The 142,302-nt window shown below is 42.1% G+C and overlaps 6 protein-coding genes, 3 long non-coding RNA genes and 1 pseudogene across 16 annotated transcripts; 5 read left to right on the top strand and 5 right to left on the bottom strand.

Annotated features, from left to right (window-relative positions):
• Positions 1–763: 763 nt before the first annotated feature.
• On the bottom strand, positions 764–1,177 carry TRIM40 (tripartite motif containing 40). Its single transcript, XM_028510144.1, is given in 1 exon segment — positions 764–1,177. A coding segment is annotated over 1 exon segment (414 nt).
• A 46,734-nt stretch (positions 1,178–47,911) lies between these two features.
• LOC114493893 lies at positions 47,912–48,726 on the top strand (annotated as a pseudogene).
• Positions 48,727–54,175: 5,449 nt separating this feature from the next.
• Positions 54,176–60,021, top strand: RNF39 (ring finger protein 39). Its single transcript, XM_028508655.2, has 4 exons — positions 54,176–54,999; positions 56,870–56,892; positions 57,108–57,199; positions 58,632–60,021. Exons 1-4 carry the CDS (start codon positions 54,637–54,639, stop codon positions 59,207–59,209), a joined length of 1,056 nt encoding a protein of 351 aa, XP_028364456.2. The 5' UTR covers positions 54,176–54,636; the 3' UTR covers positions 59,210–60,021.
• Positions 56,997–58,633, bottom strand: LOC118500152. The gene is made up of 2 exons (XR_004902685.1): positions 58,518–58,633; positions 56,997–58,479 (listed from the first exon to the last, which is right to left on the bottom strand). It is a non-coding gene; the product is annotated as an uncharacterized LOC118500152 (long non-coding RNA).
• On the bottom strand, positions 59,961–63,162 carry PPP1R11 (protein phosphatase 1 regulatory inhibitor subunit 11). Of its 2 annotated transcripts, none has more exons than XM_036023747.1 (3): positions 63,078–63,162; positions 61,642–61,750; positions 59,961–61,192 (listed from the first exon to the last, which is right to left on the bottom strand). In XM_036023747.1, the coding sequence occupies exons 1-3, from the start codon at positions 63,120–63,122 to the stop codon at positions 60,990–60,992; spliced, it is 357 nt and encodes a 118-aa protein (XP_035879640.1). In that variant the 5' UTR covers positions 63,123–63,162; the 3' UTR covers positions 59,961–60,989. The 2 variants fall into 2 exon arrangements, with proteins under 2 accessions (XP_035879640.1, XP_028364463.1); XM_028508662.2 differs by having other exon boundaries at positions 60,209–61,192; positions 62,830–63,104.
• Positions 63,163–63,320: 158 nt separating this feature from the next.
• Positions 63,321–64,463, top strand: LOC118500153. Its single transcript, XR_004902686.1, has 2 exons — positions 63,321–64,005; positions 64,115–64,463. It is a non-coding gene; the product is annotated as an uncharacterized LOC118500153 (long non-coding RNA).
• A 321-nt stretch (positions 64,464–64,784) lies between these two features.
• Positions 64,785–67,947, bottom strand: POLR1H (RNA polymerase I subunit H). Of its 4 annotated transcripts, none has more exons than XM_028508661.2 (5): positions 67,790–67,935; positions 67,527–67,682; positions 67,187–67,287; positions 66,894–67,003; positions 64,785–65,157 (listed from the first exon to the last, which is right to left on the bottom strand). In XM_028508661.2, exons 2-5 carry the CDS (start codon positions 67,660–67,662, stop codon positions 65,133–65,135), a joined length of 372 nt encoding a protein of 123 aa, XP_028364462.1. In that variant the 5' UTR covers positions 67,663–67,682; positions 67,790–67,935; the 3' UTR covers positions 64,785–65,132. The 4 variants fall into 4 exon arrangements, with proteins under 4 accessions (XP_028364462.1, XP_028364461.1, XP_035879639.1 ...); XM_036023746.1 differs by having other exon boundaries at positions 64,924–65,157; positions 66,894–67,014; positions 67,527–67,684; positions 67,828–67,947; XM_036023745.1 differs by having other exon boundaries at positions 64,924–65,157; positions 66,894–67,014; positions 67,790–67,923.
• A 77-nt stretch (positions 67,948–68,024) lies between these two features.
• Positions 68,025–72,165, top strand: LOC118500151. Its single transcript, XR_004902684.1, has 2 exons — positions 68,025–68,113; positions 71,756–72,165. It is a non-coding gene; the product is annotated as an uncharacterized LOC118500151 (long non-coding RNA).
• A 22,424-nt stretch (positions 72,166–94,589) lies between these two features.
• ZFP57 (ZFP57 zinc finger protein) lies at positions 94,590–100,994 on the top strand. Of its 3 annotated transcripts, none has more exons than XM_036023736.1 (5): positions 94,590–94,679; positions 96,971–97,179; positions 97,611–97,737; positions 98,210–98,290; positions 98,928–100,994. In XM_036023736.1, exons 2-5 carry the CDS (start codon positions 97,045–97,047, stop codon positions 100,193–100,195), a joined length of 1,611 nt encoding a protein of 536 aa, XP_035879629.1. In that variant the 5' UTR covers positions 94,590–94,679; positions 96,971–97,044; the 3' UTR covers positions 100,196–100,994. The 3 variants fall into 3 exon arrangements, with proteins under 3 accessions (XP_035879629.1, XP_028364453.1, XP_028364452.1); XM_028508652.2 differs by having other exon boundaries at positions 97,583–97,737; XM_028508651.2 differs by lacking the exon at positions 94,590–94,679 and having other exon boundaries at positions 95,754–97,179.
• A 5-nt stretch (positions 100,995–100,999) lies between these two features.
• MOG (myelin oligodendrocyte glycoprotein) lies at positions 101,000–110,528 on the bottom strand. 2 transcript variants are annotated; one of them, XM_028508656.2, is made up of 8 exons: positions 110,247–110,525; positions 108,654–109,001; positions 104,142–104,255; positions 102,843–102,863; positions 102,488–102,508; positions 101,806–101,922; positions 101,525–101,545; positions 101,000–101,133 (listed from the first exon to the last, which is right to left on the bottom strand). In XM_028508656.2, the coding sequence occupies exons 1-8, from the start codon at positions 110,329–110,331 to the stop codon at positions 101,120–101,122; spliced, it is 741 nt and encodes a 246-aa protein (XP_028364457.1). In that variant the 5' UTR covers positions 110,332–110,525; the 3' UTR covers positions 101,000–101,119. The 2 variants fall into 2 exon arrangements, with proteins under 2 accessions (XP_028364457.1, XP_035879636.1); XM_036023743.1 differs by lacking the exon at positions 101,806–101,922 and having other exon boundaries at positions 110,247–110,528.
• Between the last annotated feature and the right edge of the window lie 31,774 nt (positions 110,529–142,302).

Here is a 142,302-nt window from a genome sequence, read left to right as displayed (position 1 = left end):
CAGTATCTGCCAATTTATGATACATTCATAGAATTGAATACCATGCAGTTGTTGAAAAAATTTATAAAATTTAAATGAACTGAGAGGAGAATGTGCAATTGTCTAAGACATATATTTAGATGATAAATGAGTTACAGAAAAAATATAAAGAGAATCTGTATGTGTGTGTTAAGGAGTGCATTCACATGCAGAGAATTTTCTGTAAGAATGATACACAAAACTTCAAATGGTCACCTCTGGGGAATGAGAAGGAGGAAAGGTTTTTAGTTTTGACTTTATATCACCATGTTGTCTCAATGCATCACTAAGAACATGTAACTTCTATGATAAGAAAATTTAAATAAAATAGGGTGTAGATAATCGTACAGGAAGAAAAGACAAAGCAAGAGGACGGAGAAAGAGAGAGAGAGAGAGAGAGAATCATGCACCAATTTCAAGGTTTCAATATATTTGCAGAATAATTATTAGAATTAATTATTAGATGATTACATTTCTAGCCAAATTTCTAGTGCTATCAGTCAGGGGAACTGCATGGTATTAATACCAAAAGAGTTGTGCATTATCTGGTCCAACTCCATTATACAGGTGAGAGTAGCTCATGCTTCCTGGAATCTGTCTTCACAGTGACAATGTGTTCTTTTAGACTCATATTTATACAGTGACACTTTAACATCAGTAGCAAAATATGTATGGAAAAGCAAAGACTAGGGTCCAAAATAAGATGAAGCTGAAGAAACAAAGAAGAGTGTCAATAATTAAGCCTCTATGATGCCAGGCATAATGGACAGTGGGCAGAAAGGAGTAACTCAGGGAGGTGGTGACCTAGCCTTACCTTGTAGTGACTGATGGTATCTGCAATGTCCTGCTCACAGTGAGACTTGTGTTCAGGGGACACTAGGCATTCCATACACAGAAGAAGTCAGCTCTCCTCACAGAAACTGCATAACTTTTTCTGGTGGCTATGGCAGATATGGCCTGTCTCTAGAACCCCATCAGAGCAGGGCTTCTGGCAGAAGGGACAGCAGAAAACTCCAAAAGCTGAGCCCTTCTCCACATATGGGGCCAGGCACACTTGGCAGAAAAGGTGTCTACAGCCAGTGCTCATTGCCTCTGTCAGGCTCTCCTGGCAGATGGGGCAGATGCCCTCTTCCTGGCTGGTCCTCTGCAGAGAGACCATGGCCTCCACCCCACACTCCCAGCCTCCTGTCTACAAGGCCTCCCTCCCCACTGGGGCTTTGGAAGCCCTCCCATACAGACAGTCCACAGAAGATGGCCCCGCTGGTAAAAGGCAGTCTTGAAGTAGCCTAAAGGATGTGACTTGGGCCTCCAGCTTCAGGCAACTGCTCACCCCCTGTCAGTGGAGCCTAGCATGGAGCACAGGGACCACAGTTCTGCACGAGTTACAGAAACACCTTATCAGCTTTGACATGCACCCTCTGGTTTCCTTGTAGTTACAAAACTTGTAATCACTCTTTATTCTTTATACCATACCCCTGGAGGAAACAGGTGATTCAAAACCAATTCTCTTTTCTTCTGAGCTTTCTACAAATAACTTTTACTGTTCAAAGTTAAAAGGCTAGAGTGTCATGGCCAGCAGCCAGAGCATCATAAACTCAAAAGTTGAAAGTCTTCTCCAATTCTGTCTTCTCAGTTGACAGAATTTGGCAGGAATTTGGAGTGCTCTCTCCCACATTGGTATACTAGAGGGTTCGTAGTCGCACTCAAAGAATTCGACCACTGCTATTGATCACTATTATCAACCATTTGCCTCAGTATCTCTGTCAGCTGGTTATTCTTTCAACCAGCACCCTTTCTAGGGCTCTGTGTATTCCATAGTGAAAGAGAAGAGAACAGGACTTACAGAAGACCTGTGTAATGCTTGAAGGTACTTTTCCTGCCTTTCAAACCACCTCCAAAGATGACCCAGAGAAGGAAGAACTCCCCCATCACCACTTCCCTTAAATACTGTGCATTCACTCCCACTCCCTCATCCCCAACTTCTTGCTTAGTTCTCCTCCCAAAAAGCTTTCTTAGTATCCTACTTCAAGTTCTTCTGCTATAAGTTCAGGTCATTTTCTCGGCCTTCAGATCTGAGGAGATGGCCAGTAGGTGAATGGTACTTTAAAGCATGTCAATTATATGTGTTCATATGCTGAAAAACTGGGGGAGAAGTGAAGAGGCCCATTCTCTGCTGGAAACACTGAGTTATCAGGACAACTAAATTCTCCAAGGCTGAGTGACTGACCTGAGGTGGCTGAAAGGTGAGATGGACTTTGGTGCAAGGTGCAGCTTGTTTGCTCTTGGGGAAGAGGAAAGTCTTGGATCTTTCAGTGTAATGACAAACTGAGAGTCACCTCACAGAATGATTACCCATTCACCAGAACCTTTACTTATTGTATCTTGGGAACTAAGTGTCACAGAACCATGGCATCTACTCACAACACTGGACACCCCAGTCTTCCAGTTTTCATCCTTTGTTCTCAACCTTGACACTGGGGAAGCTTACAAGAGGTCTGTTAATAAGGGCTTCCAGTTGAGGCTTTTAAAACTCTGAGATTGTTTTCAAACCTCACTCCATAATCCCATTTTGCCAGTCTACTGTGGGTTGCTACTAAAAACTTACTTTCCCCAAGGTCACTTGGCCTTCTTCTCCTCAAAAGAGATGTCCCCCTCAAATCTCAGGGTTACAGATAGCATGTGTATCTTCCTCACTCCATTCCACCACCACCTGAGCACGATTTCCCTAGAGACACATGAAAATACCTGCTTGTGGAGCTCTGGTTGTTCACACTCTTCCTTGCTGCCCTCCTCAGATCCGTTTTCCTGCTTTATTGAGGATTTGTGTGTGCGGCCCATACCCTGTGTTCTGCCATCATCCTGGGTAAATTCAAAGACTATGTAGAAGACCATCCAACACAGAGGCCCTTCAGCACCTTGAGTGACTCAATCCATTGACCTTTACTTTTGCCACTGCCCTAATGAATTCATATTTTGCTACCTGGAATCATGAATCCAGGATTTGTCTTACAGCTCTCTCCCTAAGCTACACACTACCACATCTGTTCTCCAATCTCTAGTCCTTGACCCTTCCACATTTGACACTTCTGCCATATGTCATGGTATAATGTGAGAATCAAAAATGTAGGGAGATAAAACAATCTGCCCAAGGGCACAGAAGGGTAAACAGAAAGCTGGAATTCAGATCTGGATGTCTGTCATCTGACCCACATACTTCATCACCACAAGATGTCATTTGTCTCCTAGAAAGAGTTCAGTGAAGGGTGGTTAAATGGATCAATAATTGGATTCTGGACAGACAGATGAAGAAATTATACTTTGTACCACCTTGAAGTACTGACCACAGGTAACATACTACAGCTATTAAGTATTTCTCTTGATTTTCCTATTGACTTATTGAGAAACTTGAAGGCAGGGACCCACTGTATTTAATACCATATTAAGAATGATTCAAGCATAGAAGTCATAAAAGGAAAGACAGATAAATTCAACCACATTTAAAAAGATCTTTATGGGGAAAAAAGCTGCAAAGCAATGCCAAGAGACAAATGAGAAAATGGAAATGTTAAAAGAAAACATATTTACAACTACCATGAAAATGAAAGGGCTAATTTCCTGAATGCACAGGGAGCTCTTGCAAATAAGAAATTATTAGCTACCAAGTAGAAAATTGGTCAGAGGAAATAAATAGACCCTCCATATGAAAAAATACAAAATATCTCTAAAACATATGAAAAGATGCTCACTCTCACTCACATGAAGGAAATGCAAATTAAGACAGCACCGAAATTAGATGTCTGGATGGCTGAGTAACAGGGGTGGGAAAGACATTCCCCTCTGTTCCCACTGTGCTTTTTAAGTTTGAAACCAAGTCAAGTGTATCGTCAATTTAAACAATTACTTAAATTTGTAAGTATTATGGTGGAAAAATCAGAATCTAGGATGAAAGGGATTCTAAACTAGTCAAAAGATTGGGACTGTGGTCCTATTTCTAGAGATTTGGAGCTTCATGTTCTGGGACAGCCACAATCCCAGCCTCCTTCCCAGGAAGGTGTATCAAACATTCTAACTGATACACAGTTGTTAGGGTTAGCTCCTTGCACATAGCAGGTGCTGAATAAATTGTTTGAAGGAGTGATCTTTCCTAATTTTACCTACTTTAAAATAGTGGTGCCCATGACAACAAACTCACAACTATCAACAACTGAACCTGAAAAAAACAAAAACAAAAACAAACTAAGCAAACAACTAGAACAGGAATAGGATCATACAAATGGACATCAAGTGGAGAGTTATCAGTGGGAAAGGGGAGAGTGGAGAATGGGGGAAAATGTACAAGGAAAGAGAAGCATAATCAGTAGGTACAAAATAGACAGGGGGAGGTTAAGAATAGTATAGGAAATGGAGAAGCCAAAGAACATATATGCATGACCCATGGACATGAACTAAGGGGTGAGGGAAATTCAGGAGGGAATGAGGGTACTGGGCAGGGGAGGGGGGAAGGGGAGAAAAAATGGGACAACTGTAATAGCATAATCAATAAAATATACTTAAAAAAGAAAAAATAAAATAGTGGCTCATATCTTTTATTTTCATCACTTCTTTCCTGTCTCTGCTGTGCTGGTTCTCAGCCGAGGACGACTCCTACCTCTTCCTTGCAGCTGCTCTAAAGTCTTGACATCAGTTTAAACCCAGCTCATGTCCTGCACAAAAACTTACTAACTACTCAGTCTTCATTCTTCCAAGGCCTCCACTTACAGTTGGGCAGGTTGTTCACCTCACAAGAGCAGCTAGCAGAGGGTATGAGTTGGGGCTGAGATCCTGCTATAGAGCAGTGCTGGCGGAGGAAGGAAGGGAGGGGCACATTCTAATTTACACTGAAGTGTCAGAGGGGGTTGGGGTTCTGTATACATCTCTTCCGTACCTGAACCACCATTTAATTTTTGCCAACTTCCCTGACTTTGCCTCATGCTTAGCTCCATAGGGATAGGACTATGTCTTCCCCTATTTGCATACCCTCTGATGCCTAACCCAGTGCTGAGCATCTAAACTACTCTTTCAAAGTCTCCAACTAAATCCTAAACTCAAATCCTACGGATGTTTTCTCAGCCTGCATCCAAACTGACAACTGTAAAATATTAGATCATCAGCAGTCCTTTCCTTGAAATTCTCTTCTCCTCTAGTTCCTAGGACCTCTTTTTCTCTCTGACCGAAAGGAAACCCACCCCCTCTTAATTCAAAGAGGTAGAGCTACTCGAACTTCCAAGACAAGCCAGATTCCAATCTCCAATCTGCCATTTCCCAGTTAACCTTATGCAGGTTCCCTAACCTCCCTGAGCCCCAATGTCATCCAGCTACTTAGACCTGGCCTTGCTTCCCTTACTGAGTTTAAATTCCTGTGCAACCTTGGATGTCTCATCAGCACTTCAAATTCAGTGAGCCTTCTAAATTTATTCTTACTTGAATTACCTGCTATGAGCCCAGAAGGCAATGGAGAGGGTCCTTCAGCTGTGTTTGGATGCTGCCTCTCAATGGGCAGAAGGTGGCGCTGTCTGTTAAGGCCGGAAGGCTTCACCCCCCCCACCCCCCCGCCCCCCCCCAATTTTCTGGAAGAGAGAATGCTGCCAGGACCAGGGCACTGGGACATTTCACTGAAAAATAGTATCTTGAAAAATGGCAGTGTAACTCCTCAGTGTAAGAAATATCTGGCTGTGGAAAGTTAGCAAAGAAATGTTTAGATTTGGGAGGGGAAAGGAAATAGGAGGGGATAAAACTGTGTGAGAGGAAGAGGGGTTTCCCCAAAGTTGAGGATCCTGAGAATTGACATTATTACCAATAATGATTGTGAAATTGAAATTAACTTTTTAAAACTTTCAATTAAAAATATTTGTGTTAGCCATGCTAGAGGAAATAAATTATTCATTCTCACCAGAGAAAATGTATACAACTGCTGTCAAAGAGGAACACATAGGGGGAATATAGCCATGGTCAGGCAGTTAATTAAAAATATATTTCTGGATTTTTAAAGTTTGTGGTCAGCTTTGTAAAATTTGTAACTTGTTGTCCTTGCAAGTAAATATTAACTCTGGTCCTTAAATTTGTATTTCTAGTTCTGTATCCTTTCTCTCGAAGAGGGCCCAAAAATGTGAGCTTCAAGCCCCACAACCTGGTCCTCTTACTCCTGCAGCCCCACCCAGGAGAGTCGAGGGCAGTGCAAGTGTGCCGCGGATGGGCCGCAGAGGAGGCCGTTTTCCATCAGGGAGCTTTAAAGGACTGTTGACAGGAAAAGGGGTTTCTTGAAAACTCTGGCTGGTAACGGATCAAGTGACAAGGGAGAAACGGAGAGCACTTGGCCTAGGGAGCGTGCCCAGTGGCCACTCAGGAGTCTGCCTAACATTCGTTACTGTCCCAGGGCTGCGGTCCACCCGTCCTGGCTGTGTCCCGGCCTTTGCATTGGCTCTGGCCTTGCAGACGCCAGGCTTGCACGTGTGGTTTACAGAAAACCTTCAAACAGCACAGTGTGGGCCCTCAGGCGTTTCCAGTCCCATCTCGCTGACTTTGTGGCTTTAATGATGGAATGTGTACTTTGAAAACACACACACAAAACATAAAATACCATCTCAACTGAAAGCAGGTCGGTATCATCAGGATGATACTTAATTGGTTGCTTTTTAAACCTCTTGACAGTCACTCTCCAGGGGCACCCTGCTCATTCCTGAGCATGCTCGCTGGGTTCCTGCCCAACCACTCTAACGGTCCCCATTGGCCACACTAGGCACTCAGGCCCACTCTCTCTGCACTTGAGCCACAACCAGGGAGCACTAACCCTCTTCCCACCATCTTTTTCTGGCCCTTCTTCACCTGGCTGACTTCAGGGCACCAGTGCCCCACTTGGGTCCTGAGTGCTTGGGACCTCAAGCAGAGTACCATCTCCATTCTACAGATGGAGAAACCAAGGCCCAAAGACCCCTGAGAATGGTTACCAAAAGCTAGTACTGTAACTGACCCTGTGAAGATGAACACTTGATTTCTTACAATACAGGTCCAGCCCTGGGGGACCCACAGTCCTTCAAGTCAACCCCTATCAACTCATTTAGCAAAAGCCCTAGAACCAGTTCACCCCAGACTGATGGAATGAAAAAGTTTTGTTTAGAAGTGGGAACAGGGGAAAAAAATGGGACAACTGTAATAGCATAAAAAATACAATGTGATAAAAAAAACAAGTGAGGCCTGTGGAAGTCTTAGTGGGCTTACAAGTTTTTAATGCATCATTAGCATTTCTGAGTGGTTTCTGTATGGCTCCTCTTTTTGCCTCTAGAGCTGGTTGAATCTCTGATCTCCTTGTCACCTCCTAGTCTGCAAACTGAGACCTATGAGGGGCTAGAGTGCACTGAAACTAGAATTCTCTCCACAGCAGGTATACCTGCATTTTAAAGGCCCCTAAATATAAGCAGAATCAGACCCTTTGTTTCTGGGCCTGGTAAGGAGGACTAATCTGACTCCATCTCTTCTAGAATATTAAGTATGTAGAATGCAAAATTCTATTCCAGCCCTAACTAGGGGTAGGGGAGGGGGCCGGAGTGTGTGTGTGCACATGCAAAATTCATGTAGACTTTGCTGCTAAAGAAAAATAAAGGAAAAAAATTGCCTGAAAGCTAAGGTCAAGAGAACAAATCACAGAAAATACCTAGGCCTAAATCAGAAAGGTTTCTGCTGCCATTAGTGGACTGGGTAATCCGGATCAACCAAGTCTGAGTAATTTAGATCTCCCCCAAGTGAAACCAACTAAAAAAGCTGGATAATATATTTTTAAAGTATCTAAAAAATTTAAAGGGCTACTGAAAAATTAATTGCCAGGCCAAAATTTGAAGAAGGAAAGGAATCTGTAGTAATGAGCTTGGAACTTGGGGTCACTTCTTTCTAGTGATATTTGCTGAGATCCTACAGGTTAGTGAAATCCAAGCTGCATTTTTGGCATCCTTTAAAGGTGTAAGGAACTAGAAAACAGAGTCTCAGGTCCCCACATCTCAAATGTTCAACTTGTGTAATGTGACTCTGGACTGCTAGTGTCAAGAACAGAAATCTTTTTAGGAAGAAGCTAATATCATTCTAGACCTTGCATTATTTCTGCAGATACTTTTTCAAATATATCTAACACAAACAAAAATCAGCAGGCATCAGAGAGACATGAGACTACTGGTAAAAGAAAACAGAAACAACAGAAAACAGGAAATTAGACCCACACACAAGGTGTTCAGACACTGGGATTATTGGACACAGATTGTGCAACAACTATGCATATGCTCTGTTCAAGGAAATAAAAGCCAAGGTTGGAAGAAATGACAAATTAGAAAGTATAATAAGGAGATCCAAGATGGCAGAAAGTAAGTGGAAGGTACACTAGCCTCCTCCAAGGGCCAATCTGGAATTACAACTAAATTGTAGAGAAATCATCTTGAAAAACCAAATGAATACTAGCTGGAGAGAAGCCTTATAACCAGACAGACAGAAGAAAACACTTCATCAGAATATGACTGGTAGGGAGTGTGGAGGAGACACAAGAGGTCTGGCTTTGCTCCCATGGGCATCAGCTGAAGTGGCAGAAGGATATTTCAGGGGCCAGGGGGTTCCCCCTGAGAAGTGTGGCATCTAAACCCCAAGCTAGACTCCCCAGCCTACAGCACCAGAGCTGGAAAGAAACCCAGATAACATCCAGCTGTGGAAAGCAGCAGGGGTTCTGTTGACCAGGGAGAGATGGCGGGAGATGCAGAGTCTTTTTGTTTGCATCCACTTACGCTGGGTACAGGCAAAGGGAGGGCAGAGTGGACTAGAGATGCTTGAGGAGAGTCTGTGGTTGATGGTTATGGGGAGAGAACCTCTACCATGATCGCTCTTTTGAGTCATTCTCCATACTGAAGAACACATCCATCTCAGACAGAGCACTCCTCTCTGAGTGGCATCAGCCTGAGGGGAAGCAATAGCTATACCCACAGGAATTACTCTGCCCCACCCTTTGATGCTTCAGCCTGACTGCTGATTACAGGTTGATTAGATTAACAACTGATCATTTAAATAGCTGATTAGTTAAACATCTATGGCAGAAATACAAAGGAGCAGTCAAAATGGAAGACAAAGAAACAGACCCCAATGAAAGAACAAGAGAATTTTCCATAAGAACTAGATGAAATGGGAGTAAGCAATTTATCAGATAGAGAGCGTACAGTAATGTTATAAGGATACTCAACAGCATGAAAAAAGATGCAGAAACCATAAAAAAGGATCAGTCAAAAATAAAGAATGCAATAGTTGAGATAAGTAATACACTGGGAGAAGAAACAGTATGTTACATGAAGCAGAAATCAGTGTTTTGGGAGACAAAGTAAAAAAAATCAGGCAGAGCAGAAAAAGAAAAAAGAATTTATAAAAATGAGGAGAGCTTAAGAAATATCTTGGACAACATGAAGCATAACAACATCCACATCATGGGAATACTGGGAAAAGAGAGTGAGCAAGGGGTCAAGAACCTATTTAAGAAATAATGACTGAAAACTTTGCTAATCTGGTGAAGGAAAAAGTTTCACAAGTCCAGGAAACTCAGAGAGTCCCAAACAAGTTGGACCCAAACAGGAATACACCAAGACACATCATGATTAAAATGACAAGGCTTAAAGACAAGGAGAGAATTCTAAAAGCCACAAGAGAACAGCAAATAGTTACCTACAAGGGAGCACCAATTAGACCATCATCTGATTACTCATAAGAAACATTTCAGTCCAGAAGGGAGTGGTGAGAAATATTCAAGGTGATGAAAAGCAAGCACCTACAATGAAGGCTACTTTACCCAGCAAAGCTATCATTTAAAATTTAAGGAGAAATAGGGAGCTTCTCAGATAAGAAAAAGCTAAAGGAGTTTGCTAACACCAAACTAGTGCTGCAACAAATGTTAAAGGGGCTTACTTTAAGAAGAAAAAGAGAAAGGGGGAAAAAGATGACAGAGGAAAAGAGTCTAACAATAAAATGGCACTACACACATATCTATCAATAATCACATTAAATGTAAATGGCTTAGATGCTCCAACCAAAATACAGAGGGTAGCTGAATGGATAAGAAAACAAGACCCAGATATATGCCCTCTTGGAGAGAGACCCATCTCAGGTTGAAAGATACACACAGTAAAAGTAAAGGGTTAGAAAAGATATTTGATGCAAATGGAAAAGAAAAGAAGCTGGAGTAGCAGTACTTATGTCTGAAAAAATATACTTTAAAGTCAAATCTATAGTAAGAGACAAAGAAGGACACTACATGATGATAAGGAACAGTCCAACAAGAGGATATAACCCTGGTAAATGTTTATGCACCCATCATAGGAGCACCTAAATATGTAAAGCAAATTTTGATGGATATAAAAGGAGCTATAGAGAGAAATACAGTCATATTTGGGGATTTTAACACCCCATTGACTTCAATGGATAGATCTTCCAGGCAGAAAAATCAACAAGAAGACAGTGGCCCTAAATGACAAATTAGATCAAATGGACTTAACTGACAACTTCAGAGTATTTCATGCCAAAATGGTAGAATATACATACTTTTCAAGTACACATGGAATGTTTTCTAGGATAGCCCACATGCTTGGACATAAAACAAATCTCAATAAATTTAAGATGACTGGAATTATATCAGGCATCTTCTCTGACCATGTTACGAAACTAGAGACCAATCACAAGAAGAACACTGAAAAATACACAAAGACATGGAAGCTAAATAATGTGTTATTAAACAACGAATGGGTCAACAACGAGATCAAGAATGAAATCAAAAGATACTTTGAAACAAATGAAAATGAGGACACCACAATCCAAAATATGTGGGACACTGGGAAAGCAACCCTAAGAGGGAAATCCATAGCATTATAGGCCTATGTCGAAAAACAAGAAAAAGCTCAAATAAACAATCTAACTTCACACTTAAAGGAACGTGAAAAAGAACAACTTACAAAGCCCAAATGGGGTAGAAGGAAGGAAATAATAAAGATCAGAGCAGAAATAAATGAAATAGAGGCTATAAAAAACTGTACAAAAGATTAATGAATCCAAGAACTACTTCTTTGAAAAGATAAGATAGACAAACCTTTAACCAGACTCATCAATACAAAAGAGAAAGTACCCAAATAAATAAAATCAGAAATGAAAGAGGAGAAATAACAACCAACAGCAAAGAAACACAAAGGATTGTAAGAAAATACTATAAGCAATTACATGCCAACGAACTGGGCAACCTGAATGAAATGGATAAATTTCTAGAAACATACAATCCTCCAAAGATAAATAAAAAGAATCAGAGAATCTGAATAGATTATACCTAGTGAAATTGAAACAGTAATAAAAAAAAAACTCCAAACAAGCAAAAGCCCTGGACCAGATGGCTTCACAGGTGAATTTTACCAAGCGTTCCAAGAAGAACTAACACCTGCCCTTCTCAAACTATTTCAGAAAATGTAAAAGGAGGGAAGGCTCCCAAACTCATTTTACAAGGCCAGCATTATCCTGATTCCAAAACCAGATAAAGACACTACAGAGAAAGGAAATTATAGGCCAATATTACTGATGAATGTGGATGCTAAAATCCTGAAAAAAAAATATTAGTAAACTAAATACAGCAATGCATCAAAAAAAAAATCATACACCATGATCCAGTGGGATTTAGTCTGGGAATGCAAGGATGACACAGTAGTCACAAATCAATAAATGTGATTAACCACATAAACAAAATAAAGGATAAAAACCACATGACCATATCAATAGATGCAGAAAAAGTTTTTGATAGAAATCCAGCACCCTTTTATGATAAAAGTTCTTAGCAAAGTGGGAATAGAGGGAACATACCTAGACATAATAAAGGCCATGTATGACAAACCCATTGCCAGCATCATACTCAATGGGCAAAAACTACAAGCATTCCCATTAAGATCAGAAACAAGACAGGACATCCACTTTACTTCCTTATTCAACATAGTACTGGTAGTCCTAGCCACAGCAATCAGACAAAAAGAAGAAATAAAAGGCATCCAAATTGGAAAGGAAGGAGTAAAATTGTCATTATTTGCAGATGACATGATACTGTACATACAGAATCCCAAAGATTTCATCCAGAAACCACTGGAATTGATAAATGAATTCAGCAAAGTAGCAGGATACAAAATTAATAGTCAGAAATCAGTTGCATTTTTATATGCCAAAAATGAACTAACAGAAAGGAAAATCAAGAAAACAATTCCATTCACAGTTGCTTCAAAAAGAATAAAATACCTAACCAAGAATATAAAAGATCTGTACTCAGAAAATCATAAGGCACTAAAGAAAGAAATGGAAGAAGATTCAAATAAGTGGAAGCACCATCTTCATGGAGAGGATGAATTAACATTATTAAAGTGTCCATACTACCCAATGCAATCTATAGATTCAATGCAATTCATATCAAGATTCCAATGATGTATTTCACAGAACTAGAACAAATATTTCATAAATTTATATGGAATCACAAAAGGCCCAGCATAGTGACAGCAATCCTGAGAAAGAAGAACAAAGTTGGAGGAATCACTCTACTTAATATCATATTATATAGCAAGGCCACAGTAATCAAAACAGCCTGGTAGTGGTATAAAAACAGACACATAGATCACTGGAACAGAATAAAGAGCCTAGAAATAAACCCACACCTTTGCAGTCAATTAATATTTGACAGAGGATGCAAACATATAAAATGGGCTGAAGATAGTTTATTCAATAAATAGTGTTGGGAAAATTGAACAGACATGTGCAGAAAAATGAAACTAGACCACTGTCTTACACCACACACATAAATAAATTCAAAATGGAACAAAGACTTAAATGTTAGACCAGAAACCATAAAAATCCTAGAAGAAAACATAGGCATCAAAATCTCTGACATTGCTTGTAGAAATTTTTTATCAGATGTATCTCCCCAGGCAAGAGAATCAGAAGAAAAAATAAACAAAGGGAACTTCATCAAACTAAAAATTTATTGCACAGCAAAAGGAAATCACCAACAGAATAAAAAGAAAACCCACAGAATGGGAGAACATATTTACCAATACATCTGATAAGGAGTTAATATCCAAAATTTGTAAAATATGTACAAAACTTAACACCCAAAAACCAAACAACCCAATTAAAAAATGGGCAAAGGACCTAATAGACACTTGAATGGCTATGATTAGAACCCCTTTGCATTTTTGGTGGGAATGCAGACTCGTGAAGACACCATGGAAAGCATTATGGACATACCTCAAAAAATTAAAAATGGATCTGCCCTTTGACCCAGTGATCCCACTTCTGGGGATATATCCAAAGAAACCCAAAACACTAATTCGAAAGAACATAAGCACCCCTATGTTCATTGCAGCATTATTTACAATCACCAAGATATGGAAGCAGCCCAAGTGTCCATCAATAGATGAGTGGATAAAACAACTATGGGACATTTACACAATGGAATTTTAGTCAGCTGTAAAAAAGAAGAAAAGTTTACCCTTGGAACAGTATGGATGGACCTGGACATTATGCTATGGGAAATAAGTCAGTCAAGGAAGAGAAATAGTATATGATTTCACTCAGATGTGGAATTTAATGAACAAATTGAACTAACAAGCAAAACAGACAGACTCAATGATGGAGAAGAGATGACAACTAGTAGGAGGACGGGGTAGAGGGACTGAGTAAAAAGGAAAAAGCACCATGGGCATGGAAAACAGTGTGGTGATTGCTGGGGGGAGGGGAGTATAAGGGGACTAAATGGTAATGGAAAAAGATACAATAAAGATAAGAAACAAAAAAACAAAAAATGAAATTATAATAAGTGGCATAGATTTTGTTTTTAAAAGGAGCTTTTAGACTGAGTATGGTGGCCTTCTTGGTTCACCTGTGAGCCCAGGAAGAAAGATCATGGAGATCTGGAAAGAGTAACTTCCAGTTACTCAGTAACTCAGTTAAAAAACCAGTTCAGGTTTTTTGCCATGATAAAATTATATAACCAAAAATAAGTAAATAAAATATATAATTTAATTTTTAAAGGGTTGTACATTCACTTGGTTTGGAAATTAATATATAAACAGGCACATCAGGAAGATTTGCAACCACTCCATCTATTTATCCCATCTGCCACTACCTCCATCCCCACCCCAAAGTCAACACTGTCTTTTTCCTGTGTATCCTTTCAATCTTTATGTAAGAATACAAGTGTGTGTATGTGTGTGTGTCTTTCTGTTCTTTTTAAAGCAAAATTTTGCATGCTAATCAATGTTTTATTTTAACAATATAGCCTAAAAATTTTGTCACATCAATACCTGTAGCCTCTATAAAATGGCTCAGTTTAATATGAATATACAAATTAGCAATTTTGCACCAGGTAAATACTGAGGACATCAAGATGGTAGAACGTGGTCATGGGTAAACATCTTTATTCTCATAACCTTAAGGGGAGTTTTTTTTCACTAGAATTTGGCCTTGGGAAGGATTACACTGATGCCCTGGTGTGCATCCCACTGTTTCCCTTCTGTCATGACATGGACTCATTGGGACAGCTGGCCAGTGTTGGACAGCTTTACACACTGCAGATGCTGGATGTGGGCCCAGCAGTTTTTCTGTGCCAGCTGTGGGCCAGAGCACACTGCTGTGCCACAGGAGAAGGGGGGAGTGTCAGGCTCCCTCCTGCAGACTTAGAAGGAACTTGGAGTCAACCATGGATCTGACACAGAGATCATCTTTAAAGTGCTCTGAGGAGCTAATAAACAGGATGTGGGACAGTGTGAAGCAAAGTGCAAGTCAGACAAGTTGAGATGCGTCCTTGTTTGGAACAAAAGCTGTTCATCTTAAAGGTCCCTGAATTAGTCAACATCTTTAAAAAAGCGTAAAAATGTAATATTTCTAAACACTCTTGTGTTAAAAAAGACTAAGAACATTTTACCTGAATTAAAATAGCTGAAAGAAGAATAAATGTCCTGTAAACTAAAATAGTTTATTTCCTGGGGAGAACTTCAGAGCCTTTGGTCATTCACCTATTTACCTGACTCCAGGGTCAAGGGCCTCTAATCCAAGGTGCATTCTTTATCTATCAGGAAATCACAGCCCCACCAGTACCTGATAGAGGAGACAACAGGTGGCTTATCTTTCAAACCCACCCCCTCTTATCCTCCCCACCCTGTGCTTTAACTGCAAAGATTTGGAAAGATGGAAAAGAGATTATTTCAGCAGACGGGGAAGAAATTTGTAGTGTCTTAAGATAAAATACAGGATGCTCAGTTAAACTTGAATTTCAGATTAATGAATTTCTAGTGTGTTGTCCAAATACTGTTATTCATTGTGTACCTGAAATTCAGACTTAACTGGGTGTCCTAAATCTCAAACCCTACTTGGTAAATATGGGTCACAGAATGTCAGTCTAATGAGAAAAGACAGTTTGTCTTGAGGAAGAACTTAAGATAATTTTACATGGAAAGGGGGAGGCCCTTGGTTTAGACTTTAAATATCAGCAGTTTAGACTCTGTTGTATAGAAAATGGGGGCTGACTGCAGATTTTAAGTAATATATACTGGGTATTTTCTATATTATAGAAGTAAGTACATTAATTGTAATATATGTGGAAAGTACAGAAAAGTATAAAAAATAATTAGCCATAATTCTACCAACCAGCAAAAGCAGCTGTTGACACTTTGATATTAACTGACTTCAAATTCTTGTCTAGTTATCACCACCTTAGGCCCATTTTGACCACCCTATTGCAAACTGGAGCCTTATCACCTCATGATATGGAAATTAATTTGTATATTAACTTATTAGGGCTGAAGACTGTGTGGGAACATCTCTGATGTCTCTTTCTGTATCCTGATTTCTTCTCATAAGGACACCAGTGAGATTAGATTAGGTCCCACCCTAACAGCCTTATTTTAACTTAGTCACCTCTTTAAAGGGCATATCTCCAAACACAGTCACATTCTGAGGTACTGGGAGTTAGGGCTTCAACATATAAATTTGGAGGGACACAATTCAGCCCATAAAAATCTGCATGAAAGTGTAGAGACCATAGAAGGGGCAGACATCCACCACTAATATAGCATTTGCTCTTGTACCACTGAGCTTCAGGGCCAATACTAGACCCTCACCACTGCCTCCTGCAATGAGATTTCAAAGCTATTTCCATCTTAGGGTCCTCCTGTAAGGTGTCTAGTCTGTGAGTATTTGCAGTAAAATGTGGCTTTGTATGGGGCTCTGGGCACAGTAATTCTGTGGTACAAAATATTACATGGTGTGATATGTTCTGGTAGAGGTATAACCATATTTGTGTTCTTACTAATTCTTTGATGTCACTTAGTGCATGCATAGCATAACTGTTGAGGGTATGGGTTGAGGTAAGACTAGGGACTTCCCATAAAAACAGAACCAAGATGATGTGTATATACATAAAGGGTTTTAAGAAATTGGCTCATACAATTCTGGGGGTTGACAAGGTCAAATTCTGAAGGGCAGGTGGAGACCCCAGGTGGAGGCCAGAGAGAGCTGATGGTGCGGCAGGAGGCAGAATTCCCTCTTTTGCAGGGAACACTTTAAGCTGCAGGGGTGTCCAACCCACAGCCCACAGCCCACAGGCCACATGTGGCCCAGGATGGCCATAAATGTGGCCCAACACGAAACTGTAAATTTACTTAAAACCTTTGTTTTGATCATCAGTTTTCGTTAGTGTTTGTGTATTTAATGTGTGGCCCAAGACAACTCTTCTTCCAGTGTGGCCCAGAGACACCAAAAGGCTGGATACCCCTGCAAGGGTTTCCACTGGTTATTGTGGCTCATGAGGGAGGGTGATCTCCTTTACTCAGTCTACTGATTTAAATGATAATCTCATCTAAAAAACAACTTCAGCTTCAGCCAAGATGAGACTGCAGTTATGAGCAGCAAAATACTAGAAAACAGTGAGTAAATAAAATGACTTTTTATTAGTGGCCATTGATTGTTTTGTTTTCAGAAACCTGGGAGAAATGGTCTTCTTTGAGTTTTAAATGTTCTGATAAAGTTAGTCATTTCTTCAGTTCCTCAATATCACCTTGAATTGTTGAAATAAGTGACTCTAGAGAGAATCAAAGTTCTTTTGTGGTCTGAGGTAGCCAACAATGGCCACATTGAGGATGTCCCCATAGAAGTCCTCTTTGAAGGTATGCATGATGAGTTCCACAGACTTTTTGTGTTCTTGTAGTATGGGTTCTATTCTATGCTCACTGCTGTCTCAGGGACACCTCTACTTTCAATACTGGCCCAACCATAATAAATGCCAGTGGGTGGGTAGGTATATCAGCTGGAAGATTATCTACCACTTGTTCAGGAAAGTTAACTGTAGGGACACCTACCTGTTTGGAGCTGTGGCCACAGTGATGCAGGTGCCTGAGGACACAGTCCACTGGGGCTGAGACTGTAAGGCCAGGAGGCCACTCATGCTGCTGACCCAGCAGAAGCTGCCAGCAATCCAGAGGCTGCATCTCTGCCTTAGAAGCCTCCGATGCCTACTTTTAACTTAACAAAATGTCTCTCTGTTCTAGGAAACTTGGTTATGGGCACTCTCTGTTAAGGCTGTCCCTTTACCCCTCAGTTCCTGACTAACTTGTGAGAATCTTTTAGAAAACCTGTTTACATTTTACTTTTCTTATAATTTGATCTCTAGTCATCAGTTGATTTAGTTCATATCATTTGCCTTGATGCTTTCCAAAAAGATAGTGACCATTCTCACTCCCCCCAGTAATGTATGAAGTGTTCCATTTGCCTCATCAGGTTTGGACACTTTAAAAATTGCCACTGTGATGAATACAAAGTTTTATCTTATTATACCTTATTTATATTTCCCTCAGTAGTAGGGAGGTTGAACTTTTTTTACTTTAGAATTTAAGCATTAGTTTGGATACCTACAACCACTGTTCATTTTTATTTTATTTTACTTTATTATATTTAAGATTTTCACTTAAAGGAGGGAGAAAGAGAGGGAAAGAAACATCGATGTGAGAGAGAAATGAGAGAAACATCGGTCAGTTGCATCTCATATGTGCCCAGACCTGGGATCGAATCTGCAACCCAGTTATGTGCCCTGACTGGGAATCAAACTGGTGACCTTTCACTTGTGGGAGGACACCCAACCAACTGAGCCACACTGGTCAAGGGTGCCATTATGAATTTTTAATAATTTTATTTTTAACTAATTTGTTTTATTTTGAAAAAAATAATATGGGGAATAATAGTATAATATAACAAGCATCCTTGTCACCGTTAGCTAGAACAAACAAAGGTAAACATTTTGTCATATTTGCTTGAGATTTTTAAAAATAAAATGTTACAGAAAAATTTGAGGTTCCTTCTGTCCATTCATACTCTTCATTTCATTCCTGTCCTTCTTTCCCAGAAGCAAATGCTGTGTAAACTTGATTTGTATCCATCAAGGCCATGTGCTTATACTCCTGTCATGCATATTTAGAATCACAAACAATATGGAGTGTTGTTTTATTGTTTTTAAATGTATATAAGTGATCTCATACTCATTGTTTTGAGTCCTAACCATATGCCTACACATAGATCCATGGTTCTCAAGCAGGGCTTCTGTCCCCCACAGACACTAGTACTGTCTGGAGACATTTTTGGCACAACTGAGGGAGGGAAGTCCTACTAGAATCAAGTAGCCAGGGATGCTGGTAAATGTGCTACAATGCACTGGACAGTCTTACAACAAAGAATTACTCAGCCTAAAATGTCAACAGTACTATAATGTATGCAAAATTCTCAGAACTCTTCAATACATTGTAAGCATTCAGTGTTAGCTTTTATTTATTATTAGTATTAGTATTCTCATGATCATTATAATCACTCTTATATAGCCTTGAAGTGAAATTACATAGTTTAAATTCTACTAAATATTTTTTAATATTTTCTTTGTTTTTAAAATATTTTTATTATTTATGCTATTACACTTTTCCCAGTTTTTCCTCCTTCTGCCCTGGCCCCCCAACCCTCCAGCATTCCCCCCACCTTAGGTCATGTCCATGGGTTGTACATATAAGTTCTCTGAGTTCTCTGTTTTCTAAATCATTTTTTATCTCTCCATGTCTATTTTATACCTACTAATTATGCTTCTTCCCTGTACCCTGTCCCTCCATTCCTCCCTTCCCCCTCCCCACTGAAGTCCCTCCATGTGATGTCCATTTCTCTGATTCTGTTTCTTTTCTAGTTGCTTGCTTAGTTCTTGTTTTCATTGTTTTTCTTTCTTTTATTTTTTTAGGTTCATTTGTTGATAGTTGTGAATTTGTTGTCATTTTACTGTTCATGTTTTTGACCTTCCTTTTCTTAGATAAGTCCCTTTAACATTTCATATAATAATGGCTTGGTGATGATGAACTCCTTTAACTTGGCCTTGTCTGGGAAGCACTTTATCTGCCCTCCCATTCTGAAAGATGGCTTTGCTGGATAGAGTATTCTTGGATGTAGGTCCTTGCCTTTCATGACTTGGAATACTTCTTTCCAGCCCCTTCTTGCCTGCAAGGTTTCTTTTGAGAAATCAGCTGAGTCTTATGGGAACTCCTTTGTAGATAATTCTTTTCTTTCCTTTTGCTGCTTTTAAGATTCTCTCTTTGTCTTTAATCTTGGGTAACTTAATGATGATGTGCCTTGGTGTGTTCCTCTTTGGGCCCAACTTCTTTGGGACTCTGTGAACTTCCTGGGCTTCCTGGACTTCCTGGAAGTGTATTTCCTTTGCTAGATTGGGGAAGTTTTCCTTCATTATTTGTTCAATAAGTTTTCAATTCCTTGCTGTTGTTCCTCTCCTTCTGGCACCCCTGTGATTTGGATATCAGAAGGTTTCCAGTTGTCCCAGAGGTTTGTAAGACTCTCTTCACTTTTTTGAATTCTTGTTTCTTCATTCTGTTCTGGTTGGAGGTTTATTTTTTCCTTTTGTTCCAAATTGTTGCTTTGAGTCCTGGTTTCCTTCCTGTCACTGTTGGTTCCCTGAATATTTTGCTTTATTTAATTGTGGGTATCTTTCATTTTCTTTTTCATTTTTTGAGCAAGCTCAATCAGATCTGTGAGCAGTTTGATTATCAGGGCTCTAAATTCTCCATCAGATAGGTTGGCGATCTCCTCTTCATTTAGTTTTCTTTCTGAGGCTTTGCTCTGTTCTTTCTTTAGGGCCATATTTCTTTGTCTTGGTGCAGCTGCTAGGTTGTATGGGGACGGGGCCTTAGGTATTCACCCAGGCAGGGCAAACCTCCTTGCTTCATGGCCAGTGGGGGAGGGGCCACAGAGGGAACAAGGCAGCTCACCTGCTGGTCCCTAGCACACTTTTCAACCAACTCTATCGTGTGAGACTAGGAGTTTCTCCCACCGTGGCAACCGTTGTAGTCCACAATGACCTCTGAGTCTCAGTTTCCCCTTAAGCCAGCCCCACCCACCTGCTCTGCTGCCTCACCTTGGTTTTTCTGAGCTGGCTTGCATAGACCGCTGCCTTACTGGCCTGGTTGTTCTGGTTGATTTTTTTTCTTTAATTCCTTGGTTGTTGGAGCTCCATGCAGTTTGATTTTCTGGTGCTTCTGGTTGATTTTACATTGGTTATTATCCTTCTTTTGGATGTGTGAGGAAGCAAAGGGTTTCTACCTATACCTCCATCTTGGCCAGAGTCCCCAAATTTTACTAAATATTAATAAATTTCAGTAATGTGTACTATTCACCAGCAGGGTATAGAAGTCCCAATTTTCTCATGTCTTTGGTCACATTTGATATTCCCAGACTTTTAAATTTGAGGTATAAATTCATATTTTAGTTTCCATTTTCTTTTTTCTTTTTTTAATTTTTATTTTAATCATTGTTCAAATACAGTTTTCTCCTTTTTACTCCTAATCCAGCCCCCCATCCCCACTTCCCTCCCATTACCACCCTCCCCTTAGTTTATGACCATGTGTCCTTTAAGTCTGTTCCCATGAACCCTTCCCACTGTCCTCTGAAATTCCCTCTACTCTCTTCTGTGGGCACTGTCAGCCTGTCCTCTATTTCAGTGTCTTTGGTTATATTTTGCTTGTTTTGTTGTTTTGTTGTTTAGGTTCCTGTTAAAGGTGAGATCATATGGTATTTATCTTTCACTGCCTGGCTTGTTTCGCTTAGCATAATGCTTTCCAGCTCCATCCATGATGTCACAAAGGGTAGGAGTTCCTTCTTTCTTTCTGCTGCATAGAATTCCATTGTGTAAATGTACCATAGTTTTTTGATCCATTCATTTACTGATGGGCATCTAGGTTGCTTCCAGCACCTAGCTATTGTAAATTGTGCTGCTATGAACATTGGGATGCATAGGTTCTTTTGAATTGGTGTTTTAGTATTCTTAGGATAGAGTCCCAGCAGTGGAATTGCTGGGTCAAAAGGCAGATTCATTTTCAGTTTTCTGAGGAAGTTCCATACTGCTTTCCATAGTGGTTGTACCAGTCTGCAGTCCCACCAACAGTGCACTAGGGATCCCTTTTCTCCACAACCTCTCCAACACTTGTTGTTTGTTGCTTTGTTTATGATGGCCATTCTGTCTGGTGTGAAGTGGTATCTCATTGTGGTTTTAATTTGCATCTCTCTGATAGCTAGCGATATTGAACATCATTTCATGTGTCTTTGGATTTTCTGTATGTCCTCCTTGGAGAAGTGTCTGTTCAAGTCCTTTGCCCACTTTTTAATTGGATTCCTTGTCTTCTTAGAGTGCAGTAATGTAAGTTCTTTATATATTTTGGAGATTAAACCCTTGTCTGAGGTATTATTGGCAAATATGTTTTCCCATACAGTTGGTTCTCTTTTAATTTTGATACTGTTTTCTTTAGCTGTGCAGAAGCTTTTAATTTTGATGAGGTCCTATTTGTTTATTCTTTCCTTTATGTCCCTTGCTCTAGGGGACAAGTCAGTAAAAATGTTTCTTCGTGAAATATCTGAGATTTTCCTACCTACATTCTCCTCTAGGACTTTAATGGTGTCACGTTTTATATTTATGTCTTTTATCCACCTTGAGTTTATTTTTGTATATGGTGTAAGTTGGTGCTCAAGTTTCATTTTTTTGCACGTGGCTGTCCAGTTCTCCCAACACCATTTGTTGAAGAGGCTATTTTTACTCCACTTTATGTTGCTGCCTCCTTTGTCAAATATTAATTGACTATAGAGACTTGGGTTTATTTCTGGGCTCTCTGTTCTGTTCCATTGGTCTATGTGCCTGTTTTTATACCAGTACCAGGCTGTTTTGATTACAGTGGCCTTGTAGTATAGTTTAGTGTCGGGTATTGTGATCCCTCCTACTTTATTCTCCTTTCTCAAAATTGCAGCAGCTATTCGGGGTTGTTCATAATTTCATATAAATTTTTGAAGTGTTTGTTCTATGTCTGTGAAATATGCCATTGGTACTTTACTAGGTATTGCATTGAATGTGTAAATTGCTTTTGGTAGTATGGACATTTTAATGATATTAATTCTTCCAATCCATGAGCATGGTATATGTTTCCATTTGTTTGTGTCTTCCTTGATTTCTCTCCTCAGTGTTATGTAGTTTTCTGAATACAGGTCTTTTACCTCTTTGGTTAGGTTTATTCCTAGGTATTTTATTTTTCTTTTTGCTATTTCAAATGGGATTTTTTTCTTGATTTCTGCTTCTGCTGTTTCATTGTTGGTGTACAGAAATGCCTTTGATTTCTGGATATTGACTTTGTATCCCGCTGTTTTACCAGATTCATTTATTAGGTCAAGCAGTTTTTTGGTGGAGTCTATAGGATTTTCTATGTACACTATCATGTCATCTGCAAACAGTGACAGTTTTGTTTCCTCCTTTCCGATTTGGATTCCTTTTATTTCTTTTTCTTGTCTGATTGCTGTGGCTAGAACTTCCAGTACTATATTGAATAGAAGTGGTGAAAGTGGACATCCTTGTCTTGTTCCTGTTCTTAGTGGAAAAGATTTTAAGTTTTGCCCATTGAGTATAATGTTGGCTGTAGGTTTCTCATATATGGCCTCTATTATGTTGAGGAATGCTCCCTCTATTCCCACTTTACTGAGTGTTTTTATCATAAATGGGTGCTGTACCTTATCAAATGCTTTTTCTGCATCTATTGATATGATCATGTGGTTTTTGTCTTTGCTTTTGTTTATGTGATGTATTACATTTACTGATTTGCGTATATTGTACCATCCTTGCATACCTGGAATGAATCCAACTTGGTCATGGTGTATGACCTTCTTAATGTACTGTTGGATGCGGTTTGCCAGTATCTTGTTGAGGATTTTAGCGTCAATGTTCATCAGCGATATTGGCCTGTAGTTTTCTTTCTTTGTTGTGTCTTTATCTGGTTTTGGAATTAAGATGATGTTGGCCTCATAAAAAGAGTTGGTAGTCTTCCATCTTTTTGGATTTTTTGAAATAGTCTGTGAAGGATAGGTGTTAGTTCTTCCTTAAATGCTTTGTAGAATTCTCCTGTGAAACCATCTGGTCCAGGGCTTTTGTGTGTTGGGAGTTTTTGGATTACTGCTTCAATTTCTTTTGCTGTTATTGGTTTGTTCAGGCTTTCTGCTTCCATTTTATTGAGTTTTGGAAGGTTATATTTTTCTAGAAATTTGTCCATTTCATCTAGGTTTTCAAATTTCTTGGCATACAACTCTTCGTAGTAATTTGTTACAATCCTTTGTATTTCTGTGGTATCTGTTGTAATCTCTCCTCTTTCATTTCTGATTGTGTTTATTTGGGTTTTCTCTCTTTTTTTCTTGATGAGTCTGCTTAAAGGCTTGTCGATTTTGTTTATCTTTTCAAAGAAGCAGCTCTTGGATTCATTGATCTTTAGAATTGTGCTTTTAGTCTCTATGTCATTTAATTCTGCTCTGATCTTGGTTATTTCCTTCCTTCTGCTTGCTCTGGGCTGTCTTTGTTGTTGTTCCTCGAGTTCTTGTAGACGTAGGGTTAGGTTGTTTGTTTGAAATATTTCTAACTTTTTTAGGTGGGCCTGTATCGCTATGATCTTCCCTCTCAGGACTGCCTTGGCTGTGTCCCATAAGTTTTGGGTTGTTGTGAGTTCGTTTTCATTTGTTTCCAAAAACCGTTTGATTTCTTCCCTAATATCATTCTTGACCCATTCATTGTTTAATAGCATGCTGTTTAATCTCCATGAATTTGAGTGTTTTGGGTTTTTTTCCTTGTGGTTGGTTTCTAGTTTCAGTCCCTTGTGATCCGAGAAATTGCTTGGTATGATTTAAATTTTTTTGAAATTGTTGAGGCTTGTTTTGTGTCCTATCATGTGGTCAATCTTTGAAAATGTTCCATGGACATTTGAAAAAAATGTTTATTTAGCTTCTTTGGGATGGAGGGTTCTGTAAATATCAGTAAAGCCCAGTTCATCTAGGGTATTGTTCAATGCCACAATATCTTTGTTGATATTTTGTTTGGAAGATCTGTCCATTTTTGATAGAGGAGTGTTAAAATCCCCCCCAATAATTGTGTTGCTGTCCATATCTTTCTTGAAGTCCTCTAAGATTTTCTTTATGTATTTGGGTGCTCCTATGTTGGGTGCATATATATTTACAATATTTATGTCTTCTTGGTGAATTCTTCCCTTCAGTATTATGAAATGACCTTCTGGGTCTCTCTTTATGGACCTTCTTTGGAAGTCTATTTTGTCAGATATGAGTATTGCTACCCCGGCTTTTTTTTCCTGTCCATTTGCTTGGAAAATTTGTTTCCAGCCCTTCACTTTCAACTTGTGCAGATCTTTTATCCTGAGGTGGGTCTCTTGTAGACAGCATATGTGTGGCTCATGTTTTCTTATCCAATCAGCTATTCTATGTCTTTTGATTGGAGCATTTAATCCATTTACGTTTAAGGTTATTATTGAAAGGTACTTATTCATTGCCTTTTATGTACGTGTGATCCTCTCTCACTCTCTCTTTTCCTTTCTTTCCTTAAAGCAGTCCCTTCAGCCTCTCTTGCAGAGCTGGTTTAGTGGAGGTGTATTCTTTTAGACTTCTTTTGTCTGAGAAGCTTCTTATTTGGCCTTCTATCTTAATTGAGAGCCTTGCTGGGTAAAGTAGTCGTGGTTGCAGGCCTCTGGTTCTCATTACTTGGATTATTTCTTGCCATTCTCTTCTGGCTTGGAGTGTTTCCATTGAGAAGTCAGCTGTTAGCCTTATTGGGGCCCCCTTGTATGTTACTTCCTTTTTCTCCCTTGCTGCCTTTAAGATTCTCTCTTTGTCTTGAAATTTTGCCATTTTAATTATGATGTGTCTTGAGGTGGGCCTCCTTGGGTTCCTCTTGATTGGGACTCTCTGTGTTTCCTGTATTTGTGTGACTTTTTGTCTCATCAAATTAGGGAAGTTTTCCATCATCACTTGTTCAACTAGGTTTTCTATCCCTTGTTCTTCTTCTTCTCCTTCTGGTATCTCTATTATACGGATATTATTACGTTTCATATTGTCTTGCATTTCTCTTAATCCCTCTTCATTCTTTCTGAGCCTCTTTTCCCTTTCTTGCTCTTTCTGGGTGTTTTCTTCTATTTTGTCCTCTAGCTCGCTGATCCGATCTGCTTCATCGACCCTGCTTTTCATTCCTTCTACTGTGTTCTTCATTTCAGAGATTGTATTCTTCATTTCCTCTTGGCCCTTGTTGAGAGTTTCTATTTCCTTTTTTATGCTGATGTAGTTTTCATTGAGTTCATTGTAGCTTCCCTGTAGTTTCTCGTAGCTCATTGTGAGCTCATTGAGCTTCCTGACAATCACTGCTTTGAATTCAATATCTGATAGTTGAATTGCCTCTGTTTCATTTAGCATTCTTTTTGAGGCTTCCTCCTTTCCTTTCATTTGGGGAGTATTTCTTTGTCTTCCCATTGTTTGTGAGACTCTTCTTGTTCACCTCAGCTTCTTATATTGATCTGTTCTGGCTCCCTGGGTTTATGATGTGAACTTCTTTAGTAGAGTAGCAGTGAGTTTCAGTGGTGCTGTTTCCTTGACCCCCCAAGCTTGCTGGTCTTGGGCTGTTGTTTAAGTTGGCTTTGTGTTTGCCTTTGGGTTTTGATTGTTGTTGAGTCTTTCTTTGGTGGTTCCTTCCCGCCAGCTGGTTAAATGTGGGTCACTCTGTCCACCACCTTCTGTATTTTGTTGTGCTGGTGAGGGCAGGTTGTGTTGAGGCTGGTTCTTCTGTGTGTACAAGGTTTAAAGAAATCTTGTTCAGTTGTTTGTATTGGGTACTGTCTCTACTGTTTAGTTGTATTTCCAGATAAGTCCTGGATTGAGGTTTGTGTGGTTACTACTCCCTCCTTCACCTTCTTCTGCTGTTATCTGTTAGTGGTTCCTTTGTTGTTGGGTTTCCTCTTCCAGTGGGTATCCTGGTGTTCACCTCCTCCACCTATTCTTGATGCAGCACTCCCCTTAGGATCCGTTCTTTGTTCTTTCGGTTCTGCCACAATCCTTGGTCCTCTGTTTTCAAAAATGCTGAAATATGTTGGTTGCTTGCCTTTCTACTCCAAAGATCGGTCACAACTCTCTCCCCTGAGCAGAGGAAAGCCAAATCTGCTCCTTCCTACTCCGACGCCATCTTAGATCCCTGTTCTCTATTTCTTAAACCCAAATTGTGCATGAAACCTCAATTCCACTCACTATCAGGAAACAGATTTTGCATTTTTAGGTAACACAATTGCATCAGGGTGAAAAAAAATTCATCCAGATCAATTACAATCTGGTAATTGTCCAATTCAGAATGCAACTGCCATCTCGATGGTTCTCCTATTATTGTGTTCATTCCCAAGTTGAATTCCTGATTAAGGTAAAGCTTATGTATTATTGTGGGACAGGGCTGGAAGTATCTAGTCATGAGGTTGCCTTTGGCCCTCACAGATCTCTGATAAAGTGTCTCACCCATTAGTCTTGGAAGATCTCCTTCTGCATCTGTGTACCCACTGCTGTGTGTCCTCTGGTGCATGATGACTATCTGGAAAACAGCTGTGCTTCATTTCCTCCCTTATGGCTAGTTTTTACAACTTCTGTGCTTGGAGGTCATAGTACTTTCAAAACTAACACAATACTATCTCCCAGCACTCCATCTGCTACAAATTGAAGGCATTTTGGTTTCAGACCATGAAGCCTGCTAATACTCTAAAATACTCATTCATATCTTGGGTTGAATAACCCAAGACAAAAATAATAATTCTAGGAGATAAAATATCTTTGGAACACTATACATTCTCTTTCTTTATGTCTAAGTTCCCCTACCTCCCAATGTGAAACAGCTTGAAAATCTCCAGTGGTTATCATATAAGTGTTTTCCTTCTCTCTGTTAGCTTGCCCAGCCTCATTGAAATACCAATGTTCTTTAACAGATTTGCTCATTGCTTTTGAATATTACTATTTATTTTTGCTGTGCAGAAGAAAGACCACTTAATATGGTATGAAAAACCTGGACTGAATCTCAGCTCTGTCATTTATTAACTGGATGAGCTTGAGCAATTGTGGTGCATCTAAACCAGCATTTTTTACCCAGTGTGCCACAAGTATTTTTAAAACATGCAACACCTGACTATTTAGTCAGGGGCATTGACCTCTTTTCCTTTAGCTTTTCAATTTTTAAAATGACAACAATCAATAAGACAATGGCTGTCCAATGTGAACAAATCAAAATTATACCTATTTTTTTTATCAGATCAGCAAAAACAATATTTTTTTGGTGTGCCACAGAATTTTAGCAATGAGTTTATATGTGCCATGGGGTGGAAAGGTTGCCAATGGCTTGTGTAGATCAGTGGTTCTCAAAGTGTGGGCTTTCAGCAGCATTAGTGAGTTATAGTATAAATTACCAGGATCCTCCCTGGACTTATTTAAACAGAAAGTTCCTACAGATGTCTGGCAAATCTGTGTTGTCACAAGTCCTCAAGGTGATTCTGAAGCATACTTGGCTTCCTTGTTTGCAAATGGACAGAGAGAACTTTTTTTACAGATGAGACTTAAAGGACGTAATATATGTAATAGAAATCTGTAAATAAGGGTTATATGGTCAAATGTGGTGACATTACCAAAATGGCAAAGTAGAAGACCGCAGCCTTTGTCCCAACTACAAGTATAAATAATTAGATGCTATAATGAACGAAAGCAGCTCTGAGATAGCACAGGAGTCCATTTAAGAAACTTCAGCAATGTAGTGGGATAAAAACTTGAGAATAACCACACAGAAAGGGAAGGAATAACAGTTTCATTCTGTTTGCATTATCCCATTCTGCAAACTGGCCTTGCCTAGTGCCAAGAGGAAACTCCTGCCTAGAAAGAGTTCCCCAAGCTGGGAAAGGAACAACTGCATGAGCTACCAGCTTCTCCAGCCTTTCATGACCCTGCATGAAGGACCAGCTTTGATTTCACCCCATCCAGAGACTAGCAAACCTGAGACACATGGAAATGGCTAGGAAAAAGGAAGAAAAGCAAGGGTTACCAATATCAGCCACAAAGCAGGACTGACCATGGCTTCTAGTGGACCAGCTCTGTGGATAATCCCAACAATTTTCTCCACCAAATTGACAGCTAATATAGCTGCTCTGGACCCCTTGCAGATTTCACCATCTTTCACCTCACCGGTATTTACATTAGCTGACCTCCAGGATGTTGACCTCCAGGTTGTTGAGTCTGTCTCCCATCCCCATGATGAGCCCTGCCCTGCACCAGCAGCCAGCTCAGGCCACTGTAGCTGCATGAATACAAATCATCAACATACACCTTCACAGCTGACCTTCACTGTTGTGCATGTGCTCAGGGATAGCCCCTCCAGCTGTGCACTTAATACTGCTGGCCTGATGCCTATTACCAGCCTCTGTTGTCACATGCACACCTATGGCAAAATCCTGTGCCACACAAGTGTACACCAATAACCAAGAACCCAGCAGCTGCTCTATCTCCTGACTGTGGCCTGTACCACTGGATTCATCTTTAGCTGTGCACCTGTATGCTCCTGGCTTGACTCCACACACTAGCTTCCACTGATGTGCCCCTATGACAAAAATCAGCAGATTGGTTCACAGTAATACATGTATTACTGTTGGCAGTATACATGCCAACAGCCATGGGCCCCTGGAGCAATCAGCATGCCTATAGTTGACCACTGCCTTAGCATCTTTCTCTGGTCCTCACTTATAGGAGACCATCCTGTGAGGTATGGGCCCAAACAGGACCCACGCCCTTGGATAGGTTTTCCCGTGGGGAATCAGGCCTGCACTGTACCTAGACTGCTTTGAGACTTGCTTTTTGCTAAAATTCCCTCACCCTGAATTGAGGCAGCAAACATTTACTGCATATCTTTAAAGTAACTTCCTAAAATGCTAAACCTTCCAAGGATAAGTGTAACGGGTACAACCACTTTTCCCTTTGCATTTGCAAATATTCTCTTCTGTGATGTGATTAGTGGCATCCTCTCCTTTGTTTTCTGTAAAAGGTTACCACCTAAAGTGAACCTCTGCATAGTAAATGAGGACCATCATATAATGTGTCCAGAAAAGCAATAAAAGCTTGTCAAGGCAAGGGTCGGGATGCTCTCCTCTTGAGAGAGTGGCCATGACATCCCTTTTCCTCCACAGAACTTGGTTGTCTGTGTGAATTTGTCTCATGTCTCATCCACAATGTCACAGACCATACAAGCCAGGGTCCGCATCACTCACTAACACATATGTGTTTGCAGCCAGCCTCTGTGACTACATGGGCACCTGTAGCTGGCCTCTGCACCTGAATGTGTGCACACAACCAGCTCTGGCCATGACTGCTGCCTGCCCTAATCTCTATCTGCTGAATGTGGAGGTGACTCTGAGGACCCTAACAGTTCTTGTAGCCTCTGAAGACACCCTACAACACTTTTCAAAGACCACACATTTGTTGATGCTATGAATCCCAGCTGATAAGTTATCATGCCTCCTGAACCCAGAGCTACCACACGCCCCCATGCTCAACAAGCTACATTTCTAAACCTAGGGTCATAGCAGGCTCCAGCATGTCCCCACCTTTAGGGGTCGGTCTTTCTTTAGCGAAGTCAGTTTACAAAGTCTAGAAGAGATGATTGCTTTTTCAGATGTGCAGAAAACTATACAAGGCTACAAGGATCATGAAGACTCATAAAAACAGGACACCACCAAAGGAATGCAGTAAACTTACAATAACTGACCCCAAGAATTGGAGATAGAGGAATTGTCCAACAAAGAATTCAAAATGCTTAGAGAATTACAGGAGAACACAGATGAGCAATTTAACACAATCAGGAGAACATTACAAGACCAAAATAAGAAGTTTAACAAAGAGAAGACATAAAAAAGAACCAAATAAAAATTTCAGAGATGAAGTCTATAATGACTGAAGAATTCAATAGAGAGCTTCAACAGCATACTGGACCAAGCACAAGACAGAACCAATGAGTTCAAAGACAGATCATATAAAATTATTCAGTAAGAGAAGCAAAAACAAAAAGAATGAAAAGGAATGAAGAAAACTTATAGGACTTATGAAAGACCAAGGAAACAAAACAAAACAAATCTATGCATCATAGAACCTCAAAGGAGAAGAGTGGGAGAAAGGAATAAAAAATTTATTTAAAGAAATTATGGTGATATCCTGGTTGGTGTGGCTTGGTGGATTGAGTGCCAGCCTCTGAACAAAAAGGTCAACAGTTCAATTCCCAGTCAGGGCACATACCTGGGTTGTGGGTCAAGTCCCCAGTTGGGGGCATGCTACAGGCAACTGACCTTTGTAGCTCCCACACATTGATGTTTCTTTCCCTCTCTTTCTCTATCCCTTCCAATCTCTCTAAAAATAAATAAATAAAATCTTTTTTTAAAAAAGAAATTATGATGAGAACTTCCCCAAACTGAGACATGATTTGGACATCTACATTCACTAAGCTAACAGTTCATCCCAAAATTTCAATCCAAAATGATCTACTTTGAAACATATTGTAATGAATTGTCTAAAATCAAAGACAGAGAAAGAATGTTTAAAACAGCAAGATAAATTTTTTTCCTCTCATACAAGAAATTCCACATCCTTCCCCGTAATGATACAGCATACAAAATATTTCTCAGCATAAACCTTGCAGCCGGGAGAGAATAGGATGACTTATTCAAAGTGCTGAAAGAAAAAACTGCCAACCAAAAATACTTTATCCCACAAAGTTGTCCTTCAGGAATGAAGGAGAGGTAATTTACTAAAAATAAAAGCTGAGGGAGCTCATCACCTCTAGAGCTGTTTTACAACAAATACCTAAGGGTGTTCTTCAAGCTGAAATTAAAGGCTACTAATTAGTAAAATGAAAACATATGCAAATATACCACATACTGGTGAAGATAAGTATATACTCAGATTTAAAATTCTCTATCTTGAGTTCCAGCCAGGACGGAGTTGTAGGCAAAAAACATTTCACATCCTTGCACAACCAAAAGAAGGATAACAACCAATCTAAAGCAAAGAACAACCAAAACTGCCAGAAAATAATTTTCATGGAAGTCCAACAATCAAGGAATTAAAGAAACATTCATCCAGATTGGTAAAAGGGGCAGAGATGGGCAGCCAGGGCAGAGAGGACTCAAGGCAAAGCAAGGTGGTGGACAGCAAGGGCAATCCCACATTCACTCACAGATAACCAGGGGGAAAATTGGGGAGCAAGACAGACCATGAAACCCAGGGTTTAAGTGTTGGAAAACAAAGACTCAAAACCCATGGCTATAAAAATCTGTACGGGTTTTAGTGGCAGGAGAAACTCCCAGCCTCACAGGAGAGTTCACAATCCACTTGTGGGAAGCAAGGGAAGTGATGGAAAGTGGGACAAGAAAGGAGCAAGTGGAATTATTCCCTCTCTGATCCCTCCCCAAAAGATAGTGCCACAATACAGTGATGTGGGTTGCCTGGACCTGGTGAATACCGAAGACTCCACCACTTACTACATAACAAGTGCACCAAGACAAAGAAAAATGGCTCAAATGAAAGAACAGATCAAAACTTAGGAAAAGAACTAAGCAACAAGGAGATAGACAACCTATCTGATGCAGAGTTCACAACACTGGTAATCAAGATGCTTACAGAATTGATTGAGTTTGCTTGCAAAATGAAGGAAGAAATGAAGGATATGCGAAGTAAAATAGAACAAAATATTCAGGGAACCAACAGTGAAGGGAAGGAAACTGGGACTCAAATCAATGATTTGAAACAAAAGGAAGAAATAAACACCCAACTGGAACACAATGAAGAAACAAGAATTCAAAAAAGTGAGGAGAGGCTGAGGAACCTCTGGGACAACTTTAAATGCTCCAACATGGGAGTGCTAGGAGGAGATGAACAAGAGCAAGAAATTGAAAACTTGTTTGAACAAATAATGGAGGAAAACTTCCCCAATCTGGCAAAAGATATACACTTCCAGGAAGTCTGGGAAGCCCAGAGAGTCCCAAAGAAGTTGGACTCAAAGAGGAACACACCAAGGCACATCATCATTAAGTTACTCAAGATTAAAGATAAAGAGAGAATCTTAAAAGCTGTAAGAGAAATGGAAAGAATTATCTACAAAGGAGTTCCCATTAGACTATCAGCTGACTTCTCAAAAGAAATATTGCAGGCAAGAAGGGGCTGGAAAGAAGTATTCTAAGTCATGAAAGGCAAGGTCCTACATTCAGGTCATTAGGTCACTACTTTAAGTTTGTATAACTTTAAATAAATATTTCCTTTCCTTTTACAAATTTCTGGCATTGAGAGACATCTTTCCTCTGGAGGCAAACAAGCGAACCTAGTGGGGGGTCCTTTTGGTAATAGTATATCATGATGGCCCTTGGCCCTGTTCTGTAACAATTCCACCTATATAAAGCTCATTAGTTGTTGATACGTGTATGTTACAGAATGGACCCATGGGGCTAGGGGGAGCAAGATACTCTTACCAAATAGACTTCCCCTCTCCCAGGGTCCCCCTGTACTAGGGTTGCCTTGCCCACCACCAGGGAATTAGAATTATGGTTCTCAATGCCAGAGTTTGGTGAAAAGGTAAACTATTTATTTTTTAGTATATTTTATTGATTATGCTATTACAGTTGTCCCAATTTTTTCTCCCCTTTATCCCTCCTCTGCCTGCATTGCCCCACCCTCCAGTATTCCCCACCCCCCTTAGTTCATGTCCATGGGATGTACATATAAGTTCTTTGGCTTCTCTATTTCCTATACTGTTCTTGACCTCCCCATGTTTATTTTATGCCTACCAAATATGCTTTTTATTCCCTGTACCTTTTCCCCCTTCTATTCCCTCCCCTTCAGGAAAATTATCCCCACTGATAATCTTCCATGTGATCTCAATTTCTGTGATTCTCTTCCTATTCTACTTGTTTGTATAGTTTTTGTTTTGCTTTATAGGTTCAGTTGTTGATAGTTGAGAGTTTGTTGTCATTTTACTGTTCATAGTTTTTGATCTTTCAATTTCTTAGATAAGTCTCTAACATTTCATATAATAAGGGCTTGATGATGATGAACTCCTTTAACTTGGCTTTATCTGGGAATCACTTTATCTTCCCTTCCATTCTAAATGATAGCTTTGCTGGATAGAGGAATCTTGGATGTAGGTCCTTGCCTTTCATGACTTGGAATACTTCTTTCCAGCCCCTTCTTGCCTGTAAGGTCTCTTTTGAGAAATCAGCTGATAGTCTAATGGGAACTCCTTTGTATATAACTCTTTCCTTTCCTCTTACAGCTTTTAAGATTCTCTCTTTATCTTTAATCTTGAGTAACTTAATGATGATGTGCCTTGGTGTGTTCCTCTTTGAGTCCAATTTATTTGGGACTCTCTGGGCTTCCCAGACTTCCTGGAAGTGTATATCTTTTGCCAGATTGGGGAAGTTTTCCTCCATTATTTGTTCAAACAAGTTTTCAATTTCTTGCTCTTGTTCTCCTTCTGGTATCCCTATAATTCAGATATTGAGATATTTCAGGTTGTCCAAGAGATTCCTCAGCCTCTTTTATTTATTTAATTAATTAATTAATTAATTAATTTATTTTTTATTCTTGTTTCTTCATTTTGCTCCGGTTGGATGTTTCTTTCTTTCTTTGTTCCAAGTTGTTGATTTGAATCCCAGTTTCCTTCCCTTCACTGTTGGTTCCTCATATGTTTTTCTTTATTTCACTTTGTATAGCCTTCATTTGTTCCTTCTTTTTGCAACTGAGCTCAATTAATTCTGTGAGCATCCTGACTACCAGTGTTTTGAACTCTGCATCAGATAGGTTGTCTATCTCCTGGTCACTTAGCTCTTTTTCTGGAGTTTTTATTTGTTCTTTTGTTTGAGCCATATTTCTTTGTCTCAGTGCACCTGTTATGTTGTAAGGGGTCAGGATCTTAGGTATTGACCAGGGCAAGGCAATGTCTTTAGGGGAGGGGTCAGAGAGAGAACAATGTTGCTCACTTGCTGGGCTCTAGCCCCACTTTCCAATGAACTCTCAAACTCTCATGTGAGACTGGGAGTTTCTCCCACCATGGCAACCCCTGCTGTAGTTTACAGCTAGCTTTGAGTCTTAGTTTCCCTTTAAGCCAGCCCTGCCTTGCCTGTGCAGTCCGCTGCCTTGCCATGAGTTCTCCCAGCCAGCCCTGCCTCATTGTGTGGTCTGCTGCCTTGCTGGCCAGTTCTCTCCACCCACCCAGCTGTCTATCTCCCTCCTATGCATCTGTTTAAATGTTTTTTTTTAATTCCTTGGTTGTTGGAATTCCACAAAGTTTGATTTTCTGGCACTTCTGGTTGTTTATTGTTTTTAGATTGATTGTTATCCTCCTTTTGGTTGTGCAAGGAAGCAAAGGATTTCCACCTATGCCTCCATCTTGGCCAGAACTCCTCTGGTTTCATTTTTTAAAAATAAATGCAATACAAACTATCAGAAAAAGAAATTTTAAAATAATCGTATTTACATTTGCATCAGAAAATACATAGGAATAAATTTAAACAAGGAGGTAAAAGACTAGTACTTGGGAGATTGTAAGACATTGAAGAAAGAAATTGAAGAAGATACAAATAAATGAAAGCATACACTATGCTCATGGATAGAAAGAATTAACATTATCAAGCTATAGATTCAATGAAAGGCCTATCAAAATATTAACAGCATTTTTCACAGAACTAAGAAAAAGAAATAATCCTAAAATTTTATATGGAACCACAAAAGATCCTGAATAGCCACAGCAATCATGAGAAAGAATAACAAAGTTGGAGGAATCATGCCACCTGATATCAAACTATCCTACAAGGTTGTAGTAATCAAAATGGTATAGTACTGGCATAAAAACAGACATATAAATCAATGGAACAGAACAGAGATCCTAGAAATAAACCCATGCCTACATGGTTGATTAATACTTGATAAAGGAGGAAAGAATATAAAATGGGACAAAGACAGTCTATTCAAGCAATTGTGTAAGGGCCCTGGCCAGTTGCTTAGTATTGTCCTGAGTATCCTGAGTTAGGGTATTGTCCTGATATGCCAAGGTTGCAGGTTCAGTCCCCAATCAGGGCACATAGAAGAATCAACCAATGAGTGCATAAATAAGCAGAACAACAAATCAATGTTTCTCTCTCTCTCTCTCATTTCCTCTCTCTTTCTAAAATCAATAAATAAAAATTTTAAAATAACCATTAATCTTTACAAATAAATAAATAATGTTAGGAAAGTTGGACAGATACATGTAAAAAATGAAACTACACCAGCTTTTTATACCATATACAAGTATATACTCAAAATGAATGAAAGACTTTAATATGAGGCACAAAATCATAAAACTTCTAGAAGAAAATATAGGCAATAAACTCTCCGATATTGTCCTTAATAATATTTTTCTGGTATATCTCCTCAGGCAAGGGAAACAAACAAAAAAAACAAATGGAATTGCACCAAACTAAAAAATATTTACACAACAAAGGAAACTCCCAACAAAACAAAAAGATGACCTATTGAATGGGAGAAGGTATTTGCCAATGATACATTCAATAAGGTGTTAATATCCAAAATTTAATTAAAAAATCATACAAATACACACACACACAACAATCCAATTTAAAAAATGGACAGAGGACTTGAATAGACACATCTCCAAAAAGAACATACTGATGGCCATTAGACATATGAAAAGTTGTTCAATATCCCTAACCATCAGGGAAATGTAAATTAAAACCACAATGAGACATCATCTCACATTTGTTAGAATGGCTACCATCAAATCAACAAACAAATGTGGTGTGAAAAAAAGGAAACCCTCATGCACTGTTGGTGGGAATGCAAACTAGTGCAGCCACTGTGGAAAACAGTATGGTGGATCTTAAAAAAATTAAAACAAGAACTACCTTATGACCCAGCTATTTCACTTCTGGGAATATATTTGAATAAATCCAAAACACTAATTCAAAAATATATATGCAACCTTATGTTTATTGTAGCATTATTAACAATAGTTAAAATATGTCCCTAACCAGTGTAGTTCAGTTGGTTGGCTGTTGACCCACAGGCCAAAAGTTTGCCAGTTTGATTCCCAGTCAAGGCACATACATGTCTGGGTTGTGGGGTTTGGTCTCTGGTAGGTGTGCATGTGAGAAGCAACTAATCAATGTTTCTCTCTCACATTGATGTTTCTCTCCCTCTCTTTCTCCCTTCCTTCCCTTCTCTTTAAAAATAAACAAATAAAATCTTTTAAAAAACAAGTTAAGATATGGAAGTAGTAGAAGATTGGATAAAGCAGAGGTGGTACAGATATACAATGGAATGTTACTCAGCCATAAAAAAGAAAGAAATCTTACCATCTGGACCAGTGAGTATTATGCTAAGTGAAAAAAGTCAAACAGAGAAAGACCAATACCAATAGATTTGATTTTATGTGGATTATAAAGAACAAAATAAACAACAAACAAAAACAGAAACAGACTCACCAAGAGACTTGCCAATTGCCAGATGGGAGGGGGATTGGAGCCATGGGTGAAAAAGGTGAAGGGATTAAGAAGTACAAATTGGTAATTATAGAATAGTCATGGGGATGCAAAGTACAGCATAGTGAACATAGTCAATACTACTGTAATAACTGTATGGAGCCAAGTGGGTACTAGACTTATTGGGGGAATCACATTGTAAATTACATAAGTATCTATTCACTGTGCAATACACCTGAAATTAATATAAATAATACTGAATGTGAACTATAATTAAAAAATAAATTTTTAAAAAACATGATATAATCATGTCAGGACTTATTGAACTTCCAATAGGTTTCCAATGATGCCCACTTTCACTAAATGATAAAGCCCAAACTGTATGATTCATAAATGCCTCCAACCTAACTCCTCCCCTAACCTGCCTCCTATTTTTCAGTCTAATAAGATCACAATTACAAGTAAAATTCTCCACTTACCATCTCATTTATCATCTCCCTGACCTGCTCTTGTTGTCCATTCTCATGAGATTGTCCTCAGCCTGGAGGGCCTCAAGTACCTCCTTTCCTAGAAAGCCTTTCTTCATATGTCACCACTGCCTCCATTACCACTCTAGTCTAAATGGAACAGTGCCAAGGCACACTTCAGTCATTGCACTTACCTCCACGAGTCACAGTGATTTGTTCAGGTATCTACCCACTCCTGCTGCTGACTGAGAGCTTCTTGATAATCATAGGTCCTGCTTTATTTGTCTATTGTCATTGGCACCTAGAACAATCTGTGGCACGGGGGGTGCCCAATAAATATTTGTTGAGTGAATGTATGACTAGTTTTATCCCTTCTGGCAGCACCTCTTGCCTTTGTATCATCTTTCCCACACAACCTGGCTCCAGACTCTCAATGCAGATCCCAGAGGGTAGGAATAAAAATACCCCACTGGGTGTTAGCAATGTCCTCCAGCCAAAGACCCCCAGAAATACACCTGCAGTAAATAAGTTGAGTTTACTTCTCTTTACAGCAAGAGTGGATGCATACTACAAGGAACTGTGGGACATGTCAGTAAGAGAGTGTTAGGGAAAAAAACCTGTTAGAAGATTTGGGCTTTGGTTTGGTGATTTGGGGAAGGGTCTAAGAAACTAGGGATTTGCTTTAGATTGAATATTGTCAGAAAGCAGAGAACATTCTATGACTGGATATCTCAGTTCATCTTATCTGTAGGCAGGGAAAACTACAATGAGAATAAAGCTATAACTTATTTTTTAAAAGTAGCAGTCATTCCTTTTGGCTAACAAAGATGTTTGCTATGTTTGGGGTGGCAGAGTGACCTTGTTTTTGCCTGTGTCCACAGAGAATTATGAACTAGACTTACTTTGTCTCATTTTATTATGGTCTCAGAGTAAAGTTACCTGAAGTTAGTGTTCTGAAAGGTACTTTATGCCTGATAGAAGAATGACATGGTTTAGATCTTTAGTGTCAGGCCAACTTCTGACTGTCCAAGGCTGCTCTTCTTCTACTTTCTCATTGTTTAGGTGGGGAATGAGGGAAAGGGTAAATTGGTAGGGGTGGGGTGTGTAAGCGTATCTGTACAGAAGTCTCAAGTTTACCTTGTGTCCAACCCCCAACCTAGTCATATAATCTCAGGTTACAGGACTGAGGGTTTCAGCCCTAATAGTCACCACCCCCGTGGCCATGGGAGGGGACAGGTGACCCTGAGCACTGATGCAGCTGAGTTGTGATTAGGGAGGAACCAACTGTCTTGGGTGGCCTTGTCTGTGACCTCTCCCAGCCCACTCTTCTCTAGGCAGCCCTATTCTCTCGGGGCAGAGACTGCAGCTTGTTTGCTTGGTTGGGCTGTTTTTGTGAGTCATCCTGCTGGTATCACAGCCTCCCAGTGACTCCCATACATACTCATTTGGGCCCTGAGGAAAACGTATTAGACATGAATTCTTTTTGGTTTTGTGACAGTGTCCTCAGACCAGAAGTGTTAAGTTCCCTGGATCTTAAGAGCCTTGTTGTCTCTGCTTGCTGCCTTTTGGGATGCTGATCTCATTCTTGGCCATCAGTTTCTGGGATCCAGTGACTCACTGCAGGTGCCTGGCACCTGTGCTCTCTGGGGATGCTCTCTAAGAACCATGACATTTTCTCTTTCAGTCCATTGCTTCTGACGGTTACCGAGTACCCTTCCTCCACAGAGCTGTTAAATTTCCTTCAAATCAACAGCTATAGTGTTACTGCTTTCTGCCTCTGCCTTCTTTACCCCTTTCTGCCAAAGTTGGCAGCCCTCCTGTTAAATGTTCCTCATCACCCCTACTATCCCCCAATGCCTGGTTTTCTTTTTCACTTTCTTTTGTCCTGACCCACTTGCTTGCCCCTTCTCTTCCTTTAGGTTCAAATCTGATTTTTACCAGCTGTGTTTGCTGGTTGTAAGACTTTTAACAAATCACTTAAGTCCCTGAGCTTCAGTTTTTGCATCTGTGAACTGTGGGTAATGTAATTATCTTTTTTGAATTGTTGTGTGGATTCATTTTGCTTCATTTTGTTTCTATTACACAAGTGATTAATGTATATTCATTTGTAAAGAATTTAAACCAGACAGACAGAATGAAATTCTCCTTAGCCACCCCCTGAATCCTACTTTAATGTCATTCTTCAGGACATTTTTCTGTGCATTAACATACATATTTATGTACACAGAGAAATATATATGTGGTATGTGTATATGCTCTCTTGAAATAACTATAAGGTGAGGATGGTGGGGATGGTGAGGTTATCTGTTTATGAACCAAGTGAGATTGGTGGTTAAAAAAAAGGTATCTTTCATAAAAGCAAATTATTACATAATGCCTAAAATTGAAAGAACAAAAAGCAACCAACCATGTAGTAACCATATAATCCTGTTGTTTACAGCAATGGAGACAAACACCAAAAAAGCAAATCAGCTAAAAGAGTTGAAAGTGGTGAGGATGGCAGTGGGGCCACTAATTTTTCTCATTAACTCATCTAATTATTTTACTTTTCATATGTATGGATAACTTCAATTACAATCCTGATATATAATCTGTGTTTTGTGTTCCTTTTTTTCTCCCATCAGCCATGTGGAGATGTGCTACCCACTCACTCCCTCAGACCATTTCACATACTCCTTTCTCCTCTCCATTCCCACATGACCCAGCCTTGTGCAGCCCTTGGGGTCTTCCTTCCCCTCCAATCCATTCTCCACTTGCAGACAGAACTATCTCTGTAACATGTTTAATCAGAATGTGTTTCTTCCCAGTTAAAAGTGCTCTGAAATTCAGCTAGGAGAACAGGGTTGACCTTAAGCCCATAGCATGGCAAGCTCCACATCCCTGTCAGCTGCAGCCTACACACAACCTACCATCCTTTGCACACACTGAATCCTCATCCAGGCAAACTGCCTGTCGTTCTGTCAACACACCTCATTCTCTCTGGCTTGCCTGGCTCTGTACTCCCTGATCCCTGCGACCAAGCACTTCCTCGTGTGCTTCTTTAATATGGATTATAACTAGCAGTTCAAAGTACTCTGCACTTACTTTTTCTTTCAACCATTGGTCTTAGAGATCTTCTCATGTCTGTCCAAACAGGTCTTCCTCATTTTTTTCAGCTGCTAACTGAATTAAACTACATTGCATATATGGAACCACTTTGCATGCTATCTGGTACATAGAAATGCTTAGTGAATGTTCCTTTACTTCACTTAAGTTCCTGACCCCCACCTAAGGGAGGAACACCCTAATTATCTTATAACATTATAGTTGTAAGATCCCTCCTCATCCCTACTACAGTTATGCAGTGTTTTTCAATAGGTCATGAACTAAATGTGGCTGCTCTCTATTCAGTCCCTAACACCCTCATTTGTCCTCATAGCCCTCCCACCCCCAACACAGTCTGCTTGCTGACTCTGTAAAACGGGGTCAGGATCTCTACTTCAAAGGATGTAATCAATTAAAATATATGAAGATGCTCTAAAATGTAAAAACTATTATTACCCTTTCTCCAAATTCATTTCCAACTTTATTTTAGTTCTGACAAAATCTTCTCCCGAGTCCTGACACTTTTGTGAGGTTGTCTTTCTCCTCCCCATCTCTGTTCCCATTCATTTCTGGTGTTTCACCCTTCCTTCCCTTTCATCTAATTTGGTGGGCCCCCGCCTGCTCTCCCCTAATTCCTCCTGTGACCACCTGTCTGCAGCCTTCTCCTTTCTCCTCCCAAGTGTCGAGCTTCCTCAGGGCTCCCCTCTCCCTGTTCCCTTCCAACGCCTGTCACCCCCAGGGGTGGGGCAGGGCGCCAGGCATGGACTTGGAAGCCTCTACCCAACACAGGCTTGAAGGACGCTTGCAAAGGTACTCAGAGATGACAGATGAAAGGGCACAAGAGTCTGGGCTCTGCTCGAGGAAGGGCTGGAAGGAGAGAGCTGTCAGCCAGACAGGTCTCAGGGCCAGTTTTCCTCCTAGAGATGCAGGGCGGGACCTGACAGGATGGAGGAGTGTGCTAGGGGCAGTGCATCTGAGGCCCAGGCACACAGGGAGAGGCTCCTGAACTAATTAGCAGGCTGGATGCCAGCAGCATGCCAGTAATGTTTCGGTGACAGGTCACCTGGGAAGAGGAAGAAAGGGAAGTGTCTTTTGGGTGAGGCCCACAGGGCTCCTCTCAGCTGGTTCTGCAGCTCATTAAGCTTTTCTAGGTCACTGTGTTGCTGCCTCCCTTATGGGTCCCCCTTCTCTGCCTCCTGCTTCTTTTCATGTTTCTGACTTGATTCTCTGACTCATACTCCATGTCTCTGGTTCTCTTTGTGTCTCTGGTCCCTGGGAGTCAGGAGTCAGGGTTCTAACACTGTGTGGAGAAGAAACACTTGAGTCCCAGCCCTGACTTTGCCCCTTGCTGCCTTTGACCTTGCACCAGGTAGCAAGGGCCCAGTTTCTTCTCTGTAATGATGACATACATTCTCCTGGAGTAGTTACTTACCTATTCTTGTTCCTTTTGGTTCTGCTACCACTCACTGTGGTATGCTTGTAGAGGGCTGCACAGTTCACTAAGCTACTGGATATCTGATAGGCAGCTCACCTGTACATGTCCATGCTCTAACTCCCAACCTCCCACCCAAACCCACTGGCACAGTCCTTCACACCTAAGTCACTGGCACTCTGGTCCTCCTAAGGTCTGGAGCCAAACCCTTGGAGCTTCCTGACTGCCCTCACATTCCACATCCAACCCACCAGCAAACCCTGCCAACTCTCCATCAACTCCTACCCAGAAGTCAGCTCCCTCTTGCCACCTCCATCCCCAGCAGGCTCACCTCACTTATACATGGAATAAAGTTTCACAATAGCCTCCAGATTTTTCTCAGTCAGCCCATTGCCTCTCTAACTTCCTACCACTCTCTCCCCTACTCTTTCTCCAGCAACATGACCTTCTTGTTAAATCTCACATATAAGCAGCTTCTGCCTTGGGGCCTTTGCCTTGTCTTTCCCTTAAACTGGACCACTCTTCCTGTAGAATTGGTTAATTCTTTCACCTTCTTCAAATCCTTGCTCAAATATTACCTACTACAATTATAATCCTGCCCACTCTATCCAGTACCAGTATCTTCCTTCATAGTTTTATGTTGCTTTATGGTATCTATCCTACATTTCACTTATTTATTAAGTATCTACTTTCCTCATTAGAATGTCATTCCCATGAGGGCAGATTTCTGTCTGCTTTGTTCTCTGCTGAGTACCCAGTTCCCAACACAGTATCTGGTACATGGCAGATGCTTAAAAAACATTCATTGAGTAAATAAATATGTTATTTCCTTGATCCTTAAAACAATTTTTCTATGTAAGTATAATTGCTTCCACTTTATAGTCATGAAACTAACAAGAGTTGAGTCAAATCTTGAAAACTCCACTGTTTCCAAGTGGGGTGTATATTCTTCATATTGAGCAGGTTCTTACCTTGTTTAGTCAGCATGGCCTAAGGCCTCAGTTTTCTCTGTTGTAAAATGAGGAGTTTGGACTAGTTGATTTCCCCTCTGATAGAGGATGATTCTGTCTTAAGTCTTCTCCAGCCTCCCCCTCCCTGGGTCTGGGAAAGAGATGCTAAATGATTTGCCAGGTCCACTGGGAAACTGTGGACCACAGAATCATGGCAACCATTTCCATTTCTAGCTGTTTATACTCCATCCATCTATTGTCTGAGTCTCTGATTCTGCCCAGGAAATGGAATGACTGTAGAGCTAAATAGATAGATAGATAGATAGATAGATAGATAGATAGATATAAAAAGAGAAGAGAAGAAAGAGAAATCTAGGAGGAAAGAGGGAAGGAGCACCAGGTGAGTAAATGTCAGGAAGTGTTCTGCAGAGAGAGGCAGTGGTCATGCCCTGCTGTCCAGCTAAAATAAGACATCTCATCACTTTGCCTTTCCCTCTTCTCTGTGATCCCATCTTAACACTCAAAGCTCAGTAAGAAAGCTCTTCCCACTTCTGTAATAGCACTTGCATCAACCCATTCCAGGCACTAGAGATTCATTCCTGATTTTCCTTACCCTCTCCTCCTAAGGACCACTCCAACTCATCTGTCAGTTCTATCTACCAAATATATTTCACATTGGCTTGCTCATTTCCAGCTTCACAAGCTCCCACCTGACTTAAGCCATCATTATTTCTCACCTAAATCACTAGAGTCATTTTCTGTTTTCAGGATGACCATCTTGCACACATCTGGGGAATACCATTAACATATAGTGGCCCTGGGTCTTTCCCATTTTATATTTGTCTTATTCCACTACTTAAAATGTAAGACCCTGCATTTTCTGTTCTCTGCCTAAGTCTTCATCTACCTTGTACCACTTTTACCCCCAGCTTTGTTTAAATCAGCCCAAATTACTCTTGACTCAGTCTTTGCAAAGATGTTCTGTCTGCTTGGAATGAAGGTCCTTCCCTCTTCTCTGTGCCTGATGAACTCTTACTCATCTCTTAGTTTACTCCAATCTAACTTAGGGAACCCTACTATTAATTAGTTCCTGTGCTAGATTTTCATAGGGTTGCCAGATTTAGCAAATAAAAATATAGGACACTTATTTAAATTTGAATTTCAGCCCTGGCTGGCATAGCTCAGTGGATTGAGTGCAGGCTGCGAACCAAAGTATCGCAGGTTCAATTCCCAGTCAGGGCACATGCCTGGGTTGCAGTGCATGGCCCCCAGCAACTGCACATTGATGTTTCTCTCTCTCTTTCTTTCTCCCTCCCTTCCCTCTCTAAAAATAAATAAAGTAAAATCTTTAAAACAATTTGAATTTCAAATGAATAATGAATTTTTTGGTATAATTATGCTCAATACAATTTTGGGGAGATACTTATACTAAAAAAATCATTGTTTATTCAAAATTCAAATTTAACTGGACTTCTGTATTTTTTATTTTTATTTATTTTTTAAAATAAGTCATACTGTAATTTTACTGGAAAACATAAAAAAATTCAGTAATAGTATCTACTAATAAAGGGAGAACTTTCCATTTAGGCTATTTTATTAAAACTTGCTATTTAAAAAATTTTTTTCTTTTGTTTTGTTTTAAATATATATATTTTTTAATTTTATTTTAATCATTGTTGTTTTAAATATATTTTACTGATTATGTTATTACAGTTGTCTCATTTTTCCCCTGCACACCCTCTGCCCTGCACACCCCACCTCACCCACATTTCCCCCATTTAGTTTATGTCCATGGCTCATACATGTAAGTTCTTTGGCTTTTACATTTCCTATACTATTCTTACTCTCCTCCTTTCTCTTTTCTACCTACCATCTATGCTACTTATTCTCTGTACCTTTTCCCCCTCTCTCCCCCTCCCACTCCCCTGTTGATAACCCTCCATGTGATCTCCATTTCTGTGGTTCTGTTCCTGTTCTAGTTGTTTGCTTAGTTTGCTTTTGTTTGTATTTTAGGTGTGGTTGTTAACGATTGTGAGTTTGCTGTCATTTTACTGTTCACATTTTTTATCTTCTTTTTCTTAGATAAATCCCTTCAACATTTCATAAAATAAGGGCTTGGTGATGATGAACTCCTTTAACTTGACCTTATCTGAGAAGCACTTTATCTGCCCTTCCATTCTAAATGAAAGCTTTGCTGGATAGAGCAATCTTGGATGTATGTCCTTGCCTTTCATGACTTGGGATACTTCTTTCCAGCCCCTGCTTGCCTGTATTTCTCTTTTGAGAAACAAGCTGAGCATCTTATGGGCACTCCTTTGTAGGTAACTGTCTTCTTTTCCCTTGCTTCTAAGATTCTCTCCTTATTTTTAATCTTGAGTAACATACTTATGATGCACCTTGGTGTGTTCCTCCTTGGGTCCAACTTCTTTGGGACCCTCTGAGCTTCCTGGACTTCCTGGAAGTCTATTTCCTTTGCCAGATTGAGGAAGTTCTTTATTATTTTTTCAAATAACTTTTCCATTCATTGCTCTTCCTCTTCTCCTTCTGGTATCCCTATAATTCAGATGTTGGAATGCTTAAAGATGTCCTGGATGTTCCTAAGCCTCTCGTTATTTTTTTGAGTTCTTGTTTCTTCATTCTTTTCTGGTTGGATGTTTCTTTCTTCCTTCTGGTCCACAGCATTGATTTGAGTCCTGGTTTCCTTCCCATCACTATTGGTTCCCTGTACATTTCCCTTTATCTCACTTAGCAAAGCCTTCATTTTTTCATCTAATTTGTGACCAAATTCAACCAATTCTGTAAACATCCTGCTTTGAACTGTGCATCTGAAGGTTGGCTATCTCTTCATTGCTTAGTTGTATTTTTTTCTGGAACTTTGACCTGTTCTTTCATTTGGGCCATTTTTTTTTGCCTTGACACACCTGTTACGGTAGTGAGGGGCAGGGCCTTAGGTATTCACCAGAGCAGAGCAACTCATGTTGCTGTGTTGTGACACTGTATGTGGGGGAGGGGTCCGAGAGGGAATAATGGCACTTGCTCTGCTCTCTGCTGGTTTTCAGTCACTTCCCCTGCTTCCCCCAAGCAAATTGGGCCCTTCTGCTGCTAGTCCCTTTGTGGGTGGGCTTCTGTACATTCTAGGACCCTGTGGGTCTCTCCAATGAACTCTCCTATGAGGCTGGGAGTTTCTCCCACTGCCTCAACCCCCACAGGTATTTACAGTCAGAGATTTGAGGCTTTATTTCCCCATGCTGGGGCCTTGGGTTGCACAATCCATCCTGCTCCCCAGTTGTTTCTCCCGGTTTATGTGTACATGAATGTGGGACCGCCCAGTTCACACTCCTCCACCTTGCCTGGTCTGCCAGCCACTACCTTTCCAGGAGTCCTCTCTGCTTAGCTGCCTGTCTCTGCTCCCACCAACCTGGATGAATGAATGTTTCTTCTTTAACTCCTTGGTTGTCGGATTTCCATACAGTTCAATTTTCTGGCAGTTCTGGTTGTTTTTTATTTTTAAATTTGTTCTTGTCCTTCTTTTGGTTGTGTGAGGAGGCAGAGTGTGTCTACCTATGCCTCCATCTTGGCCAGAAGTCAGTTAATACATTTTTAAATTGAAATAAGTGTTTAAGGGACAGGAAACAACCTGCTCCTGCATTCCCTAGGGGTATAGACCTGAAAGACTCTTCCACTTAACATGTGAGTTATCGCCCTGCTTTGGTGGCTCAGTAGGCTGAAACATCATGCTGTGCGCCAAAAGATCATGGATTCAGGGCACATACCTAGGTTGCAGTTTCAATCCCTGGTCAGGGTACATGTACAGGAGGCAACCAATTGATGTTTCTCTCTCACATCAATGTTTCTCTTTCTTCTTCTCTCTCTAAAATCAATAAACATATCTTTGGATGAGGAAAAAAACATTTAAGTTATCTTCAGAAGCTAGATCACCCTTTTGGGCCTCAGTTTCCTAATGTAAGGATTAGATTACATATCATTACTGTCCCTTTTGACTCTATTTAAAAATCTGATTCTTTGAATTCACTAACCGAGATGGGAACCAGAATCAAGTTAGCTACATTTGACTATTAAATGTGCAGGTTAAAAGCAATTTATTTGGAAGACTCATTCTGTCCCATGGGAAAGTGGCATAGGAATGGGATGCTCATTTTGAAAGTAAATATGCAAAGGAAGACAAGCATTAGAAAAATATAGAGAAAAGAGACTAGGACAAAGTGAATATATAAATACATAAATTGGACTATGCTTTTTCAGTGGTGTTAGGACAAAACTCAACTCTTTATCCTGGTTCCTAAGGGCCTGCACAGCCTGACCCTTAATATCTCTCCAATGTCATATCAAAGCACTGTCATCACACCTTATGCTTTATCAAGGTCTTTCCCACTTCTGGGTGTTTGCATCTGCTTTTCCTACTGTCCAAAACACTGTCCCCTAGTTCTTGTCACTGCTGACTCCCTCTCATCAGTCAGGGCTCAGCTCAAAAGTCATCTCCTAAGAGAAGCTTTTTCTAACACCCTGTTACACATAGTATACACCTCCTCTAGTAATTTCTCTTATATAATCATCTTTATATTCTTCAAAGTCCTTGTCACATCTATAATTATCTTGTTAATTTATTTGTCTACCTGCTTATTGTTAGTCTTTCCCAATAGAATCTAAATTGCTAAAGGATAAGAGACCATGGCTGGCATTTTCATCACTGTACCTTAACTCCTAGAACAGTGTTTGACACATGATAGGTGTTTCATAAATAGTCGTTGAGTGACTGACTGACTAAATGAATGAATGCATAGCTTCTAAAGAAACACTACTAAGGTGGTGAGGAATAAGAAGGTCTAGGGAACATTAAGAAAAGAATGATTAGTAAATGTTTAAGGGGGAACTTAAAAGGTAGAGAGCCTTTCTGCACTAGCCAGAGAGGGGACCACATGGCCTTGTTCTTGTTCTCATATAACTTAAGGGGAAACTTTCACAATGTCCTGTGCCCTTGATGTCCTCCAAATGGAGGAGTATGGTCTCAAAGTCCTTGCAGCAGGAACTCACTTAGGTGGCACCAACCTTGAATTCCAAATGAAACTGTACATCTAACAAGAGGAAAAGTCATGGCATCTACATCATAAATCTGTCTGGGAATACTGACCAGTGAGCTGTGCTGAAGTTTGCTGCTACCTCTGCAGCCACTCCTGTTGCTGGCTGCTTTACTTCCAGAAGCTTCAGTAACTAGATCCAGGCAGCCTTCTGGGAGCCCAGACTTCTGGTGGTTACTAGTCCCAGGGCTGACCACAGAAGCATCCTGTGTTAACCTGCCTACCATTGTTCTGTGTAACACATACTTTCCTCTGCATTATGTGGACATTGCCATCCCTGACAACAGCATGGGGGCTCACTGAGCAGGCCTGATGCAGTGGATGCTGGCCTGGGAAGTTCTGCGTGTGGGTGGCACCATCTTCTGTGACCACCCATGGGAGGTTCTGCCTAATCTCTACTTCTACAGAGATCCTGAAGAGATTGAAATGTAAGAGCAGGCCACTGCTAAAAAGGCTGTGATCGAAGAGGCATACAGCTCCTGAGTTCCCTGCTATGCAACCCGAGGTTGAGGACTGGTGTGAAGGCATCCTGGTGCCCTCCTGGCTAGGCTGCAACTTCCTACTGAAGCCTGGGGTGCTCAGCTATCACTGAAGACTGGTCTTCAGCCCCCACTGCTTGGGTCACTGAATGGGTAGGAAAAACCACTGAGTGGTCTTAAGCTGTTCTTCCACAAACTCTTAAAAAGAGTGGAAATAAGGTTGAGAGAAACAGTTTCTAAGATAAAAAGTTAAAAAAAAATAAAGGGTGAATAAAAAAATAAGTGACATTGATGGAGGTTGTCAGAAGGAAAGAGAACGAATGAGCATCCAGGATAAACTCTGACAGAAACTGTAGTCCCTAAGCAGGGCTTTAAAGCTAAAGGGATGAAGGAGGCTTCTGGGAGGGACAAGAAGAAAGAAAAAGTTAAGTCTCAGAAGAGAGAAAGTCATATTTAAGGGAAAGACCACCAACTTTGCAGGCAATAGATCTGAATTTCAACCCTGGCCCTACCTCTAACCCGCTGTTTGAGCCTAGGCAGACCCCTGACTATATGGGAATCCCAGAGTCCTGACTATAAATGGCCGGACTCTCAGTCCCATGGCTGTTACAGTGCTAAACAAAAGGCCAGGATATAAAGATGACGTTCCTAGGACCTGGGGTCTTTTTTTAAAAACACTGAAATGTACACTTTATTTTTTTAAAAGATTTTCTTTCTTTATTTTTAAAGAGAGAGGATGAGAGGGAGAAAGAAAGGGAGAGAAACATTGATGTGCAAGAGATATATTAGTTGGTTGCCTCTCACATGCACCCAGTGGGGGACCTGGCCCAAAACCCATGCATGTGCCCAGGCTAGGAATTGAACTGGCAACCTTTCAGTTCACAAGCCAGTGCTCCATCCACTGAGCAACAACAGCCAGGGATGTCTTTTTTTTTTTGTATAATGAATTTATTGGGGTGACACTGGTTAATTAAATTATATAGGGTTCAGGTATACAATTCTACAATATATCATCTGCATATTGTATTGTGTGTTTACCACCCCAAGTCAAGTCTTTTCTCATCACCATTTATCCCTCATTCACCCTCTTCTATGTCTCTCCATTCCCATTTCCTTTCCTTCTGGCAATCGCCATACTATTGTCTGAGTTCATTGAGTCTTTCTTTTTTTTCTTTGCTTAATACAGTCACCCTTCTCACCAGCCTCCAACCCTCTGCCCTCTGACAGCTGTCAGTCTGTTCTCTGTCTCCCCTTTGTTAATTCATTTTGTTAATTAGATTCCACATATAAATTAAATCATATGGTACTTGAGTTTCTCTCACTGGCTTATTTCACTTAGCATAATAGTCTCAAGATCCATCCAAGCAATCAGAAAAGGTAAGATTCCTTCTTTTTTACAACTGAATGGTATTTCACTGTATAAATGTACCACAGCTGTTTTATCCACTCATCTAGTAATGGGCACTTGGGCTATACTTCCAAATGTTGGCTATTGTAAATAACGCTGCAATAAATATAGGGGTACATATGTTATTTCAAATAAGCGTTTCATGTTTCTCCAGATATATTCCCAGAAGTGGGATTGTGGGGTCATAAGGCAGTTCCATTTTTAATTTTTTGAGGTAACTCCATTCTTTCCACACTGACTACACCAGTGTGCATTCCCACCAGCAGAACACTAAGGTTCCCTTTTGTCCATCTCTTTGTCAGCCCCTGTTGTTTGTTGATTTATTGATGATAGCCATTCTGACAGGTGTAAAGTGATATCTCATTTTGTTTTTAACTTGCATTTCTCTGATGATTAGTGATGATGAGCATCCTTTCCTATGTCTATTGGTCATCTGTATGTCGTCTGAGGAGAAGTGTCTTAATCAGGTCCTTTGCCCATTTCTTAAGCAAATTGGTTGGTGTTTTGGTGCTGATTTGTATAAGTTCCTCATAAATTTTGGATATTAATCCCTTATCAGATGTATCATAGGTGAATATGTTCTCTCATTCAGTATTTTTTTTTCCATTTTCGTTGATGGTTTCCTTTGCTGTGCAAAAAATTTTTAGTTTGATATAGTTCCATTTGTTCATTTTTTCTTTTGTTTCCCTAGCCCAAGGTACATCAGGAAAAAATATTTCTTTCCCTTTTTTTAAATCAATGTTCAAGTACAGTTTTCTCCGTTTTACTCCCAATCCAGCCCACCCACCCAACCTTCCCCACTTCCCTCCCATTACCACCCTCCCCCTAGTTTTTGTCTATGAGGAAAAAATATTTCTATAAAAAATGTCCAAGATCTCACTGCTTACATTTTTTTCTAGAATTGTTATGGTCTTGAGTCTAATGTTTAAGTCTTAAATTCATTTTTAGCTTATTCTTCTGTATGGTGTAAGAAGGTGATCTACTTTCTTTTCTTTTTCTTTCTTTTTTTTTTGAAATTAATCTGTCCAATTTCCCAACACCATTTATTGAATGGACTATTTTTACCCCATTGTATGATTTTATCTCCTTTGTCAAATACTAATTGACTATAAAAGCATTGGTTTATTCCTGAGCTCTCTATTCTGCTCCATTGATCTATATGTCTGTTTTTATGTCAGTATGATGCTGTTTTGATTACTATGGCCTTGTAGTATAGTTTGATATCAGGTAGTACGATTTCTCCAACTTCGTTCTTTTTTCTGAGGATCACTCAGGGTTTATTGTGGTTCCATATAAATTTTTGGAATATTTGTTCTAGTTCTTTGAAATATACCATTGGTATCTTGATAGGAAGTGCATTGAATCTATAGATTGCTTTGGGTAGTATGGACATTTTAATGATTTTAATTATTCATAGTCATAAACACAGTATGTTCTTCCACTTATCTGTATCTTCTTCAATTTCTTTCTTCAGCATTGTATAATTTTCTGAGTTCAGGTCTTTTACAGCCTTGGTTAAATTTAGTCCTAAATATTTTTTGAAGCAATTGTGAACAAAATTGTTTTCTTAGTTTCCCTTTCTGATAGTTCATTATTGATGTATAAAAGTGTAACTGATTTCTGGATATTTATTTTGTATCCTGCTACTTTACTGAATTAATTTATCAGTTCTAGTAGTTTTTTGGTGGAATCTTTTTTTTTAAGATTTTATTTATTTATTTTTAGAATGGGAAAGGGGGGGGAGAAAGAGAGAGAGAGAGAGAGAGAAACATCAATGTGTAGTTGCTGGGGGTTATGGTCTGCAACCCAGGCATGTGCCCTGACTGGGAATCAAACCTGCGATGCCTGGTTTGCAGCCCGCACTCAATGCACTGAGCTACACCAGCCAGGGCCTGGTGGAATCTTTAGGATTCTCTATATACAGTATCATGTCATCTGCAAATAATGACAGTTGTACTTCTTTCTTTCCAATTTGAATGCCTTTTATGTCTTCTTGTCTGATTGCTATGGCTAGAACTTCCAGTAATATGTTGAATAAAAGTGGGGAAAGCAAACATCCCTGTCTTGTTCTTGATCTTCAGGGAAACACTTTTATTTTTTTCCCTTGGGTCATTTCTTGTGGCATCAGGATTGTTTGGTTAATCTGGATGAGTGTTTAAATACTGAAAAGTGCACAGACTTATACACAGGTACATTCACATAATGTAAACATCACAGAGATACCCAAATGGTCTCGTACACATTGAATATCATAGAGACAAACACTGGGTATTATTCAGGGATAAACATACTCAAAGAAAACATGCAGAGAGACAGAGGAATTTCCCCAATAATATAAGCCCAGATCCAAAAAGAACCCAAAGTCTAAGAGACCTTGACATAGGGATGGAGCCAAGAAAACAAATGCAAATAAAGAAAGACAAAAAAATGACAGACAAGAAGGTCAAGAGTGGCAGAGAAATTCAGAGAAATCAGACAAATAGGAAGGGGCAACCAAGTGCAGACAGTCTCTAAGAACTCTTAGAGTTCTGGAGGTCAGAAGTCTGAAATGGTTCTTAAAGTCTAAAATCAAGGTGTCAGCAGGGCCTGTGTTCTTTTGGAGTCTCCTGTAGAGAATCCATTTCCTTGTTCTTCGCAGTGTCTGGAGGCCACCCACTTCCTTTGTTCTCGCCTCCTTTTTCAGTCTTCAAAGCCAGCAAGTCAGCCCACTGCTTTTCATACATCCATCTCTCTGGTTGTCCTATTCTGTTTTTGTCCTCCACTTTGAAGGATGCTTGAGATTATTTTAGATCCAGTTGGGTAATCTGGAATAATCTCTACTTTAAACTCCACTGATTAGCAACTTTAATTCCATATGAAAACTTAATTCTGCTCTGCTATATAAGGTCACATATTCACATGTTCCAGGATTTAGGATATGACATCTTTAAGGGACCATTATTCCACTGTCAAAACATAGAAGTCCATCTTTTACATAATAGATTTGGTCATACCTGAAGTCTTTTACTTGGGTATCTGCATGTTTTATGAGCATTGAGCTGGGAAATTTGTTTTAAGATGAGTGTACATGTGTTTATTTGGGTTAGTTTCTTTATCAGGGTGTCATATTTGAATGTCTCCCAGATAAGTATGCAGGGGCAGAAGGATGCCTGGAGGGGATGCCTAATATAGTGCTATGGCTCCATAAAGACATACTGCTGTTGTATTGTTGTTCTTGTTGATAATAAAACTAATGACAGAGGGTCTCTGCATGTTTTCTTTGAGTATATCTATCTGTCCCTACATAATACCTGGTGTTTGTCCGAATGGTATTCTGTGAGTATGACACTCTTTGGGCATGTCTGTGATGTTTGCATTGTGTAAATGTACCTGTCTGTAAGTCTGTGCACTTTGGGGCATATAGACATTGGTGAGTGCACATGCATGTTTGTACAACAGGGTGTATGACATAGTAGTAGACATCTGAATGCTTAGTTATTCACAAACCTCCAAGAGTATCCAGACAGAAAGACCTGGTTAGAGACAGGTGGAGAAGCTAGGAAGACAAGAGAGCAGAGAGGAAGGTAGGAAAGGTGGGTAGAGGGGGGTAAAGGAAGGAAGAAACAGAAAGATGGTGGTGAGGAAAGGGCACAATGAAAGATCAGGGAAAATAATCAGAAAGCAAAAAGGAGTTCTAGGGATCTGAAATAAAAAAGAGACTTGTGGAGTCACAGAAAGGACACAGATTGGAAGATGTGGGTATGGCTCCATTTCTGGTCATTCTCTTGCTGTGTGACCTTGGCGATGCCAACTCTCTGGGCCTCAGTTTACCAAGAAATTTGAAATAAATAACCCTTGGGTACATCCCAAAGAAGGAGAGAGAGAAAAGTGGAAATAAAATCATACACAGGGAAAAACAGAAAGAAAGAACTAGAAAGAGGGACACAGGAAGAAAGTAAGGAAAGAGGCCCTGGGAGTCAGCCAGAAATAGAGCTGAGAGAGCCCTACCCTGACTCCTTGAGGCAGGAAGGTGAGCACCTGCTATCCACCTCTTACCCCAAAGCTTCAGAGTGTCCTTAATTCCTTAAAAGGTAAGGTAGGAAGGTGGAAAGAGAGAGGCACCTGGAATGATATCCACACACCAATACTCAGAGTCCTGCCAAAGCCACACGCAACAGGATCGGTGCTTCCGGCACCAGCCCCCAGATGTAGGTGTGCCAGCCACCTGGAATGACTCACACCTTGGCGATGTAGGCACACATGCCGAAAGCGAGCCTGAGCACCCTGCCCACCCACACACCACAGGCCGAGGGGGAGGTGAGATTCGGGTTCTTCAGGGGGTGAGAGGGGGCTACCCTCCCCATACCCAGCTACCTTGCTCCCAGAGCGTCCCCCGCAGTGACCACCTTTCTGGTTTGAGGATCCGGTGTCCTTTCCTCCCACCCTCCTCCCCAAACCTTACTCAGGACGCGGGAGAACCAGATGAGGTGTTACGCAAGACCTGATGTTTACCTCCCGCAGGGGCCTCCTCCCTCCCTATAAAGCCTGACGTGGTGGGAAGATTGGAGACTGGGACTGGATGAAGAGAGAGGCAATATCAGGAGAGGGGCAGAGAAGAGTCAGAAAGTTAATGTAGGAGGAAAGAAGGGCATCAACTCAGCAAGCAGCAGGAGGGGTGCACCATCTGTGCGCTCGAAAGCGGTCCAGGGGGTCGCGGAAGCGACTGCATCCAGACGCTGGCCTCCCATGGAGGCGCCTGTGCTGGGCCCAGGGCTGGTAGAACGCCTGGAGCAGCTGGCTACTTGCCCGCTGTGCGGGGGCCCCTTCGAGGACCCAGTGCTCCTGTCATGTGAGCACAGCTTCTGCCGCGCGTGCCTGGCCCGCCGCTGGGGGACCCCGACAGTGACAGGCACCGAGGAGTCTCCCACCGCGTGCCCCTGCTGCGGCCTCCTGTGCCCCCGCCGCAGCCTTAGGTCCAACGTGCGGCTGGCGGTGGAGGTGCGCATAAGCCGGGGACTGCGAGAGAAGCTGGCCGATCCCGGGGCCCGCGCTGGAAGACGCCGAGGGGGCCGCATCCCCACCATGGGAAGCCTGGACCCATTCGGCGAGGTGAGGCCCGGTGCGCTTCACGGGTTTGTGGCTGTCAGGGGAAGAGGGAGCTTCGTGGGTTCCTTAGGGGAGCTGGGAATGGTACCTCCTGGGGCGGTGCTTTATGGAAGTTGAGGCAAACAATGGAGTTGAGGAGAGAAGAGCAAAGGACTAGGGGCCAGGAGATGACCACGAGACCTCTACGTGAAGTGAGAGGTGGCAGGAAAAACGGGGGAAGGAGTTGACATTTTGCTGCGGGAGAGGGGTGGGGAGACGGCTGGGCGCATGCGTGAGTCCTGTGAGATTGCTGGGAGCGGAGAAGGTGCTGTGGCACTGTCCCGCATGCTAGGCCCCCCTGGAGCCCCTGGGAAGCAGTGGGCGGCAGGGAGGAGGGGAACCAGTGGAGGGGAAAGCTGACTGGGGCTAAGCAAGCGGGGGTTTGGGAGGAGGGTGGGGAGATCAGAACTAACATAGGGGAGTGGGAGGCAGAGGGAGGGCGGAGAAAAAGCTGCAGTGGAGGATCAGGGAAAGAGGGTGCTGAGTAAAGCAGGGAGGAAGGGAGAGGGTATCGGATCCAAACGTCCCTACAGCATCTTGGGCTTAGGCTGTAGTCGAGCTCGGTGTTGTTTATTATTGTTGTCCTTAGCTCCTCCCAGAGAACCAGGCAGGGGCAGTCAGAGTTGGAGGCTAAGTCCGAAGAACTGCCTTTGGGGCCTCTGGCTCCTCTACTTCCCAGCCTTATCACCCACCCACCAGCCTTGCCCTTCTTGAGCCCAACTCCTTGGCCATCAATCAAACCCATTCTGTGGCCTAACCCAACCAGCTTCTCCCCAGAAGCTAAGCCCTCTTGGGTCTTGCTCCCACTACCCAATCCCCTTTTAAGTCTACATAGACCTAATCATTCTAGGTATTATTGGCGTAAGTAGACAAATTGCCTTTCCTCTCTCCCGTTCAACACCATACTGGTCTGCTCCACTCTCCCTGGACCCGGAAGGGAAAAAGAGGAATCCCCCATACAGGGAGAGGGTGTGGGGTATGCAGTGCCCTCTCCTGGCTCCCATGGATCCCTGCAGATCTGTTGAGCCTTCTGGAACACATCCAAGTCCAGCTGCCTCCTTGGCCAGAGTAGAGAGACTGCAAAGCAAAAGGCTCAATGAATGCCACTGGGCTTATATGGCAAGAAGTAGAGCAACTTTATTAAGGCTTTTATATACTCACCCTTAAACCAAGGGCTCTGAGTATGTGTTTGGTCTGGGCTAGAAGGGGATTCACCCTCAGGAAGGTGAATAAGGACAGTGTCAGAGACAGAGAATGGGGTTGTGGGGGCAGCAGGAAAAGGTAAGAACTCTGGCGGGGGAGGGGGCAGCAAGAAAAGGACATGAAACCATGGCCAGGTGGCTCAGTTGGTTGGAGCATCTTCACTTATACCAAAAGTTTGCTGGTTCAATTTCGGGTCAGGGCACATACCTAGGTTGCTGTTTTGATCCCTGGTTGGAGCATGTACAGGAGGCAACCAGTGAATGCTACTCTCTCACATCGATGTTTCTCTCCCTTCCTCTCTTTCTAAAATCAATAAACTTATCCTCTGGTGAAGATTAAAATTTTAAAAAGGGCATGGATGAGGCTGGGCACTGAGAGCCCTTAGTGAATGGGGCAGGGGAGCATAGTGCCTGGTGGTGTTAGGAGAATGAGAAGTGGTGATGAGAGGAAGGAAGGGTCATGAAGGAGGGTGAGACAGAGGAATAGAGAGCATAGTGGTAGAGAGGATATGTGCTGAGAGATGGGGAGGGCCCTCACCAGCTCAGACCCAGCTCACCTGAGTGGGGTGGAGAGGGAGGGCTCCCAACAGTATGCTGAGAGCTCACATCCATGTTTTCTTCTGCCCACCCAGGATATGAGCAAGACATGGAGAAGGTGAGTTCCATTTTTACTGTTCCTTCCTTTTCCACTACCAGCTGCTATATTCATCACCATCTCACTGGGCCCACATCTTTGTACCCACTCACAGGTAGTTTTGGGGATGTGCCTTACCCCTTCCTGCTCCAGAGATTTAAGTAGGGTAGCGAAGGGGGCAACAGAGGGCAGAGGGTGTCTACTGGTTTCCTGACCTTTCTTCCTCATTTGTCCAGATTTGATGCCCCAACACCCAAGTCATCTAACTCAGAGGACAATCTCCCTGATGATTACCCAGTGGTCAAAAACATGCTTCACAGACTGACAGGTAAGGAGGGCAGAAGGGAGGAAAGTGAGTAAGAGTCTATTTTAGGTTTGCTTCCTTTCCTCCCTCAAAAATAATCAAGCCCTTTTTGATGTCTATAATTAGTCCTAGGGATGCTGTAACAAAGCATCACACATTGAGTGGCTTAAACAACAAATTTATTGTCTCATAGTTCTGGGAGTGGAAGTGAAGGTGTTGGCAGTTTTTGGTTCCTTCTGTGGGCTGTGACAATCCGTCTCTCTCCTAGCTTCTGGTAGTCTCTGATGTATCTTGGCCTGTAGATGGTATTCTTCCTGTGTCTTCACATTATATTTCCTCTATATGCATTTGTCTCTGGATCCAAACTTCCCTTTTTTATAAGGACGCCAGTCATATTGGACGAAGGCCCACCCTAGTGACCTCATTTTAACTTGATTACCCCTGTAAAGACTCTATTTCCAAATACAGTCACAATGTGAGGTAATAGACTTTAACATGTCTTTTTGGGAGAAACAGAATTCAACCCATAATAATGTCTATCCTCAATTTCTCATATCCCAGCCATTCTCCACTCTTACCTTTTCACTCACTCACACAACAGACCCCCAGAGGTCGGCTGCCTCTCAGGAATCTCTGCTTCCACCACTTATCTTCACTCCTCTCCAGAAGGATCACGGGACTCCTACATTTCCCTGCCCCTGGGACTCTGGGCCTTCTCTGCAGCTTCTGGGCAGATCCTTCCTCAATCCCTCTCAAAGCTGTTCTCTGGAGAACATGCTCCACCCTCTCAGTCACCACCATCCCACCCAATCCAGGTTGCTTCTAGTACCCTGGATCCAGTTTTTTTCTCAAGGCACCCCATATATTCAAAGCCAATACTCTTTCTGGTTCCTTTAGCTATCACCAAATTGTCCCACTCTTCTTATAGGAATAGGTTATCCACTCCCACTTATTCCTGTGAGTGGGTGGGCTGGTTTGTCAGGATGCCTGGGATTCTCCCCTTTGCCCCTCCCCTCTGACAGTTGGGGTTCCAGTACGTGGTATCAGTCTTTCTCTTTAGATACACCTTCCCCATCCTGCTGACCCAGCTCCCAAGCCCCACCCCAGATACTGCAGATTGAGATATCAGTCCTCACTCCTCCCCTGTCACATCAGCCACTCTCTTCCCCCACCCTACAAACCAGGCCATCTCTCCTTTGATCTCTGCACTGTGCCCCTGCCCTGGACTAGCCAGGTCCTTCTCCAAGCCCAATTCTTCAGGAATAGTAGATTCCGTCCACAGATTCTGTCCTGCCTAGCTGTACCTTTCATATAACTTCACCCTCATTGGTCCCACAGCCACCTTTCAAATTGTGGGGCCTTTGAAGTGATTTCTGATGTGTATTCTCTGTCCTATCCCACCTCTGACTCAGAAACTCTTCTCACTTTAGTCCTCTCCCTATCTTGCGCTTCCCAGCCGACCTGACTCTGGACCCTGGCACCGCACATCGCCGCCTGCTCATCTCCGCTGACCGCCGCAGCGTCAGACTGGCCCCACCAGGGACACCCGAGCCCCCTGACAGTCCAGCACGCTTCGATCAGCTGCCTGCGGTGCTGGGTGCGCAGGGCTTCGGGGCCGGCCGCCACTGCTGGGAGGTGGAGACCGCGGACACCGCCTCATCCGGAGATCCTTCTGGGGAGGATGAGGACATGGAGAGTCACTATGCCTTGGGTGCGGCGGGGGAGTCGGTGCGACGCAAGGGCCGTGTAGGATTGTGCCCCGCAGGCTCTGTGTGGGCAGTAGAGGGCCGAGGCAGCCGCCTGTGGGCACTCACAGCACCGGAGCCCACCTTGCTGGGCAGTGCCGGGCCCCCACCACAGCGAATTCGCGTGGACTTGGATTGGGAGCGGGGCCGCGTGGCCTTCTACGATGGCCGCTCGCTGGACCTGCTGTTTGCCTTCCAGGGGCCTGGCCCCCTGGGGCAGCGCATCTTCCCACTGTTTTGCACTCGAGACCAGCGTGCCCCACTGCGCATCGTGCCTGCGGAAGGCTGACAACCACGCCCAGTCTCCTGCTAGCTTGGCCCTCAGCGAGGCATCTTCTGGGCTGGCAACTCCCTACTCATGCAGGGATCACGTCCACGTACGTGCCCACAGCCAGAGTACTGATGCACACCACCCACCCACCTACACTGTCTCTTTTCTCCCAAGACCTCAACTGGCCTCTAGTTTCCACATCCACTCCCAAAGCCAAAGCCGAACCCATTCCCACCCCTTCCTCTTGGGATGCTTTTCTCCTACAGCTACCCCAGGTCTCCCCAACTATTTTACACAGCTCCAGGTCTGAGCTGGGGAACAGGCCCTGCCCCAGTGTTATTAGTCAATAGCCCACGTTTACTACACTGAGTCCCTATCCCTACTCCTCAAATTATTTACCTCCCACTCCTGCTTCTGCTAGTCTCAAATGCCCAGTGCCTTCCCCAGAGCTTAAGGCTGGGGCTTCCCTGCCCTATACACTCTCAAGGGAAACAAGACCTTCCTGAAAAAAACAAAAGGCTTACTTAGCTAGGAAGCTTAATATTGGGGCTTTTGGGGAAGGGGGTTGATTCTATTCCACCATGCTTCCCATGTTCAGTCCTTTCCCATTAACAACCTTCTTTAAACTACCCCCAGTACATACAATAAGAAACCAATGGTGCTAACTCTCCTTTCCTCAACCTGGGCATGCTCCATACAACCTGAAGGCATCCTTGTATATAGCTTCACATCTTTCCCCATATGTATAAATGGGCCTGTATTTAACACATTTTATGATGGGTTATTTATTTTGTGCATATGTGGCAATAAATGAGATCTCCGTGGTGGTATGGATTTGACTGATCTCTGCAAGTATGAATGGCAAGAGGCCTAGAGAAGATACTCAGATCCCAGTGAGTTGTGGGGAGGGTCACAGGAGATGGACATCTGGACTGGCAGACATCAAAGCCTAGGAAGGGGTGAGGGTGTAATGTAGGGGACATACCCCATCTCTCTCCTGCTTTTTGCTACCTGGGACTATGTTGGATCTGTCTCTGAAGCTGGAAGACCAAAGGCTGAGAAGATAGTTCTAAGTGACCACTCTTGATGCCAGCTTTGTCAGAAATCCTGTATCACATGAGAAGGGTTAGGAGAGAGGACATGACTGTTTTTCATTTTCCATTGAAGGTAAGAATGGCAAAGACTGTTCACCCACCTCCCCTTGAAGGTATGAGAGAAGTGGGCAGGAGTGGAGCAGAATGGCTGAGTGCTCTTCCATAACACCTTATATACTACAGGCAAGGACTAAGAGTTCAGACTATATAAATACATTAGAAGAAGAGCTCTAAGCCAGAATTAATAAAGCATAGCTGGGGCAAGGTTGCCTGAAATATGTCTGGGACCCTGGCAGTGAAAGCTGGGGCTGTTGGAAACCCAATAGCAGTGTCTGGGACTCAAGTACAGAGTGCAGGGGGCAAAGATAACTGGATCCCAGGACAGGCAGTTTGGCAATGAGAACTAAGGGAAGAGACTGGGACCAAGATGCCTGGATCCTTGGAAATAGGAGGATGGGATATTGGGGTGGGGGGAGCAGGAAGGGGAGCTGGGGAACCCAGAAGCTTGGGTTCTAGAATAGCAGCAAATCAGAATTCCAGCATCTCTGTCCACCCTCCTCTCCTTCTTCCCTCTATCAGGCAAGGGAGAGGAAAGGAGGGACTGGAGAATGATCAAACCATGCGTTTTGTCCCCAAGTAGCCACATGAATACATTCAGGGTCAGATAGACAGATAGACACAGGAATGGTGGGGGAGAGAGGAATTTAGTGCTGCATTGGCCCTGGAGGAGGCTGAGATGGGTCAGGAGGCTGGGGAGGGGTGGTAGGGCTAGGTCCAGGGGTTGCACGACTCCGTCCTTTGCGGTGGCCCCGTACACAGTGTGTATGACCACAGCCCTCCTCTTCCTCCTCATCACTCTCCGTAGAGCTCTCACCAAAGGCCCGAGGTTTCTCATAAATACAGCAGCCTGGATTTGGAAGGAGAAGCCCAGTTAAATAGGAGAAAGGGTAAGAGCTAGAGTCAGTTCCATACCCACAGCATCTCAGTAAGAATTCCTACTCCTACCATAGTTTCCTACTATCTTCCAGGATCCAGCTCTCCCAGGCTCACCCCCTGGCACTCAGACACTCAACTCTCCTTTATCCTTTTAAAGAGCCAGGAATCCAAAGCTTCACTTCTCCCACCTCTGATACTTCTTGCCTTCAAGCCTTGGCACATCTCATCCCAATCTGAACCCTTTTGTACCTCTTTCCCCTCTAACTTTAACCTCCTCTCCCTGATGCCAGAGAACCACCAGGGCAACAACAGGATTGGGGGCATCTGGGAGCTTCAGGATGGTCAATGGACGTGACAAGGTAGAAGGTATACACATGGGAGGCGGAGCTCCAGGGTTACTGTGGGCCACCTATCACTCACATTTTGATGAGCGGCGCCCCATGTGTTCGTTGTCCACAGTGTCACTTGTCCATTCCACCTTTTTCTCTGGCTTCCGTTTCCGAAGTTTGATGGTTAGGCTCCGGTTCTCCTGGAAGATTAATAGAGATAGAGATAGGCAATACCTACATAGTCCCCGCTGACTGACCATTCCCACCCCCTCCCAGGGGCCTCCTTTTGGCCCTATCCCAGACCAATCAGTATCACAGATAGCAACAGAAGAACTGAGTGGTGGGAGAAGATGAAATAGAACAGGTCTCTGACCTCCTTGAGGAATCATAAAGTAGTATTTCCTGTTCTTGATAACCACTGGTATACAAAGAAGTCAGAATTTCTAACCTAGGAAAGGTCCCAGCAAATCATCAAAAGAAAATATAGTCCTTACTGTTTCTGTCTTTCTCAGCAAATCATCCTTAGTGGTATTAATATACGAAAATTATTTTCAGTCCCAATGTCTAATCTGACACTTTTCTTCCAGACCCCTTATTTTTTTCCCCATTAAAGAAAGAATTCCATTCTGACCTCTCTCACCCTCAAGCCCAGCTCTCCTTACCTCTTATCCACCTACTTGCTAGCATCCTGGAATCTCTGATAACTATTATTCTAAACTCCCTTAATACAGGTGTTATTAAGCCCTATACAACCTTCTTTTTTTGAAAATAACCTGTCTTTGCAAAATGCTACCTTTTTTCTCCATTTGCATTTCCTCTGATTTTTCAAAATACTATCTTCATTTCCTTTTCATTTTTCCCTCATTCTCTCTGCTTCCTTTTATATTTATCCTCTTAACAGATACTTATTGGTAAGTATTCTTCCAAATTCCCCTACAGCTGGCCTACAGCCATGCTTTTACACAGTCCTCCATTTTCCCCCAGTACTTCCCTTGCTCCTTAATCCCCAGGTTCCCATTCTTCATTAACTACACACACCAGCAACCCAAGCAGCACCACCTATATCCGAACGTGTCGCTTTAACGTCCTTCTGCACCATCTCTGCCACTCCGAATAACCCCAAGACCTGCGATTCTCCCAACCCCATATATTCAGCCCCACTCCTCCCATATTCCCCAAGCCCAGCCCCTCCAGCAACTCCAAAACTCTATCCCCTCCCCCACGGTATCTCCCAGACCCCTAAACAGCACCGCCCCCCACCCTCCGCCGCTTTTCTCACAGGCTCGGTTGTCACGGTAACCGTTGTCTCAGTGACGGTCTCACTCAGCCCAGCCCCTGCCTCGGCCATGGCTAAGGCTGAGGAAAGGGAGAAGGGGAGGAAGGCGGATGAGACACCCTTCCCTTGTTCTGTGTCTCTGGGGTCTAAGAGGATCGGTATCGGACTCAGAGTAGCAAGCAGGATCCTCCACCTTCTTTTACCCCCTCCCCCCCTTCCCGGGCCTCCGCGTCCCCACCCCTGGGGATAACCTGTCCAACCCCACTTCCGGCTCTCTGCTTCCGGGTGTGACGCATCCTGTAGTCGCCCTCTTTCCTTACCGGACACTAAAAACGTCTAGTGCGAGCGTCGCCACATTAGTTCCGTCTTGATGTAACAGCGCAGGCGCCGCAGGGAGGAGACACAGACTTGGTGAAAGAGAAGTCACAGTAGTGGTGAGGGAGGAGGGCGGTCCGGAGCGGCGACCAGCGCTCCTCCAGCAGGATGGGGCGGAGACGAGTTGTGCGCCGCAGACCCGCTACCGCCCCCCTCCCCTGGGTGAGTGGGAGGACAGGGAAACTAGAGAGCAAAGGTATGACCCTACAATGGTCTCTTCTGTTTCCTTATTGTTTCGTACAGGAATTTCAGAAAGCGGACCTAAGAGCATTTGGAAACACACTTAAGAACAACCTGGGTTCAAAAAAGAATCTGGGTTAGTATCTGTAAGGTACCAGAATCTGTGCCCGAGCAGTACACTTAATTCATGTTCAACTTGGGATATTTTCCCGTGATCGCACCAGGCCTTGAGGATGGAGGCGCATGAAACACTCAGACCCTGCCTTCTAGCTCCCAGTCTAGTGGGAAAAATTGGTATGCTTAGCACTAACAAAACTGTAAGACATTGGGATATTAACATAGATATAAATCTCACCTGTGAAATGGAATTTAGCTGCATATTTCCAACACTCTGGGGTAATGGGAAAAGTAAACAGAAATGGTCATAAATGATAATACAGGGCAATTTATGCTATGATAAAAATACGTACATTTTTCTCAGGGAGTGAGAGTGGTTTAACCGGGAGAGAGACCTTTTTTTTTTTTGAAAAAAAGCAGCTTAGAGTCACAGGTGTGTGTACTAAAGGACACGCAGCTGGGATGTACAAAACTGGGATGTAGGGGAGTGCTGAGGAGGCTTGTCAGGTAGGCTTGGATGCCCTGATGCTTTGCTAAGAAACTTGGACTTTAATCAGTGTTATGGGCCAGGGAAAGGTTTAACGTATAGTAAAAACAATGAACAGATTTGTTTCAGATTTTAGGAGTGAGGCAGGGAAGTCAACTGCCAGAACAGTTCAAATGTACAGTGCAGAAGATTGCTCTGCCCACCCTCAAAGTTGCTGAGAGGGTCAAACAAGATAGCATATATCTGAGAACTCTGAATACAGAAAGGGTCATACAATTACAAGATAATCATTATTACTCTCACAACTTTATCACCATTTAAGCCAAGAAGGCAGGAATACTGATTCTCAGACTAAAATTTGAATTATGTTTATTGTTATATGTTTATTATGCTTGGATTATGTTTGTTTCCCTTTTAAGTTTTTGGTTCAAACTGAAAAACAGATACAACTAGGCCTGTGTAGTACAGCCCATTAAAATAACAAATCTCTCTGTGGAATAGGATTTCTTGTAATTTTTACTTTTTTCTTTCTACATATGAATCCATTACAATTACATTTATCTTAAAAGCAATAAAAAATAATTTCCAAAATGTTCACCTGTAGTAAGTATATACTTCGTATCATATATTTTGTTGTCCAAACTTACATATCAAATAGATCTGGTTAAATTTCCCTTTGAATCTCTCAGTATCCAAACTCCCATTTTTTTGTTTCTTTATACTCAGGAACCAAACAGATTCAGATAGTGAGAAAATACTTATAATTGCTTTTGTAATATTAGCCTCATTGCTGGCTTCATTTTTTTTCTGTTTCTCATCTACTAATCTACATCTTTTTGTAGCTGCTATATTTGTTGAAAGAACAACTATATCTCTATAAGCTCATTTAAATTACATCTGGAACAAGACAAATTATAATTAATACTCATATGCCTGGGTCTTATTGTAAAATATAGTTTTAATAGGAAAACTCAACTAGGAATAGGAGCACTCTGGGCACAATGGTAATCCCCACATGATGATCTGCTTCTCCTCTGGAAGCAAATATTGCAACCAGAGGATGGACAAGGATCTAGGAACCCAATATCCTTCACCTTCTAAGGAAGAGGAGAGGGAGGGATAGTTGAGTTGCCCAGAAAATAAAAAATCAAGAGTCTTCCTTCTCCTGGAACCTATAGAGAAAGAAAGGATTTATTATATTGGACCAAAGGAAGAAGTTCTAGAAATGTAAGGTGAAATACTCAAATAATCAAAGGACTTTTATTTGTGACCTGTGGAAGACTAGTTCCCCTAAACAATCCTTCAACTTCAAGCCAGCTAAAAATGCTGGGATTAAATATATATCTAATGAACTATGACCTTGAAGAATGCAGAGATTTCTTGGGACAAAAAAAGCACTAGCCATAAAAGATTTTTTTAAAGGATAAACTAGAACTAAAAAAATTTTAAATTAAAATAAATAGGTAAGACTGGGAAAAATACTCTCAAAAGATATATCTAACAATAAATGTTTTTAATCCACTGATGAGATGGCAAGAAAGTAAAGGCAGTCTCCACATTGGGTAAATTACGTAAGAGCAGGAAATTAAATAGGTAAGTTAAAATTGAAACCCCTGCTACCATGGTCCTCTTGCTGTTTTGACAGCCATATGGAAGAACCCGAGACAAACCTACAATGTCTGATAGGAAATACTCTGCATAAACTTGGGACCCCCAAGGGGCTACCCTTCTGTGTAAAGGTGAATTAAGAAAAAAAAATCTCTGCAGAAGGGGAATTTGTGTCACTGGTAGAGGAAGAAAAATCTCCCTTGAGATTTTCTAACAATAAGCTGGCCCTTACATGAATTTGCAGCCTAAATTCATACTACCTATGTAGTCCAAAAACAACCTGAAACCAAGAATTTATTTAAAGTGATTCTGGCTTGGTAGTGCCTCAAAGCACCTGAACAGGAAACACAAATGTTGAGAATACAGCATTTACTCTATGCCTCAAAGAATTCCCATACTCAGTATCAGACCCACAAAAACTGTGGGTATCAGAATTATGAGACACAATATGAATAGCATGTTTAATATATTTAAAGGTAATACATATTTTAAGAACAAAAGGAACAATTCAAAATATGATCAAGGAATTGGAAACTATTAAAAATGACTGAGGAAATTTCAAAAATCAAGTAGAACTCAAAAAAATTTTAATGTAATAGTAATTGAAATAAACTGAAGACAGAATCAGTGACCTGGAAGAGAGACCTGAAGAAATTACCCAGAAGCAGCATAGACAGAAAGAGATGGAAAATATAGAAAACAGGGTGAGAGGAATAGAGGATAGACAGCCTAATAAACAACTAATTAATTAGTGTTCCAGGTTGTGAGACTTGAGAACATGGAAAAAAACAATATTCAATCAGATAATGGCTGATAGTTTTCCAAAGTTGATGGGAAAATTAAAAAAAAATCAAACCTCATTGTCAAAAAATCCAGCATATCCCCCTCAAAATTTTAAAAGTCATATCTTGATATATTAGTAAAACTGCAAGATCCCAAAGACATTTAGACATCTGTGTTCCTTAAATCATGCATGACTAATTCTCACTAAGGAACAACTTCCTGGAGTATAGTGGAAGATTCCAAAATAACATGTTGACCACTAAGCAATACTTATCTTCTGTATTTTTAATTGCCTTTTAAAAATACGTTAAAATGTTTAGTTCACTGGTGTTAAAATGACAAGAAAAGTATAATTTTAAAAATAAAACGACAAATCTCCCTATTACTAGAACTCTATAAAACATGAATGGGACCAAAAGAAACAATTGTTTATTCAGTACAAAAAAAGTAAATCACTAGATTTGTTTAGTTAACAAACAAGCTGAGAACAGGCAGAAGCAAGGGAAAGGATACGCACTTGCAGTTGGTACAGGTGTAGAAGACAGTCTGCCCTTCATCGGCTGAACGCATCTGTCTGGTGTGGTATGCCATTCCCTCATGACCACAGCGAGAGCAGCGCCTGTCAACCTGGGAAGCAACTGGTGGGTTAGTCATATCCCCCTACTTGTCACAGGAAGTAGCTGATACACTTCCAGGGCGCTGCTGCTCTAAAGGCCCCTCTTCTTTCTTGGAATTGTGTACACACCTCTCCAGATCTCTGTTTCTTTCCCACCCTCCCCGTGGGTCCCGTCCTTGATGTCATTAACTTACCACGGGTCCCTGGAATTCAGGTCCTTCCTCCATCGACATAGGCATGGTTGTCCCTAGTTTGTGTAACACGACTGAGGTTTTCACAACCTTCCCTTCGAAGTCTGCACAGGCAGTTAAGAACTGGTTAAACACGCGGAGGAGCTGATGCGCGCAATTCCCTTTCGGTTAGGCCAGGTGGCCCCACATCCTTCCCTTCAGGTTTCAACCCCAGACGGAAAATGTAAGTGCTTGATCTCCTGCTTTAGTGTCCCACTACAATCGAACCGATCTAGAGGTCCCCAAGCCTCCGACCCTTCCTCGATGGGCCCTCAGGCAGGGATGCTGCGTAGGAGTCCCTCACCTCGCACGTTGATGGAGAAGCCACAGCGAGTACAGGTGACTGTATCCTGAGATCCTGGCAGAGGCAGGACTGAGCCGCAATCAGGACAGAAATCCAGGTCTGACTGGAAGCTGGAGCAGGTACGGGCGAGGTCCATGACGGACAAGTGGTCAAGGGCTGGGAATGGAATGAGAAAGTTATTAACAAAAAAGAGAGAAAAGCCCCCTCCTCACTCAGGACTCATTCTTGTTCCGTTCCTGGACGTAAGCATAGGTAATTCGAACCTCCCTCCCAAGCACGTCTTGTGCCTCTGCGACTATGAAGCGCGAGAGTCCGGAATTCCTAGCCCGCTTCGGGTACAGCCAGGCTTGGGGCAGGCGAAAGAGCCAGCCAACTCCGTGGGCTAGAGCACCGCCTCTGGGCTGGCAGAGGGGCAGCGAGCAAGAGACGGGCTAGAGCGTCGATGCGTTACGGCTCAGGATTGGCTGTGACGTCATAATTAAGCGCAAACGTGATCAGAGAACCTTGGCGAGAGAGTGGCGAGTGTGTGAAGGGAGGTAGGAGTATGCCCCTTCAGCTTGGTTCTGCGATTTCGGATAAGAAAACAGGTAATTGACGTGCCTACCGCTAATTTTCCTCTTAGGACCCAAACCCGGGATGTTAATTTTCTTATTCTCGCTTCTTACAGGGACCCAGTGCGGTATGAAGGGGAGCGTTCCCCCGAAAATCACACTAACCTTGCCGAACATTAATTTCTTAGGAACAGAGAACTACAACTCCTGTCTTTCTTGAGTCTGTCTTTCCCCTTTGAGGCTGCGCGGTAATTTAAAAAAGAACTAAACATTTGGGGAGTTAGAGTTTTAGCGCTCCTTGGGCCTCGAGGGCCAAATTAGGGCTTTCTGCTGAGTCCAACCTGGCTCTCGTGTTTTGGGTGTTCTTTCGGGCCTCTGTAGGGGGTGATTCGGCTTCTTAAGGGGCCAGAAGTGGTGAGGGTGAAAGCAGTGGAATGCTTACTCCCTGGGAATGAAAGGAAGTAGTGATGACATGGGATAGGGCTCAGGACTTAGTAAATGGCGAAAGAGAAGAGGTTGGGCCACACCTCCGTAGACACACTAGTCAAGGTATTATCTTTGGGTAGGATTTCACTAAGACTTAGGCCAAGTTTGGCTTTCATTTGCCTATTCCCTTGACTCTTGTCCAACCAACTCTCAATCATCATCATCATCCATTAGGTGGACAGTTGACATTTCCCAAATCTTTTATAAATCAGGAGACAAAAGCTTTAGAAAATACTGCTACTTTCAATCATCCGTAAGTACAATCTAAACTAGAAAGTTATCTTGAAGGGACAGCTTCTGGATGGGTTTCATAGTTACCTCTCAGCCCTTCCATCCCTATCCAACCAGGTAGTTGTGTTTTTAAGCTACTGCATACAAATGTGGAGCCATCACTATTTTCTCCTCTGAGACAAGCTGTGGTCTCTCCCTAAAAAGCTCTGATCTTTTTTTCTCTACAATAATGAAAAGACAGGCAACAGTGTGTCTACTGTTAAAGAGTTAAAACTCTTGTAACTGAATGCAAGTCCAGCTTCCTGCCACTTCGAAAGCCAATACTCGAGAGGCAGGTGCTGATGTAAAGGAAAGTGGCTTTATTCAGGGTCCAGCAACATGGAAGATGGACTCTCATCTCAGAGCCCATCTTAACATCTCAATGCAGGCAGAGGTTTTTATAAGGAAAGAGAGGGACAAGGAGAACAAAGAGATCGGGGAGAGTATGTGGACATGCAGTCAGTGTCCTTGCTGGTCCCAATATGAGTCTTTAATGCCAGCATACTGGAGCTGGTCAGTGCCAGCCAGATTCCTGCAGCGGGGTGATCTGCATTGACAGAAGTTGTGGTCAAGGCCATTTCTTGTGTTGAATACATGCAGGAACTGGAACTGCTGGTGCTTGCAACATGCTTACGAAGAAATGGTCAGTATGTGAGTTCTTTTTATCAGTTTGTTAGTACCTCTTATTTTAATTTTATTTCACGGTAAGTCAGTAGTATCAAGCTTTTATTTCCTGTTACACTCCGAGCAAGCCACCAGGGAGTGACAAGCCCCATAATTTCATTTACCTGAGTGTCATGTTGTCTGTCTTACAAAGGGAAGTCTGTTGCTGAGACCATAATGTAGGTAGAAAATTTTTATCCTCACTTATCTGTGTGTCTGTCTCCTTTGAAAATGAACATTTAAATTAGTGCTCTTCCCTCACCAACTTTCCCTTTTTATTGAAGGTCCACCATGAGTTGAATACTGTCCTAATGTGGTAAAGGAACATGAGTGTTATGTATGAGTCATGGCCCTTTTCCACTGAAAGCTCACAATCGGTTTAGTTAGTATTTATTAAGTACCTATTCCAGTCTTTGAGTTGAGGCTGGGGCTGCAAAGTTGAAAACTCTTCTCTGACCTTAAAAAGTACAAATAACTATTTAGAATACAATGAAAGTATATTAGTAGGACATAATGTGAGGACATAGCACAGGCATATAAAACAAATATGCCTGTATACTTCAAGAAAGGCTGGTAAATGTTTTAATAAAAATTAGGTACAATATTATGGGGATCATAAGAGAAAGATGCTCAGATATGTGATAAGGATAATCACTGATTAACAAATCATTAATTATGAGAGCTTGGAATCACAGACTAATATTAAGTACTGTGCTAGATGCTGTGTACTGAGAAATAAAAGAAAGTTGGCCATTTTTTAAAATTCGAAATAGATATACAGACTAAGGGAAATAAGAATTTATTTCTTAGTTCTCACTCACCTAAGAAGTCAGTGAAATCAAATATTTTCTGTCACCCTGGCTGGTGTAGCTCAGTGGATTGAGCTCAGGCTGCGAACCAAAGTGTCGCAGGTTCGATTCCCAGTCAGGCTACATACCTGGGTTGCAGGCCATTACCCCCAGCAACCGCACATTGATATTTCTCTCTGTCTCCCTCCCTTCCCTCTCTAAAATAAATAAATAAATAAGTAAAATCTTTAAAAAATATTTTCTATCAGATTCTTCCTGATAATATGAGAACATCATTGTAGTTGTAGGTATAAATTATAAATCCCACAATTTATGAGTCTGAATTTCAGTATCAGAACTTTAAAAGTGACATATGAATACAGAAATCACAATGTAAACCATGATTTATTTTCAAATGAGTTGTAGAATTAAAAATATTAAGTGTTCAGAAGAAGGCAAAAACACTTATTCAAAAGATTTTATAGAGAGTTCGGAGAACAGACAACTGGCATTTATTGAGAACTTACCATATATCAAGCATTATGCTAAGCTCTTTAATTCACATTTATATTTTATTAATCCAAGAGGCATATTTTTGTCTTATGTCTCCATTTTATAAATGTGGAAACTGATATAAAGAGATTAAGTTGCTTGCCCTGTGTCACACACCTAGAAAGTGGTAGTATTAGGATTCAAGCATAGGCCTATCAAACTTCAAAGCTCATACTCTTATCCATAAATAGTACTTTAAAAAAATGCATAGAGGTGAAATGCCAGGCATCTACAGTAACTTATGTATGACCTCACAGTAAACTTAGATTAGACCAGGGATGGCATAAAAAGTTGGTAGTCTTCACTTGTGTTGCCATCAGCCTGGCCTATAAATAAATCACTAATTCCTATCATAAGGGGTTCTACAGGGAATGGATTAAAGGTGAAGGATGAATGGCTGTATAAGGAAGAATAGAATTTCAGAACAAAGATTAGAAGGCAGAGATGCTGTATGTGTTGATAGAGGCAGAGAGGGCCTGGATCAAGAAATTGCAGAAACAATGAAGTGGTAACAGTCAGTCTAGGATTATCTCAGAGTGGAGGGTGGGGAATTAAGTAATCTGACATAGATGTGCTTGAGCAATGCTTCCTGAAACCTGTCTCCCCTCTTCCGTCCCTGACACAAGATTCAGAATGGTTTGCATTTGAGTCTACAAGACAAGTATGCTTTTAATTTATATGAAAGGATGATATGCTCTTATTTAAAAAGCATTGATTTTATTATTGTCCACCATAGGAATGCAGCGGTTTCCATGGGGAAGTGACCCTGTTGTAGTCGTACCTGTTAGCAGGTTTTCTCTTTCTAAATGGAAATATTGTTGGCCTTGGCCAAGACAATTGGGTTTTTTGGTTCAGTCAGTATGTGAGATATGTTCTGACACCTCCCACATTTTAATCTATCTTTGCTTTTTTATCTCAGGTTGGACTAGGTTAAAGCTTCTAGAGACCCCAGGATTGCTTCAGGCCAGCAGAACCCACTGGAGAAAAAAATATTGATAAATAATTTATCTTCACATCATATAGTTTGGAATTACTGAGAGGAAGAACCTTGGGTTTAAAGTTTTTCTGCTGAAGTGACACCTCGAGTAGCATGTCTACACTGACACATGTTTTTTAGCTCTATCCATACTTGCAAAACAAAGTATTATTTTGAAAACGCCCAACACTATTAAAAAAAAACTAGTTATTGATTTTGGTAGGTCAACTTTCAGAGTTCACAGGCTCCATCTAGGAATGATAGGAGTAAAATCATAGTTCTTACTCCAAAGTAAATAAAAACACTTATCTTTTCTTGGTGTCAGTAGTCAGGGTAAGCTCCTGTTTAAATGTGTTCATTGTAAAAAAGATGGTCACACTATAAAATTCTGTCCCTCTCTCAGAGAATCTAGGTGGTGTACATACAAAAGCATCAAGACAGCTGATAACTCAAAATAATTAAGAAGAGTATGAAATACTCTAGGGAGCAAAATCTTTCCCTTGACTGCTGGCTTGCCCAAGTAGGGTATTATAGAAAAACATTGGTGGAAATAATGAAAGAACAAGAATCGGGCAGTGAAATTAAGAAGAAACTGGAGCCCTGGCTGATGTGACTCAGTGGATTGAGCACAGGCCTAAAAACCAAAGGGTTACCAATTTGATTCCCAGTCAGGGCACACACCTGGGTTTTGGGCCAGGTCCCCAGTAGGAGGTGTGGGGGAGGGAACCACACACTGATGTTTCTCCCTCTTTCCTTCCCCTCTGTCTAAAAAATAAAATATTTTTTTTAAAAGAAGAAGAAAGAAACTGGAGGGGGAAACAACCCAAGCATAGAGATTCAAAAATGGTACTATTTGGTACCTGAGAGAGAAAACACAGAAAGGCACATACATCAAATGGGATAGGTCAAAATTTAAGAAGAAAGCATTTGAACAATTACTATGATCTCGTAGTGAAACAACACTCCCCAAAATTCAGCCAGAAGAACATGGTGTCTAGAATGGACAGAGAAGAAAACAGGTAAAAGGGAACAGATACAAATTAAGATCACCGGGAATGTGTGATTCAAGGGAGAGAACTTACAGAGCAAAGACTGAAGGAAACATTTTTGAGAAGAAGCCGGAACCAGCCACCTGCAGCAAAGAAGCATGGGAGAACTAGGAAAGAGATACAAGAGTGTGAAAGTGTTATTGTATATCCACTTTTTTCAGCCAGTCAGATTAAAGTGGATATTATGGAAAAGTCTCAGAATACAGAAGAAGAAAATACAATTATAAAACCTTATTTAAAAATTCTTAGCTATGCCACCCTTTTTGAGAAGCCAAATAAAAGGTTTGTAAAGTTTCAGTGCTTTTCTGATAAAATTGTCTTTTAAATGAATTTTTTTAATGCTGATTCTCATTTATCCCTAGAGTTTAGTGCATAGTCCCATTTATATCAGATACTAAAATACCAAATACCTTTGGCCTTAGAAGCTAGCTTAGTATTTTTAGTTGGAAGTTGCTTTTATTCTCTTTGATTCCTTTCCTCACCTGTAAAGTGGGATTAATAATATTTTGTAGCATTTATGGGTGAATTATGATTTCTGTGAAGCATTAGCGTATAGTAGATGTTTCTATATGTTCCCAGTTGGGAAGACCTGGCTTGAGCAGTGATGGTGAATGAGGAATTGTTCTGATCTGCTTCTGCCATTTTTCCCTGCTCCCAACCCTGGAAGGCTATCTTGACGAGATTGCTTAGGTAAATATATGCCCTTTCATTGCCCACTCCTACCTTTATCAAGGAACTATTAACCATGCCCTAAAAGTCTAACTTTCACTGTGTAGTTTATTTATATGAGAAACCTAATTCTGAGACTTCTATATGCCAGGCATTGTTAGATCCTGGGAGTGAATAAAAAGAAGTCCTGGCCCTTGAATAGGTTGCAACTAATGACATAGATTACTCTCTAAGTAGATAATAAGGTGTGGTAAGGGTTATGGTAGTGGTATGTAGGGAACTATACAGAAGAGGGTCACCTAACCTAGACTAGGTGAGCAGGGTGAGGAGGAGGGAGGTCAGAAAAGGTCAATTTTCTTCCAGCTTCACTTACATTGTGACTTTCTGTCACCCACATAAGCAAGACCTTTTCAATGTTTGAATTTACTCAGAGCTAACCAAACTCCCCCTCTCTCAAACATTTATCTATACCCTGATAAATCAGAAAACAAAATTTATGAACTCAAATTACCAAGCAGAATGAAATTTGTTCCCCATTCAGTTCAGTTTTTTTCAAATAACCACAAAGTTGGAAAAGGAGAAGTTCCAAGTTGGTGAGTAGACAATCAGAGAAATGGAAATTGGATGCCCTAAGGAATATTTGTGCCTAATTTGTGATATTCCTGATGCCCACCCTTCTGTACTAGCAGGACACCCTTCACAAGAATGTTGCTAAATCATCACTGTCTGATAGAACTTTCTGCAGTGTTGTGTTGTATTTTTGTTTTCAGTATGATAGCCTCTTTACATATGTGGCTATTGGGCATTTGAAATGTGGCCAATGCAACTGTGGAACTGAAATTTTTATTTAATTTGAATTTATTTTAAATTGCCGTATGTTGTAAGCATGGCACTAGATAAACATCATTCCTGTGTTCTAGACTTCAGTTCCACAGTCAGCTTTCTGTCTTTGACAATATTTGCAGGTATGATAGATCAGTGCTCATTTTACATGAGTATCAGTTTCATTTCTATATTTGAGGCTCCCTAATCCCTTGAAGAGATTCCAAAATCACTGTAGAGGACTCCTGTGTGGAAATGAGATGGCTGAAGTTGCTTGAATTAGGTTCAGGAACTGGACTTTTGTTTATTCTAGAATTTGACCAGCATGCATCCCAAAATCTCATTACTACCCACCTGATTTACCTCATGCACAATTTTTTTGCCCCTGCCTGGACCTTAGTCTTCCATCACCAAGTCCCAGCTTTAGGTTCTAGACCTTTCAAATAGATGGATCACCAGAGTGCATGAGGTGAAGAGACATTCAAATCGATAGGGCAATGGCCCTTTGAATTGAGTGGACTGAAAAGTAATATAACAGAACCACCCTGGATTCTATTGCTCTGGGTTCTATTACCTGCCCCTGAAAAGAACTGTGACTCCCAATGCCAGAGTCTTATGAAAAGGAAAGGAACTGTTTATTCAAAAGTTATATAGGTTTAGCCCTGGCTGGTGTAGCTCAGTGGATTGAGTGCCCACCTGGGAACCAAAGGGTCACTTGTTCAATTCCCAGTCAGGGCACACGCCTGGGTTGTGGGTCAGGGCCCTAGTAGGGGATGTATGAGAGGCAACCACACATTGATGTTTCCCTCTCCCCTTCCCTTCTCTCTAAAAATAAAATTTAAAAAGTTATATAGGTTTAGAATATTGGCAGAATGCCACTAAATCCCATGCCTTTTAGAAACAAAAAACACCCACAAATGCCCTGCCTCCCCTTGCCAAACCAGGCAAATCAGAGGTACAGTCTTTTGGGAAAATAAATAGAAATCTGTAGCTTAGCTGGGTAGATTCCCATCTGTATTTCAGCTTCTTCCCAGTTGTCCATGCTCTGGTAGGCTCCCTCTCTTAATGCAAAACTACATTTTCATGATGGGCCAGTGGGGGTCCTTCTGCATCCTTTCAAACCACATGACCAAGACTGCACAGCTACTCCATGGTCAAAAGCATGCAAGAGACTCTCATGGTTATAGTCTCCTCCTGATGTGGTGCAGAGCTCTAGAATGACTGCTGTGCACTTGGGTTTAAATACCACATGGATCCTCCTGTATAACCCCATTTTCTACTCCTCTCACAAAGGGTTATGACTGGGGACTTAAGAGTTGGAAAATTTTAGTTTAAGGTAAACAGTTATAAGCCTAGCAAGTAATGTATATGTTAAAGCTTTTGTTTCAGAAACTACAGACATATAAAGCCCATCCTGACTCTTGGGAAAACAGCCGACCTGGGGCGCTGCTAAAGATTGCACCTGGGGTCAAATGCGCCATTGTGTCACAGGTGGGCACAGGTAACCAGGTTCTTAGTGATCAGGACAAAGAATTGAACTGAACACCCAGAGTTTAGAGCAGAGAACATGGGAGCAGGCCAACTCCAAGCAGAGATTGACCTCATGGGCTGGAGGGACTCTATTCTTACAGGGCAGATCCTTCCTTGCTAGTTTTGGTGGGCTTTTATTGCGCATGTGCAAGTAGTTGTATTACTTTAAAGCTACTGCGCATGTGGTCTCCCATGATTTTCCCTGATTAGCCACCAGGGAAGGGGGTCCCACAATGTTACTGAATTGACCACCCCTTCTCCTGGGGTCCCCCTGTATTAGGTTCACCTTGCCCATCACCAGAGAATTATAGCTCTCCATGTTAGAGATTGGTGAAAAGGAAAGGAGTTATTTATTCAAGTTGTACAGATTTAAGAGTAATGACTTAATGTCTTCATCAAAATCCCAAAGTCCATTAAAACAAACACACATATTCCTCCTCCCCGCCTTTGCCTGATCTGGGGTACCATATCTCAGGAGAAGAAATAGGAGTCCATGGCTTGGGCTGCCCTGGTTCTTCCCAGTAATCCGTGCTGGACTGGTAGGCTTCCCTCAGTTTCCAGCACCGTCAGCTGTGTTGCCAGGATCTCCAGTTCTTATTCCAAAAACCACATAGCACTTTTGTTACAGGGTGCAGCCAAGAAGGGGGACCCCAAATGGGCATTTAAAATGGGGTCCAGAACTTAAGATGTCTAGGAGATTTTAGGATGTCTTCACCCCGCTCCCCGCCCCAAGGGTGTGGGTTGGGGGAAGGGACAAATGGAGCAGGGCCATTGAGGGCTGTTTTGCATAGCAACAGCCTTGCAGCTAACCTCTGGCATGGTCATTTAACATCTATAGCCTTTGGCTGGTCGCTTAGATATGTTAAATAGCTGTGGCCATGCTCTGAGCCAGGGGAATGGAAGTAACTTCCCCACCAAGATGTGACTAGGGGCAGGTCCCGTGAGTTAACAGTGCCTGCGTGGGAGCTTGGAGAAGATTGGCTCCAGGACATGGGGCCACACCTGCCCAGACTCATGATGGCAGTCCAGGAAAGCTGGAAAGGTATGAGTTCTGGCATGTGAAGCCGAGTGTGGGAGGAGTCGGAAATGGGGCTGCAGAGGAAGATTGGCACGGCGATTTAAACCGAGATGCGGCAGCCATTGGAGGAGAACCATGCACAGCCCCGAGGGAGAGAATCATGCGTCTGTGGAAGTGCAGAGAAGATCACAGCCATTGGAGAGAGAACCACACAGCTTTAGCAGAGTGAAGACTCCCTCGGCCTTGAGGGGGAGAACCACGCGGCCTTGACAGAGTGGAGACTCCCGCAGCCCTGAGAGAGAATCACCATGCGGCTTTAGCAGAGAACTGCCACTTGGCTTTGGCAGAGTGGTGACGCCCCCCCCCCCCCCCCCCGCCCCTGCTTGCAGCCATTGCACAGGGGGAGAAGCACGCGGTTTTGGCTGAATGGGGACTCCCATGGCCCTGGGAGAGAGGACCACGTGTCTTTGCCAGAGTGGGGACCCCTGCAGCTTTAGAAGGGGGAACCACCACCTGGTTTTTGCAGAGATCCCTGCGACTCAGCTGAGGGTGCCAGGAACCCAGGGAGGTCTCCCAGTCGAGATGGAGTACTAACTGGGAATAACCAGAGAACTGCCTGAGCCATGGACTGGGCAAAGGGGAAAGGAAGGAAGGACTGTGTCTATTTGTGGACAGTAGTCTGTGTCTGTACAGACTACTTTAAGTCTGTACAGCATTAAATAAACATTTCCTTTCCTTTTCACAAATCTCTGGCATTGAGAGACATCTTTCCTCGGGTGGCAGACATAACAGACCTGGGGGCTTCTTTCAGTAATAGTATATCGTCCCAGGCCCCCCTCTTGTTTGTTCTGTAACACCTTCTCATGGCCCACTAGCAAGAGTCCTTTCACTCCTTTCCTTCCTGCAGTGTCTCTCCTGCATTCTTCTGGACTGTTGAAAGAACTCTGCGTCGCTGCTACATCTTGCTTTTCAGCTTCCTAAGCTGTGTGGCAAAGGGAGACCCAAAGCTGCATGGTTCTTCTCGTCATAGCTGCTGCATCTGGGTTTAAATCCCAGTGCCAATCTTCCTCTGTAGCCCCATTTCTGACTTCTCCCGCAGTCGGCTACACTTGCCAGCCCTCTTGTAGTTTTCAGCTTTTCTGGGCTGCCATGGTCTGAGCAGGTGTGGCCTCATGGCATGGAGCCTATCATCTCCAAGCTCTCACACAAGCTCTGTAACCAGGGTGAGTTGCCTCCCAGTTACATCTTGGGTGGAAGTCAATCCCTTCTCCCTGGCTCAAAGCATGGCCACAGCTGTTTAACATATCTATGAAACCAGTTAAAGGTTATAGATATGTTAAATGACCACGCCAGAGGTTAGCTGCAAAGCTGTTGCTTAACAAAACAACTCAATGGTCCTGCTACATGTATCCCATCCCCCAGCTCAGACTTGTGGGGGTGAGGACATCCCATATTTTTAATATTTCCTGGACACCCTGAGTTCTAGACCCCATTACAAATCCTTTTGGGGGGCCCCTGGCTGCATCCTCTTATAAGTGTGTTCCAGGGAGAGACGGATGACCACCCTTCTCTGGGAACAAGTAACTGCCCAGGACAGGAATGTTACAGCTTCTTTCACCTAATCCTCCCTGAACTTCAAAACCCCTCACTGCGCCTTGTTTATTCCTTGGTATAAAAGCGTTGGCCTGGAAAGAAAAGACAAGATGGTCTGTTAGGGTATGAAACTGCCATCTTCTCAGATTGCCAGCCATCTGAATAAAGAGCCCATAAAGATTCAATCGCTGTGTCTGCTTATTGAGTTTGGTAGTGACCGGTAGCCTGAACAGTGGTATCTTTTCCAGTTTCAGTTATACCTGCCAGTAGTCTGGTCTCTTCTGCCTTTCCTGGCTGCTGTTAGTGTGGGCAAGCATGGCCCTGTGACACACAAACCACCTCCAAACTGCTGGTGCAGTTGCAGCAACCAGAGCTACTGGGGGTACCACCAGAGCTACCACCTCCCAGCTGCATCATAGATTAGAGTCATGCTTATCCACCTGGCTCTAGGGTAGGCACAGCTTTTAGCATTACTAAAACACTGGCCAAATTCTTTAGCTATGCAAAATAACTCTCAGTGGCACGGCTCTGCTTCCCCTTTCCTCAGCCAGTTTGGTGGGGGAACTTCCCTATTTTGGGGACCCCGATATTCCCTGTTATAGTAACCTAATGCATTACTGTCAGTAATTGCTTACCATGAAGATTTTCAGTGCTGTGCATACAATTGGTGAGTTCAGTTACCCTCTCTTCTGACTCTAAATCTAACATAAAAGCAGCTGGTGATCTCAGGGCAATTTCATACTAGGTTCGCTTTGCCACTGCCAGAGGAAAGACTTCCCTCAGTGTTAGAGATTGGTGCAAAGGAAAGGAATTATTTATTTACAAATTATACAGGCTTACAGTAATGGCTTAATGTCCTCATTAAAATACTAAAGTTCTTTAGAATACCCACAAAAACACCCAGTCCTTCTTTCTCCCCTTTGTCCAGTCCAGGGTACCATATCTCAGGAAAAGAAGTAGAAGTTGGTGATTGAGGCAGCCCCTTGGTTCCAGCACCATCTGCTGTGCTGCTGCCACGATCTCCAGTTAACCCAAAGCCATGTGGCACCTTCTCATGGCCCATCAGCAGGAGTCCTTTCACCCCTTTTCTTTCAGGCAAAGTCTCTCCTGCTGCCTAAGCCACGTGGCAAAAGGGAGCACACCAGAGCCACGTGGTCCCCACTCCTGCCACAGCCTATGGGCCCAACTCCTCCAAAGCCACATGATGATTCCCCTCATGGCTGCTGATTCTGGGTTTAAATCCCCATGCCAATCTTCCTCTGTAGCCCCATTTCCGACTCCTCCACAGTCAGTTACACCTGCCAGCCTTCCTGTAACCTTCCAGCTTTACTGGGCTGCCATAGTAAGTCTGGGCAGGCATAGCCCCATGGCGTGGAGCCAGTCATCTCTAAGATCTCTCACAGGTGCTGTAACCATGGGGCGTTGCTTCCCAGGTGCATCATGGGTTGAAGTCACACCCATCCCCCTGGCTCAGAGCAGGGCCACAGCTATTTAACACATCCATGAAACCAGTTAAAGGCTATAGATATGTTAAATGACCATGCCAGAGGTTAGCTACAAAGCTGTTGCTATGCAAAACAGCTCTCAATGGCCCTGCTCCATGTGTCCCATCCCTCAGCTCAGACTGATGGGGGTGTGGACATCATATGCCTATGTATTTTTCTCTAATATTTCCTGAATGCCCTGAGTTCTGGACCCCATTACAAATCCATATTTGGGGTCCCCTCCCTTGGTTGCACCCTGTTACAGAAGGACTGTGTGCATTTGTGGACATTCTAAATAATTTTAGTATTTTAATGACACTAAATCATTACTCTAAGCCTGTATAACTTGTAAATAAATAATTCCTTTTCACCAATCTCTGGCATTGGGAGACATCTTTCCTCTGGTGGCTGGCAAAGCAAACCTAGTATGGGGGGGGACCCCCTGAGGAAAAAGGAGGGGTTCTTTTTGTAATAATGTATCATTCATCCCCCCTGCCCCAGTCTGTTCTGTAACACTTCCTTCTCCCTCTGCCCAGTCCAGGGTACCATATCTCAGGAAAAGAAGTAGAAGTGTTACAGAACACAACAAGGGGGGCCTGGGACAATATACTATTATTGAAAGAAGGCCCCGGGTCCGTTATGTCTGCCGCCAGAGGAAAGACATCTCTCAATGCCAGAGATTCGTGAAAAGGGAAGGAAATGTGTATTTAATGCTATACTAACTTAAAGTAGTGACCTAATGCCTTCACCAAAATCCCAAAGTCCCTTAAAACACCCACAAACAGACACAGTCCTTCCTTCCTTCCCCCTTTGCCCAGTCCAGAGTACTGTATCTCAGGAAAGGAAATAGAAGTCCATGGCTTAGGTAGTCCTCTGGTTCTTCTCAGTTAGTACTCCCTCTCGACTGGGAGACCTCCCTGGGTTCCCAGCACCCTCGGCTGAGTCACTGGGATCTCTGCTAAAACCAGGTGGTGGTTCCCCCTTCTAAAGCTGTGGGGGCCCCACTCTGCCAGGCCACGTGGTTCTCTCCTCAGGGCTGCAGGAGTCTACACTCCCTCAAGTCCGCGTGGTTCTCCTTCCTAAAGCAGCATGTTTCTCTCTCTCTCAGGGATGCGGGAGTCTCCACTCTGTCAAGTCCGTGTGGTTCTCCTCCCTAAAGCAGCATGGTTCTTCTTCTCAGGGCAGCACATGGCTCTCGTCCTCTCAATGGCCGCCAAATCTGGGTTTTAAATCCCCACGGCCAATCTTCCTCTGCAGCCTCATTTCCTACTCCTCCCACACTCGGCTTCACATGCCAGAACTCGTGTCCTTCCAGCTTTATTGGGCTGCCATCATGAGTTAGGGCAGGCGTGGCCCCATGTCCTGGAGCCAATCCTCTGAGCTCCCACGCAGGCGCTGTAACTCGGGGGACCGGACCTGCCCCCCAGTTACGTCTGGGTGGGGAAGTTACTTCCATTCCCCTGGCTTAGAGCTGATCACAGCTACTTAACCTATCTGTGCAACCAGCCAAAGGCTATAGATATGTTAAATGACCAACCCAGAGGTTAGCTGCAAGGCTGTTGCTATGCAAAACAGCTTTCAATGGCCCTGCTCCATTTGTCCCTTCTCCCAACCCACACCCTTGCGGGGGTGGGGGGGGTGGGGGGGTGGAAACATCCCAAAATCTCCTGGACACCTTAAGTTCTGGACCCCATTTCAAATGCCTATTTGGGGCCCCCCTCTTGGCTGCACCCTGTAACAGAAGTCCATGGTTCAGGCAGCCCCTCAGTTCCTGGCACCATCAGCTGTGTTGCTGCCACGATCTCCAATTAATCCAAAACCATGTGGCACCTTCTCATGGCCCACCGGCAAGAGTCCTTTCACCCTTTTCCTTCCCAGCAAGGTCTCTCCTGCTGCCTAAGCCACATGGCAAAAGGGAGCACCCCAAAGCTGCATGGTCTCCAAAAAAACCGAGCATGGTTACCACGCCTGGGTTTAAATCCCAGAGCTAATTTTCCTCTGCAGCACCATTTCCGACTGCTCCCACAATCAGTTACACCTGCCGGCAATCCTGTATTCTTCCAGCTTTACTGGGCTGCCATAGTAAGTCCAGGCAGGTGTGTAGCCAATCATCTCCAAGCTCTCACGCAGACGCTGTAACCAGAGGGAGTGCCTCCCAGTTACATCATGGGTTGATGTCATTGCCATCTCCCTGTCTCAAAGCAGGGCCAGAGCTGTTTACATCCATAAAAGCAGTTAAAGGCTATAGGTATGTTAAATGACCATGACCATTCCATAGATACACAATCCTGCTAGTCAAGCACTCTGCTGATTGCCAGGGATATAAGGGTGGGTAAGGCAGGATCCCCACACTGTGAGAGCCAAATCTAGTAGTAGAGACAGAGATAGATACATATATTACAGGAAAGAAATGCTAATAGTTCTAAGTGCTTCAGAAACGATGGAGAAAGATTGCTAAACCCTCTGGAATAGAGCTAAAGGACCTCTTGGAGAAGCTTTGGAGAAGAGGTGGACACTTTTTGGACTAAAGAATGGAGCATTTGATAAGTAGATGAGGAAGGAAATGGGCCAGGGAACAGCCAGTAAAATGACCTGCAACTGACTGAATCAGAGGGTAAGGGGTAGGGGAATGGCAGTAGATGAAGTTGAAAAAAATTGTAAGGGTCAGAACAAATGGGATCTTCTGTCACAGCAGTTTGACTCAGACAATTGAGAGTGACAGAGAACAAGGCTGATGGGTAAAAGGAAGTGAAAATTACTGAATTGAAACAGCACTAAGAAGCTTCCATTTGGGTCAGAATTCAGTGTTTGTAGTCATACAAATGGCATCAACCCTTTATTAAAATAGGTTTGGAAACTGAATTCTAAAAAGTTGAGTTTTTAAAAGATGAAAAAAGCCAAAAAAAAGTTTAGGGTGATATACCAAAACATGTCTTACACTAAACCTGCCTCACCTGGATCTAAGTGCAGCTGATTGAGAAGCCTACCTAGACACCACGTATGCCCCATACTGGTGTCATTGTGAAGTGTTACCTTAAATATAACTTTAATGTTCATTTGCACTTGATTTCAATTAAAATATTTTGTTTGAAGAACAAGGAAGAATGGTGGACTTAAATGTTGAGGCGGCCTATGCTTAATTGTTTCTGATTTTAAAAAATTTTTAAAAGATTATTTTTAGACAGAGGAGAAGGGAGGGAGAAAGAGGAGGGAAACATTAATGTGGGTTGCCTTTCATGCGCCCCCTACTGGGGTCCTGGCCAGCAACTGAGGCATGTGCCCTGACTGGTAATCAAACTGGTGGTGACCTTTTGTTTTGCAGGTCTGTGCTCAATCCAATGAGCCACAACAGCCAAGGTTTTTTTGGTTTGTTTGTTTGTTAACTTTATAAGCAATTGAAGAGAATGCTGCTAAATAATTGTAAGTACTGGCATTTTCAAATATTTTGGTAACTTTATCCCAAGCAGCAAACTTGGTGATTGATTGTAAAAACAATGTAGTTGCAAACTGTTGGGATTTTCCATTTGGATATGTTTTTACAACAATGACATCTATCCAAAATGAAAGATGCCTTACAAACTATCAAATGATTGATAGGTTATAACCGAAGAAGATTAAGACAAGGAAGGAAAGAGTTTCATTTGTGTGGCTTCTTATTTTCTCTGTAAAGCAGAAAGTGAGATAGAGGAAAAACAAGTATTGAGTTGTCAGTTTCAAATGTACTGGGAATGCTGGAATTTCTTATAATATACTCAAAAATAAACCTTTAAAAAATAGCACTGAGTCTTGACTGGTGTGGCTCATTGGTTGGATGTTGTACTGCAATGTTAAAGGTCACTGGTTTGATTCCCGATCAGGGCACATGCCTGTGTTGCAGGTTCAGTCCCCAGTCAGGACTCATATGAGAGGCAACCAATCAATGTTTCTCTCACATTGATGTTTCTCTCCCTCCCTTTCTCTCTCCTTGTGTCTCTAAAAAATAAATAAAATCCTTTCAAAAGTAAATAAATAAAAATAACAATGAAAAGTTTGATGAGTTGAAATACAGTGACATTGTAATAAAAATTTCTTGTTTGCAAGCCTTAGAAACTTGCTTGGGCTAATATAAAGAAAAGAAAAGTCAGTATGCAGTATCTTAAAGATGTTTCACATTGTTCCACCTCACAGGAGATTGAAGCCCAGGCAGTCAGTAACCTACCAACTCTTGTTTCTGCATCTATCCTTGCATCTGCTCATTCCCTTCTGCTCACTTCTTTGTCTCTTTATTCTCATAGCAGAAGATGTGAACCTCTCTGCTTTCTCATAGTCTCATGTTATCATCTATTCTTTCTCTTTCTATATCCAACTGCTCCCTCTCAACTAGATCATTCCTATTGACCTATAAATATGCTCAAGTTTTTCCCATTAAAATAGGCTATGATGCTACTTCTTTGCATTCCTTCAAAGTCAGGTATCTTAGAAAGTCTATACCAGCTGCCTGCATTCTGGCTTCAGTACTCATCAATCCACCAAATACTCTTTCACTGAGTCATAAGAGAATTTCATGTAGCTAAATTCAATGGACGGTTAGGGTGGGCTGGAAAAGGGACAGGCAGAAGACTTGATAGGCATTTGGCAGCAAAGGCAGCATGGGAGATGGATCAACAGTTCAAGGGTAGGAATCCAGTCCTTAAAGAAAAAGAAGGCAAGGAAGTCAGTAGTCTGGAGGAGCTGGAAATCAGGCAGGGGACCTATGGAACCCATTTAAGGAGCTGGAACAAGGGAACAAGATAAGCAAGCAGTTATAGGATTCAGGATAAAAGGCTGGAATAGGAATAGAAATGCTGACAAAAGCAGGCCATAGAACTATTGAATTGGGTTCCACTAGGAATGGGACAAGTCTTAGTCTTAGGCTGAGCTGAACCAATCATTGTGGGTTAAGAAAGCCCCAAATGGGAACATTTATCAGGTTACAGGGACACGGGACAAAAGATACTTATTATGACCCTTATACTAAATCAGGTACATGAGATAAGAGTGAACTCATTAAAACATTTCTGTTACTATCTTTAGCCATGAATGTTGAAGTGTTTGAAAACTGAGCCTCAGGATGTAAAGTGGACAAGATTGGTGTTTTGTTTTTTAAGATTTTATTTATTTATTTTTAGAGAGAGGAGAAGGGAAGGAGAGAGGTAGAGAAACATTAATGTGCGGTTGCCTATCACTCACCCCCCTATTGGGGACCTGGCCTGACTGGGAATTGAACTGGAAACCCTTTGGTTTACAGGCCTGTGCCCAATCCACTGATCTACACCAGCCAGGGTGATTGGTGTTTTGTTTTATAGATAGTCTTTATTTTTAAGATTTTATTTATTTATTTTTAGAGAGAGGGTAAGGGAGAAAGAGAGGGAGAGAAACATGAATGTGTGGTTGCCTCTTGCATGCCCCCCTCTGGGGACCTGGCCTGCAACCCAGGAAGGTGCCTTGATGGAGAATCGAACTGGTGACCCTTTGGTTCATAGGTCTGTGTTCAATCCACTGTGCTGTACCAGTCAGGGTGGTGTTTAAATAGATCTAACTCTAAAGTCTTTTATTGGATTACCATCACAAATAATAAGACTGAACAAGAGTACATTTTATCCCTGAAGACGAGTGGTAAGCAGGTCAACATTGCCAGGATAGCATAGGCTTTCTAAAATTCACCTGTTACTGGCCCTGGTTGGGTAGTTCAGTTGGTTAGAGAGTTGTCCCCAAACACCAAGGTCGTGGGTTCAAACTCTGGTCAGAGCACATAAAATAACCAATGAATGCATCAATAAGTAGAATACTAAATCAGTATTTCTCTCACTCTCTCTAAAATCTGATGTGGACCCGGGCTCGTGGGGTCTGCCACATTGTGGATGAGGTATGAGAAATTCACACAGACTACTGAGTCCTGTGGAGGAAAAGGGACAGCATGGTTTCTCTCTCAAGGGGAGAAAAAGCCTCAGCCCTTGCTGTGACTGGCCTTTATTCTTTTCTGGGCACATTATAGGATGGTCCTCATTTACTATGCACAGGTTTGCTTTAGGTGGTTACCTTTTACAGAAAAGAAAGGAAATGATGTCGCTAATCGCATCACAGAAGAAGGATATTTGCAAATGCAAAGGGAAAAGTGGTTGAACCAGTTACACTCCATACTGGGGAGGTTTAGCACAGACTTTAGGAAGTTACAGTAAGCACTTGCTGTCTCAATTCAGGGGGAGGGAGTTTTAGCAAAATCAAGTCTTGAAGTGGCCTAGGTAAAATGCAGGCCTGATTCCCCACAGGAGAACCTGTCCCTGGGTGTGGATCCTGTGCATTGGACCTTGCTTTCCACTGGGAGCTGGGCCCATGACACGCAGAATGGTCTCCTTCAAAAATCAATTTTAAAGATAATTTAAAATAAAAAAATAAAATTTACCTATTACCTACTGCCATTAAAGTGATTAAACTGTATTTCACCTGTCATAACTCATATTTTCTGTTGATAACCCAATAGCAGAAAGAAGGTATAAAAGGAGAAAATAAAACCTAAGTGTCTGTCATGTGTCAAAACTCCATTTGTTTTCTCATTTAATCATCAATACATCTTGTTCCAGGGAAATTAATATATCCTGACTTAGTTGAGAATGAATTGTCTAAGGTTTCCCATATTAACAGAAAATTCTATTGAAAGGATTAAGAAATTTAGCCATTAAATTTCTCAAATTTTGGGGGACATGAATGTGACATATCCAGATATTCTTTTATATTTTATGTACTTAAGGCTGTGTTCTATAAGTATGGGTGGGGTTTTTTTTTGTAGTTGTTGCCAATGTCCCTTTTTTTGGTAAACAAAATCCCACCCTCCTTTCAGAGAACTGCCACCCCCTCAAGTCCCAGCCAATCGTAATACCCAATTCTCTTGGCTATAATGATTAGCATCATTGTAGCTAGTGGTTGGCTACAGGGATTGGGATGTGACCCTAATGGCACCAATTAGAATTCTTCTCTGTTTCAACAGGAGGGACCAAAAACATTTCTATAAAACCTACATTATGCCCTGCACTTTGGTCTGTGTGGGACTTGGGACTTAGTGAGCCATGTATTCAACCAAGTGGTCATTATCTTTATAAGCTAGTCCAACAAGAAAATCCAAGTAGCTGGGACAGAATTAAGTTTGAACCTCTTAGGCACCTCCCTTTTGTTGGGCTGTCCCACCCAGAGGATGTAACAGCCAGGCCAGTCAGGGGTTGTTATTAGGCTTTTAGGGATAAGATAGGAGTATCTTGTCCTGAAATTTCCAAAATAAGTTTATATAACCTCCCATCCATTTCATCCTGATTATTACACAGGAAGTAGCCATGAGGAGATGATCCTTTGTGGGGGTGGTGTTGGGGGACCACTTTGTGTGGTATCAGAGACTATAGCCCTGTGCAAGCAAGGCGTTGAAAGAGGTCTGTAAATCTGGACTGGAAAGCCAGGAATGCAGGAGGCAGGCATGACCGGATGCTACCACCAAGTGTTCCTATGGGAAATCAGGCCTGAAGAATGCATTGTACCCTCTGAAGCTTACTTTGCTTTGTATATCCCTGTTGGCATAAACCAGGTATTTAAGCTCAAAGCATAGGGAGTGACCCCTGAACTCATGAACCTCACCTTAATGACCATCTGGCGTCAGCATGTCTAACAGACCCTGACCTGAGGCAGATCTCTGTGTTCCTTCAATTGTTATCTATCAATAATATCTGTTTTCTACATCTGTAGCTTTTTGACATTGATTGATGAGCTATATGCCTGTATGCTGTATACCCCTGCACACACCAATCTCAATAAAAACTGTTTCAGGAAAGAGTTTGGGGCATTCTTTGCTAGAGGGAATCGGCAGCCCCTTTTCTCCCAGACAGACTGTGTCCAGGCCAATTCCTTTCATCGGAGACCAGAATGACTCCAAGGGACAGGGTTCCCCTCAGGGTGGAGGTGGGTGGGCCCAGTGAACTGCAGCATTCAGTGACTAAGCTGGGCCTGGAGGAGGTGAGAGAGAAAAAGTAAAAAATCCTTTTTAGTCAACTTTTAAGAAAGCTGTTTCAGCCTGCAGGAAGGAAGGGTCTTAGGAAGCACGAGGCTTTGCAATAAAAGGGACACCATTGTCAGAATAAAAGTAGTCCAGAAAGCCAAGAACATGACACAGATTAGTTTTTGTGGTAGGCTGATTGAACTAAAATAATAGCACTGTGCCCTAAAAAGGTGCCAACAGTGGTGAGACACCACTGATATCCCTGAGAGGGGGTCAAAGATCCACTGCAGTTCATTTCCTGGAGCAGGTGTGAACAATGTTCCTTGCTATTGTGAGAGGATAGTAAAAAGCTAGGAAAATTCCTGGGCAAGTGGAATGGGGAAACTGAGACAAAATCAAACAAAGCCAAACAATTTGAATAACTTACAGCCAGCTGGTGAATTGCAAGACCTTATCTCCCCTAATCAAGGACATTTTAGAGCAAATGGTTTATACCTCTCTCCCAACCCAAGAATACATAGCTTAAATCTCCCTGGTCTGGGAAATAGAGGACAGAGACCCAGTTAATGCCATTTGTGCTGGCCAAATCCAAGGCCAGATTAAGTCAGGGCAACAAATAACAAAAACCCCATTAGAACCAGATAAGCATAAAACAGTACAGCAGGTCAAAGAATAATCCCAAACCCCTCTATACACGCATTTCAACACATCAGCATATTAAAAATGCACCTCGAAAGCTGATAAATATTTGGCTGAAACCGTCCTCTAATATTCTCACCCGCAGTAGGAAGATAAAAAGCCCTCAGGACAGAGATGCAGAGCAGGCTTGCTCTAGAGCATGCCTGTGCTCCTTCCTGGCCATAAACTTTTTATTCCTCCTAAACCCTAAGGGTTCGTATAAGACTTGCAGCCAGGTGAGCTGAAGGCAGTGATAGCTTGATTTGGGCTTATCCCTCGATTCTGTCTCCAAGGCCTCCTTTTTCTCTGACTTCCCAGTGGGCTAAAAGCATCCCTGCCTTGGCTCACTTTTGTCACTGTGACCCTCACTTCCCCAGGAGTTAACAGCAGCCCTGTCTTGATTCACTGCTTTCCTATAACGTTTCTGGGGAGCCAAAGCAGAGCACTGCCTGGGATCTCTCCTGTTACTTCTTCTACCCTAAGTCCATCCTTTGTTTCACTGTCCCCAGCTTTAATAAATGTCCTCTCAAAATCACTGGGACTCTTGATGTGAAATTTTCCCGATATGAAGAATGCACACACTTCAGGCTGGCCTGAGGCAGACTGATTCCACCCTGGTCCCTATCTGGTAATACTATGTGGCCTTCCTTGTAAAAATTGACAAAAAATGGCAGTAGTGACAATTATAAATCAAACTGAGTCCTTTACTTTGTGCCCAGATAGTGAATTTCTTGCCATGCCTGGTATGGTAATGGACCTGGGCACCAGTAGGGGCAATCTGCACAACATAGGCTCCATCAGCAACTTGATTCCAGTCAGTCTCATCAGACAGCAGACTGTTCCTATGGGCATTCACCTGAGTGACTCATATGTTAGATTAGCAGCTATGGTTTATTTCCACAGTTTGAAGCTCCAAAGAGAGATGTCTAACAAGTCTAGTATTTCAAGTGTTCAGACCAAACAGCTAGGCCACTGGTCAACAGCACAAAGGTCAGTAAAATTATAGGAAGATTGATCAAAGGGAGTATTGATAAGAATTATGAAAATGGCCTTAAGTTCTGCCCACCAAGTAGAGTGACAGCATCCATTTTTGGTTCTGCATACTGACACAGAGATTGAGAGGCAGGCCACTACAGATTGGTAGGTGGAGAGTTTAATATGCAAGGGAACTACCCTGGCTGGTGTGGTTTGGTGGACTGAGAGCCAGCCTGCAAACCAAAGGATTGCTGGTTCAGTTCCCAGTCAGGGCACATGCCTGGGTTGTGGTCCAGGTCTCCATTAGGGGGTGCACGAGAGGCAACCACATACTGATGTTTCTCTCCCTCTCTTTCTCCCTTGCTCCCCTCTCTAAAAGTAAATAAAATACTTAAAAAAATAAGGGAATTTATGTATGAAGCTTGTCTTTGGTGTCTGCAAGACAAATAGACCTACACATACACACACACCCATCAGAATCTTAAAAGTTTCTAAAAAGAATCTTAAAAGTTTGTTTATAGGTTTTAATTTGGTTCAGTCACATATTCAGTCCTGATGGTCTCAACAATATCTTATTCTCAAGGCTATGTTCTTGAAACAGCTCCTAGTGTGGGAATGGTAGGTGGAACATACAGGGGAGGTGTTATGGAGTCTCTGATTACCCAGTCCAGTTGTTGGGTCTACTGACTGTATATCCTCTCAATGACTTTCCCAAACAGTAGCTCAAAGTTTGGTGAATCTTCAGAGGTAGAAAACTTGCCACAGCTTGCTAGCTTGTGACAATAGGGTGGAGGTCTTCCATTTTATTGACTATTAATGAGGAAGAATTGGGGCAATGGTTAAAGACCCAGAACCAGGAAGATGATTCAAAGACAGTTGCCCAAATGGTGTCCTCGCTGTTGCTAAACTTCAGACCAGGGTCTTTGTCACCAATCTGGTGGTTAGCTCCAGGGTTTGTAGCAGTATTTGGAACCATGTAGATCAGAACCTGGAGGGCTTCTCCATTATTTCCTTCTCATTAGCCCTCAGTTCTATCAAACTTCAGGTTCCATATGCAGGATTTCCCACAATAGCCAGCTCTCTTCTAATTCATGGTCTTCATGGTCAAACCCTAATATCTATCTTATATCTTGTTCAACCTAAGCATAGTCCCTTTGCCACCAACCCCACCTCACACTTTAGACTGCTCCTCAGTCTCTGTTATCAGAGTTGAATCAGTTTCCCTGACCTGGTTGTTTCTCTATCTTAGGACTTTGCACTGCATTGTAGTGCATATGACATTGCTCTCCTGTCTTGAATATAAACTTCTGTAACTTGGTTGAGAGTCTACTGCAAAGCAAATATTGTGCTGAGTGCTATTGAGACATGCAGAGATGAATAAAACTGGATCTATCCCAGTCCCTCTATCTCCAAATCTACGGTGTAATGCTTATTGAATAAATGAATAAATGCCTTATTCATCCCATATCTCTTTGATCCTCAGATCTTGAGGATCAAATCAGGAAACTCTGACCCAGGGGCCAGCTGCCTAGTTTTGTAAATAAAGTGATTTGGAACTGAGGCAGGAGACAGCATAGGAAGAGCTCTGAGACTGCACAGCTGTTACTGACCAACATCTAACATTCTGGTTTCAGGCAACACATTTTACCACTTAGGTAGAATAAATAGTAAACTGAGGCAGGGAAGAGGAGGGAGACATGTCTCACATACTAACTGAGCAGTACTGAGCCTGGTTTGATAATATTGCCAGGTGTTCCAACATCACAAGAAACTCTATGTTAGCAAGAAAGGAGGGAAGTCCTTGAAATTCTATGTAGCATTTCCACTATCTGGGAAAGAAAGCCTTGAAACTGTGCTTTCATCCCAAGGCCTGGAATGCGGGAGAGGGTCCCCGGTGCCCAAAGGAGAAGCCCATTAAACAACATTGGTTAATTGTCTACCTTTGCTCACTATCTGTTTTACAGGGGAGTCCCTAATGCTTACAGAAAGAGCCATAAATAACTTTGGAAAGTGCCCCAATTTTAATTAATGGCCTCCTGTCACATATTTGTTTTATAACAAGATGAACAAATGGAGTTTAGAGCAAGATAAGGATTCGGGCTAACAGTCCCCCACACATGCCTAAGTTTGGGTAGTCACATCCCCTGGGAAAGCTGGCATCACATTTACCCATTAATCAATATGTAACTTTTTTCTCCTATTCCACCAACTATATAAGTCCTCAGAACAAAGGACTTGCTCTCTCTCTTGTGGGCTTGGAGTGCTCTTGGCTGTCTGGCCACCAGTCCTCTCAGGCCACTTGGGAGCTTGCCATCCTGGTCTTCAGCTGTTCTTGCTTTTGCTGCCCTGCTTTGCCCTGAAACTTTGCCTCTCACCCCCACTCTAGCTGGTCCTGTTCTCTTCCATGGGAATGGATCACTAATAAACAGATTGTATGCTAATAGATTTGCTGATCTGTAATTATTTACGTGTGTCAGCAAGAAGAACCAAGTTCCTCCTGTCAACAGAACCAGGGCTGGGATTGGGGTTGTGAATGCAAACGGGGCCACATACTAAACCTGACAAGTTCAGGGTTAAGCCTGCATGGAAGGATTTACAAAACTCAGAGACCTGAAGTAACCACATAGGATGGTCAGAAATGAAAACTTTCTAAGTAAAAGCAAGTCAGGGGAGGTAGTCACCTCTTAGGTCAGACAAAGGTCAACCTTTACTTTAATTGAGCTTGTCTATTGTCTTTTTGCATCTACTGATAACATACCTTTGGAATGTCAGGGTAATTTCCTTTTTTCCACACCCCTCACTGAACTGAAGAGCTGAGACCACAAATCCTCTTATTGTTATTATTATCATGTTAATTGTTAACTGTTTCTATCTTATATCCACCTATGTAAAAGAAGTATGTATCTATTCCTTTTACTTTTTATCCAATTCCAGAGGTTTCCCCGCTTTGTTTGCTTCCACTTCTCTAGTCTACCAGAAACAGATTTCGTGTAACCAACCCCCTTATACCTCTTCCTTTGATTCTAATGTATAAAATTAGCTGCAAAACTCCTAGGGAGCATTTTCTCAATCTTTTGAGATTTTACTTCCTGGCAATTGTCAGTTTGGTTCAAATAAACTCACAAAAATTCTTAGAACATTTAAATGTTTCTTATATTGACAGAGTAAACAAGTAAAACAGTTTCATGGCAGTGCAGGGTCAGATTTTATCTTTTTTATTTTATCCTCACTCGAGGATATGTTATTAATTTGAGAGAGAGGAAGGTGGTGGTGAGGGGGACATCAATGTGAGAGAGAAACATCAATTTGAGAAACATTCATCAGTTGCCTCCTGTATGCACCCTGAGCAGGGATGGAACCGCAAACTCAAGTATGTTCCTGAATTGAACCCACAACCTTTTGGTGCATGGGACAACACTCCAACCAAATGAGCCACCTGGTCAGGGCAGATCCTGTCTTTTTTGAAGGGCTGGTTTAGTTTCTCCATGGTTAATGGGAAGCATATTTGGCATCCCCTTCCCCAGCCTGTGTTTCCAGGTTGATCTAAACATGGTGGTAGTGTACAGGACTACTTCAACCTCATGCTTTCCTGCCAATTTTCCTACCAGCCAACTATCCTCAGTCCACTAACATGAACTGTTTGTCCATAAAGCAGGGCACTGTCACATACCTTGGGAACACAGAGATTTAAAACCTGTACCTGCCAATCATCTAGCACTAACCATGGAGCCCATGACCAGAGCAGTGATTTGAAAGCAGAGGATCTGGTTTAGTTCCTAGAGCAGCAGGATGTGGGCTTTGTCAAGACTCAACATGTCCGGGCCTACAAAGGTGGAATAACAATTCCTTCCTCCCATGGTGTTTGTGAGGTTTTAATGAAGACTTTATTTACAAAAGCATTTTGTAAATTGTAAAACCCTGTGTCAATATGAAATCTTTCCATTGGGCTGATTGAAAAAATAAGATATGGCAGAGAAAGGCTGAACTGGGTTTGGCTAAGGGGCTGAGATAAGTAGAACTCTATCAGGGTATGGTCCTCTGTGCTCCCCTACCTGTGCCTGTCATCTGTCATCATGTACAGAGACACGGGTTCAGCTGCCTGCTCAGTGAAAGTCAGACTCGTGAGACAGGTGCTGGTGCAAAAGGAAAGAGATTTATTCAGGTGTGGACCTGGGAGAATGGGGGACTCCTGTCATACCTGCTCAAGCCTATGATTCTTATAGGGTTAGGCAGGAGAGGGCTTTTTTTTTTTCTCCTCCTCCTTCTTCTGTCTATCCAATTATCTTGCTAGTTTGGCCCTGTCCATTCATCTTCCTAGCCTCCCAGAGGCTCAGTGTAAGAACCTCCTCCTGTGCCATCTTGGCCAATGGGGGGGACTCCTGGGGTTCCCTGACTACAGTATCAGGGTCACTGGGGTTAAGGGGAGTGTGGAGCTGCAGGACCTCGATCAGGAAGCCTGGAGATGCCTCAGCCCTCCTCCTGCCTCCCTACTCTGGACTCGGTGCCCGCACATCCAAGGGAGCCAGGTGGAGTCCAGGGATATAGCCCTGCGTCCCGGTGCCCCTGCGCCCTCTGCGCAGCTCCCCAGCAGCCCCCCACTCCAAATGACTGTCTACGGTAACAATGATGAAAGTCACCGTTGTGTATTCTGCCCTTTGCCTTTGCGTTTCTAAAATGGTTTGTGACTCCACGCCTCTTCCGGGGGCCTGTGGGGGTTTCATTTTTGTCCTTTGTACTGTAGGTGATGGTGGTCGGTGGTTGCTTTAATCAGAGGTTTTAATTTCAAATGTAATCATTTTCCAAGAGTAAATTAAGGTTGGGAATAAGGAAAGATCCTAGCGCTAGGTGGCATCCGCGGTTAAAACTGGTAGGAGGGGTGGGCTAGTGGGGCGGGGCGGCTCTCAGGCTTCTGAGACCGACGACCACGCCGGGCCCCCACCCTCCGCTGACGCGATGGGTGGGCGGGGTCGCCGGGGCCAGTCGCTGGTTGCCCCGGACCCAGCGCGCCGGTGGAGCGGCTCGCCGCAGGCCCGGGGTGGGTTCTTCGTGGCAGGTGAGTAGGCACAGAGACGTGGGGTTCGCCGTGCTCTAGGCCAATGGACGGCTTCTGTCCCGCACGCCTCCGCCCCTGAGCTCTGCCAGCTGGGCGAGCGCTTGCGCCTCTCGTCTTGGAGGAGCTTCCGACTCCTGGGGCAGCTTGGGACGACCTGGGTGAGTCAGGGTGGTGGTCCAGGGAGCTGCGCACTCCGGCCGCCGCGTGACCCGGCGCCGAGGACCGGTCCTGGCACGTGTTGGGAATGTGGGGGCCCCAAAAAGGAAGGTTCGGTGTCGGGGGGCAGACCGGCGTTTTGAGCCCAGAAGCCCCACCCAGTGGGTGTTCCAGTTGCCTGCCCCCTGACGCCTCGGGGCGGAGTGCCGGAGCCGCCGGCGCAGAGAGCACTGGAGGTGGGGACGGGTGGTCGGCCCGCACCCGGCAGGAGCCAAGAACTGGAGGCAGATCTGGGTAGTCGAGGGACGGAGCGGAGACCCGAAGACCCTTCTGCTCGTCTGAAGAACAGAAAACTCAAGTGTCTGGAGCACCGGGTGGGGGCAGGAGGGAGATCCCAAGACTGTGCCGTGCGAAACCATTGATTGGTTTCGGGTTAGAGAGAAACTGGGTGGACTCAGGACTGGAAAATGGCAACACATTCCCTCGGGGACTGACATTCTGGAAGGGCGGCACAAGCCGGGAACAGTCTCCGGAGTTGGCCCATTTTGTCTGCACCGACCGGCCGTGGGTGCAGAACCTGTGCCAGCCAGCTTCACAGCCACCTCCCTGCTGCCCCTACCAGAGCTCGTTCAGTCTGCACCAACCCCAGCAAATGCAATTTTGAGGACTAGTGACGGGTCTTGCTGGAGAACAGGGAAGCCAGAGCCTTGAGGATACTATTATTGGTACTCTTTGGAAATGTTACCTTTAATGTGTTCTCCAGGAGAGCAGAACAATGATTTTCAACCTTTTTCATCTCATGGCACACATAAGCTAATTTCTAAAATTCTGTGGCCCACCAATTGTCTGACAAAAAAAACACAAAGTATAATTTTGATTAATTTGCACCAGATGGCTACTGTTGTATTGACTGTTGTCATTTTTTTTTTGACAATCTAAGGGAAGTCAGCGGTCCTGACTAAATAGTCAGGTATTGCATGTTTTAAAAATTCTTGCAGCACACAGGTTGCAAATCGCTGGAGTAGGGGAATAATCCAGATCTGCACACTTCACAGAATGACTGTGGATAGTCTTAAAGGAAAGGAGAGATGGATTCAACTTCAGATCCCAGAAATGCACCTTTCCTGTCAACTTTCTCCTTGGGGATTTAGTTAACTCCCTTGTGAGATGCACTTTTCCTTGCTGATATTTTCAGTTCTATCACCAGTCCACAAAATTGAAAGAAAAAAAGTCAAAAGATTTTTGTGTCTTTATTCTTTTCATCCCACCTCAAGAGGGAAAAGTGGAGTGACTGTCAGTAGGCACAGGGGAATTCAGCCAGGTTTGCTTCAGAGCAGGAAATTCTGGGTGGGCAGGCAACCCTGTGCTGGGCCCAGTCTGAGCCCTGAGTAAGTGCTTGATTTTGGGTTGTTATCACTATTCTTTACAACGTTTTGTATAAATTAAAAATCCAAAGAATCTTTTTTTTTTTTTTTGCTTCTAGATGGGATCTCCGAGAGTGTCTCTGTTAACCTCATTTTCTAATGAAACCAAATCAGAGTGAAGAGAACTGTGCAGGTGGTTGTGCCAGCCCAGGGCTGGTTGCCTCTGGCACATTCTGCTCTAGAGAGTGCTTGGGGACAGTGGATATTGTGTCTTCCATGATACAGAATCTAGGCTTGGAACACTTATTCTGCTGTGGACCAAAAGTATCCTTGAGCAAATTAATCTCTGCACTTTAGGTTAGTTAAAATTGTAGTCAGTTGTTACATGACAAAGTCAGTACTGAGAGGATTCCATGGCACAGAGTAGGAGTTTGATAACTTTTGAAGTTCCTTGACCAAATAAGGAAGCTGTTGTTCCTCACTCCCATCTGTTACTGATATGTTTTATTTCTCTCTTACCTCAGGCTCCTAGAGGTGTTCATGAGCCAGTGGTTAGAAGCAGGGAGAAACACAGATGTCTTCCTAGACCCAACCTGGCATTACTGGACAATGGCAGCTGAGCCAGGGGTGACCAGGTCCCTGAACTCTGTAGCCTAGGCTTTGAGGGAACCAAAGGAAGACAACTCCTTGAAGCAGATACATCTGTCACAGGAAGCCTTCTCAAACTTTGGACCTTTGTAAAACCTCTCTTTCTTTTCTCTGCTATCTCAGGGTGACAGCCCAGGGAGGTATCCAGTCTGCCCTGGGAACAAGGCCAGAAGTGAATAAAGTGAAGAAGAGACACCATGGGAGAGAAGGTGTTTGGCCAGCTGAAACAAATGGAACCTGTGCAGCAGAGGCTGCTCCCCAGCACTGATACTGTCAGGGAGGCCCTGCAGGCAGCTGTGAAGAGAGAGTGCTGGTGGGCAGCCTGGGCAAAGGTGAGGAGACCGAGCTGTAGAGAGGAGTCAGGTCCTGGCAGCAGCTTCTTCATCTGTTCCCTGTCTACACATCAAATGGAATCTCAGGCTGTGTCAAGCTGAACAACACACAGAAAGGGGCTGCCAGGCCTTTCTCTGTTCCCTGCATCACCCTGGCATCCTTCATAGAGTACTTCCTGAAATTTGTCAGAGTGGCGACCTTTTTCCCTTTGCTTCCCCTTCCTATTTTCAGTGTATACTCCTCCCTTGTCTCCTATATTTTTCTTCTCTCCATCTTTCTTTTTCATGTATCACATTTGCTGGCTTTATTCCTGTTTTTCCTATTTCCCCCCTACTTCCATGGTTCTGTTTTTCTCTTTGTTTTCTGAACCTTGAAACCAGATGTCTGTCTTTATGTGTACAGACTCCTTGAACCTCTCCTGCTCTTCCAGAAGCCAGTCACCTTTGAGGATGTGGCAGTGAATTTCACCCAGGAAGAGTGGGAATGTTTGGATGCCCGTCAGAGGGTCTTCTATCAGGATGTTATGTCAGAGACCTTCAAAAATCTGGTGTCTGTGGGTAAGAAGCTGGGGCTCCCTCAACAAATTTCTTATGCCAGGACCTTGTGACATTTGGTTTCCCTGGACAGGCCAATCAGCTTACATGTAGCTTCACTGACCCTTGGTTCTCATGTGTGACAGATCTGGGTTAGAAAAGAAATGCAAGTCTGCCAAGGTAACACTGGTAACATGATAACAGTGTTCTCAAAATCTGCAAACTTAGTAAGTATTGATTCATTGAATCAAGTATTGATTCATTGAATCAATACTTACTGAGTCACTCCTGTTAAAACACTTAGTTATACACTTAGTTAGGAGCTTGTCTTTTGAGTGTCTTCCCCTGCATCTACATGTCTAGATTATTGTTCTTAAACCAAAGATACAAAAGAAAGTAGCCTGTTGTCCCCATTCAGTGTAGAGAGACCAAGCCTGGGACCTCAGTTCTTTTTCTCCTTCCCACTCACCCACTAGAATCTTTCTGTCTAATCCAGATCTGATCACCAAGCTTGAACAAGAAGAGAAACAGTGGAGAGCAGATCTCTGTCCCCCAAATGGAGAGGGCCTTTCTTCAGGTAAGAAAGAGATCATCGGCTCGAGTCCCTTGGCTTCAAGAAGATGAATATATAAGCCATCAAGACAAGTGAATTATCTCCAGTTTCTAGAGATTGAGGCACTACATGTAGGTTGCTTATGTCAGTGATACTCCTTTGATGCAAGTCCTTTCCATGAGAAAAGGAAAGAAAGAGGGATGAACTTGATGCCAAGCTGGAGTAGAGGAGACTTGTTCCTGAGAGTCGAGTAAGGACTCGAGAGAAACTGAATGAATGCCAGGCTGACTACCTCCTGGATGCCAGGACACCCAAGTTTACACCTCTCATCTTAGCTTGATTTTTAATAGCACCTCCTTTCACTCATACCCTTGTCTGCATGATATGTTATCAAAATGAGAGGAAATGGATTTCAGAATATGTGGTAATGGGTTAAAATTTTAATCTGATATCGTTAAAAAGTCCCAGTTAAACTTTTATTTGCTTTTAATTTGAAAAACACAAGAAATTATTCTTAACTCTAGCCCATGAGGTCTAAGAGTGAGGCTGAATGTTCTGGTTAGATGAGTGAGGGCAGGACGAGGGAAGGAGCTTGGACTGAGTGGTGTGTTGGGGCTCTCAGGGTGAATCTTGTTGCACTATTCTTCCTTGTTCATTATAGGAAGCAAGAAGGAGGAACTTCAAGAACACAGTCAGAGTTTGAGAGATGAGGACACTGGATGCAGAGGGTCAGGCCTGTCCTCTGCTCTGCCTGGGCCCGTGGGCAGGACCCCAGTGTTTCCAGCATCCTGGGCTGGGCCACCCTTTCCCTGCCACATCTGTGGTAGGTGTTTCAGTAAGCGCTCCAACCTCCATTACCACCAGTTTGTCCACAATCTTAAGGGGACGAACAACTGCAGCCAGTGTGGGAAGTCATTTCGGAACCCCAAGGCCCTCGGCTATCACAGACGCATACATCTTGGGGAGAGGCCCTTCTGTTGTTCACTTTGTGACAAGACCTACTGTGATGCTTCTGGACTGAGTCGTCACCGCCGTGTCCATCTGGGTTACCGGCCCCATTCATGCTCCTTCTGTGGGAAGGGCTTCCGGGACCAATCTGAGCTCAAACGCCACCAGAAGACACACCAAAACCAGGAGCTAGTGTCTGAAAACCAGAAGCATTTTGTGACAATTCTAGGTACCACAGCTGGATTCCAGGAATCCACTGTCAGGAGCCAGGGGCTTGTGGCTGGGCACCACACATCAGTGACCAGGACCCAAGAACCCATATTTAAAACCAAGGGTCCTGTAGCTCACCCCCAGCCATCCATAAGTAGAAACCAGGAATCTGCAGCCAAGAACCAGGTGATCACTGTGAGAACTCAGACACCAGTTACTACAACACCAGGGCCTGTGACCAGGACTCAGGCAGCCAACTGTAGAGTCCTCTGCCTGAATTCCAGGTCCAAGTCTCACCTACCAAAGCCTTCAAGACTCAAGGTTTTCTCTTGCTCTTATTGTCCTTTGACTTTTAGTAAGAAGGCCTATCTCTCCAGGCACCAGAAGGCCCACCTCATAGAACAGTCAAACTGCTGCTTCTGCTGTGGCAAGTCCTTCAGCTCATTATCTGGGCTGGTCATGCACCAGCAGACTCACTGGAAGCAGAAGATCTACCGTTGCCCTGTCTGCGACATCTGCTTTGGGGAGAGGGAGGATCTTGTGGGTCACTGGGGGACATACAAAGGCAAGGGGCTGTGCTTGGGAAGTCCCCATAAATGCTGGGCTGTCCTGGGCCAGTGGCTTGGCCTTTTTCACAATGGCTCCCCTATGGCAGGGAAGGAAATGGATCTCCTAGGATCCACACCCCCAGGGGAGGGGAGGGAAGGAAGGGAGAATGTATGCAGAGGAAAAGAAGGAAATGAGGCAGGCAGGGTCTTGGAACATAAATAAATGGCCTTTCTGACTGAGACCTTTCCTTGTGTTTGGTTTTCTTGATGACCTATAGAGGTAAGGAGGCTGGTATAGAGGAAGAGAGGAAAGGACAGTAAAGGACATGCACAAAGGAAAAGGGACAGGAAGTGGCACGTGGAAACATGTACATTAGCACCTTGCTTGTTTATTTGTGTCTCAAAAAAGATCAAGCAGTCGTAGAATAAAACAGTGGATACCCTGATAGGTATGAAAATGGGAGGAAAAGGATGAGACAAGGGAGGTCTGAGGGACTTATCTGTACAAGTTGTGGGAGTAAAAGGGAAGCCTTCTAAAGCAGGTGGGTAGCCCAGGTTGCATTCTTTGTTCCCAGCTCCTCAGTGGGCTTCAGGGACAAGATGAAGCTCTGGCCAGTATCTGTGGATTTCTCCCTATGTCCTCACTCTGCAGCTTATACAGCTCTTTGATGTTTTGGGCTCATGATGTTCATTTTCTTCCACCCTCTACTCAGCCCTCTGGGGCTGAGGTCTTGGAAGTAACAACCACCATTTGCAAAATTGGCATGCTGTGGTTTCCACAGAGGAAGTTCCTGGTCTTCAGTTAGTGTCAGAGACCCTGCTGTGCATTCTTCTCCAGCACAGGTGTCCTCTGATGAGGAGCGTCTGCCTGACTTCCAGATGAAAGGCAGAGGAGTTGGAAAGATGCAGGTAGAAAAAAAATGGGGTAAGAAAACAGCTGGGAAAAGGTAGATGACAACAGAGAAACCCATGGGTGCATAGATAAGGTGGAACAACAGATCAGTGTTTATCTAAAAAAAAAAGTTTAGAAAGAATGAAATCCTATTTGGAATTTAGAACATTCCTGGAAGTGCAAGTGCAACATCCTCAGAGATCAATCTTTGGACCAGCCAGGTTTTTCTCCACTTTTGTCAAGATGCAGTATCACTCAGAAGGGGTTTCCTAGAAGGAGAAAATAACTTGAAAAATTTGTTAGTAGTTTCTATAATGAAACCATTAAACCAGGGGAAAGCCCTCTGGGGTCATCTTGTCTCTTGTCTGCCTCAGTGGGTGATCTTGGAGCTAAGGCATTGGGAAGCTGGCCTAAGGAGTGAAGTTTTTCCCCAGGGGCACTGAAGATGGCAGTGCCCCAAGCTTTGGCTGCCACCTGTAAGGCTGGCAGAGGTGGCTCCTACCTCACAGGAGTCCCCCTTCCGCCCATGCAGCCCAGCCCCTTCTTTCCTCTGGGATTTCTATTCCTCAGTAGCCCCCTCTTTCTCTTGCTGCTTTTCTGTGTGGGTTTTTTTGGTTGTTGTTATTGTTTAGTCTTAATAGGAAGGAGGAGAAAACTTACTTAGTTCTTCAAGAAATTGCCCTGAAAACAAAGAGAAATAGGTGACTGGTGGAAGATGACTAGCTCCTTCTCTACACCCTCCCTGTGCAGATCCACAAGGACCCACCCTTCCCTTTTCACTGACAGACTCTGGATTCTCAGAATCCTGCAGTTGGCCCTGGGGACAAAGGAAGGAAATCCCTGCCTGCATCTGGAGCCCTGGTTCGTCTTTCTCTCTCCCATTCTGGACTGACTCAATCCCCCACAGTTCAGTGATCCTGTTTGTCACCCCACCACTGCACCTGCTAGTCTTCGATGTAGCCAGTTGTAGCAGATGATCAAGGCAGCCAGGGGTCCAAGAACTGGCACGATTACAAACAGGGTTATCTTCCAGCAGGGCACCCTCAGAAAGTGGGGATCTGAATTGTCCACCGAAAACAAACAGGATTAACCATGCTCTCTCCTCTACATAATGTATTGGGGTTCTTAAGATGTTGCATAAATCTCAAAATTTTGCACCTGAACAACATTCTAGTGGGGCTTGGTGTCTTCACTTTTCCTCCAAGAAGCCTTCCCCGATTAATCATGTATAGTTCTTTTTGTACTAATGAAAACACCACCACAAGAGTTCAGTTGGTTGTATATGTCTATTTGTTCTCCAGTTAATTCATGTATATGTATCACCTTCCCAACTAAACATCAAGTATTTATTCAGAGGATCTGTTTACCTCCCCTTTGTATTTCCTGAGAAGAGAAATAGTGTACACGATGTAATCCCTACAGACTGAATTAACAGGTGAAGTGGTTAGTACACTCTGGAACATAAGTGTGGTGTACGTATTTACTAATATCCTAGATACAGGGGATTTATTCAAGGAAAAAGAGTGGGAGAAGACCAACCAGAAACCAGGGATCCTTACTTCCCCAGGTGACTGGAACCAGTGAAATAGCTGACCTGGGAGGACCAGGTACCGCATCACTTACCAAAAGTCCTGTGAAGATTCTCTGAAAAGAACAAATGGAAAGAGATTTAGAAGGCATTCAAAAGTGATACTTTTTCCTCTAAGTCTTTGTTTTTTAATCATTTAAAATTATTTCTTGCTGGCATTATGCAATACGAGGCAAACTAGCATTTTGTGTCTATCCTGGCTCAGCAGGGAAGATAAATGAAAATTTCTGTCATTCTGAGTTGCTTTGGTGGTTTTAAATAGTGAATTTTCTACCTGAAGGAAACTCATGGTATTGGGACAGAAGCCAAGGTGTTCCAAGAAAATGACCATTTTTGTCATTCCCAAAACCAAAAGGGAGGGATCGAAGAGGGAAAATGCCTGGAACTCACCTATCTCTGCTCGAAGTTTTCCTAAAATAGAAAAAGGCAACATTTTTAGTTCTTGCTCTGGCATGAGTTGGGCCCTTACATACCCAGTGCCCCAGGCCTTTGTGTAAGCTCTCTGCCTAGTCCAGGAGCATCCTTTGGATGGAAAGAACACCAGACTTATAGCCACGAGTTCAGGCTGTTTCCCTAGCTATTGTCTGGATTAAATATTGGGATAAAGAATGTGGAGAGCCTCAGGTGGACAGCGAAGTGGCAAATCAAGGTTTTATTACCTTTCTCACCCCTCTTTGCTCCTTGGTTTTTCTCAGTTTTCATTGCCACTCCACCCTGCTGGGTTGTCACTTTGTAAATGTAAATAAAGGCACTTCCCATTTGAACAAGGAAGTGAGGAACTAAACATTTAGTTGAACAGCTACTTTTGACTGGCTCTTTTCTAGGCACTTTACATAACACTGTCCCCTTTAATCCTCCCTTACCATTTAGGAGGGAGGATGTGACCTGTACTTGGCAGGTGGGACAACTGAGCTGGGATTCAAACCCAGGCTGCATAATTCATTGATCAGGTTCTTTCCGCTCAGCACATGGACTGAAGGCCTTTTTTATGTGGGATGAATTCAAGGGAAGAAAAGAGCCCCCATTTTTGATGCCACCAATGTCCCTTCTTCCCCTTACTCGAAGCCCTCATTGCTACTTAATCCTTTTAGGAATGGGAGGGGAAAGAATTCAAGGTCCTGGTGTGCTTTGGCTTTGAGAACATTTCAGGGGTGGGGGTGGGGGGGGTGGGGAGAAGGCTGGGAATGGAAGCTTTAGGCACATAAGAGGAGCTTCACTGAGAGCTAAACAGGGTTTTTAGTGTTGAATGGAGAAGAAGGAGCTGGTGAATACCTAGTATGTGGTAAGGATTTTCACTCAGTATTTTTATTTAACCCCCTAATAGCCTAGGCCTGTCTGACTCTGAAATTCACTCCCCTAGGTATGTGAAAGTGCTCCACATGGTGCTGGGGCCAGAAGATGGGGCTTAGGCCTGAGCTCTGTTACTTACAAGCTGTCAGGTTGAGTAAATCAGGGAACCACTCCAGGCCTCAGTTGCCTCCTCTGTAAAGTAGGGCTATTATATGTCACCCTACCTCATAGGGAGATACAAGGTCCTATTATTTACACAAAAGCATTCTGTACTGTATAAAACCTGTCATTATGGAATTCTAAACCAAGAAGTCATTAAAAATAAATTTTAGCTGATCAAGGTCTAAGAGGCCAGCTCATTTCAGGGATGGGCCCCAAGCTGTCCCCACCAGCCTGTACCTCTCAGTCTATGCTGCAGGCAGAGGAAGAGCAGGCCTGTGGCCAGCTGTAGGAGGAACACAGGAAGGACTGCCATGGCAACCAGCACTCCAGGACTGATCCAGTAGAAGGGATCTGAAAGCAGAAGTGCATGGCTCAGTGCTGTATCGCACCCCCCCCCGACAGTACAGTGCCCACAGTGAGATAAATCAGGTCAAATAAAGGAATGACTATCACCAAGATTCAAAGAAGATGGCACAGAATTGATACCTGGGCTTAGTCCTGAAGGAAAAGAGGGTTTCTAAGAAGGGCTGGAGGTTAGACCAACAGCATTCAAGGTTGCATATTGGGCTAGTCTTGGAGAGTTTTGAGAACAAGCTAAGGGACTTACAGCTACTTGCAGCTAACTGTACACTGACAGATTCCAAGCTGAGGAGTGACAAGACCTGGTTACTGACCACAGAAGTAGGGGAGACCCCAGGGAAGTCAGTTAAGAGGGCATGGTATAGTAACAGTAAAAACAGGAGCCTGAACTTGGGTAGTGGTGGAGGTGTAGGAAGTCAAGGGGTCTGTGAACTTAAATTTTAAAAAATCACCTTATTTTTAGTAACATTTAAGCTGAAATTTAGTGTTTCTTTCGATTATAAGCAACACACTGCAATAATATGAACAAATATTTCATAGTTCAGTGTTTCATAGCACATTTGAATTGTAGAAATCTCAAAATATCACTTATGTCCATCATCACTTTGAAATGCACTAATTATCAGGGCCATCCCATATCTTGTTATTTTAATATTTTGGTAACTATTTTAGTACAGATGTGTTTTATTTTACACATTGAAAACATCCTTCTGTGAAGGGTCTATCATCACAGTCTGCCAAAAGGGTGCAACGTACACACAAGGGTTAAGAACCCCTTTTCTGGAGCTTTTGAGAAAGGAAGATCCACAGAATTTAGTAACTGAGCATATGTGCAGTGGGATGGGTAATGAGAGAGAGGGTTCAGATCTCTGGTCCCTACCTCCTTTCCATTCTAGAGTCTGCTCAGCAGTGCCCCCAGCTCTGTCTGTCTAGTCTCAATGTGCCATGCTGCGGTCCAAACTTGCTCATCTTGCTCTCTACTTTAGGGCGCTGGACAAAATACTGCCATCAGAGTTAAGAATTAAATCACAGCAAGCAACATTAAATAGGTCAGGAGAGCCCTGGCCAGATAGCTGAATTGGTTAGAGCATTGTCTGGATCCACCAAGGTTGTAGGTTTGATCTCTGATCAGGAAACACAAGAAGCAACTAACAAATCAATGTTTTTCTCTCTTTTCTGTCCTCTCTCTTTCAAATCAATAATAAAAAAAGTTCATTTTAAAAAAGAATAAATGGTCAGGAGGTTTTCTTAAATATAAATACAAACAGAAGAAAATGCAGCAAAGTCTATTTTCAAGTTGTTATCTGAAGTTACCTGTAATGGCATGGTTGGCAAGCACATATATTATTAGTTCTTTTTTTGCACACTTTTTTTTGTCTATGGCCATACCACCCTGAATATGCCCAGTACAGATAATGTGCGATAGAGTTGCACACTTGGAACCTGTATAATTTTATTAACCAATGTCATCCCAATAAACTTTTTTTAAAAGAGTAAAACAAAAAATGAACACATTAAAGATCATAACCACAATACTATTACCACATTTTTTTAAAATTAACAAAAATTTCATAATATCATGAATATCCAGTCTGAGTTCAAATTTTTCTAATTGTTTCATAAGTATTTTTATATTTTATATTTTTCTAATTGGTTTGAGTTGAATCCAAACAAGGTCCACAGTTGGCGTTTTCCCTGTAGTGTTTCCCATGGTCTAAATATTGCATTGTACAAAGTCAAGTCTCCTTCTGTATTTATTTATTTATTTATTTAGTGGTCATATAATTTTTTAAAATCCTCACCCAAGGATATTTCCATTGATTTTAGGGAGAGAGAAAGGGGGAAAGAAAGAGAAACATCAGTGTGAGAGAGAAACATCGATTTGTTGTTCCACTTATTCAGGAGTTCACCAGCTGATTATTGCATGTGCTCTGACCAGAGATTGAACCCCACAACCTTGGTGTATCAGAAGGATATTCCAACCAGTTGAGCTACCCAGCCAGGGCTCTTCCTGTCACCATTCATCTCATCCCTTTACTCTTTCCTACCTTCCCCCACCCCAGTAAAGTATTCTTATATTTGAGTGATACACACTTAAGGATTTAGCAATGAAATGATAATGCTGCCTAGGATTTGCCTCAGTAATTTAGTTGGGGAGGGTGGTAATGAGAGGGGTCAGGTGAAACAGTTTGTCTTTTGGTCATAACTGTTGCAGGCAGTGATGGGTACTTGGGAGCTCATTATTGCTATTCTCTCCACCTCTGTATATGTTTTAAAGTTTCATAATGAAGAATTTAAAGAAAGGAGTAAACTATTAATAAAAACACACACACACACAAAGAAAAAGTAAGGTCAGAGAGACAACAAAACTCTTTGGTGAAGGAGGGGCGGTAATGACATCTGAAACTTGCAATAATACAGTTATTGCATTTTAGTCCTAAATTTGCCCCAGTTTTCTGGCTTAACAGGCTAGGTGGTCCATTGTTTAGTTGTGAGACACTCTTTTTATAGGCTCTTGGGCATGCAGACTATGAGATGGGAGCAGAAGGCCTGGAATGTAGAAACCAATCCAAAGGAAAAATTTCTCCCCTGAGGCAAAGTTTTTACATTACTTTTTTTTTTTTTGGTGTGCTGGGGGTGGGGGTGTACTGTGGGGCAGTTATTGAACTAGGAAGCTATTGAACAGGAAGGAGGGAAATCTGCAAACTAGAGAGGTCTTCAGTATTACACTTCTTTGCAGGTAAAAATCCACACCCTCCTCCCCTCTAGAAAAAATTGTTGTATGAAGAACATTCTATGACACACAAAGCTATTCATATCCCTGCACTCTATCTCTAGAAATAGTGCTTTGTTATCCTGCATACAATGCCATCATCTGGTCCCAGCCTGTAGCAGTCAGCCTGGAGATACAAAACTGACCTATTGTCTGATGTTTTGCTACAGGTGGGGAGGAGGGAAAGAAGAGAAAAAGAAACTACTGAGGCTTGGGCCCTCAGAACATTTTTGTCCTTCAATTAAATAGCAATTAACTTTCAACCTGGCTGGTAGTTCATTGGTTGGAGCTTCATCCAAATAGCCAAGGTTGTGGGTTTGACCTTAGGTCAGGGCACATACAAGCATCGACCAGTGAATGCATAAACAAGTGGAATATCAAATCAATGTTTTTTTCTCTCTCCACCTTCCTCTATCTCTTAAAGTCAATAAATAAATTTTTTGAAAATAGTAATTAACTTTGAAAACTCCCCTTTCACCTACTTTACCTTGTCTATAATTTAACCATCCTGGTATAAAACAAAAATAATACTAATAAATTGCAAAGTCATCCATCACACAAAACATACTGAAAATGAAATTCTGGATAAAGGGAGTGGTGGAAGTAAAATCTCTCTCTATATAATCACCTATAATTATATTCAGATGTTTGTTTCACCTGTTTATTCAGTTCAACTATGTTTACCAGGAATATATTTTTCATAATGTTTCTCATCTAACAAAACACATCAATTTTGGAATTCACTGTAATTAATAGGATTTGGTCAATTTGACTCGTTAGGAGTAATCCTCTTGTTTATAACAAATAAACAAAGTCATACTCCAAAGCAAACAAGAAGGAAAAAAGTCCATTTGCCAACTTTGATTAACTTTCAGGTTATTCATATTCTCCTCTAATAGCACACAGTAATCAGGAACTGATTATTTTGGGTTTGTTGCTTCCATTTACCACTTTTTTCTATTTTTGTTTTTATTTCTTTAAAAGATTTTTTCTTTAATTTTTCTTTATATGTACCCAGGAATGTACATTTATATATACTTTTATATGAGTGGATAAATATGATCATAAGGATAATTATGGTCTTTCCTTTTATGATCTTTGGTTGGACCACACCCCAGTTTCTTCTCCTCTCTTCCCTGGAAGTGAACCATGTTAGCTTTCTTATGGATCTCTTTTCATATTTTTCTCTGAGATATACATAATATATTCACAAACATAAGGTTTTGTTTTTGTTCCCTACATTTGTACCTTGCTGTTGTCACTCAACAATACCTTGTGGAATGCCTGTGAGCCATCTGTTATAGACCTAAAACAATCTTTTTAACAGCTGCATAATATTCTCAGTATGGATAAGAACATTTATTCACTCACTTCCCTACTTGTGGGCATTGACTTTCATCCTGGGGTCCTCTCCCATTTTGAATAATAACTCAGCATACATCTGTGAGTGCATACATACTTCTGTACTGATGTACATATTTCTATGGAATTGACTGCCAGGAAAGAGATGTTTGGGTTGAAGGAGCTCATATCAAGTAAGAGAATGATTAAAATCTCAGAAGGAGGTCTTGGCCACCCAATAAATGATACTTAGTAGTATATATGGCACTACTTACCTTCCACTTTCAATTCCATTGCTGCCTCCTCTTGATAAGAATGATCTCGGAAAAAGCAGGTAAAACCTCCTTCATCTGAGAACCTTACATTCCTGATCCTGAGGGTCACTTTTCCCTCACCAATACTGTCTTTGAGCAACTCCGTCCGGCCCCGATATTCAGGTGCTTGCTCTCCATCCTGATCCTTGCCATTTCGGTAGAGATGAACCACCCGAGAGAAGGGGGGCCGGTACCATCCCACCTCCATGCCTGTAGCATTCCTTCCAGGAGATAAGTGACATGGCAATTCCACTTCATGCCCCGCCAGAGCCCAGATGGGATACCCTGGTCCTATTACTCTGAACTGTCCTGTCCAAGACACCAAAGAAAAGAAACTGAGCATCAGCAGGAACGTTGACAAGCCTGTCATGGGAAGGACTGATTCATAGCAGGAAAAGAAGAAGATATTCAGTTTTTAAATGGAGTTTTGAATAATTATTTTAAATGGCATTCTAGAACAGGGAAAGAACTCAATTTTTCTTCTTGAATATTTATATAAATATAAGACCTCTAGTTATAGAACTATCATGAGTATCCTGAACAGAACATTCTGGCATGTGGTCATCTTGACAGTTGCCGCTTACCTCTCTGCCAACTGTGTCCATCCCTGTTCTTCAGCCCAGCCTTTAGGTCCTATGTTGAACCATGGTCTAATTTCTTACAGTTTAATTCTTCATGGGCCTCCCTGTTTGGACTTGGCCAAATTGATCCCTACTCTCTTCTAGAGGTTTTACTTTTGTCATTCCTCCACTGGTGCCTCTTCACCACTTCTCAGTTCTCTGTCCTTGCTCCCAACCTGTTTCCAAATACTTCTCCACTGAGACCTTGTACCCTACCCTGGCCATGGCTCCATTTCCTTCTTTTTTTCTTCTGCACCTCCAGCCCTCGCTACAGCTCCTGGACCCCACCCTGTACACTCCCAGTCTCTTCTGACATGGAATGTGTCTCCTCAGTTAGATTCAGGGCTACTAGAAGATAAGGCTGGTTTCCCAATACACCTGCAAATGTCTCCCTGGGGAGGAGCGCAGGGACTGGGCCTCATCTGTGAGGGGCTCCTTGAAGTTGGGAATCTGTCCTCTGTTTTTTTTATAACTCCCCAGCACATGAGCACAGAGTACCTCTCCAAAAACTTATTAGTGCCTGATCATGTGGAGCAGACCTCCTAAATGTGAGAAGATATTATAATCCAATAAACATCAATTGCAACTTACTATGGGATAGGCATTGCTAAGCATGTTATGTACCTCATTTCACTGAACCCTGACAGCAACTCCAAGAAATTGTTATTATATCCCTATTTGGTAAGTGAGTAACCAAAGCTAAAAGATGGATAAGAATGAGTTCAAGGAGAACCTGGAGTTAAGTTAGGGTTCTATTCTGAGAGCTATAGGTAACCATGGAAGTTTTCTGCAGAGGGGAAAAATGCCAGCACATCTATGTTTCAGAAAGATAATTTGCATGGCAACTTGAGGATGAATTGAAGCAGGTGAGTCTAGGAAAACTGGCCTTTCTGTTCTCAGGGACTCCCAGGGCAGGAATAAAGATCAACCTTACCTGCATCACTAGAAGACAACTGGAGGAGGAGGAGGAGGAGGCAGGGGAGGCAGTTGGGCAGAGAGGAGCTCAAGAAACTTGCCATTTCCACTCTCACTGGGGACACAGACCCCCTGCAGCAGGGTCAAGACAAGCAGAGACCTTGGGGTACATGTTCCCCACTGCTGAAAAAGCCTGAGGAAGGATCTGGGAGGGCAGTGTGCTGGCCTCGCCTCCTCCTGGCATGCTGCAGCTGTGCTCAGAGGAACACTCCCACGTCATCCTTGCCAGGCACTTACACAAAAGGGCTACAGACCTAGGCGATGACCAGGGTTTGCCTTCCCACCCCCTCAGAGCTACAGAGAAGAGGCTGCCTGGTACCGGGCCTTCCTCCCCTACTCCCTCCCAGTGACCCAGCCTTTGAAGGGGCTCCTAGGATCTGACCGTTTGGAAGCAGGACTCATTGGCTTTCAGGCTTGTCCATGTAGTGTGTAAGGCTCCTTCAACCTCTGTCCTCCCAGTATTAGCCAAGGGAGGGGGATCATTGTTGGCATTTAAAAAAGAGAAAGAACCTTTCATTTTGCTTTCTTCTTTCTACTGCCTCATAACTGTAACTGCCAAGTCATTCTTCTTCATGTCTATCTTCCCTTTCTCCTAACTTGGACTTCAGGTCTCCTAAATCCAAATTCCCTTCCTTATGTTCAGATGTATGATGGGCCACTTGGGCTTGGTTAGTAGCTTCTTGCTCCCAAAGAATACATTTAGGAAAGTCATGAGTTTGTAGGAGGAATAAACTTTACCCTCAAGGTTCTTTCAGCAGGGCTAGGAATCAAATAAACATGAGAAGATTAGCATGGGAACCCTGTATACATGAGAGAGCCAGTGACCCCACATACATGAGAAGTTCAGAGACAAAAAGTTAAAATGAGACATGTATGGCATTCTGAGCTAGGGCTGAGGTAAGGTGCCTCAGGGACTTTAAAGGGTTATGGCAGGATGCTAAGAACAGCAAATGTTTAGTAATCAGAAATTTACCCTGCCCTATAGATAGGTAAAAAAGGTTATCTTTGATAATCCGTTATTTTGGACACAGCCCCTAATTCAAATACTTCTAGGTAGTTAAGGGGGAGGACAGAAGTTTCTCTTGAGCCCACAGTGTCTTGGTTGCCTGTAGGTCAAAACAATCCATACATGCTAGAGGTACATCTGGTGGTGATGTAACAGGGAATAAAAACTTTATGCTGCTGGTATGGGAGTAAAAGATATAAAATTGTACTGCAACAACAATTTAAATAAAATTTTAAAAAACTTTATACTACTGTGGCTTATCATGAAATATAATTAGAATGAGATGTGCTAACAAAATGATAAAAAGAACTCACATACTGACAGTTTTTTTTAAAGCACATTGCAAACACCAGCAGTTCCAGTTCCTGCATGTATTCAATACTAGAAATGGCCTTGACCACAACTTCTGTCAATGCAGATCACCCCGCTGCAGGAATCTGGCTGGCACTGACCAGCTCCAGTATGCTGGCATTAAAGACTCATATAGGGACCAGCAAGGACACTGACTGCATGTCCACAGTCTCTCCCCCTGATCTCTTTGTTCTCCTTGTCCCTCTCCCTCCTTATAAAAACCTCTGCTTGCATTGAGATGTTAAGATGGGCTTTGAGATGAGAGTCCATCTTCCATGTTGCTGGCACCTGAATAAAACCACTTTCCTTTACATCACCACCTGCCTCTTGAGTATTAGCCTTTGAAACAACAGGTAGCTGGACTTGCATTTGGTCACAGTGACTCTTTATTCTCTACAAGTTGAACATCAGAAGTTGATGGCCACCTATGCTTAGAGACAAAAGCATAGAAGGCTAGCAAGACCAGCAGCTGTCAGTCAACATAGCCAATGAGGACAAAGCCAGTAACCAGATACATCCCTTTAGCCTTGGCACCACTCTCTGATTTCCACAGTGTCATAGGGGAAAGTGAGATCCGGAATGGAAATGGAAGTTTTTTCTCACCTCCTGAGACCAGCTGATTACTGAAGGATGAGACCAGAATCAGCACTAAGCCTGAAAAAGATATTTCCTAATCTCAAAGCAAGAATGCCTCATTAAATAACAACAATAATAATATAATGTGTCAGACAGACCATTTAAACCATGCTGTCTAATATAGTAATCACTAGCCACAGTATCCATTTTAAATTAAAATAAAATAAAATAAAAAATTCAGTTCCTTGATTATACTAGCTGTGTTTCAAATGCTCAGTAGCACATATGACTAGTGGTTACCACATTGGATGGCACAAATATAGACCATTTCCATCATCACAAAAAATTACATTGGGCAATACCATTCAAGGGCTAGGAACATGACTATAGATTTTTTGTTTGAGATAAGCACCAGGGGCTAGAAGAAAAGACTCTAGTCTGCTGGGAGTTACTTATTTTTTCTCCCTGAAAAGCAGCTAGAGTTTGAGCACATGCACGTTGAGTACTCTGGAGTTATGAGAGTAAAAATCAAGGTCAGGAGGGGTGAGTCAGGAGGAAAGAGGATCCTTTGTGCAAGGCTGAATTCTTCTAAAGTGAAGGAGATTCTCTCCTTCCAGAATCTAAAATGTTCTACAGTGCTCTTCTATGCTGCATGTTCAGGTTTAGGCAGGAGTGTTCTGCACAAGATGCTTTCCTGGGCAGTGTTTGGGGGTCATGGGGTGCTGAAATCATCCAGCACCAGTCCAGTTGTCAAAATCTGGGTAAGAGATCAGGGTGGGATGGTTGGGGAAGCAGAGAGGGTCAGGAGCTAGACAATCAAAGCCAATTTGGAGAAATCACAGTATCTCTGAAAAGAAAAACAAAAAAACTCATGTGACTGAACACTTCCACGTGCCACCATCTTAAGCTGTTTATATGTGTTAGTGGCAAGAACGGTACCAGGTGTTTGATTGGTAGGGTCATACTGGACCTTGGTTCAGCAACCTCAGTACTTGAGTTCTGGATAGGAAAGAGTTCAGAGCCAAGACTAACTGTAAGCAAAAATTTGTTTAGAAAGTCACAGAGGTAGAAGTAAGTGGTAGAAGAAATGGGCTCAGGAAACAAATTACAGAGGCAAAAGAAAGGTCCTTGGAGCTAAGAAAAGAGGATAATAAAGGTAACACCCCAGGAGGCAAATTGAGTTAGGGAAGAGGCTTTGGCATGCTCCCAGGAGTGAGAGTGCAAGTGCTGGATTATTCCTCCTAAAAGATTTTAAGGGTGTAGATCTTAGGGGAAGATCTCTGTATAATATTCATCAGCTTTCCAGGCGTGTCCTTTTAGGGGTGTGGTCTGCACTGACTGGTTGGTGCCAGGGTAGGGGGGTCATTATTCAATGCAGCTGGTCTTTATGTCAGTCCTGGCATCACTTGTCTGGTTTTGCTGCTTTTCTGGGCCTGCCGTTGAAATGCAATTGAGGCCTAGATGTATTTGATGTGGGTTCTGACCCACATTAAGCTCTTTGTCCTGGAGCTTAATGCTTAAGGGCTGTTCTCCACCCTTCTTGTTTGTACCCCCTCCAAGGAGGTCTAACCCACATGACTAGCAATATGCCAGTGGTAGAAAAATCAAGGGAGGGTCTGTACCACATGACAAGCAATATGAAAGGCAAGGGAGTCTAAACTGCATGACCAGCGATATGCTAAGGGAGGAAAGGTCACCCTGGGTGCTGAGGTCCTCATTTTCCAGTATTGCCTATTGCTAGGCACCCTGGGCTTTCCACCCTAAAGACCTTCTATACCTGGCCTATTGTCCTAGCTCTGTTCGTATGTGCCTAACTGCCTACCACACATGTATGAACTCATTTTATCCTTACATAATTAAAACAAATGTTGCCTTGGCTGGTGTGGCTCAGTAGATTGAAGGCTAGACTGTGAACCAAGGGGCTGCATGTTCAATTCCCAGTCAGGGCACATATCTGGGTTGCAAGCCAGGCCCCCAGTAGGGGGCTTGTGAGAAGCAACCATGCATTGGTGTTTCTCTCCCTCTCTTTCTCCCTCTTTTCCCATTTCTTTAAAAATAAATAAAAAAATATTTTAAAAAAGGAATGTTAGACTGATATCATTCTTGTTTTATGGAAGAGAAAACTGAGGCACAAAAGAAGTCACTTGTTCTAGGTCATACCACTAGGGAGTGGAAGAACTGGATTTGAAGCCAGCCTTTACAGCTTCTTCTAATGTGTTTTTTTTTTAAAAATTCTTTTAAAAATTTAATTTTTATTTTATTTTATTTTATTTTTTAGAGAGAGGAAAAGGGAGGGAAAAAGAGAGGGAGAGAAACATCAGTGTGTGAGAGAAACATCAATCAGTTGTCTCTGGAACACACCCTGACTGGGACTGAACCTACAACTTGGGCATGTGCCCTGAATGGGAATTCCATTTTGCTCTGCCAATCGATGCCCAACCAACTGAGCCACACTAGTCAGGGCATACATATTTTTTTGTTTGTTTGTTTTAAGATTTTATTTATTTTTAAAGAGGGGAAAGGAGGGAAGAAGAGAGGAAGAGAAACACTGATATGAGAGAGAAACATTGGTCAGTTGCCTCTCACATGTACCCCAACTGGGGACTGGGCCTGCAACCTAGGCATGTGCACTGACTGGGAATTGAACTGGCAACTTTTGCTTTGCAGGACAATGCCCAACCAACTGAACTATGCTGGTCAGGGGTTTTTTTTCTTTCTTTCTTTAAATTTGTCATAGGTGCTTTTCCAGATCTTGTAATGACTATACCTCTCATGTCTAAAGAGCTTACTTCATTCACCTCCATGACCTCGACTGCCTCAGATCTCTGGAAAGAAGATGAATATCTGGAGTTAAGGCAAGCAGTTCTTTGGATGATTAATCTTTGGGCAAAGGTGATATAAACAAGGGAAGGGGAGAGGAGCCACCAGAAAGAACAAATTCAGTGGTGTTGTCATTTACAGGAAGCTGGGGTATAGGAACATCCAGTCTGTGCTGGGCATGGAGTATGGTATAGCTATGTCTGAGGAGAACTGCTTGTGTGATAAGGGCAGGTTATTTCCTTAGGGTTAAATGTTACTTTGATTTTGTTTAGCATCTCTTATGGGATTTTGCAAGTGTTTTCAAGTTGTTTCTTGTGTGCATTGCACTCCTCAGTGATTTTGTTAATCTGCATCTCACCCCATGTTTGATATGTGGTCATGTATGCAGTCACATACTGTAAATACATAAATGTGCATGTTAGTTAATGTGCTATCCCTGTGTGAAACTATAAGCACTCAATAAATGGTGGCTTACCTAGGTGGCTATCCAATAACTGCATAATCTTTTCCAGGTACTGCATAAAATATATTTCAAACACAATTAATAGAAATAATATCCTATTTTTATTTATATAACAATGTATAATTCCATTTCAATAAACAAATAGATCTGTTATATTTTTTAAAATTGATTATTTGTTTGTACATTTGCTTCCGTTTCAAAATTTGAAGGTATAAAATAACATAATTTGAAAATATCACTCCCAGATGAAGAAAAATATTCCAAGCAAATGGATATGAAAAAAAGCTGGGGTAGCAATAGTTATAGCAAACAAAATAGACTTCAAAACAAAGGCAAAGAAAGTCATTACATAATTCTTAAGAGCTGTCCAAAAAGAATATATAACACTTGTAAACACAGATTAACCCAACATTGGAGCACTGAAATATATAAGGAAAATCTTGGAGGACTTTAAGAAGATCAACAGCAATACAGTCATCATAGAGGATTTTAACACCCCACTGTCAATAATAGATAGATCTTCCAAACACAGAATCAACAAGGATATTGTGGCATTGAATGACACCCTAGATCAAATGGAGTTAATTGATATTTACAGAGCATTTCACCCCAAAGGAGCAAAAATATACATTCTTTTCAAACACACATGGATCATTTTCAAAGATAGACTATACAGTAGGACACAAAATAAGCCTCAATAAATTCAAGAAAATTGAAATCATATCAAGCATCTTCTTGGATCACAATGCCTTGAAACTAGAAACCAATCTCAAGGAAAAACTCAAAAACATTCAAATACATGGACACTGAATAACATGTTATTAAATAATGAATGGGTTAACAATGAGATCAAGAAAGAAATAAAAAAGATTTGTCTGGAAACAAATGAAAATGAACAAACAACAACCAAAAACCTATGGGACACTTGGAAGACAGTCCTAAGAGGGAAGTTCATACAATACAGGCCTACCTAAAGCAGATAGAAAAATCTGAAATAAACAACCTAACCCTATACCTTAAAGAACTAGATGAAAAACAACAAGCAAAGCCCAGAGTGAGTAGAAGGAAGGAAATAGTCAATATCAGAAGAATTAAATGACATAGAGACTAAGAAACAATTCAAAAAGTCAATAAATTCAGGAGCTGGTTCTTTGAAAACATAAACAAAATTGACAAACTTTAACCAGACAGATCAAGAAAAAAGAGACAGGACTCAAATAAATAAAATCAGAAATGAAAGTGGAGAAGTAACAACTGATACCACAGAAATACAAAGGATTATAAGAAGTTACTATGAACAATTGTATGGCAAGAAATTGGACAACCTGGTTGAAATGGATAAATTTCTAGAAACATACAATCTTCCAAAACTGAATGAGGAAGAAGCAGAAAATCTGAATGGACTGATAACAACTAATGAAATTGAATCAATAATCCAAAAACTTCCAGCAGAAAAAAGCCCTAGATCACATGGCTTCATAGGAAAATTACCAAACATTCAAAGAAGAACTAACTCCTATTCTCTTCAAACTATTCCAAAAATTTCAAGAAGAGGAAAGACTCCCAAAGTCTTTTTATGATGCCAGTATTGTCCTAATTCCCAAACCACGTAAAGATGCAACAAAGAAAGAAAATTACAGGCCAATATTTCTGATGAACACAGATGCTAAAATCCTCAACAAAATATTGTCAATCTGGATCCATTAAATTAATACATTAAAAAGATCATACACCATGATTAAGTGAGATTTATCCTGGGGATCCATGGATGGTACAATATTCACAAATCAATAAACATAATACACCACATAAATAAGATGAAGGAAAAAAACCCCACACAATTGTATTAATAGATGGTGAAAAAAGCATTTGATAAAATCCAGCACCCAACTATGATATAAACACTCAGCAAAGTGGGAATAGAGGGAGCATACCTCAACCTAATAAAGGCCATACATGAAAAACCTACTGCCAACATCACACTCAATGGGCAAAATGAAAACTTTTCCTTAAGATCAGGAACAAGACAAGGATGTTCGCTTTCACCAGTGTTATTCAACATAGGACTGGAAGTTCCAGACATAGCAATCAGACAGGAAGAAATAAAAGGCATCCAAGTTGAAAAGGAGGAAGTAAGACTGTCATTATTTGCAGATGACATGATAGTGTACACAGAAAACCCCATAGAGTCTACCAAAAAACTACTGACCAAACAGTGAATTTGGCAAAGTAGTCGGATACAAAGTCAATATTCAGAAACTGATAGCATTTTTGAACTATTAGAAAGAGAAACTAGAAAAGAAATCCCATTTACTATAGCAACAAGAAAAACAAAGTATGTAGAAATAAATTTAACCAAGGAGGTAAAAGACCTGTACTCGGAAACTATAGAGCTCTGAGGAAAGAAATCGAGGAAGATACAAATAAATGGAAGTAAATACCATGCTCATGTGTTGGAAGAATTAACATAATTAAAATATCCATAATGCCCAAAGCAATCTACAGATTCAAGTCAATTACTATTAAAATACCCCTGGCATATTTCACTGATCTAGAAAAAATACTCCAAAAATTTATATGGAAATAAAAAGTTCCCAAATAGCCTCAGCAATCTTGAAAAAGAAGAAAAAGTTTGGAGGGATCACAATATCTGATATCAAACTGTACTACAAGGCCACTGTAATCAAAACAGTCTGATACTGGCATAAGAACAGTCACTTAGACTTCCAGCCAAGAGGCAAGGGTAGGCACACTGTACCTCCTTGCACAACCAAAATAAGGGCAACAAAAATTTAGAAACAAAAAAACCCCCAACCAGTACTGACAGAAAATTGAACTGCATGGAAGTCCAACAAGCACGGGGTTAAAATGGACACATTCATCCAGACCAGTAGGAGGGGTGGAGTGGGGCAGCAGGCAGAGAGGGCGCATGGCAAAAAAAGCCATGGCTGGCAGATCCCGGGCACAGGGTGGCAGTGGGCAAACCCAGTGAGGTGGTGGATTGTTGAAGGGTATGCATGCAAGGCGGCTGGCAGACCAGGTGGTCCCACATTCACACCCAGATAAACCAGGTGAAACTGGGTAGCAAGACAGATTGCACAGCCCAGGGCTCCAGCTCAGGGAAATAAATCCTCAAAACATCGATTGAAAGCACCTGTGGGGGTTGAGGTGCCAGGAGAGAATCCCAGCTTCACAGGAGAGTTCATTGGAGAGACCCACAGGGTCCTAGAATGTACACAAGCCCACCCACACAGAAATCAGCACCAGAAGGGCCCAGTTTGCTTGGGGGAAACAGCAGAAGGTACTGGAATCTGGCAGAGAGTGGAGCAAACACCATTGTTCCCTCTCAGACCCCTCCCCCACATATAGCATCACAACCCAGCTATGCGGGTTGCCCCACCCTGGTGAATACCTAAGACTCCACCCCTCAATATGTAACAGGCATGTCAGACAAAAAAAAAATCACCCAAATGACAGAACATATCAAAGCTCCAAGAAAAATACAACTGAGCAATGAAGAGATAACCAACATATCAAATGCACAGTTCAAAGCACTGGTGATCAGGATGCTCACAGAGGTGGTTGAATTTAGTTGCAGATTAGAAGAAAAGATGAAGGCTATGCTAAGTGAAATGAAGGCAAATGCACAGGGAACCAATAGTGATGGGAAGGAAACTGTAACTCAAATCAATGGAGTGGACCAGAGAGAAGAAAGAAACAACCAAACAGAAAAGAATGAAGAAACAAGAATTCAAAAAATTGACTTCTGCCCAAGATGGAGGCACAGGTGGATGCACCATACCTCCATGCACAACCAAGATTGGAACAACAACAATTTAGAGGCAGAATAACATCCAGAACTGCCAGAAAATTTATCTGAATGGAAGTTGGACAGCGAAGAAGTTGAAATAGACACGTTCATCCAGACCAGTAGGAGGGGTGGAGACGAGCAGCCAGGCGTGGGTTGCGGTGTGGAGAGCAGAGAGAGTTGGATGCATAAGGCATCCGGAGGTGCATAAGGCATCCGAGGCGCCCAAGATCGCAGTGGGTGGACCCTGAGTATGCAAGCGGCAGCTGGCAGACCCAGTGAGGCAGCGATTGTGGAGCAGGGCAGAGCGTGCAACCCAGGATCCCAGAGAAGGGACTGAGGTCCCACGGAGAATTGAGCAACTGCCATTGTTCACTCTCGACCCTGCCCTCACATACAATGTCACAATCTAGCGACTGGGGTGCCCAGCCCTGCTGAACACCTAAGGTTCCACCCCTCACTGTAACAGGAGCGACTAGAAAAAAAAAAAAAAAAAAAAAAAAAAAAAAAGAGAGAGAGAGAGAGAGAGAGATGGCTCAAACAGAAGAACAAATCAATGACCCAGGACTCATCCTTTTAAGTGACCAAGAGATAGTCAACCTATCAGATGGACAGTGCAAAACACTGGTGATCAGGAAGCTCACAGAATCGGTTGATTTTGGTCGCAAATTAGATGAACAAATGCAGGTTACCATAAAGAAATGAAGGAAAATGCACAGGGAACCAATAGTGATGGGAAGGAAACTGGGACTCAAAACAATAGAGTGGACCACAAGGAAGAAAGAAACAACTAAACAGGAAAGGATGGAGAAATAAGATTTAAAAAACAAACAAATGAGGAGAAGCTTAGGAACCTCCAGGACATCTTTAAACGTTCCAACATCCGAATTATAGGGGTACCAGAAAGGGAAGAGGAAGAGCAACAGATTGAAAATGTATTTGAACAAATAATAAAGGAGAACTTCCCCAATCTGGCAAAGGAAATAGACTTCCAGGAGGTCCAAGAAGCTGTGAGAGTCCCAAAGAAGTTGGACCCAAGGAGGAACACACCAAGGCACATTATAATTACATTAGCCAAGGTAAAATTGAAGGAGAGAATCCTAGAAGCAGCAAAAGATAAAGGTCAGTAACCTACAAAGGAGTTCCCATCAGACTGTCAGCTGATTTCTCAAAAGAGATCTTGCAGGCAAGGAGGGGCTGGAAAGAAGTATTCCAAGTCATGAAAGACAAAGACCTATATCCCAGATTGCTCTATCCAGCAAAGCTTTCATTTAGAATGGAAGGGCAGATAAAGTGCTTCTCAGATAATGTCAAGTTAAAGGAGTTCATCACCATCAAGCCCTTATTTTATGAAATGTTGAAGGGATTTATCTAAGAAAAGAAGATAAAAAAACATGTATAGTAAAATGACAGCAAACTCACAATTATTAACAACCACACCTAAAGTAAAACCAAAAGAAACTAAGTAAACAATTAGAACAGGAACAGAACCACAGAAATGGAGGGCACATGGAGGGCTAGCAACAGGGGAGTGAGAGGAGGAGAGAGGGGGAAAAGGTACAGAGAATAAGTAGCATATATTGTAATTTGAAAATAGATAGGGGGAGGGTAAGAATAGTATGGGAAATGTAGAAGCTAAAAAACTTATGACACATGGACATGAACTAAAGGGGGGGATGTGTGTGGGAGAGGGTGTACAGGGTGGAGGGGAGGGAGGGGGGAAATGGGACAACTGTAATAGCATAATCAATAAAATATATTAAAGAAAGAATTTTAAAAATTGAGGAGAGGCTTAGGAACCTCCAGGACAGCTTTAAACATTCCAACATCCAAATTATAGGGGTACCAGAGGGGAAGAGGAAGAACAACAAGTGGAAAAGTTATTTGAACAAATAATAAAGGAGAACTTCCCCAATCTGGCAAAGGAAATAGATTTCCAGGAAGTCCAGGAAGCTCAGAGAGTCCCAAAGAAGTTGGACCCAAGGAGGAACACACCAAGGCACATCATAATTACATTAGCCAAGGTAAAAATGAAGAAGAGAATCCTAGAAGCAGTAAGAGATAAGGAGACAGTCACTTACAAAGGAGTTGCCATCAGACTATCAGCTGATTTCTCAAAAGAGACCTTGAAGGCAAGAAGGGGCTGGAAAGAAGTATTCCAAGTCATAAAAGACAAGGACCTACATCCAAGATTGCTCTATCCAGTAAAGTTTTCATTTGGAATGGAAGGGGAGATAAAGTGCTTCTCAGATAAGGTCAAGTTAAAGGAGTTTATCATCACCAAGCCCTTAATATATGAAACGTTGAAGGGATTTATCTAAGAAAAAGAAGATAAAAAATGTGAACAGTAAAATGACAGCAAACTCACAATCATTAACAACCAAACCTAAAACAAATACAAAAGCAAACTAAGCAAACAACTAGAACAGGAACAGAAACACAGAAATGGAGAGTTATCAACAGGGGAGTGGGAGGAGGAGAGAGGGGGAAAAGGTACAGAGAACAAGTAGCATAGATGGTAGGTAGAAAATGGACAGGGGGAGGGCAAGAATGGTATGGGAAATGTAGAAGCTAAAGAACTTATAAGTATGACACATGGACATGAACTAAAGGGGGAGAATGTGTGTGGGAGAGGGTATGCAGGGTGGAGGGGAGTGAAGGGGCGAAATGGGACAGCTATAATAGCATAATCAATAAAATATATTTAAAAAGAAAGAAGAGTCACTTAGATCAATGGAACAGAATAGAGAGTCCAGAAATAAACCCATGTCTTCATGTTCAATTAATATTTGACTAAGGGGGCATGAGCATAGAATGGAGTAAAGACAATCTCTTCATTCAGTGGTGTTGGGAGAAGTAGAATAGTACATGCAAAAAAAAAAAAATGAAACTAGATCACCAACTTACTCCATTCACCAGAATAAACTCAAAATGGATGAAAGATTTAAATATAAGTCGTGACACCATAAAAATCCTAGAGGAGAACATAGGTAGGAAAATTTAATATATTATTTGCAGCAATACTTTCACCAATATGTCCCCTAGAGCAAGGGATATAAAGGTAAGAATAAACAGATGGGACTACATCAAATTAAAAAGCTTCTGCACGGCTAAAGAAACCATCATCAAAATGAAAACTGACTTATGTGAGAACATATTTCTCAATGATATATGGGACAAAGGTTTGATCTCCAAAACATATAAAGAACTCATATGATTAACAACAGGAAGAGAAAAAATTCAATTAAAAGCCTCGGCTGGTGTGGTTTAGTGGATTGAGCACTGGCCTGTGAACCAAAGGGACACTGGTTCAATTCCCAGTCAGGGAACATGCCTGGGTTGTAGGCCAGGTCCCCAGATGGGGGCATGTGAGAGGCAACCACACGTTGAGGTTTCTCTCCCTCTCTTTCTACCTCCCCTCTCTTCTCTCTAAATATAAATAAATAAAATCTTTAAAAACTCAATTAAAAAATGGGCAAATGACTAAGTAAACACTTTTCCAAGAAGGACATACAGATGGCCCATAGACATATTGGAAAAGATGCTCAACATCACACACCATCATAGAGATGCAAATTAAAACTGCAATGAGACACCATTTCAAGCCTGCCAAAATGTCCATCATTAATAAGTCAAGAAACAACAAGTGCTGGCAAGGATGTGGAAAAAGGGAACCCTAGTGCGCTGTTGGCGGGAAAGCAGACTAGTGCAGCCACTGTGGAAAACAGTATGGAATTTCCTCAAAAAGTTAAAATGGAACTGCCTTTTGACCCAGCAATTCCACTGCTGGGAATATACTCTAAGAATCCCAAAACACCAATTCAAAAGAACTTATGCACCCTTATATTCATAGCAGTGCTATTTAGAATAGCCAAGAATTTGAAACAGCCTAAGTGCTGGTCAGTAGGTGAGTGGATCAAAAAACTATGGTACATTTACGGAATGGAATACTATGCAGCAGAAAGAATGAAGGAATTCCTGCCTTTTGAGACAGCATGAATGGGAGTGGAATCTATTATGCTAAGTGAAATAAGCCAGTCTGTGAAAGACAAATATCATATGATCTTACAAGAAGAATCTAATGAAAAAAATAAACTAATGAGCAAAATAGAATAATAAGCATGGAAACATGGAAAATACATACAGTGGCCAGGTGGGGGTGCAAAATTGTAGGGGTAGGCATTAATCAAAAAACACGTATGAATGACCCGTGGACATGTACAATGGTGTGGGGATTGATTGTGGTAGCGGGGTTTGGGCTAGGCAGAGAAGGGCAAAGGGGGAAAATTGAGACAATTGTAATAGAATAACAATAAAAAATAAAAAAATGAAAAGGGAACAACAGACATGTGAACATTTTTATAAAAAAGAAAAATTGGAAAACATGCCAAAGGTGAAAAGTATGTTAATAAAAAGATAAAATATGTAAAAAAAAAAAGAAGAGGAAAATATACCTCCCAGCCATCTGGAGCATATTTATGCTACCTCTGAATCCCTGCACATATGTGCAACTAAGAGGAGTGACAGAAGAAAATGGGGCAAGTGAGAACTAATGATAGCATTCCCCACAACCTCCTCCTTTTCTTTAAAAAGCATGGTAGTAATTCCTGTTGGACATCTTTCCATATCAGTGCCTAAAGAACACACTTGTTATTTTATAGAGCTACATAATATTTTATTGCATTAATGAATCATACTTACTTAACTAGTTTCACAGGATACTTAGGTTGTTTTAATTTTTAAGTACCTATTTTAGTGGATTGAAACTGTATTAAATTAATTTATATTAATAAATATTTAATAGCAAATGTCATGTATCAAGCTTTATATTAGGCCTTGATTATACAACTTTCAGCAAGGCAAAGTTCTTGCCTTTATGAAAGTTACATTCTAGTTTTACAGCAGCTTTATTCTACATGCATTACTGGAGGGCATAAGTCAATGAGTTTCAGGACATCGCTTTCAAATTTTTTGCTCTTATATATAATTTGGCAATGAATATTGGTTTACTGGGGCCAGCTACACAATTTGAGGGACTCAGTACAAAATGAAATGATGGAGGCCCTTGTGCAACATGTAGGAAAACTGTCTTTTCCTTTCTTCTGCAATTTCACTCTCTAAATGTCATGGTGACTTTCTATTTGTATGTTTTTCCTATTTAATGTTGCACTCCTTCAGGCAGAGCCATAGTTGGGGGCTAATGCATTCCTCCACTGGGCATACAGGTATGCATGCCTAACTGTTCCTGCCCCTGTGCCCAAGTCCCTGCTGAGAGGGGGCAGCACAGAGGGTGGCAATAATTCCTGATATAGGGGTTGTGGGGAGAACAACTGAAAATCAGTCCTGGGGAGGCTGAGAGGTATGAAAAATAAGACCAAACTTGAGCCTAGGCTCTAAGCCCCTAGCACATGGTCTATTGTCACTTCAGACTTCACTTACATAGCACAGATTGAAAAATGAAATTATTAAGAATTTCAATACCATGACAAAGATCATTAAAACCCCAAACACAGTGTCCCCTTCTAAGAATGGGACCCTGTGTGACTGCCCTGGTTGTATGTCCATGAAATTCACTCTGCCTTCTACATGGGGGAAATTGTTGGCACAAAGAGCATGTGCATTTGTAATTTTAATAAATATTGATAAACTGCCCTACACAAAATTGTATACTTTCTACAGACATTTGCTCAGGGTCACACTACTAGGGCGCCAGGCTTTCTAGCCTCAAAACTGGCACTTGTAATGACTATACTGCTTACCTCTATACAGTGTACCTCAGCTTTCTCTTCTGAAAGTGGGGGAATAATATTCATCTCATTAGGCTTGTGATGAGAATTACATGAATGAATCCATGTGAAGTCTCAATGGTACACAGTAACCACTCAGAAAATGCTGGCATTGGACTTTGCATGCAGTGTTTTGTATTCTGGAACACCCTCTAGTGACTCAGACATGATGAGGAATTGGACATTTTCCTTTCTATTTTGTGGTCTGGTTTTCACAGTATATGTGTTTAAATTTGTCTGGATATTTCATGAAGACTGAATGATGTACAGACTGAAAAATGTTCTAATGTCTGTCCATTTAGCCAGATGTTGCATAGATTGGCTGGAGAGGTGGTTACCCAGCTTTTGGGCCCTCATGCTGCAGGATGCCTCCAGGCCTGCAGGATTCAAACAGTAACCACACAATGTAGAAAACTAGAAAATATAGGCAACATAAAACCAATGATACCCTGCCAAAGGTTTAATTTTTTTTCTATGATTTTTCCATCTTTGTGTTTACCTTGTTACTATCCTAAAATTTACTGATACTGTTATCATTCACACACACACAAAAAAAACCACCCCACAACATTCAGCTTGTTATGAACAAGGTGAGTCAGGCACTTAGAATATTTTCTTTTTTTCTTCTTCTAGAAATGGAATGAATTTGCTGTGATTTTGACCAAAATGCTAGCTATTCTGTAGGTCCTTGTACAGTAGAACAGTTAGGTACGAGCCCTCAAAGGTGGAGGTTAATTCAATACAAAAAAAAGAATCTTCCCTCCATCACAATAGTCCACTTGATTTTGGGAGTGAGCTTCATGGTCCTGAACATAGTTTTTCCTTCTAGTTGTATCTAGGATGGTACGAATATACAATTTTCTTTCCCATCTTTTTTTCTGCTCTCGCTCTTCTCCTTTCCATTTCCCTGGTACCTTCACTTTTCGCCAGTATCCTTCCAGGATCTTGTAGGGCCCAGGAGGCACTCCTACTCTTCCCCATGACAGCTGATATCTATGGCTTCCCCACCAAGAATTGGTTGTCAAGAGCCTTTTGGGGCAGAAAATAAGGCGGAGACAACGAGAACGCAAAGTGAGGCAACTGAGAGAGGTGCCCTGACTGCCGATTCCCGCAGACAAATCCTTTCTCATCCTTTTCCCTTCAGGCTCATGTCCTGCAAGCGGTCAAGGCTGGGTAGGTTAGCATGGGATTCGGGGAGGTGAAAAAATACGCAGAGTTGTTAGGATGTCTGACATGCCTTTATTCTTGTTGGGATGTCTGACATGCCTTTATTCCGGGTGGGACAGTCCACGCGTGCCACAAGTAAGGAGTCGTGCCCCTAAGAATCCTAACTCTCTAATATATTAAGTGCATACAAAGCTGGCAAGGTGCCAATACTGACCTTCTGGTTATTTAATAGAGCTTCATTCTGTGCATATAGACCCTTACTCAAGGTTGAAGCCTCATTGACTCCACTATCCCTACATTCCATACCTTCAGGGTTCCTTACCACACATTTTATGTGATGGTATCTTCCATTGAGGGTCCCTTGGCGAGGACGTCAGAGCTCTGCACTCAAATGCTGCAACAGCAATACAAACTGCTGCAAACCACCAAGACACAAGCACTACTGCCCAAGACGGCAAGGACCCACTGCCATTCAGTACTTAAGGATGCCCACCATTCCTGCAAGGGATCACATGTTAGGTGTTTGATAGCATGGTCCTCAGAAGCTAATTCCTGTAGAGTGTGGCTAACATTGCTACAGACATCTGGAATGTATACACAGCATTCAGCTACAACTAGAGTGCGTACCACACCTTGTGATGCAGTGAGCATGTCTAATGCCATGCAATTTTATAAGGCTACTTCTATCAATTGATACACTTCCTCATTTAAGATGCTTAACAAATCATGTGTTTCATTCAATGTGTGAACAGTGTGCAAAGTCAAAGCAGTTATCTCAGTCTCAGTGACTATAGAAGCAGCTTGAGGAGAAAAAATGGCCAGTGGGTACCACCAGGGGTTACGCTTTACCCTGTATCATGCCTTAAAAGTTTTCTAGTTGACTAGATAGTGAGTTTTCTGAACCCAAGAAGGAAGATAAGGCCACCCCCACGTACAATGACCAGTCCAATTTCTGGGCAAGTAAGGCCACCCATGTGAGCCACACACCCAGAGAGCCCCAGTGAGAACTACAGCCCACACATTCCACACCTCCCAGTAATGCTTCAGGGTATGCTGCTGACACAGACCTATTGGACTCCAGCCCACTTGGGCTTGTCCTTTAGGGTTCTCAATACAGAGGGGGGGCTGGTGCAGCCAACTCCATGGCCTCAGCTGTGAGCCACCCCAAGTCATCCCATATGGAGTAGCGGACTAATGGTTGGGGCCGGTCATACTGCTGCTCTGCCCCAGTGTAGATGTTGGTTCAGGTCACATCCCACAAGGAATGTGCACTGTTCCACTGGTAATGTAACCAAGTCCAGTTGGAAATGGAAGCCGGAGAGATGTGCCATGGGAGCCCAGCAGCCATGCTAAGGAGGATTTCAGTGCAGATCCAGCATGCTGACTGGTTAACCACTGAGGCATATGAATGACTCAGTCAACAAGGGTGTTAGTTTGTACCCTTTTGCACCTTGATTGGGGGTCCAGCATCTACTTGCAACACGAGTGGAGAACTCATAATGGGCCACAGGGATATCAAGAAGGACCTGCAGATAAGTGTTTCATGATCTGCTGGCCCTGGGTATATCACCTTTAAGATTGAAGGGCATGTCCCAATCACCCAGAGCACTATTTGCAAGTTTCTTTCTACCCCTTGTCTCCAAAGAGCAACAAGAGCTACCCAGTGCATGTGGGGGTAGCCTTTATTTCCCAAGGACATGTCCAAGTGGCTGTTTGTCCATGTTCTAGACCCTCAGGTGCAGGCAACAGAATTTTCCTCATTTCCCCATGTCTTGTTTTAGCAAAACATCCCTAGGCTGTACTTGTAGCTGAATTGAAGCTGAGGTCTGGTGGAGTAACACTGCCACTGAAGCATGGCCCTCCTCTGACTCCTTTCAGAGATTGGAGGACAGCCCATAAGCATTTCGTCCATCCTCCCATCATAGGGGTGGCAGCTGTGGCTTGTAGGCCCTGTTTTAATAAGCCATTATACCATTCGATCATTCCAGCAGCTTGGGGTTGATAGGTCACATGGAAATTTCAGTCAACTTGTACGTCTCAGGCCCATTGTTGCACCAAGGCCCCTGTAAATGCGTCCCTTGATCACTCTCAATGATCAAGTGTTGCCCATAAACAGAGCATCAATGCTCCAGCACAGTGATTGCCGCTTTTTAATCCAGGTGGTATGAAGGGTATGCAGCCAAGAGTCCAGGGGCTGTGTCCGCACATGTGATTGCATACTTATACCCCTCTGAACTAGCTAGGGATCCAATGATGTCAACTTGCCACTGGGTCAGCAGTAGTTGTCACTGTACCACCTGCCTGGTGGTTCCCACAGCCTCTGTAGATGCTTTCGTTAGCAGACAACCTATGTTGTCTCACAAGCTATAGGTCTCACAAGCTTTCTGTACCTTTTCTAAGGTGACAGGTAACCCCCAAGTTTTTATAGTAGACCACATGGTCTTCTGTTACTGTCCTGGGGGCAGGTCCTTTTAGAACCGCCATGACCAACAGGGCAGCACACACCACAACTCTCCTATAGTTGCTGTGATCTCCTCATGTGCTCTGGGCAGTCAGTACTGCTTAACCACCATCATCTGTTGTGAGGATGACAGCTGAACAGGGGGATGCTCAGCGTGATCCTGCAGCATAGTTGTTACCACTTGCACTTGCAAGCAGAACTCCCTTGCAGTGGTTTGCAGCCCAATGCCCAGGATATACTCAGGAATGATACACACAAACAGTATATTAACAGGGTTGGGGAGTGGGCAATTGCCCAATACTCAGGAAGAGCCACCCAACCTTCACTCCCACACTGTGCCCCCTATAACCATCAGGCTCCAGAAACTTGTCAGGGTTTCCATACAGGACAGTAAATTCTGCCCCTGTGCCTACTGGAACCAGGACCCCCTGGACATTAGTGGGAAACCAGTGGACAGCCAATTCCATGTGCAGCCTCTGGTCCCTATCCATCCCCTGTAGATGGGTTCCTCGGCCCTCCCCTTATTCAAAGTTCCAATGGATACCTCCTTCCTCTTCTCTGGAGGTTGGCACAGCCATATGGTCTTCCAGGCACACAGGATGAGCCTCCTGGGGCACATCCCCAGGTTTCCCCTTCACCTCCTTTTTCTTCTGGGGCTGCTCTGAATAGGGCTACCCTTTACTTACAGTGTCTGGCACATCTCCTGCATCTACCCAGACCATTGGAATCTCAGCCATGACACATTCTAACAAAGAATGAGATTCCTGAGATTCCCCTTCTGTTCTGCTGGCTATTTTGCAGCTGCTAGCATAGTGAGGGGTGAGTTGTGATGGAAGCTAACTTTCCCATATTACTATCAGTGCACATAATACTATCCACTCCTAAATCCCAAAGGCAGAAGAGCCACTCTGTCAAGGGTTCCCAAGACTGCTGCTGAAACTGCTTTGTCAGATCTACTGGCTTGGACTGCATATAGGGACAGTACATTGTGTGCCCAGCCATCAAGGTGGGGGCTAGCCAGCTTCCACCCAGGCACAATAGGCTGCTGTGATTTCATTTTCTGTATCATTACTGGGAGGGCCCTCAGGGAAATCAGTTCCTTTTCCCCTTTCTCCAAATTGTCCACTAGATCAGGGAAGGGAACCACTGCAATTCCTCTGTCCTGAGGTCTCCTTCCAGGGCAGGGACCTGAGCCTCCAAGGCTTCTGCTCCTTCTCAGAGCTCTCATAACCTTGCTGCATGGTGAAGTGCAGTCTCAATCATGGCTCACAAACTTGTAAGAAACACCCAGCCCATGGCTCCCTTATATACTAAGTGCACACAAAGCCGGCAAGGTGCCAATACTTACCTTCTGGTTATATAACAGGGCTTAATTTTATACATCCAGGCTTTTACTCAAGGTTATATGAACACTGCTAAGTCACAGTCATTCAGACATCCAGGTGAGGAAGACTGACTGACTCTCTTATCCCTACAGCTCACTGCCCTGGGTTACCTGCTTTCCTCTGCTGTCCACCTCATTTTTCTGCTTTAGTCCAGACTGCACTGTCACTTAGGAGAAGACCCAGGTGGCCATTCTGCTCCTGACCCAGTCCTTGGGAAAACCCACCTAGGAAAGGCCTTCTGTCATTCAGCAAAACAAACAAACAAACAAACAAAAAAACCCCACAACAAAACAAAACAAAAAACCCCCCCACAGTGGTGGCCATGTTGCTATTGGGCAGCTGTCTTTTGCTTTTGCTCATCATCAGGGAGCCTGGCAATTACAGGTGGGGTGTCTTTTTTTTCTTGCCTAGAAGAGAAAACTAAATGGAGGAATGGAGGAATAATTACATAGTATGGAACTCCTGGGGCTCTTTCAGGAATTGTAATATCTATATTCCAAAATATGGAGGACCCTGCATCTTCACATGTAATGGGAAGCTCTGATGCAAATTCCAGCTCCACCCCACTGATGGATGCATGTGTCAGACTCTAGTTTACTGTGCTGTGTGAAGACCCATGTGTGACTCTGGACAGATGGCCTAAATAAACCTCAGTTTTTTCAAGCACAGAGGGTCCCAGTCAGTATGAACCCACACAGGCCTACCCCAAGACACATTGTAATTGAAATGGCAAAATTCCAAGACAAAGAGAGAATCTTAAAGGCAGCAAGAGAGAAACAGGAAGTAACATACAAAGGAGTCCCGGTAAGGCTAGCAGCTGACTTCTCAACAGAAACACTACAAGCCAGAAGTAATGGCAAGAAATAGTCCAAGTATTGAAAAGTGAAGGCCTGCAACCAAGACTACTCTACTCGGCAAGGCTCCCAATTAAAATGGAAGGTGAAATAAGGAGTTTCCCAGAAAAAAGAAGGCTCAAAGGATACACTTCCACCAAACCAGCACTGCAGGATTTGTTAAAAGGACTGCTATAAGAAGAGAAAGAAAAAGAGTGAGAGAGGAACACAGGTATGAAGAAAGTAAAATGGCAATGAATCAGTACCTATCAATAATACCCTAAACATAAATGGATTAAATGCTCTAATCAAAAGACAAGAGTAGCTGAATGGATAAGAAAACATGACCCATATATATGCTGCTTGCAAGAGACTCACCTCAGATAAAAAGACCTACACAGACTGAAAGTTAGGAGTTGAAAAAAATATTCCAAGCAAATGGACAGGAAAAAAAAGCTGCGGTAGCAAAATAGACTACTTATATCAGACAAAATAGACTTCAAAACAAAAGTCATAAAAAGAGACACTGAAGGACACTTTATAATACTCCAGGGAAGAATCCATCAAGAGGACATAAACATTGTAAACATATATGCACCCAACATAGGAGCACCTAAATATATAAGGAAAATATTGAAGGACTTCAAGAAAGATATAGACAGCAACACACTTAAGCTAGGGGATTTTAACATCCCACTGTCAAAGTTCATAGCAGTACAATTTACAATAGCCAAGTGCTGGAAGCAACCTAAGTGCCCATTAGTAAATGAGTGAATAAAAAAACTGTGGTACATTTACACAATGGAATACCATGCAGCAGAAAGAAAGAAGGAGCTTCTACCCTTTGCTACAACATGGATGGATATGGAGAGCATTATGCTAAGTGAAATAAGCCAGGTGGTGAAAAGACAAATATCATATGATCTCACCTACAAGTGCAACCTAAGCAACAAAACAAATAATCAAGCAAAATATAACAGACATTGTAGTAAAGAACAAACTGACAGTAACCAGAGGCGAGAGGGGAGAGGCATAATGGGGGGAAATAGGGGAAGAGCCATCACAGAACATGTGTAAAGGACACATAGGCAAAGCCAAAGGGGGTAGGATGGAGAATGGGAGGCGGGGATGGATGGGGCATGGGGGTGTGGTGGGGGAAAAATGGAGACAACTGTACTTGAACAACAACAAAAATTATTTTAAAAAATTCTGTAGACATGTTTCTCTGAAAACAAAACAAAACAAAACAAAAAAACCAAACCTCTATTTCTTCAATTGTAAAATGATTAAACCACCCACTCATGGGGTTAATGTGAGAAGTAAATGTAACAAAGTACATTAAATACTTAGGCCTGTGTCTGGCTCTCAAAAACTAAAATAACACCTTCTGTGTGGGGCTTGTGCATGGGCAGTTAGGCCATAAGGGCAGGACTTTCTGTTGAAGTTTTTCCTCAGTGTGCAAGAGTGAGGGATACATAATAGAATGCCTTTGTTAAAAAATTGAGTGACAAAGTACAATTCTACCTTTAGATCCCCAGCCATTATATTTTTCACCCTTTCTGGCTCTAGGGTCTCCCTCAGGAGTTTCTTACTTTCTAATCCTTCTAGGTCAACATTAACACTTTCACTTAATCAGTCAAGTTGTTAACTCAAAGGTTAGATATTTTGACTTTTGATCTGGAATTCTGTATTAAGGACTTTGTGTTTTAATGAGGAACTTCAGGCATCTCCTGGCCTGGAGGGAGCTATCTTGAGGGGCAGGGATGACCTATGATAAAATGGCATTGATTGCTGGCTTTGGCACTCTTCAGTGGCCAGTGGTGGGTTCCTGCAGCCAGTGTCTTCTCTCCCCTTCCCCTCACCTTTTGCATCTCTTAATGTTATTCTCTATGGCCACTTCCACAGCTCCCAAGACACTTGCACACAGAACACCTGAGTCCTTCTCTCTGTGTCATGTCATCTTTCCTCTTGTTCCAGGGAAGTTTTGTTCCAGGAAAGTTTTTTCCACCAATGGAAATCTGTCTTCGTGTATGTCAGGGAACATTGGTGCTTCTCATCTGCAGCACTCCACTCAGGTGCTGCCCAAGGACCCTCCAAGTGCCACATAAAGATACTGAGGTCCAGATTTTAAAATAATAAGACTTCTTGGCTGCTGTGTCTCAGTGTATTGAGTGCTGGCTTGTGATGAACCAAAGCATTGCCAGTACAATTCCCAGTCTAGGGCATGTGCCAGGTCCCCAGTAGGGGATGCATAAGAGGCAACTACACATTGATGTTTCTCTCCCTTTCTCCTCCCTTCCCCTGTCTAAAAATAAATAAATAAAATCTTTAAATTGTTTAAATTTATCAATGGGAGAGAGAGAGAGAGATTGAGAGATTTGGTGTTCCACTCATTTATGCATTCAATAGTTGATTCTTGTATATGTCCTGACTGGGGATTGAACCCACAACCTTGGTGTATTGTGAAGATGCTCAACAAACTGAGCTACCCAGCCAGGGTTAAATTGATTCCATTCTAAATTCTTTTGAAATAAAGCTATTCTATTTCTAATTTATATTTATTGAGCTCATGTTAAGAGATACCCACCCACCCTCCAACGAATAAAGGGAAGCCAACATCTGTAAAAAAAAAAAACAAACAAAAAAACCAAACCCACCTTGTTAATCGCTAAGGCTGGAGTAACTCCAGATAGATTTTGGAGTGTGTATGATCCCTCAGGGTTCAGGAAAGAAAACTACTCAGGGGTTAAAGTCAAGAATAATGGTGATGGCACACAGCCATGAGATAAGATCTCGTTGAATCTCAATATTGAGCGTTTTTATTCTCTTTCCTGAACAGTTTATCCATCCCCAATCCCTTCCTGTTAACCACCAGTTTACTTTATACTCTTCCATGATAGACGCCTAGTGTTTGAAGCTACACTACCTCAAACTGCATTAGCAAAATGTTGATTAGAAGCTAAAAAATTCAAAGATACTTGCTTGGTACATCCTTCTGGTATTTTTTCTTTTTTCTTTTTCTCCTTTTTCTCTTCTGCTACTTTATACTTCCTACTATGGATTCACTTGGGTTGCGTATAAGAAGGGAGATTCCCAGGGGCATTGGTTGTAAGAGAGAAATAGAAAGTTGAAAGAAAATGACTCATTTTGCCATCTGTCTGCTTGACAGCAACCAGGAACAATGGAGTGACCAGTCCTTTCTCAATGTCTGTCCATTGGGCCTTGGTCTCCTTTTTTTTTCCCATTCCCTTGCCCATACTACTTGTGATTTTCCAGAAGAATGAAAGTTTGTTTCAGACACAGTTGGAAATTCTCCACCTTTGTTCCAATTTTATAACAGGATCTTGGAGCACACTTTCTTAAGAGGAGCAGGAAGAGAAGCAAGTCCATCTTCCTGCTAACATCTTTTTTTCTTTTTATTGTTTATGCTATTACATTTGTCCCGTTTTTCCCCATTTGCCCTCCTCCATCCTGCCCAACCCCAACTTCCATAGTCAATCCCCATACAGTTTTCCATGCCCATGGATCCTTCCTATATGCTCTTTGACTAATCACTTCACTTTCTTTCAATCAATCCTCACCATCCCCTTCACCTATTATAGCTGTCAGACTATTTCATGATTCCATGCCTCTTGTTCAATTTTGCTCATTAGTTTATTTTGTTCATGAGATTCCTCTTATCAGTGAGATCATAAAATATTTGCCTTTCACCAACTGATTTATTTCACTTAGCATGATAGCTTCCATCCCTGCTGTCCCCAAAGGCAGCAATTCCTTCATTCTTTCTGCTGCATAGTATTTCATTCTGTAAATGTACCACAGGTGTTTCATCCACTCAACTACTGATGGGCACTTAGGCTGTTTCCAATGCTTGGCTATTGTAAATCACACTGCTATGAATATAGGGGAGTATAAGTTCTTTTGAATTGGTGTTTTGAGATTCTTAGGGTACATACCCAGCAGTGGAATCCTGGATCAAAGGCAGCTTCATCTTTAACTTTTTGAGGAAATTTATTACTGTTTTCCACAGTGGCTGTGTCAGTCTGCATTCCTGCCAACAGTGCACTAGGGGTCCTTTTCTCATCCTTGTCAGCACTTGTTGTTTCTTGATTTACTAATGATAGCCATTTTGGCAGGTATGAGGTGGTATCTCATTGCAGTTTTTAATTTGCATCTCTATGATGGCTAGTGATGTTGAGCATCTTTTCATATGTCCACGGGCCATCTGTATGTCTTCCTTGGAGAAGTGTCTATTCAGGTCCTTTGCCCATATTTTAACCAGATTGTTTGTCTTCCTGGTGTTGGGCTATATTGAGTTCTTTATATATTTTGGAGATTAAACCCTTGTTTAATGTATCATTGGCAAATATGTTCTTACACCAGCCAGTTCCCTTTACATTTTGATGGTTTCTTTAGCTGTGCAGAAGCTTTTTATCTGATGTAGTTCTATTTGTTTGTTTTTTCTTTATTTCCTTGACCTAGGAGATATATTGGCAAAAATATTGTTATGTTGGATATCTGAAATTTTACTGCCTATGTTTTCTACTAGGACCTTTATGGTATTACAACTTATATTTAAGTCTTATCCATTTTGAGCTTATTCTGGTGCATGGAGTAAGTTAGTGGTCTAGTTTCTTTTTTTTTTTTTTGCCTGTACCAGTCCAGTTTTCCTAACACCATTGATTGAAGAGACTGTCTTTACTCCATTGTATGCTTGTGCATACAAGACAGTCAAATATTGTCAAATATTAATTGACCATAAATACATAGGTTTATTTCTGAGCTCTCTATGTTGTACCATTGATCTAAGTGTCTGTTCTTAAGTGTCTTATGCCAGTATCAGATTGTTTTGATTACAGTGACCTTGTAGTATATAGCTTGATATCAGGAATTGCAATCCCTCCAACTATGTTCTTTTTTTTTCAAGATTGCTGAGGATATTTGGGGTCCTTTTGGGTTCCATATAAATTTTTGGAATATTTGTTCTAGATCAGTAAAGCACACCATTGGTATTTTAATAGGAATTGAATTGAATGTATAGATTGCCTTGAGTAGCATGGACATTTTAATGATGTTAATTCTTCCAATCTATGAAATGGCATACACTTCCATTTATTTGTATCTTCCTTAGTTTCTTTCTTCAGTGCTCTATAATTGTCTGAGTACAGGTCTTTTACTTCCTTGGTTAAATTTTTTTCCTAGGTATTTCATTTTTTTGTTGTTGTTGCTGTAGTAAATGTGACTTTTGTTCTCTCTTTGTGATAGTTCATGTTTGGTGTACAAAAATGCTATCAATTTCTAAATATTGACTTTGTATCCTACTGTTTTGCCAAATTCACTTCTCAGGTTGAGTTTTTTGTGGAGCCTATAAGGTTTTTTAAGTACACTTTCATGCCATCTGCAAATAATGACAGTTTTACTTTCTCCTTTCCAATTTGGATGCTTTTTATTTCTTCTTCTTGTCTGATCTCTTTGGCTAGGACTTCTAGTACCATGTTGAATAAGAGCAGTGAAAATGGAGACATTTGTCTTCTTCTTGATCTTAAGGGAAATGCTTCTAATTGTTGCCCATTGAGTATCATGTTGACAGTAGGTGTGTTGTATATGGCTTTTATTATGTTGAGGTATGCTCTCTGTTTGCAATATCCTGAGTGGTTATCATAAATGGGTGATGGATTTTATCTAATGCTTCTTCCACATCTATTGATATGATCACATGATTTTTGTCTTTCATTTTGTTTATGTGATGTATCACATTTATTGATTTGCAAATATTATACCATCCTTGCATCCCTGGAATACATCCCACTTGATCATAGTGTATGATCTTTTTAATGTATTTGATCTGGATTTCCAATATTTTGTTGAGGATTTTAGCATCTATGTTCATCAGAGATATTGGCCTTTAATTTTCTTTCTTTGTTGTGTCTTTACCTGTTTTTGCTATAAGTATAATACTTGCCTCATAAAAAGGGCTTGGGAGTCTTTCCTCTTGAGTTTTTTGGAATAGTTTGAAAAGGACAGGAGTTAGTTCTTCTTTGAATGTTTGGTAAATTCTCCTGTGCATCTGTCTGGTCTATGTTTTTTTCTGCCAGAAGTGTTTGGATTACTGATTCAATTTCATTAATTGTTATCAGTCTATTCCATTTTTCTAGGTCTTCTTGATTCAGTTTTGGAAGATTGTATGTTTCTAGAAATTTATTCATTTCACCCAGGTTGTCCAATTCCTTGGCATATAGTTGTTCATAGTAATTTCTTGCAATCCTTTGTATTTCTGTGGTATCAGTTTTTACTTTTCCTCTTTCATTTCTGATTTTATTTATTTGGATCCTCTTTCTTTTTTCTTAATAAGTCTGGTTAAGTGTTTGTCAATCTGTTTATGATTTCAAAGAAGCAGATCCTGGATTTTTTGGTCCAGGAATTGAAATTTTTTTAGTCTCTATGTCATTTAATTCTTCTGATATTGACTATTTCCTTCCTTCTACTCACCCTGGACTTGGTTTTTTGGTTGTTCCTGTAGTTCTTTTAGGTATAGGATTAGGCTGTTCATTTGAGATTTTCCTAGCTCTTTAGGTAGGTCTTTATTGCTATGAACTTCCCTCCTAGGGCTGCTTTTGCTGTGTCCCATATGTTTTGGGTTTTGTCTGTTCATTTTCATTTATTTCCAGGTCATTTTTCAGTTCATCCTTGATTTTGTTATTAACCAATTTATTGTTTAATAACCTCTTATTCAGCCTCCATGTATTTGAATATTTTTTACTTTCTTGAGGTTGATTTCTACTTTCAAGCCCTGTGATCTGAGAAGATGATTGATATGATTTCAATTTTCTGGAATTTGTTAGGCTTATTTTGTGTCCTACCATGTGGTCTATCTCTGAAAATGATCCATGTATATTTGTGAAGAATGTATATTTTGCTTCTTTGGCATAAAAAGTTTTGTAAATATCAATTAAGCCATTTGATATTGTTTCATTTAATGCTGCTAAATCCTTTTTGATATTTTTGTCTGGGAGACCTATCCACTGTTGGCACAGGGGTGTTAAAATCCCCTACAATGATTATATTGCTGTCAATCTCTTTCTTAAAGTCCTCCAATATTTTCTTTATATATCTAGGCACTGTTATTGGGTACATATATGTTTACAAGGGTCAGATCCTCTTGTGGGACTGCTCCCTTAAGTACTATGTGGTGACCTTTTTTGTTTCTTGTTATGGCCTTTTGTTTCTGAAGTTTATTTTGTTTGATATAAGTATTGCTACCTAAGCTTTTTATTTTCATGTCCATTTGCATGGAACGATTTTTCCACCCCTTCACTTTTAGCCTGTGTAAATCTTTTGCTGTGAGGTGGGTCTCATGTAGATAGCATATATGTGGGCTATGTTTTCTTATCCATTCAGCTACCCTATGTCTTTTGATTGGAGCATTGAAACCATTTACATGTAAGGTTAATATTTGTAGGTGTTGCCCTTTTTTGCCCTCTTTGCCCTTTTTTTCCCCTTTGTATCTGTGTTCCCCTCTCTGTGTTTCTTCCACTTCTGAAAGCAGTTCCTTTAGCAACTCTTGCAATGCTGGTTTGGTGTAACTGTACTCTTTTAACCTTTTGTTATTTTCTCTAGGAAAATCCTTATTTTGCCTTTCATTTAAATGAGAGCCTTGTTGGATAGAGTAGTCTTGGTTGCAAGTCTTTGCTTTTCATTACTTGAAATATTTCAAGCCAGTCTCTTCTGGTCTGTAGTGTTTCTGTTGAGAAATCAACTGAGAGCCTTATTGGTGCTCCTTTGTAGGTAACTAGCTGTTTCCCTCTTGCTGCCTTTAAGATTTTCTCTTTGTTTTTAATTTTTGCCATTTCAATTGTTATGTATCTTGGTGTGGGCTTCTTTGAGTTCACCTTGACTGGGACTCTATATACTTCTTGAACCTGTATGCCACTCTCCCTCATCACTTTAGGGACATTTTCTGTCATTATTTCTTAAAACAGATTTTCTATACCTTGCTCCTTTTCCTCTCCTTCTGGTGTCCCTATGATGTCAATATTGTTATATTTCATGTTGTCCCAGAGCTTCCTTAAAGCATCCTCATTCTTCTAAAGTCTTTTTTCATTTTGTTGTTCTGACTTGGTGTTTTTTTCTGTCTTGTCTTCTAACTTGTTGATTTGATCCTCTGGTTTTCCAGCCTGCTTTTAAATCCTTCTAGTATATGCTTCACTTTAGATATTGCATTATTAATTTCCATCTAGTTCTTATTCAAAGTTTCTATGTCTTTTCATGCTGATGTAGTTCCCACTAAGTTCCTTGTAGTTTTCACTCAGTTCCTTGAACATCCTTATAACAATTACTTTGAATTCTATGTCTGATAAATTGCTTACCTGGATTTCATTTAGTTGTTTTTCTGGAGATTCTTCCTTTTCTTTTGTTTTGGAGTTCTTTGCCTCCCTATTTTAGTTGTCTCTTTGTGTTTGTTTCTGTATTAGATTGGTTTGCTTTGACTCTGTTTTGTGGAGCAGCCTTATGTGTTAGGATTCTTGTGGGACAAGTGATGCAAACTCCTTGATCTCCTGATCTGGATGCCCTAGGAATGTCCTTTGTATTGGTTATGTGGACTCTCCTGTTGGAGTTGGGTCCTGATTATTATGGCCCATTCATTGGTGGGAACTCCCCTCCAGCTGGCTGACTAAGTGGTTCGGCTCCTACCTCATCCCATATGCTGTTGTATAGGTACTGACAGAAAATCCAAAACAACACTTAAACAAGCAATACCTTCCTCTATATATAACAACAATATTGATGACAAGAAACCCAAGAATAATAAAAGCAGAAAAAGACATGGAATAGTAGAGAAAGAGGAAAAAGAAAAATAATATGAGAGGACCACAGGAAAGAAAAGTGATGAGAGGAGAAAGAGGAAGAGAATAATACTAAAATGAATAGAAAGATGAAAAAGGGGGAGAAGGAACACAGAAAAATTAACATAAATAGTAAAAAGAGAAAGGAAGGGAACAGTGGAGTAATCAAAGGTAAGAGTAAAATAGGAGATAAGAAAGAAAAAGTAGGGCATCATAAATAAAAGAAAAAGAAAAATAGATAAAAATAATAAAAAGAATAAGAAAAAGAAAAAATAGTGAAAATAATTAAAAAAGAACCAAGCAGTCCAATCAAGATGGAGGTGTAGGTAGAAACCCTTCACTTCTTCACACAAACAAAAGGAGGATAACAACCAATCTAAAAACAATAAACAACCAGAAGTGCCAGAAAATCAAGCTGCATGGAACTCTGACAACCAAAGAATTAAAGAAATATTTTACCATACCCGCAGGAAGGAGACAGACAGCCAGCAGATCGAGAGAACTGGCAGCAACACAGCAGACTGCACGGTGAGGCAGGGCTGGCTGAGAGGACTCACAGCAAGGTGGTGGACTGTGCAAGCAAGATAGGGCTGTCTGAAAGGGAAAGTAAGACTCAAAGCTAGCTGTAAACTACAGTGGGAGGTGCCGCAGTGGAAGAAACCCTCAGTCTCACAAAAGAGAGTTCATTGGGAAGTGGGGCTAGAGCCAAGCAAGCCAGCAGCATGTTCCCTCTCTGACCCTTCCCCCACAGACAGTGCTCAAACACAGCAAAGAGGGTTACCTCACCCTGGTGAATACCTAAGGCCCAATCCCCTTACAACATAACAGGTGCACTGAGACAAAGAAATATAGCCTAAATGAAAGCACAGGTCAGAACTCCAGAAAAAGAGTTAAGCAATGAAGGAGATAGCCAACCTATCTGATGCAGAGTTCAAAACACTTGTAATCAGGATGCTCACAGAACTGATTGAGCTTGATCGCAAAATGAAGCAACAAATGAAGGCTACCCAAAGTGAAATACACCAAAATATTCTGGGAACCAACAGTGACAGGAAGAAAACGGATTCAAATCAAGGACTTGGAACAAAGGAAGAAATAAACATCCAACTGGAACAGAATGAAGAAAGAAGAATACAAAAAAATAAGGGGAAGCTTAGAAACCTCTGGGACAACTTTGAACATTCCAATATCCAAATCATAGGGGTGCCAGAAGGAGAAGAACAAAAGTAAGAAACTGAAAACTTATTTGAACAAATGATGAAGGAACACTTCCCCAATCTGGTGAAGGAAATAGACTTCCAGGAAGTCTAGGAAGCCCAAAGAGTCCTAAAGAAGATCAACCCAAAGAGGAACACACCAAGACACACCATCATTAAGGTACCCAAGATTAAAGACAAAAAGACAATCTTTTTTAAAAATATTTTATTTATTTATTTTTAGAGAGGGAAGGGAGGGAGAAAGAGAGAGAGAGAAACATCAATGTGTGGTTGCTGGGGGCCATGACCTGTAACCCAGGCATGTGCCCTGACTGGGAATCGAACCTGCAATGCTTTGGCTCGCAGCCCACGCTCAATCCACTGAGCTACCCCAGCCAGGGCACAAAGAGACAATCTTAAAAGCAGCAAGAGGAAAGGAGAGAGTTACCTACAATGGAGTGCCCTTAAGACTATCAGCTGATTTCTCAAAAGAAACGTTACAGGCAAGAAGGTGCTAGAAAGAAGTATGTGAAGTCATGAAAGGCAAGGACCTACATCCAAGATTACTTTATGCAGTGAAGCTATTATTTAGAATGGAAGGGCAGATAAAGTGCTTCTCAAATAAGTTCAACTTAAAGGAGTTCATCATCACCAAGCCTTTATTATATGAAATGTTAGAGGGACTTATGTAAGAAATTGAAGAAGATCAACAACTATGAACAGTAAAATGACAAGAAGCAACTATCAACAACTGAGCCTAAAAAAATGAAAACAAATACTAAGCAAACAACTATAACAGGAATTGAATCACAGAAATGGGCATCATATGGAGGGTTTTCAGTGGGGAAGGGGAGGGGAAAAACAGGGTGGTAGGTACAGGGAGTAAGAAGCATAATTGATAGGCATAAGAAAGATGGGAAGAGGTTATAAATGGTATAGGAAACAGAGAATTCAAAGAACTTATATGTACAACCCATGGACATGAACTAAGGTGGGGGATGCTGGAGGGTTTGGGGGTGCAGGGTGGAGGGGGAATAAAGAGGGAAAATTTGGGAAAACTGTAATAGCATAATCAATAAAATATACTTCAAAAAAAGCAGAAAGAACCAAGTGGACTGGTCTCAGCTGAGTTTGGTGCTTACCTGCTGGTTTCTCCCTTTGGATGCCAATCTGATATCTGAGTCTGGTGTGAGCCAATGTCAGGTGTTGTCCATGTCTGGCCCTCGTCAGCCTTTTGGAAGCTAGAAGCAACTCACAGGTTGCCACTGATTCTTCCAGGCTTGGCTGCTTCCAGGGTGGGCCAAGCGGCTCTGCAAAGCT

Source organism: Phyllostomus discolor, chromosome 4 (assembly GCF_004126475.2).
Source record: "Phyllostomus discolor isolate MPI-MPIP mPhyDis1 chromosome 4, mPhyDis1.pri.v3, whole genome shotgun sequence".
Classification (NCBI taxonomy): Eukaryota; Metazoa; Chordata; class Mammalia; order Chiroptera; family Phyllostomidae; genus Phyllostomus; species Phyllostomus discolor.
Note: the sequence above shows the minus strand (reverse complement) of the source record. Positions and strands in the feature narration are given on the sequence as shown.

What these genes read in the sequence shown, in the direction of transcription:
- RNF39 (XM_028508655.2), top strand. Translation starts at nt 54,637, where the DNA reads ATGGAGGCGCCTGTGCTGGGCCCAGGGCTGGTAGAACGCCTGGAGCAG. An exon ending in ATGAGCAAGACATGGAGAAG is followed by an intron (nt 56,893 to 57,107) that starts GTGAGTTCCATT and finishes TCATTTGTCCAG; the next exon opens with ATTTGATGCCCCAACACCCA. An exon ending in CATGCTTCACAGACTGACAG is followed by an intron (nt 57,200 to 58,631) that starts GTAAGGAGGGCA and finishes TGCGCTTCCCAG; the next exon opens with CCGACCTGACTCTGGACCCT.
- PPP1R11 (XM_028508662.2), bottom strand. Translation starts at nt 62,898, where the DNA reads ATGGCCGAGGCAGGGGCTGGGCTGAGTGAGACCGTCACTGAGACAACG. An exon ending in TTACCGTGACAACCGAGCCT is followed by an intron (nt 61,751 to 62,829) that starts GTGAGAAAAGCG and finishes TTAATCTTCCAG; the next exon opens with GAGAACCGGAGCCTAACCAT. An exon ending in GGGGCGCCGCTCATCAAAAT is followed by an intron (nt 61,193 to 61,641) that starts GTGAGTGATAGG and finishes TTCCAAATCCAG; the next exon opens with GCTGCTGTATTTATGAGAAA.
- POLR1H (XM_036023746.1), bottom strand. Translation starts at nt 67,662, where the DNA reads ATGGACCTCGCCCGTACCTGCTCCAGCTTCCAGTCAGACCTGGATTTC. An exon ending in CTGAATTCCAGGGACCCGTG is followed by an intron (nt 67,015 to 67,186) that starts GTAAGTTAATGA and finishes CTAACCCACCAG; the next exon opens with TTGCTTCCCAGGTTGACAGG. An exon ending in TACACCTGTACCAACTGCAA is followed by an intron (nt 65,158 to 66,893) that starts GTGCGTATCCTT and finishes CTTTCTCTATAG; the next exon opens with GTTCCAGGAGAAGGAAGACT.
- ZFP57 (XM_036023736.1), top strand. Translation starts at nt 97,045, where the DNA reads ATGGGAGAGAAGGTGTTTGGCCAGCTGAAACAAATGGAACCTGTGCAG. An exon ending in GGTGGGCAGCCTGGGCAAAG is followed by an intron (nt 97,180 to 97,610) that starts GTGAGGAGACCG and finishes CTGCTCTTCCAG; the next exon opens with AAGCCAGTCACCTTTGAGGA. An exon ending in CAAAAATCTGGTGTCTGTGG is followed by an intron (nt 97,738 to 98,209) that starts GTAAGAAGCTGG and finishes TGTCTAATCCAG; the next exon opens with ATCTGATCACCAAGCTTGAA.
- MOG (XM_028508656.2), bottom strand. Translation starts at nt 110,331, where the DNA reads ATGGCAAGTTTCTTGAGCTCCTCTCTGCCCAACTGCCTCCCCTGCCTC. An exon ending in AATGGAATTGAAAGTGGAAG is followed by an intron (nt 104,256 to 108,653) that starts GTAAGTAGTGCC and finishes TTCTGCTTTCAG; the next exon opens with ATCCCTTCTACTGGATCAGT. An exon ending in CCTGCAGCATAGACTGAGAG is followed by an intron (nt 102,864 to 104,141) that starts GTACAGGCTGGT and finishes TTTCTATTTTAG; the next exon opens with GAAAACTTCGAGCAGAGATA.